General features: G+C 38.4%; 1 long non-coding RNA gene across 1 annotated transcript; it reads right to left on the bottom strand.

Annotated features, from left to right (window-relative positions):
* Positions 1-55,379: 55,379 nt before the first annotated feature.
* On the bottom strand, positions 55,380-107,803 carry LOC128929909 (uncharacterized). Its single transcript, XR_008477200.2, has 3 exons — positions 107,559-107,803; positions 101,895-101,971; positions 55,380-55,558 (listed from the first exon to the last, which is right to left on the bottom strand). It is a non-coding gene; the product is annotated as an uncharacterized LOC128929909 (long non-coding RNA).
* Between the last annotated feature and the right edge of the window lie 36,376 nt (positions 107,804-144,179).

The following is a 144,179-nucleotide window of genomic DNA, read 5'->3' as shown; positions in this document are numbered from 1 at the left end:
TGATCTCCAGTAAGTTTTCCATTATATGTCTTAGCTGCTTCATAGGTTCTTGTGGAAATTTAGATTACAAAATCTAATTAGAAAATATTTGTAAAAAGTATATGAAAACATGAATATAGATGCAAAATATTGACTAAATATTAGTAAATGGAATATAACAATGCATTAAAAATTACACACTATTACCAAATAAGATCTATTCCAACTGTGCAAGTCAGTTCCACGTTTGAAAATAAAATAGTGAAAATGATGGCATCAATAGGCTGAAAAAAATTATGTCATCATAATAGATGGAGAAAAAATTTCATTCAATGAAATGCCAACAGCCATCTAGGATAAAAACTCCAGGATAGAAATAAAAGTGAACTTCAGCTTGACAAAGAACTCTACAAAAAAAGCCTACAGCTAATATCTTATTTAATGGTGATAAACTAGAAACATCCCCTTAAAATCAAGAACGAGCCTAGGATGTCGCCTCTCAGCACTCCTATTGAACACTGTACTGCAAGCCCCAGCTAATGCAAGAAGGAGAAAACAAATAAACAAGAAAAATAGCAATAAATACAATATAACAATACAATGTAATAATACCATTAAAATAACAATACAGACAACCAACTGAGAAGGAAATAAAACTATCTTTACTCGCAGATGACATCATTGTTTATGTAGAAAAATTCCAAAGAATAAATTGTAACAACACAAAACAGAAATTCTAGGAATTGATAAGCAATTGTAGCAAGATTATAGGATACAAGGTTAATACACAAAAGTCGATTGCTTTCCTATAAACCAGCTATAAAAAAAGAACTTAAAATGAAAGATGCATTACCGTGTACATTAGCACCGAAGACAATTAAATAGTTATAAATTTAATGAAATATGTACAAGACCTATATGAGGAAAACTACAAAATTCTGATGAAATATAACAAAAAGCTTATTTAGTTCTTATATGTTTGTGTAAATATTCGACATTGTTGTCAGTTTTTCCCAAACAGATGTGTAGATTTAATGCTATCCCAAGCAAAATCCCAGCAAATTATTTTGTAGAGATCAGTAAACTGATTGCAGAGTTTATATGGAGAAGTAATTGATCCAGAACCCAACACAATGCCAAAGAAGAACAAAGCCAAGGACTGACAATACCTAACTTCAAGATTTGCTATAAAGATAGAGTGATCAAGCCACTGTGCTATTGACAAAATAATAGGCAATTGATCAATGGAGCAGAATGGAAACCCTGAAACAGAACCACGTGAGTATAGAAAACTGATCTTTGATAAACGAGGAAAAGCAATTCAATGGAGAAAGAATACCCTTTTCAACAGATGGTACTGAACAAACTGGGTATCTATATGCCAAAAATAAATTTAGACATAGACATTTTATATTTCACAAAAATAACTCATATGGATCATAGATCTTTCTAAATATAAAATTATAAAATTTCTAGATGATACTATTGAAATTAATTTAGACAATCTTGGGTTTGGTGATGACTGTTTAGATACAACACCAAAAATAATGACCCATGAATGAAAAAAAATTATTAAGTTTAACTTTATTAACATTAAAATTAAAACATCTTCTCAGTGACATACATTTTAAAGAGAATGAAAAGCCACAGACTGAGAAAAAATATTTGCAAATCACATATTTAGTAAAGAATCTGTATCAGAAATATGTAAAGAACTCCTAAATTTCAACAATAGTAAAACAAACAATTAAAAAATTTGACAATTGACTCAACAGATACTGTACCAAAGATATACAGAGAATGAGTAAGCATATGTAAAGATGTTCAGTATAACATGTAATTAGCAAATTGCAAATTAAAACAGCAATGAAATGCCATTGCATCACTATTAGAATGGCTAAAATCAAAGCTATTGACAATACCAAATATTGGTAAGGATATGGAACAACAGGAACTCTCATTCATTGGTGGTGGGGAAACAAATTTTGGGGAGCAGGTTAGCTGTTTCTTACAAAGCTAAACCTAAGTTTATCATATGCTGTCATTGTTTTCGTAGGTATTTAACTAAATGAATTAAAGCCTAAGGCACACAAAAATCTATACACGAATGTCTATAGCAGCTTTATTAATAATTGTCAAAAACTGAAAGCAACTAAGATGTCCTTCAAACGGTGAGCAGGTAAACAAACTGTGGTACATCCATACAACACAATATTATTCAGTGACTTAAAAGAAATGAAGTAACTCTCATACATACTGTCAAGTCAAAGAAGTTAGTCTGGAAAACCTATATACTATACGATTCTGACTGCATAACATTCTGGAAAAGAAAACGGGGAAGGAATGTGATTTTTCCATTGCAGTCTGACATACTCGTGCTCATCCACTCTTCAGATTTTGGTTACATAAGTAAAGCAATATCACAGTTTGCTAACCATTCACCTAACCTTTAATGTTAATATTTGGTAAGTGTTTTATATTCAAGAGCATGAGGAATATTTACGTATAGCTTTAAAACAATATTTTTTATTGGTTTTTGTAATAAGTTTAAGCTGGTGTCAGAAAACAAATGAGAAAGTATTCCTACCTATTTTCTATTTCTGAAAGAATTGGTGTAAGATTATACTGCTTTTTCTAATGTATTTAATATAATTGACCAATAAAACCATCTGGCCCCAGAGTTGTGTGTGTGTGTCTGTGTCTGCATGGGTGTGATTCTTTAATAGACATAAGGTTACTCAGGTTTTCTGTTTCATTACTTGTCAGTTTTGGTTAGTTGTATTTGCCAAGGTATTAGTCCATTTCCTCTTAATTGTCAAATTTATTGGTGCAGTTATTAAATAATAATCTTATTTTGTTAATATCTAGAGGATCTATAGTGATAACCCCTCTTTCATTCCAATATTTTTTATCTTTACCAGTTAACTAACTTTTTATCAATTTTAGTGATTTCTTTAAATAATCAAATATTATTTTTTCCTTTATTGTTTTGTCTTTTTTTATTTGATTGAGTTATGCTCTTATATTTACTTATTTATTTTTACTTACTTGGAATTTATTTTGCTTCTATTTTTCCCTTTTTTCTAAGGGTTGGACCTTAACTTATTGTTTTATTTTTAAGTTTTGTTTTTGTTTTTAATTTTTGGAGATGGTGTCTCACTATGTTGCACAGGCTTGTCTCAAACTCCTGGGCTCAAGCAATCCTACCATCTAGGTCACCCAAGGTACTGGGGTTATAGGTGTGAGTCGCCACACCCAGCATCAATATTTTAGACTTTACCTTTCTAATATATGAAATTAAATCTGTCAATTTCTTACTATTATTTTCTTTATTGTCATTCTTCATACTTTAGTATATTTTCTTTATCATTCTGTTCAAAGTATTGTTTTCCCTTTGTTCTTTGGTGGATTATTTAGAATGGTTTTGATTAATTTCCAAATATTTGGAGTTTCCTAAGTATCTTATTATTAGTGACTTCAAATCACGTTATATTGTACTCAAATAGTGTGATTGCATTCTTTTGTACCATTATTAAGACTTGTCTTGTAGCCGAGTGTTCTTTCTTGATGAACATATATTGCGCATCCAGGTGAGGCATTGTGTTCTATAGGTCTTAATTAGGCCATAGTTGATAGTGCTATTCTGATCATTTGCTAAGTTGTTTCTAGGTGTCTTATCCATTGCTGAGAGTAAAGTATTGATATTTTCTTCTTTGATTATGGAATTGTTTATTCCAGGAATTCTATCAATATTTGCTTCAGGTATTTTGAGATTGTTATATGGGTGTAATTGTGATTATGATGTTCTAATGGGTTGACCCTTTTACCACTTTGAAATAATATTCTTTATCTCTGTTATAATTTCTTGTTGATTTTGTCTATGTTACAACTCTTTTCCTAGTTTAAAACCTAGATCCTTCACATGTGCAGTTCACAATAGGGTTCATGATACTATGAGAAGAAAATGCAGCTCCTGATCTGCCAGGTGTGGAGTGGGGGAGGGCAGAACTCAGGTGGTAATGGGAGCAATGGGCAGCAGCTGTAAATACAGATGAAGCTTCTCTTGTTCACCTGCGGCTTACCTCCTGCTGTGTGGCTTGGTTCCTAACAGGTCACAGACAGTAACGTTCTGTGGCCTGGGGATTGGAGACCCCCCTACCATAGTGTCTTCATATTGTTTCCTCCAGAACTGGAATTCTCAAAGCTAAATTCTTGAATTAAGACACCTTTTGATGTACATTTCATTCCTAGGCATGCACTCAAGATCTACACAGAACAAGTCAATTATATGTCTAAGCCAGAGGGTGAGCTTCAGTTACTTTAGTAAATTAGGCAAAGTGATCTGTGAGGCAACTTTAAAATGTTTATTTCTTCTGATTTTAAATGTTTAAATGTGTTAGTACAATTTGTAGGTCTACCAATCTGTATTTTTTTCAATCTAAGATGAACTAAAAGTTCCTATGGAAATTAGTCCTACTCTTAAATTTCACTGAAGTAATGTATAATGGTGGATACCAGGGGTTAGGGGGATGGGGTACAAGAGTTAGTGTTGATGAGTTGTTGGTAAAAGGAATTCACAACTTGGTGACTAGAGTTAACATTATACCACATCAAAAAAGGAAAAGTATAGATTCACTCAAATTAAGATCTCTGGCCCAAGCTCATCACTGCCTGGGTCACTGTGTTTCCTGTTACTAAGGCTACAAGAGTGTGTTTACACAAGTAGCACATCTTTATCTAAAAAAATAAGATGTAGGGACATATTGTCCACCACTAAGAAAAAATATAAAACCACAAATTCATCTGAGGAGGCTAGATATGATAGATCCTTTAATTTGGGAGTGGCATAGTCAAGGGGCTCATCTAGAGATGACTTAATTTTCTATTTGGTTTGAAGATGAAAATCTTCCCTACCCTTCATCTGTGTTACTTAGTACAATGCAGCAATGTAGATTTGTAAGAGATGTCAGCAAAATATTTGCAGTGGTTTTCCACTATGAATTTCTTTGTAGATTTAAAGAGTCCTAGAAACACACAGAGAAAAGAGTGCTTACTAGTTATCTACTAGAAGTTCCCAGATTTACATGTAGAATTGGAAGCCCAAAGGGGGAGTATGGCTTTCCCACTTTAATGGATATCAGATCTGGAATAAGATCTAAGGTCTAAGGCTTCTTCTATGATATTCCTCTTTTACATGTTTCATATTAAGAGTAACTTCACTTAGAAAAGAGAAACCACAAACACTTTGGTAATTACGGTTCTTACCCTGTATGTATAGATTCCATTTGCCCAGTAGATTAGGAGGTAGATGTTCCAAGTGCAGTCAGTCGAGCTGGATCACTGTGAATGCCAAATTCAGAGATAAACCAGTAGCTTGCATCTGGTTTTAGTTTATGACCTAAATCAGTTTTTTTTTTTTCTGTTTTTTAAAAAATTATTTTTAAATCAAAATGTTGAAACCACATATAAAAAGAAAATCTTACAAATAGCCAGAGGAAAACAAGACGTTATTTTTCATATAGGGGATTCATCAGAAACCATAAAGACTAAAAGACAGCAGAAAAAAAGGTATGTTTCAGATAGAGGAAAATTGAAGGAGTTTGTACCCAGCAAAGCTGCACTACCAAGAACACAAAAGGAAGCTTTTTAGGCTGAAGGGAAATAATATGAGATAAAAACTTAGTTGCTCAAAGATGAATGAAGGGCATTGGAAGTAGTAAATATCTGAGTTAAAATTAAAGATGATTTTATTTTCCCATTAAATGATTTAATTTACTCATAACTATGTAAAGCAAATTTGTAACATTTTGCTGATGATATTATATGTATGTATGTTAATGACAACTATAGCACATAGAACGAAAAGGAAGTGGTAAATGGATCTATACAATTGCAATATTTCTATGTTTTATATCAAGTGGAACTCTACTAACAGGCAGAATGTGAAATGTTACGAATACATATGCTAATCTCTAGAGCAATCACTAAATGTTATGTAACAAGATAAAGTTAAAAATTCGATAAATACATTAAAATTAAATCCTAAGAAGACTATTCAAATGATTCAAAAGCCAATAGAAATGAAACTCACAACAAAAGCTGAAGCAAACAGTAAACAATAAACTGGTAGGCTTAACTTCAGTCATATCAATAATTGCGTTAAAATTAGTAAACACTTCAATGAAAAGGTAAAAACTTTCAGGATTGATAAAAATATAGGAATCCAGTATATATTGTCTACAGGACAAACACTTTAAAATGAAACACACAGATAGGTTGAAAGTAAATAACAAAAAAATTTGATAAAACTATGTGGTAGGTCCTCTCTTAGATGGTTACTGAAGGTCATTGTATCCTGGTATTCATGTAATTTGGCCCTTGTGTAATCTCCTTCCTTGAGGATGGGCTGGAATTACTGACTTGCTTCTGATAAGATAGGTTTGATAAGACAGAAGCAAGTGAGTAATTCTTATTCTAAAACATCAAAGATGGGATGACACTTCTAAGATTAGATGATAAAGTATCTACAGCTGTCATCATGGGTTCTTTCTCTCTTTCTCTTCATTTGCTCTCATCATCTGCTCTGGAGGAATGCAGGTGCCTGCTACATCTTGAGGATGCCCAGTCAATCCTGTAGAAAGCCCACATGGTGAGAAACAGGACTCTCAGTTCAACAGGCCTTGTAAGACCTACTAACGGCCACTTGAGTGATGTTGGAAGTGATTTTTCAGTCAGTCCAAGTGGAGCTTAAGATGGCTGCTTTATTTATTTATTTATTTATTTATTTATTTATTTATTTATTTATTTGAGACGGAGTTTCGCTCTCATTACCCAGGCTGGAGTGCAATGGAGCAATCTCGGCTCACCGCTACCTCCGCCTCCTGGGTTCAGGCAATTCTCCTGCCTCAGCCTCCGGAGTAGCTGGGATCACAGGCACGCGCCACCACACCCAGATAATTTTTTTGTATTTTTTTAGTAGAGACGGGGTTTCACCATGCTGACCAGGATGGTCTCGATCTCTTGACCTCATGATCCACCCGCCTCGATCTCCCAAAGTGCTGGGATTACAGGCTTGAGCCACCGCGCCCGGCCAGATGGCTGCATTATTGACCAACAGCTTTGTTGCAACCTCATGAGAGACCCTGAAGCAGAATCACTCAACTAATCTGCTTCCTAATCCCTGAACCACGGAACTGCAAGATGATAAATGTTTGTTGTTTTAGCCCACTTAGATAAATGTTTGTTGACATTCTTTTCTCTTGGTGTTCAAATGAGTCCACCAAGAGAAAAGAATGGAAAAGAAGCTGGGGAATTCCCTTGGCCACCAAAAATCTCATGAGTTCAACACTGAAGGCATTAAAGTGGCCTGCTTGACCAAAAACACAACATCTCTCATTCAGCCTCTAGACCAGGAGGTCATCAGAACCTTTAAAGCTCATTAAGCATGGTCCTCTATGGAAAGGATTGTCAACACTATGGAAGAGAACCCTGATAGAGAGAACATCACATAAGTCTAGAAGGATTGCACCATTGAAGATGCCATTGTTGTTATAGAAACACCCATCAAGCAAGAAACAATAAATTCCTGCTGGAGAAAAACTGTCCAGATCTTGTGCATGATGTCACAGGATTCATAATGAAGCCATTCAAGACAATTATGATAGAGGTTGTGGATATGGCAAAAGGAAAGGTAGATGGTAAAGGGTTTAAAGATATAAATCTTGGAGAGATTCAGTAACTAACAGACACCACACAAGGGGAATTAACAGAAAATGACTTGATGGAGATGAGTGCTTCTGAACCAGTGCTAGACAATGAGGAAGAAGACACAGAAGAAGCAGTGTCAGAAAATAAATTGATGTTAGAAAATCCAGCAGGGCCGGGCGCGGTGGCTCAAGCCTATAATCCCAGCACTTTGGGAGGCCGAGGAGGGTGAATCATGAGGTCAAGAGATCGAGACCATCTTGGTGAACATGGTGAGACCCCCGTCTCTACTAAAAATACAAAAAATTAGCTGGGCATGGTGGCACGTGCCTGTAATCCCAGCTACTCGGGAGGCTGAGGCAGGAGAGTTGCCTGAACCCAGGAGGCGGAGGTTGCGGTGAGCCGAGATTGCGCCATTGCACTCCAGCCTGGGTCACAAGAGCGAAACTCGGTCTCAAAAAAGAAAAGAAAAGAAAAGAAAGAAAAGAAAATCCGGCAGAAGGGTTCTGATTATTCAGACTGCTTTCGACTCCTTTCTTCAATGACACAGGCATTGAAACTCAAGCAAACAGCCGAAAAAGGATTGGTACCAAAAATTCAGACAAAAAGTACAACATATTTTCATAAAGTTACGCCAAGTGTGCCTGCCTCTCTGGCCTGTCTTTGCATCTTTTGCACCTCTTCATCTCTGCCACTCCGAAGACAGCAAGAACAACCCCTCCTTTTTCTCCTCCTCATCAGCCTGCTCAATATGAAGACAACAAGGATGAAGACTTTTATAAATATCCACTTTTACTTAATGAATAGTAATTATATTTTCTGTTCCTTGTGATTTTCTTTCTTTCTTTTTTATTTATTTTTTTTTTTTGAGATGGAGTCTTGCTCTGTTGCCAGGCTGGACCACAGTGGCACAGTCCCGGCTCACTGCAACCTCTGCCTCCCACGTTCAAGTGATTTTTCCGCCTCAGCCTCCCAAGTAGCTGGGACTACAGGCGTGTGCCAAACGCCTGGCTAATTTTTGTATTTTTAGCAGAGATGGGGTTTCACCATGTTGGCCAGGATGGTCTTGATCTCTTGACCTTGTGATCCACCCCCCCTCGGCCTCCCAAAGTGCTGGGATTACAGGTGTGAGCCACTGCTCCCGGCCCCTTATAATTTTCTTAATAACATTTCTGTTTCTCTAGTGTATTGTAAAAAATAGAGTATATAATACATATGACATACAAAATATGTTAATCAACTGTTTATGTTATTGGTAAGGCTTCTGATCAACATAGGCTATTAGCAGTTAAGTTTTGGGGGTGTCAAAAGTTACAAGTGGATTTTCAAATACGTGGGAGGTTGGTGTTCTAAGCCCTGTGTTGTTCAAGGATTAACTGTATCTATTTTACAGTTTACTTAAGTATTTAAAAACTTACTCATTTATTATATTATTGAGGGATACTTAACCTTTGATGCTAATGATTTCTGAGTAATATAGAAATTGGTTTTGTTAATATTTTGGTGTGTATATTTTGCTGAATACTTCTACAAATTTTTTGTGAGCAATTGGAAATTCTGATTTAGAGGGGTGGATATGTTTATCTTTAGGAGATACTTCCAAAGAGTTTTTCTCAAGACAATTTTTAATAATTTGATTTAACCAATTAACTGATATTAATTAAAGGAAAGGTAATTTATATTTAAACAAAATAAAAGTGTTCCAGAGAGAATAGAAGAAACAATAATGAAAAACAACAAACAAATTGGGTCTAGGAGAAGTGGGCTAGGGGTCCTGTTTGGCCAAATCTGGATCTGAACTGCAGCTGCATTCATGAGATGAATCATGCCTGATTCCAGTCACTTCAGTCCTACCTAGAACACTTCACTCATTCGATTTTTTTCTATTCTTCCCTTACAAGCTTCACCTTTCTGACTACAACAATTTGCAACCTACAACTCCATAGAACATATTATGAGACTTTTGAAAGACTGCCTCTTTTCCACTGGTTCTGCAACACTTTAAGGTGCATCTTATTTTTCTTAGGTTCCTGAAAAATGAGACAGGCAGACACAGCCAATTTGAGCCATACTTCATCTGGTTCTGTTCACACACTAGCCTGCTTTTCTTCCCTAGTGCCCTTCCCTGTCCATATTAAAAACACCGCATGTTCTCACTCATAGGCGGGTGTTGAACAATGAGAACAAATGGACACAGGGAGGGGAGCACTATACACTGGGGTCTGTTGGGGGGAATAGGGGAGGGACAGCGGGAGGTGGGAAGTTGGGGAGAGATGGCATGGGGAGAAATGCCAGATATAGGTGAAGGGGAGGAAGGCAGCAAATCACACTGCCACGTGTGTATCTATGCAACTATCTTGCATGTTCTTCACATGTACCCCCAAACCTAAAATGCAATAAAAAATATATAAAGAAAAGAAAAGGAAAAAAAAAACACACTGCTGTAACACTCAAAAAAAAAAAAAAACCCACAATGTTCAATTACTTCCAACTCAGTTTTCTTCCTTTTGCCATTGGGGCTCCACTCTGAATCTGATCAACACTTCCCTGCTAGAGATCCTCATAAGCAGGAAGTACCTAGATCTTAAATTATATCTTCCAATTAAGTCTTGTCATCCAGAAGATCACTTCATGAGGGAACAAAGAAAAGAGAAAAGAAAGTATTTTATTATCTCATCAATTCTCTTCTCTGGTTGATTTCTCACTCCTTTTGGAACATAAATTAATTTGAGGAATGTTGGCTTTTAGAAAAAGGGGAGACAATTTATCAATTAGAAGACAAGACAAAGACATCAGGCCGGAAGTCCAAGTACCAGCATGCTGTCCTGAGAGCTGGGGATGTGGTGGCTGGTGTTTTTAGATGCAGCTGGAAAGACTGCTTTTGACCTTAGTACTTGGAAGTTCAGTGGACAATTGAAACTATCAATAAAGTAAGCACAAGACGTTCAATACTATATAATACAAATTCTTGCTAAATATAAACAAGGTGTAAAAAAATAAGTTACAGAGAAAGGGAAACCAGTAAATGATGCTTTAGGCCAACAGACATGAAAAGTTTTATGGAAAGCTTGCTTTTACCTTGGGCCTTTCAGGAATTTGTGAGGCTAAAAAGAGAAAAAATAATTCCTGACAGAAAGAACAGCATGAACAATGACACGGAACACAGAATACTAATCTACTTGGTTAATGCACACTCCTGAAATACATTCTCCGTCTTCTTTGCATTCAAAATGACTTGACCTCCACTTCAAAGCTACCCTGCCTACAGCCATACATATTATTGTGTTCCTGCCTCAGTGCCTGCATGCTACTTCCTCTATCTTGATTACCATTTTCCTGCTTTCACCAATCTCAGTCTTCCTAGAACTCTGGCTTGAATTGAAATGCCACTTTCTTGCAGAAGCAGAACTTTTTCCCAACTATTCATTGTCAAGCAGGTCTTCTCTGCTATTCTTTTTCATACACTTCAATCTCTTTCATCTACAGAATTTAGTATAATTTGTAATTATACATAGTCTCCCACTTAGAATGATTCAGCTCACCATTTCTCAACTTTACAATGATACACAATTGTTCTGCTTTTCACTTTCAGTACAATATTCAATACATAACATGAGATACTTGACAATTTATTATAAAATAGACTTTATATTCATGATTTTGCCCAACTGCAGGCTAAGGTAAGTATTCTGAGCACATTTAAAGTAGGCTAGGCAAAACTATAACATTCAGTACATTAAATGTATTACATGCATTTTCAACTTACAGTATTTTCCATTTATTATGGACTTATCAAGAAATAAACTTATCACAAGTGGAGGAGCATTTGTATGTGTTTGTATATTTATTTATTGAATGTGAGTTTTGTGAACTAACTTTACAGCTCCAAGATGATAAAAACCATTTAAAATAATAATTTTTAAAAAAGTGTTTTAAGCATTTAGCACAGTGCCTAGATTACAGTAGGTATTTCATAAATATTTTATTAAATTACACTTTGGCTCTTTTGGATTCTATTGTAATAGTCAATTATATATGACTCAGTTTCTGAACAATATAATTCACCAATATATCTATAGAAATCTGCATAGTACACACTAAATCTACAACACAGTTGAATGGATTCTTTACTTATTTATCATATTTAACATTTTGTGCCATTTTTTATGATGGCTCTATATAACTCATATGGACTTAGTACCCCTACACGGTAGAACCCATGATTTGTGCATTCTTTTATCTGCAAAGAACCTAGCAAAACATCTTGCACAACTTGCACTATTGACCCATGAAATCAAGCTGGTTTTTAGTAACTGGGACAGATATGAGATACAGTCAAGTCTAACTGAGATGTAAACGAGGTGGAAGATCAGTCAGAAGTGGAATTGGACATGAAGAGAAGGCCTTTTATATTGTAGTGAGCATTGCTTGTATTTTGAGGAAATCATCTCAAATAATTCTCAGAAAAAGGTTGCTTCAAACCAAACTGAGGAAAATGAGCCCCCTTAACTCAAGGCAATAGATTTATGCTTGTGAAATAATACACTGCTGGACTTCAAGGACCAGGACCCATGCTCTTGTTTTCTTTGGGGGTCGACAGTTCTATACGGTGCCTGGTGAAACATTCTATTTCTTGAAATTATCAATCTTAGGCACTTCCAAAGTCCATAGCTACCTGTTAATTGGAGCTCTTAGTCTCAAACTTCTTCCCTGAGCTAGGTATGGGTAACCTATCAAGAGTACAGTTTCCAGATTTACCAAATAAAAGTATGAGACACCTAGTATATTTGGGAATATATTTATACTAGAGAAGTTATTTGTTGCTTATCTGCAACTCAAATTTAACTGTGTTCTTTGTTTTATCTAGCAATTCTAATCAACAGGACCCTCTGGCTTAGACATATAATTGACTTGTTCTGTGTAGATCTTGAGTGCATGCCTAGGAATAAATTGTACATCAAAAGGTGTCTTAATTCAAGAATTTAGCTTTGAGAATTCCAGTTCTGGAGGAAACAATATGAAGACACTATGTTAGGGGGGTCTCCAATTTCCAGGCCACAGACCGTTACTGTCTATGACCCGTTAGGAACCAAGCCACACAGCAGGAGGTAAGCCACAGGTGAACAAGAGAAGCTTCATCTGTATTTACAGCTGCTGCCCATTGCTCACATTACCACCTGACTTCTGCACTCCCCCACTCCACACCCGGCAGATCAGGAGCTGCATTATATTCTCATAGTATCATGAACCCTATTGTGAACTGCACATGCGAAGGATCTAGATTTCATGCTCCTTATGAGAATCTAATGCCTGATGATCTGTCACTGTCTATCATCACCCCCAGATGGGACCTTCTAGTTGCAGAAAAACAAGCTCAGGGCTCGCACTGATTCTACATTATGATGAGTTGTATTATTATTTCATTATATATTAAAATGTAATAATAATAGAAATAAAGAGAACAATAAATGTCATATGTTTGAATCTTCTGAAACTATACCCACTCCAGGTCCATGCAAAAACCACCTTCCACAAAACTGGTCACCAGTGCCAAAAAGGTTGGGAACTACTGCACTAAGGAATTAAATGTTTCCATTTAGCTCTTAGCTAAAACTTCATGTTGTAGAGAATCTATCACAGCTATCCTATGTGAACATGAACATGGTGGTCTTTGTATAAAGAAAATGGAGAATAAAACTTTAAGATAACACATATGCTATAATAAAAATACACACACACACACACACACACACACATATATATATATATGTATATACATATATATATATAGAGAGAGAGAGAGATTGAGAGAGAAAGAGAAAAAGAGAATAAAAAGAGCCAGACTTGAGTTTGGCCAAAAATCCTAGCTTTCAACAAAGGGGTGTGAAAGCTAAAGTTAAGGTGTACTTTATCTTAGATGACTTCAAAGATTCTGTTTTGCTAGTGCAATGGGGATCAGCAGCCATAGTTTAAAAATAATAAAGTTCAAAGGGAAATAAAAACAAAACCAAAGAAAGGCAAAATGATATTTTGTTAAAGAAGGGCTATAAGTTTTATTCTAAGTCATGTAACCAACGCAAGCAAAAGAGTGTGATTCTCATCTGTAAGATAAAGAAAAAACAGCTGCTGCTCTGCAGAAGTCAAGTAATTCCTAGTCCTTAGCCCTAAGGGAAATTTCTTCCTTGAACTCCCAGAGAGAAGATGCTACATAGTTTACTGAATAGTGTCTTCAACACCCACTCTATAGTCAATCAATTTGTTATTTAATTCATTCATTCATTTAAAATGTTTTGAGTACCTACAGTGTGCCAGGCATTGCTTCCATCACTGGAGATACAACAGTGAACAGAGTAAATCTTCAAGCTCGTGGAGCTAATATTTTTAAAATAAGAATATGTTTGACCTAGAATATCACATTTTATTATTTTTCTCCCTAAGAATACTGTAATGTTTTAAATGAGTTTATTTTCCAACCTTGTTGAGTATCTACCAGTCTAGTTGGCTTCATAACAATGGAGTCAGCAAATTCTACTTGTTGGGTAAAATGTGTCCAGGCTCATCTCTGACAGGATCCTGATTGGGACACACTGAGCTAGAAATGGACTGGAGCTTTCATGTCTGGCTCGTTCACATCTCAGCTCTGTAACGTATCTTGCTTCTGTAGTTTCTTGCAGGCTCTCCAGGATTTACATGTTTTACATCACTTCATCCTCACAATCATTGTAGGAGATAAGAAAAATGAGACCCAGGTAATGTGAGGAACTTTTGGCAGCAACATGGCTAATAAGTGGTAAAATTCATGCTGCTTTCTATTGCACCATCTTCAAATTCTGGTTGACCTCCACCATCCAAGAGTCCTATGCAAAGCAAAACTGCCTAACTATGGCCAATTGACACAAGATCAGTCTAACACTGGATGCTGTTACTTCCAATGCTAGCCGCTGGACTCAGCATGGACTGTCTTGTCAGACAGATGTGCAAGTGTAAATACTTTCTGCTTCAAGTATATGTTGTAGCCTAGTGAGATGGAAATCTGGGTGTGGTTAAAACATAAGACCTTCCTCCTGATGTATGGCTATCCTGTGGAATCTTGACTAAAAGAGACAGAAGTGGAGATTGGCATGTCTTGAATGGTGAACCTCCCTTTGCTCTCGCAACTCCAGGAACTCAACACCCCTTAGGCTGCTGCTACTCCCTTACCTCTGCTTCCATGGGCTATTCACATACCCAAAGAATCATCCTAGTTCTTACACTAAACTTTCTGTGGAAGCTACTGGTTATCCAGAGACACTACTAAGAGTATGAGCATGGCCTGGCCCTCAGAGTGGGTAAAAATTTCATATTCTGACTTCTGACTCAGCCAAACATGGTGCTGCTAAGACCTCAGCTCCTGCTCTGCTTTCACTAAGATAATGGGACTCCTTAATAGACCAAGTTCTGTGACTACTGCTGGAGTCTTTCTCCTCACTTCCTTCTCACTTGGTTACCTTCCACTTGTTCTTTAGGCTTTGCTTAAGCAATCATTTACTCGCAGCAGTGATTTTGGACACAAACTATAGGGGCCAAAAGTCAAATGTAGACATTTAAATTTATATTAATCTAAAAAAGAAAACTTTTAAAATCATACTGGCAATAAAATCATACTGGCAAATTAATGATTGCTAATGGAATTCTCATATTTGTAATTAATTATAACCTATTTTATTACACCTAGAATTCGCTATTTATTCACTGGAGCTCTTCCTTACTCACACAAACACACTATACCCTCCTCCAATAGCAGCCTAAAAAGTATTTAACAGTACCAGGAATTGAAGCTATATAGCTCTTACAGATCCATTACTATTCACATTTTCTTTGAGAGTTAACTCACTTCACCATGCTCAATATTGACACAACTGGCTTGTGTTTCTCTGTTTCCCCTATTAACCCTGCCCTATTACAACCTTAAGTCTGTCTAAATGTTAAGAGTGGGAATCATGTCTGTTTATTTGTGCATCCCAGCCACCTAGTACAAAGCCTCACACATAAGATGCTCTTAAGGAAAAAGAATGAATGAAGGAAGGAAAGAGCTAGAAAACAAAATAAGTGCTGGAGTTGCAAAGTAATTTGCTCAAAATCACAGAGTTAGTAAATGAAGAGGCCAAAACAAGCTGAGATCATTTAGTTCTCAACTCCTTAAAGTGGCGCCCGAATTCCGACATGTCATTTTTATCAAGGTGTAAGGAATTTTTGTAGGAAAGTTTAGCTCCTATAAGAATCTTCTTCTGGGTAAAATCCACTCAACTCAACAGATAAACATTGAACATATATACTTCTTCCAAACACCATGCTTTATTCTGGGAATACACTGACAGCACAGATGTTGCCCCAGCTCTCTGGGGAGCTAGTAGTATTGAAGGTCATGCAAACCCACACAGATTTTATTAATAAAATGTGGTATCCAAAGATTATATTTTATGTGTGTGTGTGTGTGTGTGTGTGTGTGTGTGTGCAACACACAGTTAATTCCAAAGATTTTTAATCTATCATGAGTAGATCATAATCTATTATAAGGAGATCACCTATAGAGGGAGTGTCTAAGTTGGGGTGTAAAGAATTGCAAAACAGGCACGGTGGCTCACTCCTGTAATCCCAGCACTTTGGGAGGTTGAGATGGGTGGATCATGAGGTCAGGAGATTGAGACCCTCCTGGCCAACCTGGTGAAACTCTGTCTCTACTAAAAATACAAAAATTTGTTAGGTGTGGTGGCATATGCCTGTAGTCCCAGCAACTTAGAAGGCTGAGGCAGGGGCAGAATTGTTTGAACCCAGGAGGCAGAGGTTGCAGTGAGCTGATATCATGCCACTGCACTCCAGCCTGGATGACAGAGCAATACGCCATCTCAAAAAAAAAAGAATTGCAAAAGTTTATCCAACAAGATAACAGGAGTAAGGATGGCAGGAAGAGGGAACAGTTCATGCCATGTGATATCATGGCAATCATGTGAAGGTGGTAGCATATTTGACAGAAGAAGAAAAAAATCTTAGAGCATAAATATGTACAGAAAAGTGGATGAAAAAAGCATAAAGGTGAAAAAGTTAAAAAACAAGGTAAAAAACTATGAAAATGAAAAAGGTAAGGAGGCTGTTTAGAAGGGGCATTGGGTACTGTAGACACGTAACTGACCCTTTCTCTACTTAACACTGATGGAGGAAATTTAAAGCAGAGAGGGGGTGTCTTGGAAAACGAAATAAACTCTTATCCACTGAATTTTCTACACTGTAACACAGAACACACATAAGTTGGCATGTACCCCATTAGACTTTTTGCAAGTTGCCTAGATACTTCTTTTTTTGCTTAGTTCCTGAGCACTTGAAGAGTGAATATTCCTAAGCAAATAATAACGATGAAACATTATAATTTTACAATGCACTTTACACGACAAGCTTATTTAAAGGCACATTTTATAATTCTTCTGAGATTTTGTTTACATATATATGCATATAGGGTATCTGACACAACACTGTGTATGTGTGTGTGTAATACAGACACACACACACACACACACACACACACACACACACGTGGTGTTGATACCTATCTTCCAGGGTGGCCAGGAATTTTAAGCATACATAAAAGTAACGCTACTACAAAGTAAGATTTATCTAAATATAGTAAGTTTTACAGGACACATAAGAGTATTCCATGTCGCTTGTCAAATCACTCCATTTATAATAATGTGACTAACATTTTACTAGTACATACACATGTGCCACAAACTGTATGGTACATATCTTTTAAATATAAAAACAAATTGAGAGAGGATTATCATCATCATCATTTCGTAGATGAGAAAACTGAAGATTAGAGATGTTAAATAACCTTCCTAAGATCATGTATCAAGCAGGAGGCAGAAACTAGGATCTGAGCTAAGAAAGGCTGACCGAAGCATATGTATTTCACGATTATACTAACCAGCAAGAAACAGAGCTTGTGAATTCAATCTTCCAACTTTTGTGTGCTCTACCAGGTAAACAGTAGTATGCTTGAGCTAACAACCCAGGCTGCTTTGCTTCCAGCCCAGGGCAAACCTTTGCAAGGTCATTGAAAAATGTATTTCTTTTTAATTCTCTAGGGTCTGTGGGTCCAGAAGGCTGCTTTCCTTTGTGTCAGATACACCCGAAGATATGTCATAATACTCTCCCTTCCTACCTTTAGGATCACTTAAAATGGACAAATATACAAAGCTCCTGTAAGGTCCAAATAGCCAGGCAGATAGGGCTGGGAGAGCAATGCGACCCACAGCTACCTGGGAGCTGTGGACTGCTCCTGTCTTCCTGCTTCACACCATGCAACAGTAAGAGACTGTTTATCATTGGTCAGTTTCCATGACAACCACTTCTCCCACAGCACTGTATTTTTATTACAGGAGTTGCTAAAAGGATGAAATTATATGAAAAATAATTAAGAGTTTTTATTGCATGCCTTCTCTAGAGTGTGGCAGGTAGAGGAAAGAGTGGAAGCAGGAGTCTGTAAGACTGTAGCAGAGAATCACAGTGCCGTGAGCAATTTTATTAATACAGAAGGTGTAATCTCATAACTGCAGTGGCGTGTAATTTCCTGTCTGTGCTGTGGGAATATGTGCATTCTTATTTTTACTCATGGATGGTTATGAGAAGTAGGTGAACGATGTTTTCCACCTGGTATGTTAGTCTTCGACATGATTCTGTCTGGATTAATGAAATTAGGTATTCAGGGTATTTAGTTGGTCATAGCCATGGAACCCCCAAAAGCCACCAGAATCCTTGTTCAATGGTCAACGAGAGGCTGCTTTACATGGGGCTTAAGGTTTTAGGCAATAAAACCTCCTTTTAAGAGATTTTGTAAAGTGGAAATGATCACCAGATTGAGAGTCAGGATACCTGTTTTCTAACCGCAGCTCAATAATTTAATTAGCTCTATGATCCAGAACAAGGTGCCTAATCCAGCTACTCCCCAATTTCCTCATCTATAAAGAAAGAAGGTTGAACTGTATGGTTCCCACCGGTTCTGAAAATCTTAGTCTGTAGGTTTGGGTTCTGAAGAGCTATGTCATTATGGCAAGAATAGAAAAAAATAACCAGGAAAGCTCTAATAATAACAATAATGGCTATTTTCCGGCACAGTAGGATTTTGAGGACAGGCACATGAGCTCTATCTTCATGGTAATATTTTGAGGAAGTGGTTATTATCCCATGTTACAGATGAAGAAGCTGAAGATTAGAAGGATGCCCTCATTGTTCCAGACCACCACGTTTACATGTAGCAGAGCTAGCCTTTAAACTCAGTTCTGCTGACTCTAATGCAGACAGGATAACATCCTAATCTGGCAATGAGAGATTGCCACAGCCACTTGTAAAATTATAACTGATTTCCAGAAATCCCTTAAACACATATGTGTAATACCCCATATTTTGTAAGTCACCAAACTCAATACATTGAAGGAAAAAAAGTATCCTATTGCAGAGAAGACGAGACTGGCAGAGGCATCTTTTGCATCTTTTTTTTCTTTTTCCTTTTGAGACAGTCTCACTGCATCACCCAGGCTGGAGTGTAGTGATGCCATCACTACAACCCTGCCTGTCGGGTTCAAAGGATTCTCCTGCCTCAGCCTCCCAAGTAGCTAAGACTACAGGCGCATGCCACCACACCCAGCTAATTTTTGTATTTTTAGTAGAGTCAGGCTTTCACCATGTTGGCCAGGCTGGGCTTGAACTCCTGACCTCCAGTGATTTGTCCACCTCAGCCTCCCAAAGTAGTGGGATTATACAGGTGTGAGCCACCATGTCCAGCCTTTTGCATCATCTTTATGTGAAATCAGGAAATACTTTGATACACACATCTCCGAGAGAAGAACCTGGTAATTAGGGGAACCAAGTTCAGGCTCAGCGCTGTCATCCCTAATCAGGTCTCATCACTTGAAGACAATGAGCATATTCAATGTCCTCTAAAAGACAATAAGCTTTTCTGAGCATAGAGTTTCTGTGTCCTTAGCACCTAGAAGAGAGGTTGGCACATAGCAGGCAGTCAATAACATCTGAATAAAGGATTAATGATGTTCTAGATCTATGAATCAGTCATTCATGATTCTAAGTTACTGATCTTAATTGGTTGTCTTTGGTTGTTGTGCTGGACTCATACTGACTTCAATAGGAATGGCACCAGGTTCAAGAGGCTGAAGAAGAGTCCTGAAGCCAGTGAAGGAGACATAGGGTTTATTGAGGACTTACACATAGGGACGGTTCAGTGCAGGCAGGGTGGAGAAGAGAACCACAGTCACTTGTAAAAAGCAGGCAGTTTATGTAGCATTTTCACTTTTCACACTCCCCCTAACATTCTCCATCTGGAAACCTTGATTTAACTCAAAGGTCCTCAGTATGACCGCATTCCATGGGACAGGCAGGCAGTTCAAGTGTTCCTCACAGATCAGAAATTAATTTCCCATTAGTCACTCCCAAATTCCTTAGCTCAGAATTCCAAACACACTTTCAGGTACTGCTGCCATACAGGGCGATTATCAGGGTATGGTTAAGTTATTGCTGTCTGGTGCATCTGCCACACCTCTAGTTTATTTCACCTAGATTTCTTTCTGGTTCAAAAATCAAGCTCAACTATCTTCACAATATTGCTACCTATGCCTAGGGATGCCACATTTTTCATTTTCCCAAGAAAGCTCCAATGATATGGGTATAACTGGAATCATGCCCCTTCTACTTTCATATGATCATAAATGATATGATTCTACCTGGGTTCCTCACAATTATAACAGAGCCTCAAATTCCCATTGGAAACATAAAGGAACAGGGGAAATGTAAGAAAATGTCTCCTAAGAGTTTGAAGATTTCTCAAAGAACAAAAATAGAACTACTGGCCGGGTGCGGTGGCTCATGCCTATAATCCCAAGCACTTTGAGAGGCTGAGGTGGGCAGATCACGAGGTCAGTTTGAGACCAGCCTGGCCAAGGTGGTGAAACCCCATTTCTACTAAAAATACAAAAAAAAAACTAGCTGGGTGTGGTGGGGCCCACCTGTAGTCCCAGCTACTTGGGAGGCTGAGGCAGGAGAATCACTTGAATCCAAGAGGTGGAGGTTGCAGTAAGTTGAGATTGCACCACTGCACTACAGCCTGGGCAATAGAGGGATACTAAGAAAGAGAGAGAGAGAAGGAAGGAAGGAAGGAAGGAAGGAAGGAGAGAAAGAGGGAGGAAGGGAAAGAAGGAAGGAAGGAAGGAAGGAAGGAAGGAAGGAAGGAAGGAAGGAAGGAAGGAAGGAGGGAGGGAGGGAGGGAGGGAGGGAGGGAGGGAGGGAGGGAGGGAGGAAGGAAGGAACTAGAACTACCATTCAGTCCATCAATCCTAGTCTTCCTAAAGGAAAACAAATCATTATATAAAAAACATACTGGCATTTGTATGTTTACTGCAGCACTATTCATGATAGAAAAAATCCACCTGTGTCTATCAACAGATGATTGAATAAAGAAAATGGGGCATATATGCACCATGGAATACTAATTAGCCATAAAAATAAATGAAGTCATGTCTTTCGGAGCAACATGGATGGAACTGGAGATCATTATCTTAAGTAAAATAATTCAGAAACAGAAAGTCAAGTTCTGCATGTTCTTATGTATACATAGGAGCTGAATAAGGTACACATGTGGACATAGATAGTGAAATAATAGACTTTGATAACTCGGAAAGGCAGGAACATGGAAGTGTGGTAAGGAACGAGAAAATGCTGTTTTGGGTGGTTACCCTAAAGGCCCAGATTTTGCCACCATGCCAAATATCATGTAAAAAAACTGCACTTGCACTCCCTAAATCTCATCCACTTTATGTAACTTTGGAAGCAGAAGCATCATCTGTGAGTCACCAGTTGCCTTAACCAATACCAAAGAGTGATATACAGAGGTCGATTTCAATTCAGAATGGAGAAACCTTCTCTAACAATGTACCCTACTGAGTGATGTTTACACTAACCACTATGCAGTACACCCAGGTAAATAAGCACACTTGCACCCCCTTAAATCTATAAAAATGAGAAATAATTATTTCCTAAGAGTTCAAGCCGCTAAATTTTGAAATGAATTACCAAGCAAATATGGGACTGCTTCTTCTCTAGGGATATTCAAAAACAGGATTAACCTGTATATCACTAACATCATTAAAGCATTGCTTTCTTAGAATGGTACAGAAAGAGGTAGGAATGGAATAGGATGCAAATGGAATGGGTGAATCCTCAAGGTAACTTCCTGATCAGTAGTTCCAAGTAATGGGAATGCAGCAAGTGGTGTGTTAACAGATGGCAGAGAAAACCAGGGCTGCTTAGTTTTTATGCACCTGCTGTTTAAATCAAAGTGAATGATCTGCAAACTGAAATCCATGAAACACATGCAATTAATGGGGAATCGAAGGCTACAAGGTGAGGTGATATGGAGTAAGCCTTATCTTCTTTACATTCATTCAGGCTTTCAGATGCAAACAAATGACATCTAAACGTACCAGAAGATCTTGCTGATATAAGTACAGAGGAACTGCAAATCATCTTGTTGAATCATGTAGAATGAAAGGTATTGGGAAAGTAAAAGTGGAGAAGTGTGACTCCAGTTTCTAATAAGGAAAATAAACTAGATTACAGAACCAAGCAACTGATGATATCTTTTATCCAGCCAGGAAGGATTCCGGCACAGAGTATCTGCGGTCATATAATACACCTAACAAAAAGGGGCTCCCCCAAATTCTGCATAAGTTCACTGGGAAAAACTTAGGCCCTTATTTCCCAGGTTTATAAAGTCATTGAAATATTTAAACAGAAGAAGGGTGTAACTTATATTGCCTTGATATTAGCAATATATGTGACCACGTCTCACCTTCTATCGCCTTATGAGCATGTTAGAAAGTGTATGCTACAAAGGGGGTCATAGCTGTTACACTGAACCTATGAAAGTTCTATTTTCTTCCTATTAACAGATAAATTAAGCTACTGCCCAAGCTAACAGTAAGAGTTAGAGGAGCCAGATTTTAAACCCAGGCACTCTGCCTTCAGGACCCATGCGCCAAGCCACTGTGTGATAATGCTTCTTCACTTTACAAGATGTAAACAGGTCTTATCCAGTTTTCAGATTTGCCCTTTCTTCCAGATAAATATGAAATTTGTTGCCCATTTGTATGTCCTTTTGAGAAATTTCTCTTTGGGTCTTTTCCCCATTTTTAAATCAGGTTATATGATTTCTTGCTATTCAGTTTCATACATGTTTTAGATATTAACCCCAGATATTACTGGAAAAAAGGGCAAATGACAGAATTAATATTCAAACATATGTGGACAGATTTGGAATTGGTTGGTTCAAAGCTTTGGGAAAAAAAGAAACAGAGTTATAACCCCATTCGGTTAACCAAGATTTTCTAAATCATATGTACTGCTTTTTTACCAGATACTGTGGGGAGACAAAGCTCATTAGTAAGTGATTCTTTTCTTCATTAAGTTTCTGTACAGTAAAACTTATGCTCAGTGATTAAGGCAACACAAGGATCAGCATAGGTTTATGAATATAAACATTGTAGCCGACCAGAAATGGACTGAAGCCTCACACCAACTACCCGTCATGTGAACTCACCCACTTTACTTAACTTTGGAAGCAGGAGTCCCATCTGTTTCACAAAATATCTTAATACCAAAGAGTGATATGTAGAGATAGGTTTCAATTCAGAATGGAGAAACCTCTAACAATTTGTATACAAAAAAAAAAAAAAGCTATGGTTGATTCCATATTTTGACTTTTGTGAATTGTGCTGAAAGGAATGTGGGAGTGCAGATATCCCTTTGACATACTGATTTTATTTACTTTGGATATATACCAGTAGTGATATTGCTACATCATACGCTGGTTCCTTTTTCAGTTTTTTTTTTTTTGGAACTTCCATAGTGTTTTCTATAATGGCTGTATTAATTTACGTTCCTACCAACAATGTACAAGGCTTCTTTTTTCTCCAAATCCTCAGTAACATTTGTTAATTTCTTGTCTTTTTTATAATAGTCATTATAACAAGTGCAAGGTAATACCTATTTGTGTGTTTTGTTTGTTTGTTTGTTTGTTTTTGAGACAAAGAGGAGTTTCGCTCTTGTTACCCAGGCTGGAGTGCAATGGTGCGATCTAGGCTCACCATAACATCTGCCTCCTGGGTTCAGGCAATTCTCCTGCCTCAGCCTCCCGAGTAGCTGGGACTATAGGCACACACCCCCATGCCCAGCTAATTTTTTGTATTTTTAGTAGAGATGGGGTTTCACCATGTTGACCAGGATGGTCTCGATCTCTTGACCTCGTGATCCACCCGCCTTGGCCTCCCAAAGTGCTGGGATTACAGGCATGACTATTTGTGATTTTAATTTACATTTTCCTAATAATTAGTGATATTGAGCATTTCTTCATAAACTTTTTAGCTATTGGTATGTCAGAAATATCTACTTAGTTTTTTTGCCCATTTTTAAACCAGGCTATAAGTTTTCTTGCTATTGAGTTTCTTATATATTTTGGATATTAACTCATTATCAAATGTCTCTTCACTTTGTTCTTTCTTTTGCATTGCAGAAACTTGTTGGTTTGATGGAATCCCATTTATTTATTTTTGCTTTTGTTGCCCACACTTTAGGAATCATATGTAAAAACTCATTGCCCAGACCAATGTCATGGAGTTTTCCCCTACATATTCTTCTTGTAGATTTATAGTTTCAGGTTGCACTTTTAAGTCTTAAATTCATTTTGAGTTTATTTTCATATATGATGTGAGATAAGGGTTTACTTCATCAATCAATGAATGGACAAAGAAAATATACACACATACATATATATGTATATAAATATGCTCACATACACAATGAGTATTATTTAGCCTTAACAGAGAAGAAAATCCTCTTATTTGCAACAGCATAAATAAACTTAGAGGCATTTTGTTGAATGAAATCGAAAAGGTACAGAAAGATAAATACCACATAATCTCCCTTCTATGTAGCATCTAAAACAGTTGAATTTAAAGGAACAGAGAATAGAATGGTGTGACCAGGGGTTGGGGATTTGGTAGAAAGATTAGGGAGATGTTGATTGAAGGACACAAAATTTCAATTAGACAGTAGAAATAAGTTCAAGAGATCTATTGTATAAGATGATGACTATAGATAATAATGTATTGAATAATGGAAAATTTTTAAGATAGTATAAGTGTTCTCAGTACACACACACAAAAATGATAAGTATGTGGGATAATCCATATGTTAATTAGCTTGATTTAGCCTTTTCACAATATATACATATTTCAAAACTGCATGTTGTGCATCATAACTATGTATAATTTTTGTCAAAATATTTAAAAAATAAAAGCTATGGCATCCTAATCATTGGATGTGCTGACTTGGGAATTATATTATTATCTTCACTGATTTTAGACTATTTTACTAGATGAATTGGTATCCAAGATAACTCTTGACTTTGCATCCAAATGTAAGACTCTAGTATCCAGAATAATTGGGAGATTGATGCAGGTTTTCTGATCAAAATTAAACCTGGAAAATTAAAGTTTGGGGATTGGCATTCTGACGATATCTATCGGGCTTTAAATAATAGCAATAGCAGACAATGTTTAGAGACCTCTTACTGTTTGCTGGATCACTTACTGGGTGCGCATTACAAAAATGAATTAATGAATTCAAATAACAAAGTATAAAGAACTTACTAGATGTGCCTCACTGTGATGGGGTCCAGAAACTTAACCAGGAGTAAAAGAAAACCTGTCATCAAGGAAAGACCAACGCCATCTTAAAGTAGAAGTCATAACGAAATGCTAAACCGTGCTTTCCCAGTAGAATCCAGTTTAGAGCTTTACCAGAGTGTACTGTCCATCGTGCTCCCTCTCTTCATATCTAGGAAATCTTCAGGAAAAAGTTCAAACCCTTGACCCCTTTCTCTATTTTCCAAGGCAGAACCTCCCTCTGCCTTCTGGCTTTATTTTTGTTGTTGTTGTTGTTTCTTTTAGCTAGTTCTTTTGGAATCACTCTCATTAATACCAACTGATTCCTTTCCCTTGTACCTCCTTCTTCCCCACCCCTCCAGGGAGCTCAGTAGTACAACTTGGTGAAACAGTAGAATGAGCACCTGCCTTGGGTATAGCAACTGGGTTTGAATCTTGGCTCTGAACCTTTTATCTATAAGACCTTGAGAAAGATCTTAAACGTCTCTGAGCTGCATCTATAAAATGAAAGAGCAGTGTTTTCCAGGCTAATGTAAGAATGCAATGTGATTTTTTTCTTGAGAGATTTATCCAAGAGTCAGATACATGGAGATCAAATTTACCTGTTTACTATCAATAAAGCCAGATAGGAGACTTAGGTTGAGCTACTGCCAGAATCAAGATTTTCAAGACAATTCCTCTGTGGAATGACTGGCCTCCCCATAACAGCCTAGACTAGTGCATGGAGGAACTGAGAAGGTACGAGTCTCAGTAACAACTTACTCTGAAAAATAAAGAAGAAGCCTAGGTAAGGCATACTTAATGCTGTACCAATTTCAGGAGCTCTCTCAATAATTACTCCTCCCATGGGAAGAAATGAGAGCAGGAGTGGAGAGAAGGGCCGCTTCCAAAAGAACAAATCAAAGAGTCTATTTCATATAGGCCTCAGACAAAAATTCAAGAAGGAGAAGAAAATACTTCCTCCCACACAAAACAGCAATAAATGGAAAGCCAGGTATAGGATTATGGTATTCCAAGTGGGACACAAAAGGAGCTTAGCTAGTGGATGTCATGTACAGGAAAAAGAGGAGTATTTTCCACAGGTAAATACCTTTAGTAGAACAGACAATGCCATAAAATCTAGTCCCTGGTATTGCACAGGCAGAGAGCAGCAAAGGTTTAAGAAAAGTCACTTCAATTATGGATGATGATGTTACATAGAGAGATAGAAAGACTGGATAGTGAGAAATTTTGTAATGAAGATAACCAGGTCCAGCTTTTTCTGATAGTTTGCTTTTTCATGGACAGCTATCGATATTGACTCTCCTTGTCTTGTACTGTTTGATGTTTGCATCTTAAAATTTTTATTCACCGAATAGTTTTGCTGTAGAACAGTCAGTCAAAAGTCATCATTCAGAGGGAAAATATTTCAAGAGAGGCTCTTTATACCAAAATATCCAAGTATTGCAACTTCAGATACTTCCAAACATATTATTTTAATATCGTTATCATTACGCTGCTGCTTTAAATGAGATTTTTCCGCAGCTGGCTTTTTTCACTTGTTGTTTTGGGGTTATAATAGAATGTAGTAGCTTCCAAGGACAGAAAAATCAATACACACATCTAAAAATACCTTGCTATTATCGCAGCTTGCAGTTCTGCCAGCTTTAAAAAGAAAAAAAAAGAACAGTGGAGATAGGTTTCCAAGCCCTGGCATTTGGGATTCTATTTGATGATTTCCAAATCAATGCATCAGAAATATCCACAACATCTCTCTGTAAGGATGGCTCTCCTGTCTTGTTTTCCAGTAGTGCAAAACCTCTGCTACTGAGAAGTAATTCTACTTTTCATTTCTCCCCATTACCTCCTACTTTCAGATGTTTGCTCGTAGTCTGGATGTAGTAAAGTTCTATGGAATGGGTGTATGCCTCTGTGCAGGAGGGACTGAAGAGGCACATGTGTACTCAGTGTTCCCAGAAGCTTGATTTCAAAAATTAGGGGAGGCTGGGAGTCATGCCCAGAGCACAAGAGAAAAAAAGTACTCTTTTTCTCAGTCCCTATCCAAGCGATGAGAAAATTTGCTTTTGGGGATTGGTCCAAACTCTTTCCTGGCTTGCAACATTTTCTCAATCTGGGGAACTTATTTTGTAGTAAATATCCCCTTCTCTACTGCTGACGGGAGAAACTGGAAATTGACATGGGGTTGAATTTAACATGATTTAGTTTAAAAAGCATTTGCTAACACCCTTCCTGGTGTCCAGTGCTTTCTCAATTCCTGTGTGGAACATAAACATTCAGCAAGACTCTTACTCCTTTACAAACAATTTAACATGCAAATTGTTTGCGTCAAAGTATGTGTGAGTGAGTTTGTGGCAGGAATTCAAAGGAGAATCTATGGTAAAGACCATCTGGGCTGGCTTTTTGGAGAAGATGGCGAGTGTGATGGGACTTAAAGTACATTAGCTTTTTTTTTTTTTTTTTGGAGACAGAGTCTCTCTCTGTCACCCAGACTGGAGTGCAGTGGTGCAATCTCAGCTCCCAGGATTCAAATGATTCTCCTGCCTCAGCCTCCTAAGTAGCTAAGACTACAGGCACATACCACTGTATCAAGATAATTTTTGTATTTTTGATAGAGATGGGTTTTCACCATGTTGGCAAGGCCAATCCTGAACTCCTGACCTCAAGTGATCCTCCCCGCCTCGGCCACCCAAATTGCTAAAATTACAGGTGTGATCCACTGCACCTAGCCAGCATTTGAACAAAGTGGAGACCATGATGTGAGACATGTTGAAAATAGCAGGACTTATCACTTCAGGTTATTCAGGGCAGTTGCCCAAATGCTGTTTTGAGCCAGAATTGACTATTGGCTTAACAAACGAGCTCTGAAATCACATAGGCCTGTAGTTTAAACCTGAGTTCTCTCCTACATTTTTGGATAATTTAATTAACCATCATCAACCTCAGGTTACCAAACTGTTTTGGTAAAGGAGTAATGGTAATGAGGCAATATTAAAGACAAAATGATATAATATCTTTATTCAACCAATATCCTTGAGGCAGACATATAGAATTTTTAAAATTCTAAGCACTGACATATATGTTTAAACAAAACAGACAAAAATCATAATAAAAATTGCCTGGTACATGGTCACCAATCAATAAATGATGGCTCTTAGCTTGATGCATTAAGCTTTATGAGAGAGAAGCTGAGGTTTTCAGAATTGTAATGAAAAACATAGATCTGTCCTGAGGGAATAGGATGGAGTAGGGATAGGCAGAAAGCTGGAAGGCAGAGGGACTAGCTGAGAACCTATCGTCAGAGTCCTCCTAATGACAGTGTCATGACTGGGCAGGCAGTGGCTAAAAAGTGCTGAGAAGCAGAGTTCAATATAGCACATGGGCCCCTAGACTCTTATGTCAATATATCCAGGAATAGTTCAGAGTTTGCAGACCTGCCCATCATGAAAGAAATATCACTAGACTTACCATTGAGTATGTATTAAGGCATATTGACCTTTATTTACTTTTGATAACAGCAGTTTTCCTAGGATCTCAGTCGGGAAAGAGGCTGATAAATAAACCATTTTGCTTGTTCACTGAACTAGGCAGTCACTCACGAGGAAACGCTGACTCAGATGATGCTGAGTAAGTTGGAATGTTAACATGAAGGACTTTGAGGGGAAAAGAAACAACACTTCTCTTCCCTTAAATCAGAGGAAGCATTGAGGAGGCTGTGGTTTCAGCTCATTAAATAATCCTCAGTGTATTCATCAAATGCCTTGTCAAGAGTTTTATTAACAACAAAAGGATTGTCTTTTTTCCAATTGTATATACCTTAGAGTCTAGTACATAGCCTGTCTTAAAGGTAAACAACCTCCTCCCTTTCTGCAACTGTAGAACTTTTGGATTTTTTCACTCTTAAGTGTATTTGGAGAAAAAAAACAACAATAGTAATAGCATTTGGGGAGCTCTTGTGATTTGCTGGGGCACTACCATGTGCTGATTGCAATTCACACATCTGAATGAATGAATTCAATTAAAAACTATAAAGGACTTATTATATGTTCCCCACTGTGATGGGATCCAGAAACTTTATCAGGAATAAGACAAGACCTGTTATCAAAGAAAGACCAACACCATCTTAAAGTAGAAACTCACAATGAAATGCTAAACCATGCTTTCTCAGCAGAAGCCAGTTCAGAGCCTTACCAGAGTCTACTCTCCATCTATATCACCCTCCCTCTCTTGATATCCTGGAAATCTTCAGGAAACAGTTCAAACCCTTGGCCTTTATTTTCCAAGGCAGAATTTGCCTCTCCTTTCTGACTTTACCTTTTTGGTTTTTGCTCCTTTTAGCTAGTTCTTTTGGAATCACTCTCATCAATACCAACTGATCCCTTTCCCTCGTACCTCCTACTTCCCCACTCCTCCAGGGAGCTCAGTAGTACAACTTGGTGAGGGAGTAGAATGAGCACTGGCCTTGGGAATCGCATCTGGATTCAAGTCTTGGCTCTGTACTTTATATCTATATGACCTTGAGAAACATATTTAATATCTCAACTACAAAATGAAAAGGAGCAGTGTTTCCCAAGCTAACATGATAATGCAAAGTGATTTTATCTTGAGAGATGTATCCAAGAGTCAAATAGATGGGAATCAAATTTACCTCTTTACTCTCAATAAAGCTGGGTAGGGGACTATCGCTTGAGTTATTGCCAGAAAGATGACTTTCAATACAATTTCTCTGTGGAATGACTGGCCTCCCTGTAACAGGCTAGACTAGTGCATGGAGAAACTGAGAATATACAAGTCTTAATAACAACCTACTCTGAAGAATGAAAGAGAAAAACAGCCTAGGCAATTGATAGGATTTGGCTCTGTGTCCGCACTCAAGTTACATCTTGAATTGCATCCCCATGATCCCCATATGCCATGGGTGAGACCCGGTGGGAGGTAACTGAATCATGGGGGCCATTTCCCCCATGCTGTTCTCATGATAGTGAATGAGTTCTCACATGATCTGATGGTTTTATAAGCATCTGGTATTTCCCCTGTTGGCACTTATTCTCTCTCCTGCCACCCTGTGAAGAGGTGCCTTTCAGCAAGATTCTGAGTTTCCTGAGCCCTCCCCAACCATTAGGAACTGTAAGTCAATTAAATATCTTTTCTTTATAAATTACCCAGTCTCTGATATTTTTATAGCAGTGTGACAACAAACTAATACAGTAAATTGGTACCAGGTAGTGGGATACTGCTATAAAGATAACTGAAAATGTGGAAGTAACTTTGGAAGTGGGTAATGAGCAGAGTTTGGAATAGTTTTGAGGGCTCAGAAGAAAACAGGAAGATGTGGGAAAGTTTGGAAATTCCTAGAGACTTGCTGAATGGTTTTGACCAATATGCTGATAATGATATGGACAATGAAGTCAAGGCTGAGGTGGCCTCAAATGGAGATGAGGAACTTTTTTGGAACTGGAGCAAAGATAATTCTTGCTATGCTTTGGCAAACAGACTGGTGGCATTTTGCCCTGCCCTAGAGATATGCAGAACTTTGAACTTGAGAGAGATGATTTAGGGATTTAGGGTATCTGGTGGAAGAAATTTCTAAGAAGCAAAGCATCCAAGACAAAGCAGAATGTAATAGTTTGAAAGAAAGTTTGCAGCCTCCAGGTGATAGAAAGAAAAATCCATTTTTCTGAGGAGAAATTTATACTGGCTAGAGAAATTTGCATATGTAATGAGAAGCCAAGTGTTAACCATCAAGACAATGGAAAAAATGTTCCCAGGACATGTCAGAGACCTTTACAGCAGCCCTTCCCATCACAAATCCAGAGGCCGAGGGGGAATAAATGGTTTCCTGGTCTGGGCCCAGGCCTTTTTCTTTTCCCCAGTCTTCCTGTTCTATGTGGCCTCGTGATATGGTGCCCCTGCATCTCAGCTGCTTCAGTTCCAGCCTTGGCAAAAAGAGGCAAAATACAGCTCAGGCCATTGCTTCAAGGGTGTGAGCCCCAAGCTGCAAAGGCTTCTATGTGGGGTTAAGTCTGTGAGTACACAGAAGTCAAGAACGGAGATTTGGGAACCTCCACCTAGATTTCAGAGGATGTAATTAAATGCCTGGAAGTCCAGGGAGAAGTTTGCTACAGAGGTGGAGCCCTCATGAAGAACCTCTGCTAGGGTAGTGAAGAAGGGAAATGTGGGGTCAGAACCCCCACACAGAGTCTCCACTGGGATACTGTCTAGTGGATCTGTGAGAAGAGGGCCACCGTCATCCAGACCCCAGAATGGTAGATCTGCCAATAGCTTGCACAGTGCACCTGGAAAAGCTGCAGGCACTCAACACCAGGCGGTGAAAGCAGCTGGGAGAAAGCTGTACCCTGCAAAGCCACAGGGACAGAGCTTCCAAAGGCCATAGGAGCCCATCTCTTGTATCAGCATGACCTGGATGTGAGACATGGAGTCAAAGGAGATCATTTTGGAACTTTAAGTTTTAATTACTGACCTACTGGATTTCAGACTTGCTTGGAACCTGTAGCCCCTTTGTTTAGGCAAACTTCTCTCATTTGAAATGGATGTATTTATTCAATACCTGTACCTCCATTGTATCTAGGAAGGAACTAACTCACTTTTGGTTTTACAGGTTTATAGGAAAAAGGGACTTGTCTTGTCTCAGATGAGACTTTGGACTTGGACTTTTGGGTTAATGCTGAAATGAGTTAAGACTCTGGGGGACTATTGGGAAGGTATGATTATGTTTTAAAATGTGAGGACGTGAGAATTGGGAGGGGCTAGGAGCAGAATGCTGTGTCCCCACTTAAATCTCATCTTGAATTGTAATCCCCATAATCCCCACAGGTCATTGGAGGGATGTGATGGGAGGTAATTGAATCATAAGGGTGGTTTCCCCCATGCTGTTCTCATGATAGTGAGTGAGTTCTAACAAGATTTGATGATTTTATAAGTCTCTGCATTTCCCCTACTGGCACTCTGTCTCTCCTGCCATCCTGTGTAGAGGTGCCTTTTGCCATGACTGTAAGTTTCCTCTGGCCTCCCCAGCCATAGGGAATTGTAAGTCAATTAAACCCCTTTTCTTTATAAGTTATTCAGTCTCTGGTATTTATTTATAGAAGTGTGAGAACTGACTAAACCAGCAAAGCATACTTAATACCTTACCAATTTTAGAAATGGTGTTTCACAAGCTAGTGTTATAAGCCTATGTGATTTCATATGGATAGTTAGACTATAGATGCAGATATACATACACACACATATGAATATAGATATATAGGCTTACACGTATGTATATATTTACACATATATGTCTCTACCTATATAGTTGATAAAAGATAAAATCACAATCTACATCTATGCAAATTATGTATTTATTTGCCTCTTTACCATTCTATTTCTTGCCGTAATATTGCGAGTTCCACCAAGACAGAAAACTGGCCTGGCTTGTTATTGTTCTATTGTCAGTGCCTAGAACAGTGTCTGGAACATAGTATGTATTCAATAATTTTTTAAAATTAATGAGTGGATAAATTGTTGATGCACAATAAGTATACAGTTTCTCTCTGAGTTTCATGCAAACATAGAAAACGTTTCCTCTATTCTCCAGCTGTGACTTATTAGATGAAAATAATATAATAATGCTAATTGACTTAATAACAAATTTATGATTTCCCATCTCAGCCAGGCTCTAAGTGTTCTTGATAATCCTTTAATATGTGTCTACTCCATTTCCTTTCATTTATCCAAATCAGCTGCTTCTAACATCACCTTTTCCCTTGAGTTCTTCAGTTCTCCAGTTCACTTGCCCTTCTACCTATCTACAGAGAAAAGTAAAGGTCTAAGAGGTCACTCGGCCTTTTTATCTCCTCCTGTCTCCTTCAGACCTCGTTCCAACTCTCTCCCATCTCCTGCTTGCAGTTTCTTATCTTCTACTCACTCTATGTGATAATATCCTCTGCTAACCTCTGATGGAATTCCTCAAAGACATTAACACTCACTGGCTTTACATGAAGGAAAACAAAGACAGACTATGAAAAGGAAAGAATGAATGGTAGTACTCTAAACATTACCAGGAAACTTGCAGGTGAACAAGAATCTTGGCCTAAGATTACAAAAATTACTCTTAACTAACAGAGCTACCCTCTTGGCATCACATGGCCACTGAAATCTAGAAGAAACAAACATGAATATTAGATGGCAACAATATCTTAGATTCACATACTCCAATAAAATATTTGCACATCACTGAATCACATGACAATCCCTTAAAGACAGAGATAGATGTTATTAACCACATCTTATAAATGAGAATATGAGGCTCAGAGAACTGAAACGACGTGCCCAATGTAACAACCTTCTTAACTTTAATTGCTGCATCTGGACACCAGATCTTCTTACCTGTAAGCCTCGGGGTCTCTCCACCAGGCCACACTGACTTCCACTGACCTTAGTCGGTGTCACAGAGTCACAGGCCCCTATTTTATATCCCAGTTTTTGACCTAGACTTTCATGACTGGATCTCGAAAAGGCTATGATTCCAAATGCATCTAGTGTAAGTGCACAACTTCAGGTACCAGACTGTCTGCTTTCAATACCCATCAGTAACACTCACTAGCTGTGCAACGTTTGGCAGCATCCTTAATCCACATCTATGAAATGAAAGTGATAATACCTGTAATAATACCTTTATCTGAAGAGCAAATCATTTAATACATGAAAAGCACTTAAAACTGTGTCTTGTATACAGTAAGGACTCAATATATGCAAAGTCCTCTTCTGGAACCAAGGACTGTGTGATGAGGTTTCACTCTTCTTTTCCTTCCTCTGTATAACATTACAAGTTCACCTGGAACAGTAGGTAGGCAGATATACATCTAGCAAGAGCTTTCTAAGTGACACCTTGTTTTCCCTTTGCTCTCTCCTGATGTACTTTGCTTATTTTTGAAGTAATTGATGCAATTCCTCCATTCTGCTTTGGCAGGGTCTTTAACATGGTGGGTCACTACCAAGGTGTGCCTGGGATGATCCCCTTTATCTTCCTATAAAGCTCCCTCCTTTTCTTGCCCTCAATTATAATCAAGGGAAGTATAACAGGGAGAATTTCCTGGAATAGCCCCAAGATCCCATGCCCTAATCTGTAGAACTTTTGAATTACTCCTGTAGTTGTGTTATATGGCACTGTTGACCTTAAGAGGAAAGTATCCTGGTGGCTCTAATGTGTTCACAGAAGTCTTTCAAAGAAGATAATTCATCCAGGTGTTTACAGAGGTGAAGACAGAAGGATTCAGAGCATGAGAAGGATTGGTGTGCTTTTCCTGTTTGAAGATATAAGGGACCAGAGGAGAAGGAATGTGGGCAGCTTCTAAGAGCAAAACATGTCTCTGGCTGACAGCCAGTGTCTCAGTCTGTTTGTACTGTTATAACAAAATGCCTGACACTGGATAATTTATAAACAACATACATTTATTTCTCATGGTTCTGGAGACTGGGAAGTTCAAGAGCAGGGCACTGGCATGTTTGCCATCTGGTGAGGGCCCAGTCTCCACTTCTAAGATGGTGCCTTGAACACTGTGTCCTCCTCCAGAGGGGACAAGTACTGTCTTCACATGGTGGGAGGAACGAAAAGGCAAAATGGTCCCTACTAGTTCCCTCCGTCCCTTTTGTAAGAACATTCATGCATTCATAAGGGGAAAGTCCTCATAACCTAATCACCCCCAAAGGCCACAGGTCTTAATACTATTGTATTAGGGATGAAGTTTCAACATGAGTTTTGGAGAGGATACAAATATTCAAACGATAGCAGCCAGCAAGGAAATAGGAACCTTCGTCTTGCAACTGCAAGCAGCTAAATTCTGCCAACAACCTGAATGAGCTTGAGAACAGATTCTTTCGTGAGGCCTCTGAACAAGAGTCCAGCTGGCCTGCATTTTGATTTCAGCCTCATGAAACTGTGAGTACTCCAAGCTAAGCCTGCCTGAAACTTTTGGCCTGCCAGCCCATGAGATAATAAGTGAGTGTTGCTTTACAATGTTAAGTCGATGATCATTTTTAAAATAGCTCATGCAATTTATTGACTACTGTACTGAAAGTGAAAGTCAGAATAGTTGGGTAGTTTGGTTTCTATCACTTCTGCACCACTGTAAAGGTGAAAAATTATCAAGTCAAACCATGGGAAGTTGGAGAACACAGAGACACACACAGGGGAACAACACATACTGGTACCTATTGGAGGGAGGAGGGTGGGAGGAGGGAGAAAAGGGAAACAGTAACTAATGGATACTTAGTCTTAATACTTGGATGATGAAATAATTTGTACAACAAACTTCCATGACATCATGACATGGGTTTACTTTTACAACAAACTTGCACATGTCCTCCTGAACTTAAAAGGTTAAAAAAAAAAAAAGATAAAATGCCTACAATAAACTCTGCCAGAAATAGGTAGGATATCTATGATGGACGTGGTAAAACCCTGCCAAGGGACACATAAAAACACTTAGAGAAAGCAGTGATCATTTATTCTGGCAGTGACAGCAAACTAATACAGCCAGGAACCTGCCCATTCACCCTTCAGGAAAATATTTGTACTCATTGAAGGGAGCTAAACCCAGGGTGATTTTCCTATCACTTGGAAACATACAATCTTTACTCTGAAGCTGATGCCTCCACTTAGTTTCTAACAATTGGGGATGGGGAGAAAGGAAAAGGGAGAAACGTCTGAGACACTTAGTTTCTAACAATTGGGGATGGGGAGAAAGGAAAAGGGAGAAATGTCTGAGACAGAAACACTCCATACTTAGGGGCCTGCAGCTGGAGGTTGGTACCTTAGCAATAATACTACTGCTATTCATACGTGACATAGGTAGAAATATTTTTACCTTACACTTTGAGTAGATGAGTTTGTAGAGAAAAGTGTTAAGAGCATCACTTCTGGCGTGAGATGTCTTTTGCTACCTCTGGCCAGGGGTGTAACCATGGGTAAAACACTTGGCCTTGCGTAACCTTCATGCTTCATATCAGTGGAATGGGGAGAGAAATAGCACTTAATTTAATGGTATGTTTTGAGGGTTAAACAAAAGAATGGTTATGGAACACTTCCTTCAATGGCTGGCACCTATTAAGTATTAACTAAATGGTTACAATTATAATTATTCATGTATTCATTCAAAAAGAATGTATTAATCATCTACTCTGTGCAGGCATTGTTAGGCAATGTGAGAATACAAATCTGCAGGAGGAGTCGTCTCCACCCTCAGACATCTCTCACAGCAGTGCCGTGTCCATATGTGTCCTTCACGTTTATTCACATATGTAAATTTTCCTGAGCGTGGACATGTGTGTGTTGGGAGCCCCAGTTGTATGAATTCTGCATTCCCTGAAAGTGCCAAAGAACAAAGTACTACATTCAAACGTGAGGGAAGGTGGGGGCTGCAGACGCAGGTATCCATCTTTCTCCTTCTCCCGGAGGCGGACGGCTGTGTACTCTGGGAACACTGACGATGTGGCTATTAAATCATTTCAAGCGGTAAAGCTGGGAGGTCCCGGCCAGGCCCTCCCTCACAACTACCCTATTCTGGCACAAAGAGGGGTGTTATGTCTCATACATACCAACCAGCAGGCCACAGGAAAAGGGCTCCCCACGCCAAATAATTTTGCCCAGTCCTCCTCTCACATGAGGGAAGCAAAAACGGATCCATTCGCTTGGTTGTCTGGGAGTCCCAGAACTCCTCAAAACAGACCCATCAGTTGAAAGCGTAAATATTTACTTTGGGCTCATCTGAATAACCCAGAAAAGGGACTCTGTTTTTTATCAGTAATAAAAAACACTCCCACCTAAAGTGGGATTTAGAGCTTTTTGTCTTTCAGTTTTGCCTGCCTAGAATCACTCAAACTTCCTGTGAGAGACTATATCAGGATTTCCTCATGGCCTCCAATCGGGTCTGGGGGCCAGCGGTGCACATGAGCACAAAAGGAATGCTCTGACAGGGGGGCTGTGTTTTCTTTTACTGCAAAAAGTATGTGTGGCCTCAGCCTGGCTCCTACTACACAGGTAACTGAAATATTTGCCCTTGGGAGAGAAAGCGCAGAATGTTCTCCTAAAATGCTCCAACTGGTGAAATAAGAGATTTTAGATAAACAGCTTTTGAGGGACCCCATTTCCTGAGCTATGCTTTGATCACATGACAACAGCGCCAGTGAAAACACTTTGTTATCCTTTCAAGGGAGATGTTCGAGAAAATACTTCTGCCTGGGTCATGGAGGTGAGGATTTGGGCACGGTGGAGGGAGTGGGGGAGGATGGGAAGCCGGGGTAGGGTGCAAGAATGAAAGGAGATGGGATGGGGCTGTTCACAGGCAAATCTGGAGTGTTTGTCCTTCACACTCCCCAGCCCTACTTTCCCTCCTACATCTCTCCCCAGCCCTCCTTCTGGAAGCCAGACTGACCTGGCAGAAAGAGCTCAGATTCAGGAAGCAAAGTAATTGTCTTCAAGCACAGGCCCAACTTAGGTCTGGAGTATATTAGACATTCAGATAATGTGAAATGAAAGAAAAAGTTCCATCATTCTTTCTACCATGCAGAATTTTTTTTTAAACCCACCTGGCTTCAATTTCTCTATCTGCCTTAGGGGTTAATAATGCTTACCACCAGAGCTGTGTGAAGGTGAATAAGCAGATAGTGTATCCACCTGGCACAGAGACTGGCCAACTATGGGGGCACAGTAAGTGATTTTAACATTAAAATATGTCAAAAGTCAAAATTACAACAGATTTAATTGACATTTATTCACAATTCATCAATCACAGTGGCTTTCATTCTATTAAATAGAATGAGATCTCCCATTGGCCAATCGCAGAACAGTGGGATTTGTAGTATGGGAACAAGGAAACAGAACAATACACACACACACACACACACACACACACACACACACACAATCTAACATCAGATTACTTCAGGTTACTTTTTTGTAGGTTTGAAAGCAGAGATGGCTTTCTTATTACTCTAACTCACGTAGACTGGAACTTCCGGTTTTCAGAAAAAAACCCGTCTGTTTCAGGATTTATCTGTTTCCTTTATCTGTTTCAATTTAATTATGCAGTATTTAGCATGAATGACTCTATTTTGGTTTGGTCTGGTCTGTTGGGGTCTAGTGTAGGAGCTCATCCAAAACAGTGGGCTCCCATTATTTTGTTTAAAAAGGCTTTTGAAATTGGCAAATATATAGAAACCAGACTATTTGAAAATTGTCAGTTACTCAGGTTTGCAAGTGTGCACTCAATATAAATAAACATCTGCTGTTGCGGGTTTTTGATGCACTGAGTCACTGGCCTTCCAGCATGACTGCTGTACGGGCTAGCTAGCTCTATCAAGGTGTGCAGAGGCTGCCCATGCACTCCAGTGCTATTTCATCTCCTCTAGACATGACCAAGAGATTGTCAATGCAGCAGTAAAGATCGATGGGGAAGCACTTCTCTGTCCCTACTCTAACAAGGAAAATACATTTTGTCTCGATTACCACAAGGGAGATTGTTGTACTAAGTGTCCAACACTGTTTAGGCACCTCTAGTACTACAGTCATTCATCTCTTAACTACGGGGATTGTTCTGAGAAATGTGTCACTAGGCAAGTTCATCATTGTGCAAACATCATAAAGTGTTAGACGGTCTAGACTATTGTACGCCTAGGCTCTATGGTATAGCTTATTGCTCCTGGGCTACAAACCCGTAGAGCATGTTAGTGTACTGCATACTGTGAGTGTAATAGATACTGTAGTGTACTGAATACTGTTAGTCTACTGAATACTATAGTCAATTGTAATACAATAGCATGTATATTTGCATCTAAAAATAACTGGACATAGAAAATGTTCAGTAAAAGTACCATCTAAAAGATAAAGTTGATACACCTGTACAGGAGCACCTACCATAAAGTAGCTATGGGTGAGTCAATCAGTGAGTGGTGAGTGAATATGAAGACCTAAAACATTCCTTTTTTACTATTTTTTTTAAAACTCAACTTTTATGTTAGATTCAGAGATACATGTGCAGGTTGTTACTTGGGTATATTGCATGATGCTGCGATTTGGGGCATGATGAATCCCAACACCCAGGTACAGAATACAGAAACCAACAGTTAGTTTGTCAATCCTTTCCCTCCTTCCTTACTCGGCCCTAGTAGCCTCCAGCATCTATTCTTGCCATCATTATGTTCATCAGTACCCATTGTTTAGCTCCCAATTGTAAGTGAGAACTTGCAATTTTTAATTTTCTATTCCTATATTAATTCACTTAGAATACCGATCTTCAGCCACATATGTGTTTCTGCAAAGGACATAATTTTATTCTTTGTAATGGGTGCATAGCATTCTGTAGTATATATGTACTACATTTTCTTTATCCAATTCACCATTGATGGGCACCTAGGTTGATTCCATATCTTTGCTATTATAAATAGTGCTGTGATGGGCATATATGAGTGCATGTGTCTTTTTGGTAGAACGATGTATTTTTTCTTGGATATATGCTCAATAATGGGATTGCTAGGTTGAATGGTAGTTCCGTTTTAAGTTTTTTGAGTAATCCCTAAACTTCTTTCCACAGTGACTGAACTAATTTACAATCCTACCAGCAGTGAATAAGCATTCCCTTTTCTCCTCAACCTTGCCAACATCTGTTGGTTTTTGTTTGGGCATTTTTAAAGTAAACATTAAAGGTGAGGTTCATGATATTATGGAACTTATATTCTAGAAGAGGATACAGGTAACAAACAAATAAATGTGCAATGTATTTCAGATATGTTAGATGCTAAAGAAAACGAAATGTGATAGACATAAAGCTTTCCTTAAGACTATTTTCATTCATTGGTCTATTCTGTTATTTATTCATCAGTGCTTATCATGCACATAATTTTTTATGTTAAAGATAGAGCAGTGGTCCAAGCACAGCTGCATTACAATGTTTTAAAAAGCTATAGCAGTGAACAAGATATAATTATTGTCCTCAAGAGCATATATTTAGCCAAGGAGTCAAAAGTTAAATGTTAAAAATAATATTGATTATTTGAAGGAGAAATACAGGATACTAAGAGTATAAAACAAGGCATCATACTGTAGTCCTAGGCTGAACCAAATGTTTCCTTGGTAGACTGTTAAAGCAATGGCCATCAATGAATTATATTTGTTCTACCTATACCCTCATGAGGTCCTCTTCTACCATGACTATGGGCTTGGCCATGTGGTTTTCTTTGGTCATTGAGATATAAGCAAGCTTGAAGTGTGCAGAGGTGTGAAAAGCACTGTGCACTGGGGCTTGCCTTCTCTTGCTTCCAGGAACTCTTCTGCTACCACATGAAGAAACTCAGGATGACCTGCAGGATATATGTCACCCAGCCAGCAGCTAGCACCCATGGCCAGGTATATGCAGGAAACATCTGCTATGAATTGAATGTGGTATCTCCTCCAGGATTAATGTTGAAATCTAATCATCAAAGTGATGATCTTAAGAGGTGGGCCCTCTGGAAGGTGATTAGGTCATAAGGGCTTCACCCTAAATAAATGTGAGTGGGTGCCCTAAAAAAAAGCTTGCCAGAGGGAGTTTCACCCTATCTGTCCTAATGTCAATGGCAGCAGCGTTCAAGGCATCATCTCAAAAGCAGAGACAGAACTCTTAACAGACAATGAAGCTGCTAACAGCTTGGTCTTGAACTTCCCTACCTCCAGAAATATGTATGACAAACAAATTTCTATACTTTGTAAATTATCCAATCTATTGTATTTTGTTATAACAACACAAACTGGTTGATTTCATCCTCTTTTATGGCTGCATAGTATCAAATCATTCAGTGGAAGCTGAGATGACAATGACTACACCTGCATAAATGATCCCAGGTGAGACCAGAAGACTTATTCAGCCAATCTCAGCCCATATTATGACCAAAAGTGTCATGAACAAATAGAATGATTGCCCTTTTAAGTCAATAAGCTTTGGGATAGTTTTCTATGCAGTGAAGGCTAATTGACATAGAAAGAATATCTAGAAGTGTGCTGCAATCATAAAACTTAAAACAGAAGTTATGAGCTTTGGGAATGGACAGTAGGAGGAGAATGAAAAAGTTATGAGAAAGCTGTTTTTACATTTGTAAAATAGTGAACACAAATTTTTTTAGGGTCTTGAGAAGTGCTAAAGAAACTGCCTTTGGAAATTGAAAAGCAGTTGATTTGCATTATGCAGCAGTGTCAAATTGTCATCTGAGTTAGCTGAAAGAAAATATTCCTAATGAATTTGCAGATCTGGCTAAGGATATTACCAGAAAGAACTTTGAAAGTGACAATTGGCTTCTATTAGCTGCATATGAAAAGGTTGGGGAAGAGTGCAGTGAGCTAAAGAGAGAACTCTTGAGCTTGTAAGCAATATTCAAAGGAATTGTAATGTAATCAGAATTTTCGACACTGAAAAATAAAACTGTTTCACAGCATTAGTCTCTCCAGATAGCAATAAGATTTCTTATGCAAGAAACAACCTCGGATTAAAGATCAAATCAAGAGTGTGATTTGATATAACTCTTTGTTAAGATCCCTAAAAGATTTAAAGTTGTACTTAACAGACTCTTCCAGCTAAATAAAATTGCTTTTAAAATTCTTAATTGCATGTTTCTATAGAAGCTTAATCTCAAAATAGCTCTCAAATGTGGTGGGAGAAGCCTTTCCCAAAAAGAATTTTGGCTGTGGATTTTGACTACTAGACAAAGGGATGTAAAGTAATACATAGCAAACCCAAAAAGGTTTTAAGGAAGTTATACAATCTGAGATTAAAGGAAATTGAGACTGTCCTCTGGACCCGTCCCCCATCACAATTTTTTTTTGGATAAGAGTCAGCCTGAAAAAAAAACATCACTACTCTACAAAATTCTTACAGCATGAGGTGCAAACTAACACAGCACGGGAACAGAAAACCAAACACCACATGTTCTCACTTACAAGTGGGAGCTGAACAGTGAGAACACATGGACGCAGGGAGGGGAACAAAACATACTGGGACCTGTCTTGGGAGGGCAGTGGGTTGAGGAGAACATCAGGGAAAAGAGGTAATGCATGCTGGGCTTAATACCTAGGTGGTAGGTTGATAGGTGCAGCAAACTACCATGGCCCGTGTTTACCTATGCAACAAACCTGCACATCCTACACATGTACCCTGATACTTAAAATAATAAAATAAAATAATTATTTAAAAGAAAGAGCATAGGCAAATATTAGTATATAGAATGAATCCCGTGAGCAAAACTGCAGTAGGGGGCCTCATGACATGCACTTGGCTTTATTTTATGATTTATTTTATGATTTGCCTTCAATCCTTTCTTTTTTGAATGAAAGTATCTACTATGGATTTTTTTTGTTCCTGTATCATCATTGTATATTATGTATATGAGGGTAACTTGTTTTTTTATTTTTCATATCTGAATCAATGGGAATCATAGCTTAGGAGCTAAACTCAAGAAGCTTCATCTGTATCTAGACCTAATGTGGATCATGAGATTAATAGTTTTTGGTCTGATATCATGATTGAGGGCTCTCTGTAGGGTGTTGATTTATTTTGCATGTTAGAGGAAAATGAACCACTGGAGTCAAGGAAAAAACTATAAGCCTCTTATGCATCTTGCCTCCCTGTATGCATGCCTTAGGTAGTCCCTCCCGTAGTGGCGCTGGGCTTGGCCATGTGACTTATTTCCACCAATGGAACTTTAGGAGATGTGATGCAAGCAGTCAATTAAAAAGTGTTTGTGCCAGGTGCGGTGGCTCACGCCTGTAATCCCAGTACTTTGGGAGGTGGAGGCAGGTGGATCACGAGGTCAAGACATCAAGACCATCCTGGTCAACATAGTGAAACCCCGTCTCCACTAAAAATACAAAAAATTAGCTGGGCATGGTGGCTCACGCCTGTAATCCCAGCTACTCGGGAAGCTGAGGCAGGAGAATTGCCTGAACCCAGGAGGCGGAGGTTGCGGTGAGCCGAGATCGGGCCATTGCACTCCAGCCTGGGTAACAAGAGCAAAACTCCATCTCAAAAAGAAAAAAAAGAAAAGTGTCTGTGCATTAGGATTTGCTGGGGACACTGCACCCATGTGGAAAATCACAAGCTAGCTTGCTGGTAACACACGGTGCAGCTGAAAGCCAGCATATGCCATAGAAGTGAAACATTAACTGTCTATTCCTAGCTAATCTTCTGTGTGACTGAAACTGCATCAGTGATCTAAGGGGTCAAGCAAAAGAACTGCCCAGTCCACGTTGTTGACCTACAGTTTTATGAGAATCAGTTGGCGTTTTAAAGTACTGGGCTTTGGAGCATTTTGTTCCTCAGAAAAGGCAAATATGGCTTCCCCAAGGTAAATATATTTAAATTGAGGTGTGAAGGTTCAGAGGAGATTAATTAGACAAGGCGAAAGAGGAGCAATATTCCAGATAGAGGGAATAGCATGCATGAAGAAGAACCTGAGGAAGGCATGCAGATGCTACGTTTGAATGTCTGGAAGAATGCCAAAGTGGCTAGAACTAGAAGAGGGAAAAGAGCATGAAGTAAGTTTGGTGAGGAAGAAGTAGCCAGGTTACTCATGTCTTCTTTATTCATCTGCTATTGCTGCAATATGGCTGCAAAATATACCACCCTAAACTGCATTGGCTTGTAACAGCTGTTACTCATCATACTTCTGCCATCAAGTTTGGGATTAGCTGCCTAAACTGAGCTCAGCTACACAGTTTGGTTTCAGAATGGGGTGAGTCTGGGCTTGGCTCCTCACTGTGGTCTGGACTCAGGTCTTGTCTACATATTTTCATGCTTAGGACCCGTCTGAAATGGCAGTAGCTACCTGGAAAACCCTTCTTATGATGAGAACAGAGGTGCAAGAGACAGCCTAACCCTAACCGTAACCCAACAAACTCATCTATGTTTTCCCCTCATCTGCTACTGCCCTTTTGCCAAGGTGTGTCACATGAATGAGTTCAAAGCCAAAGCGAAGGGAGTACTTTCTGCTCACCAAAGTTTACAAAGAAATACATTTCACAAAAGCGAGTCACACTGCTCTTTGCAGCATTATTTGCAATAGTCAAAAAGTGGAAACAATCCCGTTAGAATAAATTTTAAAAATTTATACTCATACCATAGAATACTCTTTGGCAATAGAAACAAAGCACTATACATGCTACAACATGAACTTCAAAAACATTACACTAATGAAAAAAGCCAGATACATAGGACTACAGATGTATGGTTCCATTTGCATGAAATTTCTAGAAAAAGACAAATCTAGAGAAACACAAAGTCTATCAATAGTTGCCTAGGGGAGGGAATGGATTTACTGCAAATGGGCACAAGGAAACTACATTAATGGAAATGTTCTAAAGCCGGATTTGGATGATGATTGTACAACTGGATTGGTTTACTAAAATTTATTGAACTGTTCACTTGCAATAATCATATTCTGTGGCTTGTAAATTATATCTCAATATAGGTATTAAAATGTATAACTAATGGACTGAATGAACAATGTTATGCTTACAACAATGAAACATATTCAGAGGCACTATTAAATGATTGACTTGATACAATTTGGAAATGCTTGCAAAGCTCTAGTTGACTACTCTCTTTCCTTAAGCAATTTCTGAGGTTAATTATTTTTTCCTTCAAAAGTATCACATGGAATTTCAGTATAATTTTCTTTGGTTATTCAGCTTTGGTTGCAAATAATAAACATACTTTTAAATTTTGTCCTTTGTGCTACTGCATTTTAAGTTAGTGCACGTGGTAAAAAAAAAATGGCACACATAAAACAGCTGCAATTAATGAAGCATGCCCTACTTATTGACTTTTCATATAATGTGTACAACAGAAACATGCTCTTACAAACAGGTCAAGAACTACAAAATGTTCACTAATTGCTGAAATTCGTTCTCTGTTTGTAATAAAAAATGGATTTAACAATGAGAACAGCTATTCAAGGGGTAATAGGAGAAGGAAGGAGGGGCCTCTGTTATTAGCTAATCTAGCAATTATCCCCAAATCAGAGCTTGTGTTTTACATAAATATCAACGGAGTTTGCTGAGGAGGTGCAGCTGGAGAGGTGAAAGCAGCTGCCTACTCTAATGCAAATTCCTTTGGTTAGGAGAATGCACTGATATTAATCCAAGAGATCTAGGATGAACTTAATTCCCTAAGTGGAAAAATGCCTAGTCTGTCACAGGCCAACAGCAATTCCTCGCACTTCCCTTCCAACACATGGGGAATGTGCCCGTATGACATCATCTCATTTATAAACTCCTCCAACTTACTCTTTGAAACTTGAGCATCTGTTCTGATACTAGGTGACTGTGCCTGAGATCTTGGCCCAGGGTGAGCTCAAGAAATTGTTTCCTCTGTACCTTATTTTCCTATTAAGAGATTTGGAAGAGAGTTATGAAATGAACAATGAACACAATAATAACTAAATGTCACAGCTTACAAAATGTCAGAGGCATTTCCTCAAAGTTAATATTTATTCAACAAATATTCATGAAGAGCTTTTGTGAGCCTCATTCATTCTGTTAGGTGCTGTATTCAAATTATCTCACTCAATAAACTGCCTTTTTTGGGAGACAGAGCCTCGCCCTGTCACCCAGGCTGGAGTGAAGTGGCATGATCTCAGCTCACTGCAACCTCCACCGCCCAGGTTCAAGTGATTCTCCTGCCTCAGCCTCTCCAGAGCTGGGGTTACAAGTGCATGCCACCACATCCACTAATTTTTGTTTTTAATTTGTAGTAGAGATGCAGTTTCACCATGTTGGTCAGTCTGGTCTTGAACTCCTGACCTGTGATTCGCCCACTTTGGCCTCCCAAAGTGTTGAGATTATAGGCATGAGCAACTGCGCCTGGCCTACTTGTAGTTCTTAAGGTGTACATATAATCATTTGATTCTCACAGTTTTGTGAAGTCTGCTTAATTAGTAAAAAGCAAATGAAAGTAATTGAGCACCAGTAGAAACAGAAGAAAAAGGAAGGGGGAGCAAATGCTTATTGAGAATTTATCACATACCGGAAAAGAGGCAAAATAGAGTAATGACACAAAGTTGGAATCGAAGGACCCAGGTACAGAACCTAGCTTTACCATTTACCATGTGGCCATGAGAAAATCATTTCAATTTCCAGGGCTTACCTTTTCTCTAGCTAACCAGAAAAAATAGTAATATCTTTCTTAGAGGGACATAATGAAGCATCAAAAGCAGTAAGTACAGTGCCTGGCACATGGTCCATGATGCATAACTGATGGTTGCTGTTGTTACCCTCAAAGGTCATTGCATTTGTGATTCAACCTCACAACTACTCTATGAGCTAGACACAATTATTATCTACATTTTACACTTGAGGCTGTGAACCCACAGAGAGTCACACACTGTGTGATGGATCCAGACATCACGTACCTTCAAATCCTGTTTTTTCACTAAGCAAATGTTATTGATTAGGGCCGAGTTATTCAACATTGACACTGTCATCATTCTCATTGGAAACATTGCCCTTTCATAATATATAAGAATTCTACTGCTTTACATTCTTTTCATATTAATGCACTAAAATACGGGCTGTGTCCGAAGAAGGTAAAAGCAAAGGACTAAGACACTGAGAACCTGGGCAAAACAGCTATCTCCTGTCAATTCAGATCATGGTATGGTTAATATGGCTAGGCCACTCATAACCACGACTTCCAGTTCTTTCCTTGAGTCATCTCTAACTTTTATAGTTGTTTTATTGGCTTAGTAAAGAAAACAAGACAAAACCAGCCAACCAACCAAGAAACAAAATAATACATCCGCTAGGTATGTGCAGAAAAATTTGTTAGATTCTGGGTTGCTCTTTAACATAAGGCAGGGTGAACATATTTGATAAACATACTTGATTTTATTTCGTGTTCAGTTTCCAAAAGAGTATATGGAGGTAAAATAAAAGTGACGACTATTGCCAATTTTGTTTTTGCACATGCATCATCTGTAATGCATAAAACAGCCTTCAAAACAATTTTCTTTATTGCGGATGAGAAAACTAAGGCTCTAAGAAGTTAAAGGACCCTCCCATTGTTGTCAAAGATCAGTGATGAGTGTATCAAACTTTAATGTGTTGTAGAAGAAACATTGGGTTTGAAGCACTGTGTGTGAGGTATGCTTATTTATAAGGTCTATGTGATCTTAGCAAAGCAAGTCACCTTGCTGGGCCTACATTGTCTTATTTGTAAATGAAGGCAAAGCATAGCTATTCGTCTCTTTAGTCTCTTCCAGTTCTCCGTGAATTTTGTGTTTAGATCTCGAATGCCACTGGGATCTAAAGATTATCCAATAACTGTCTATTTCACACATGTATGAAGTTCTGTTATCTTCATTTCTAATGCAATACTTCTGGTAAATCTATGTAGCTGACGATTACATGGAATGAGCTACTTATCTCCACCGTTATGTTTGACTAATTTCCTTTTTCTGGCGAGAACTGGAGAAGGAGGCTGCTGGAATTGTCTTCAGCTCTGTGGTGAACTACTAATTTGAAACCACAGGGTGCTCTTTGAGAAACTGCAGACTTGTGCCTGATAACCATTTTATGGGAATGTGCCTTGGCCCTTTAGTTGTGGTTCCCCGCAAAATGCCATGATGAGTGACATGCTTCCAGCAGATGAAAGCTCCATGGGGGTCTGAGCCAGAGACCTCTGACTATGTCACTTGGCATTTGCTGATTTCTTTCTATTTTCTGTGTAAGTGAATGTCTCTGAGCTACACATTCATTTGGATGTTTGATATTTCAGTGAAATTCACATGTGGTTAAATGAAAATGCTATCTCCAGAATGCTGTAAAGTAGACCGAGAGAATTAGAGTCCAGCATTTTTTCAAAAGATGTAGGCAAGTTCCTCAACAACAGACCTTTTTTTTATTTATTTACTTTGGAAGAGTGTTATCTTAGCAAGATATCTGCACTTCCATGAGCACTGTGTTATTATTCTCTGTCCAGTTAAGGCAGGGAGTAAAGTCAGTATTTAAAAGATACAGAAAATGGAAAAATAGTTGCCAACCCCCAGGAATCTAGTATGCACTTAAAATACATAATAGTATCTTTAAAAGGCAGTTTAAAATGGTGAAGAGCCCTACCTCTGAAACTGCACTGCCCAGTTCAAATCATAGCCCTGCCACTAACAATCCCCAGGACTTTGGCCAAAGTATTTCACTTTTGTGCCTCAGTTTTTGCATCTCTAAAACAGTACAAAGACGTCTGACATTATGAAACATTTATGATTTATTCCATAGTACACTACCTTTCATGCTGTGGCTCCTAAAGGACCTGAAATTCCTAAGAAGCAAGAAATAGGTTTATTCTCTATTTAATAAGGGCTTATTCTATAAGTAATATGCTAGGTGTAGGGAAACAAAGATTAAATAAATGCATCGCTTACTTTTCAGACCCTTGCAGTGGAATAAGAAAACACACACACACACACACACACACACACACACACACTATTATAAGTCTAGTATTTACAGGAAAAAAATATCACTATGAGGGTTATTTTGTTCTTGTATTTTCTGAGGAAATTATATTTGTCCAGTATATGAAAGAAAGATTGGTGATTGGGCATTACAAATAGAAGAACTAGTACTGACGAAGACAGGGAAGTACATGATGTCTTTGAGGGTGTTTTTGCAAAAACAGCATCATCTTTAGTTGATCATGTGCACAACAGTCTCACTCATGTTATTAAATACCCTAATAACAGGAACCATTTCAGTTCTGTACATCCCTAGCAGAAGGTCTTACATTATAATGCTAGTACAAGAAATATTTGGTGAATTTCTTTGAAATAGAAATATGATTTAAATTAAAAGTGCTTTAGTATTTCAGAGGAAAGAGTGGTTCATTCCATCCTGGGAGTTTCATGGAGATTTAAAATGGATTGGTATGGAATCAAGAGGGGTTTTTTTGGGTGTGTGTGTGTGTGTGTGTGTGTGTGTGTGTAAGTTAATTTTTGTTATAAAGGAGTCAAACTGGAGCAAACAGCATAAGAAAATGCACTTTTAATATCACTCAAGTTATTTCTTGGGCTCTCGAAGGCACATGATTAGAGAGATGTATAAACTGTTCTGATTCTATGTTACTCATCTCTTTTTTGGCCAACATTTTTCCCTTCACCTTAAAGGAGTTCATGAGGAGCTCTCAACCAAGAGTCATATTTGCATTCTACAGAAAATGGGCACAGGATTCAATATTGATCAGTCAGGGTATGACATCTACCTGGCATCACTAATTAGTCTGAGGAAGGGCAGGTGACAAAACAGGACCAATCAGAATCACCCCTAAGCTAATAACATTATTATAATATATAGCAGGTATATTATAATGCTTACTAGTTCTGAGATAAAGATCCTTTTCATTTTGGATAATATACTGTAACATTCTCACAACAAATGGGGAGAATCTGTCTGATGAGGCCAGTAAATGAGAAATGGGAAAGTTCTATGAAATTTATGAAATTCTGACTTTAGAATTTCACCACCAGTTACATTAGAGAATAATGTAACTCTCTCTCTCTCTTCTTCTCTGCACCCTTTCTCCCCCTCTCTCTCCTATTGATTTGTATGTTTTTGCACTTTCAATTAGAAGAATCTTTCCCAGTATATGATAAGTGGCAAAAGTTGAGGAATCATCATTCGGGGAAACCATTGTTTGGGAATCAGAGGTTCAGGTAACACATGAACGTAAATTCTTGCAGGTGTGGCCTTAAAAGCAATTGAGCAAAGAAGCCAGAAAACCAGAATTGAACTCACCATGAATAACTGACTAGTCAATGAGACAGAATCTAATGTTGCTCTATTCTATTAAATAGACAGCTTCACATCAGAACTTAAAAGTCACGCCACACAAATAACAAGCTACAAAGACAAAATACATAATCTTAGTCTTCAATGGCCACTCACTATTTTTAATAATTATTTTCTCATTCATAATCCAGTCATTAATTTATTATTAGGGTATTCATTCAATGAATACACACATGGCCAAATTAAGAATGTAGGAGAGACAGGATACATTTCAGAGAATGGGAGAGTTCATGGTTCTAGTACTAGTTCTATAGATTAGAAATTACTCTCTTCAGTTTTCTGAAGTCCCTGAAGCATACCTCTAGCCAATGTTGCTGCCAACTACTGTTCAAACAATTGTGCACTCTTTAACACTGTAGTGATGTCATGATGTCTTTCTGTGAGCAGTGGTGAATCCCTGTGAGTCTACAGCAACCTCGATTCTTGCCTCCTCAGAAGAAAGAATTCAGCTGAGGGGCATAAGGCAAAGGACGAGAGCTAGGCAAGTTTTAGAGCAGGAGTGAATATTTACTAAAAAGTTTTTTTTTTTTTTGAGATGGAGTTTCGCTGTTGTTACCCAGGCTGGAGTGCAATGGCGTGATCTCGGCTCACAGCAACCTCTGCCTCCTGGGTTCAGGCAATTCTCCTGCCTCAGCCTCCTGAGTAGCTGGGATTACAGGCACACACCACCATGCCCAGCTAATTTTTGTATTTTTAGTAGAGACGGGGTTTCACCATGTTGACCAGGATGGTCTCGATCTCTTGACCTCGTGATCCACCCGCCTCGGCCTCCCAAAGTGCTGGGATTATAGGTGTGAGCCACCATGCCCGGCCAACTAAAAAGTTTTAAAGCAGGAACAAAAGGAAGTAAGTTTACTCGGAAAAGGGCAAGTGAGCAACTCAAGAGATCAAATGCATGGTTTGATTTTTGACTTGGGGTCTTATGTGTTGGCAGGCTTACAGGGGGTTGTGTCCCTGCTCCCCGATTCTTCCTGTCTGCATGTGTGGTGACCTGCTAGCACTTGCGAGGGGCCACATGCACAGTGTGTTTACTGACATTGTATGCATGCTCACTCGAGGCATTCTTCCCTTACCAGTCAAGTGTTCCTAGAAGAAGGTCACATACCAGTTAAACTCCACTGATTTGCCTCTTACTGCACATGCTTGAACCCACTCGCCCAACTCCCAAGATCTTATTGGGAAGCTGCTGATCACCAGCTTCAGGGGTTTTCTATCCATTAGGAGACTGCCTGTTCCCTGGTGCCAGCTGCAACCAATTATTATTTTAGAGAGATGGCTTGAGAACCACCTGGCCATCACCTGATGGTTACCTGACATTCCCAGGGGTAGTGGAGGGCCTGTCCTGCCTTGCTCATGTCTACCTAATACCTACTCTGACATTTCACATGATCAAAGGACTTATACCGATTCTAACTGCCCTCTGATCTTTACCATCTATTTCCTCCACCATATACTTGAAAAATAAGTTAACATGCAACGTGATACTCCTTTAGCCACTCTGTAACACATCCACATTATCTCTTACACATCTTTTGTCAGCCTCATAACTTAAAAAATATCTGGCATATAAGTGGAGAAAGTAAAGCTCATAGTAAAGTGAATAAGATGCGTTACATATTGCAGAACATCCTCAATTCACATTAACATGGTAGAACATCATTGCCTGAGGCTATTTATAATGCAGCTCACCAAAACCCATTGCCCCAGCTAACTGGCTGAAAGCACAAGTAAATAAAATAAATACTAAAGCATACTGTAGCATGTTGAGATACTATGTATAAACAAAACTATAGCAGAAACAAATAGCTTTTAACTAATCAGCGTTGTATGGAGAGTCATTCCAAGGATATATGCATTATTATTACAGGTGAAGGAATTGCATTAAGGAAAACCTGAAGGTAGACAAGAATAAAACTTTCTGGAAAATAACTGGAAACTCAGTTAAGTTAGAGTAAAAGGTGTGTGCAGGAGAGGAAAGACAAATATATTTGGAAAGACATTTAGTGGGAGAAAGTTTTGGGTGTGCATTGCCAACCTACTGTCTTGAAAAGATCAATGAAAATAATAGAAATTTGCCCTTCTTGACCAAACTGATTTCACTCCAGTCACTTACTGTACATATCTGCTTACTATGCATATCCATATGATTTCACTCTAATCACTAGATTGTTCTCTATTAATAAGTAGTACACAATGCAGGAAAAAAGCTTAATGCAAACATTACCTACTGAAGCTCTCCAATCTTCACACTAACAGCATCAGAAACTTGAATGTAAATTGATCTTACAAAGCAAGATTCTTCTACTTAACAATACCTGGAATGTTTGAACTCTTCTACACATCCCAATGACAGTATATTATGAACTCAATTAAAGGGACTGGTTGAGAAAAATTGAACTATTCCATTTATGGAGTGACACTAAAGTGTTTACTAAATAGTTAACAAAAACAGACAAGAAGACAACTAACATTTTACTGTGTCAGTCTCTTAAAACACAGCTATACATGTCTTAATGTAGGAGAAACACTCCCTCCCAAGTACATGTCTACATTCCTAGTGAAGATAGAAGTCATATTATATGATTATCTCTCAATTACGTTACATTGCATTCAATACTACCAATTAGGAAAGGTTATTATGCAGAATCCACCTAAAATCAGCAAAAAGAGAAAGTAGTATTCCATTGTATTCCATTTTGTAATTGTAAGTTTTGAATCATATCATAAATAAGCCTTTTAAAGATCATTCACAAAGAAATAAAAATAGACAGCTACTTTTTAAAGATTTTAAATATGAATCTACAGTATAAATGAACAATTCTCTCAATTTTGTATGACTAGATTATCTTCAACATGGTATAAAATGCACAATAAAAGCATGCTTTGCAGAGTCAAAAATGTTATACTATATCTCAAACCATTTAGAGGAGAAGGCCGTATGCACTGGAAAACTGTTAAATGACTTTAACTGTCCCTAAAGATTGTGAAGGTACTGATGTCAAAGACTCTTGTTAAGAGTTTGTGTAAATTTTAAAAGAACAAGAGGAGCGAAAAATCCCAATAATTCCAAAGTAGTATATTATTTCATGTATGTCATATTAATATGTATGTGTAATAAAATATTAAATTTTATAAATAGACATTAGACTTTTGAAAATGTATCATTGAAATTTATGTATTTGCCCCAAAACATTCTTTGAACTGTCTCACTGAAAAAACAGGGCACTGCTTTTTATTCTATTCTGGCATAAATGATAATTTTGGCTTCAATAAAATATAATGCAGTTGGTGAAATTATTATCCTCATTTTAGGTATGAGAATAAAGAGTGTTCTCAGAAACTTCACCAAGCTCATATGATTAGTAAATGTCAGATCCTAGAGTCATTTTACCTGACTCCAAAACCTATGAATGTTCCTCATTCTACTCTTTGTCTCTGGGAAAACAGAACCCATTTGTACAAGGAGGTAAGGGTGTGAGTGCAAACATGTGCACAATGATTATCATTTAAAACATTTATCAAACAGAATGTTATAGGTACAAAAATACAGAATGTATTTCTGACAACTGTAATGGCTACAATATGTAAATATGTGGTACAATGTGTAAATACGTGTAAATATATGATAAGGGATCATGTGCCCTTAATGAATATCAGTCGTGTCCATGTGTGCATGTGCCTGTGGGTGCAGGCACACTGCCTTAGTTCAGGTGATATTTTAGGTGTATTCCCTCTAATTTCCTCAAATCCAATTTTAAGATCAAAACCTTTGTTGTCAGCTAAGGACCTACTATATAAGTTCTAGACACACTGTTCTTGATGTTTAAGTTATTACAAATGTCCAAATTATACCCCATACACTCGTTTGAAAGATGCTATGAGAGTGTGAATTTAGCTTTGTCCTTCACATCCTCTGCTTCTAGAATCAAACCTTTTCCGGGCACAGATGGCCAGGTTAGACTCGGGTCTCGGGTCTGAATTGCTACATCTTTCTCTTCCCCTGTCAATCCCTTTGCTTCTTGCTGTTGTCTGTGTGTCACAGGAAGCTATGAACTCCCATTGCATGAATTCCACTATTATACTCTGAGAGCTAAATTGAATATTTCTTTAAGCTCACCTCGTGTCTTTTTCTTAACCTTTGATTCTTTTCTCTTTGGCAGCTGCTTTCTCCTACACATACTCCCTTTGATAACGGGGCATTCAATTTTATTGCCATTCCTGTCGCTCTTTCTTATCTCTGATATGGTCTGAATATTTGTTTTTCATCAGAATTCATATGTTGAAATCCTAATTCCCAAGGTGATGGTATTTGGAGATAGGGCCTTTGGGAGGTGATTAGGTCATTAGAATGAAGGCCTCAGGATTGGGTTTTGTGTCCTAAAAATAGAGGCCTCAGCAAGTGAATTTCTTTTCCACCACATGAGAATACACAGACAGTGTCACCTCCAAATCAGGAAGTGGGTCCTCATCAGACATCACATCTTCTGAGCCTTGATTTTGGACTTCCCAGCATCCAGATCTCTGAGAAACAATTTTTTTTATTTGTAATCCACTCAGTTTATGGTACTTTATTACAGAAGCCCAAACAGACTAAGAAACACCTCTATCTCTTTGAAATGACTTTCATCATAATAATCACAAGCTAAAAAAAAGGCGGGGAAGTTTCAGGACTAGGAATAGGATACTGTCCCTTTAAAATATCTCATCTTTTTTTCTTTTTTTTTAATTTTTTAAAGTTGTTTTAAAATTATCTCTTGTGATTTTCTTACATGTATACCCCTTAAGGTATTATGTGAAACTTCACCTTTGGAGCAATGAGAACAGATATGGTCTTTGGAAATTTAGATTTTCTGATACCTATATCCTAACTTCTATACCTTGTCTCTCTTTTTTCTTCCTATTGGTGAACAGTATTACATATTAGTTTAGAATGTGGCTATCATTACTAATCAGCAGTATAACTCACTAAGTTTCAGTTTCTTCACAGTAAAATAGACATAAAAATACCTCCCTTGGTACTTAGGTGTGAGGCTAAAGAAATAATAGATAGAGAATACTTAGTAAGTGTGAGCTTCTACTGTAATTATCATTTGTCGTTGTTCTGCTTTCTCAGCTTTCTCCTCTTCCTCCTCCCCCATCTTCCTCTCTCTCCTACTCTGCTTCCTCTTGCTTCTTCTGCTCTTTCTCTTTCTTGTCTTTTTTTCCTTCTCCTCAGCTTTATCCTCTATGGCTTCTTTCTTCTCCCTGTGATATTCTGCAGAGTTAATGTGATGTTTATTTTTTGAATTTGCTTGATCTCACACTGATAATATTTACCAACTAAACTTGTCTATTCTCCATATATTGTTTCTGCTCTAAGATATAACTTGTACTCTGACCACTTTCATCCAATATATTTATTCAATTTATCAAACACCCAAAAATATTGAGTTTTGTGCCCAAGCACTGTTTTAAGCTCTCATGAAAATAGCAATGAAAAATAAAAGAGTGCCTTTGCACTCGCAGAACTCTGATAGGTAGAGAAGGAGACCATACATCAGCATATAGAGGATGATACATAATGATATGGTTTGGTTCTGTGTCCCCACCCAAATCTCATCTAAAATTGTAGTCCCCACATGTCAGAGGAGGGACTTTGTGGGAGGTGACTGGATCATGGGGACAGTTTCCCCCATGCTGTTCTCAAGATACTGAGGGAGTTATCATGGGAGCTTGTGGTTTTAAGTGTTTGCCAGTTGCCCCTTTGAACTCTCTCTCTTTCTCTCTCTCTCTCTCTCTCTCTCTCTCTCTCTCTCTCTCTCTCTCTCCTGCTGCCATGTAAGATGTGCCTTGCTTTCCCTTCACCTTCCACCATGATTGTAAGTTTCCTGAGGCCTTCTCAGCCATTTGGAACTGTGACTCAATTAAACCTCTTTTATTCCTAGATTATCCAGCCTTTGGTGGCATCTTTTTAGCAGTGTGAAAACAGACACATAATAATGAGGAAAAAAAAGCAAGGTAAAGAAGGCAAATGACAATACATAACACATGATATCTATCATGTCTCAAAAATCTTTAGAGCCTGGTTGTGTGACAGATGAGTAAATAAAATTATTAAGCACCATGATAAATACTCTGATAAAGATGTATCCTGGATATAATGGGAACAAAGACAGGGAGCACTCATTCCAGCCTGGAAACACTAATCAAGGTTTCTAGGAGGAAAAGAATCCTGATCTTGGCCCTAAAAGGACAAGCACAAGTTAATAATATTAAAAGACATATAAGGAAATTTCAGAATAAGCAAATTATGTGAAGGCACAAAACAAAACAAAAAGCAACAAAGAATAAAAGGAAAAGAAGAAAATATGCAAATAGTTAAGAATATGTAAATTTATTACAGTTATAGGGCTGTAGAAAAACCTTACCAAAATTTAATATAAGCACCACCACCTTAGTGCATATCTGCCCTTCTCTTTTTTCTTTCTCTTTCTCCTTTTCTTTCTACTTTCTTCCTTTCTTTCTCTCCTTCCTACCAACCTTCCTTCTTTCTATCTTTCTTTCTGTTAATTCTGTGAAGTTCTAATTCCCAGTCTCATATACTTACAATAAGGCAGTTACTCTCTTCATTTCTGGAGTGGAAATGTGTATCAGGACTGGCCAGACACAGTATACTACACAATAATTTTTTCAGTCCAAGCTGAGTCTGGATTGTCTTTCTATGTCTCCCCCAAATTCATAAGTTGAAACCAAATTCCAAGTGATCATATTAGAAGCCCTATGAGAGGTGATTACGTCATGATGATAGAACCTTCATGAATAGAATTAGTACTCTTATAAAAGAGATCCCAGAGAGACCTCTCGCACCTTCCACCAAATGAAGTTACAATGAGAAGACAGCATCTATGATGAAGTGGGCCCTCGTCAGACCCCAACTTACACCTAGAGCTTGAACTTCCTAGCCTCCAGAACTATAAGAAATCATATTTCCATTATTTATTAACCACTCAGTCTATGGTGTTCTATTACAGCAATCTGAACAATCTAAGACAGAAAATGGGTACAGGAAGTGGTGTGCTGCTGCAACAAGTACCTAAAAATAGGGAAGTGGTTTGGGAACAGAGTGATGGGTACAGACTAGCAGAGTTTTGAGTTGCATGCTAGAAAAAGCTTACATCAGCATGAAAGGAATTTAAAGGCAATCCTGGTGAGACTGGAGGGAAAAAAACCAAAGGAGAGCTTGCAGAGAAAACCTCAATCTTCTTTAGAGTATCTAAGCAGGCTGGATGCAGTGGCTCAAACCTATAATCCCAGCACTTTGCAAGGCTGAGGAGGGGGATCACTTGAGGTCAGGAGTTCAAGATCAGCGTGGCCAACATCATAAAACCTCCTCCCTACCAAAAAAAAAATTGCTAGGCGTGTTGGCACATGCCTGCAGTCCCAGGTACTAGGGAGGCTGAGGCAGAAGAATTGCTTGAACCCGGAAGATGGAGGTTGCAGTGAGCCGAGATCACACCTTTACACTCCAGCCTGGGTGACAGAGTGAGACCCTGTCTCAAAAAACAAACAAACAGAAACATAATATCCAAGTCATCTTGAGTAGAACTTTTGGTGGAAATATGGATAGTAAAGACCATTCTGATAGAGCTCAGATAGAAGTTAGATGCATGTTATTGGACAATGAAGGAGAGACCACCTTCTTATAAAGTAGCAAATAAATGTGCTGAATTATGCTGGTGCCATGGTGTTTTATGGTAGGCAGAATCTGCTAGTTATAAAATTGAATATTTACCTAAGAAAATATTTATACAAAGTCTTGATAGGGTGACTGGTTTCTCTGGACTGTTCATAGTAAAGTGTGAGAAAAGAGGAAGGACTTAAATTTGAAATTGTTCATCAAAAGAGAAACAAGACTTAAATATTTGGGAAATCCTCAGCCCACCAATACTGAAAGGAATAAGAAAGACTGCTCAGGAGAAAACACAAAGTGTGTGGCCAAAGGACCTTCAAATGAGATTATTCAATCATCTGAATGGAAGCCAGGAGCTCTTGTCTAAGACTATGGAAAAAGCCTTTCCCCCTCACCCCTGCCCCAAGGCAATTCAGAGATTTCCAGAGAAGCCACTTGCGCCTGAAGGACCACCATGCATCAGCACCTCACCACAGGCTCTGCTCCTTGCATGCTGGTCCCATACTCCTCAACCCCCCAGGCTGTGGCTTTTACAGGCCCAGGTACCATCTGGGCCACAGTGGTTGCTCCTTAAGCAGACACAGGCATTGGGCTGTATTGATATGGTACCATTTCTGCTGCTGCACAACTCATGGAGCTCTGTCTGTCTCCTTCTGGATTTTAAAGTATGGAGCTCCCCTTGCCAGTGATGAAGAGGGGCAGGGATTGCTACACACAATACATTGCTATTTTCACTTTAATTTTATTTTAAAATAATTAAAAATTAGATAAAATATCTTCCATATTTACCATCACTTTAACATTTCTTAACATATTTGTAACATTATGCACATTTGATTTTTTTTTGTCTGAGCTTGTACGTCATTTGCCTAAAGAAATTTTTAAAAATATCTCTTTCAGTGGAAGTTACTAGTAATGATTTCTCTTAGCTTTAGTGTTTTAAGATTATTTTATGTAAAGGCTTTTAAAACATACTTGTAGAAAATGTTATAAAATAATACATATTAAGTGTATTATTTAATATGTATTATTAATACACATATAAATGTGTATAAAATAATACATATTAAATTATGTGTTTTATATATATATATAGTATATATACTATATACATGACATAGACATATTATGTATGTTTTTTCTTCCCTGAAGTACTTTTAAGATGCCACTCCATTGTCTTCTGGGTTTCATAGCTTTAATGGTAAGTCTGCTGTAATCCATCTATTTATTTCTTTGTATTCATTGTGTCTTTTTTCTCTCTCTCTCTAGCTTCCATCAAGTTTTTGCCTTTATATTTGGTTTCCAAAAGTTTTAATGTAGTGTCTACAAATGTTCGTTTTTCTTTTTTGGTATTATCTTGCTTGATATAATCTTGGTCTCTTAGATCTGTGATTTGAAGTATTTTGTTAGCTTTAGAAAATATGTATCACCCTCATTTTCTCCTCTCCTTCTGGAATTCCAACTTATGTCTTAGACCTTTTCAAATTTTCCTGCTGGTCTTGGATTCTTTGTTCTTTTTTGTTTCTCCCTCTCTCTCCCTTTATCTATCTCTCTCTCTCTCTCTCCCTCTCTTTCTCTCTTTCTCTCCTCTCCCTCTCTTTCTCTCTCTCTCTCTCTCTCTTTCTCTCCTCTCTCTCTCTCTCTCTCTCTCTCTCTCTCTCTCTCTCTCTCTCTCTCTCTCTCTCTCTTTTCTTTATGCTTCAATGTGGGTTATTCCCATAGATTTATCTTTGGGTTAACTGATTTTCTTTTCCCGTGGCCACACTGAATCTACAGACGAGCCCATTAGATGTGTTTTTTCATCTCTACTGCTTTGTTTATTTGTTTTTTTGTTTCTTAGGATTTTCATTTGACAAAAGATTATAGTTTCCATGACTCTTGAAGTTTTCAATCTGTTTATGCATGTTGTTTATCTTTTCCTCTAGAAATTGTAACATTTTAATTACTATTATTTTAAATTACCTGTTGGAAGATTTCAACATCTGGATCATTTGTGAATCTGATTCTTTTGTTTGGTCTCTTGATATATATATTTTTTGCTTTATTATATACCTTTCAAGTTTTGAGTAAATATAATTTGTGTTTAGGACATTGTTAACATAAGTAGATAGTATTTTCTTTACTTTTGGTTTCCAGGGGGTTTTTGTATACTTACACTAACACACACTTTGATTTTTATTTGTTTAAAAATTTTGGCTGAATTCTATTTAAGCCACTTGTATGATGCTCTGTGTGTTTTATCTCATATCTTGCCACTAATGAACAAGTGTTTGAGGCTCACCTGTCAGTAGAATAATTTGTCTTTCCTTGTATTGTAATTTATGTTGCTGACCTCTGGCATGTTTTACTGATTTGGAGAAAAATTATTATTTTGTACTTTGTCCTGTACAATGTATATATAACCCTGAAGTTGTCTGTGGCCATCTCATGATTGAATAGGAAAAGCTTATATGATAATAAGGCTAACACAAGAATTTAGTTCTGAGAAAACACAGAAAGAGACAGGTTCCTTTTTATTAAAGTAGGCTGATCAATACTCTTCCGAGGTTTCATATTTTAGGTGGAAACAGAAACTCTCTCATTTATGCTTTAAATAAATATTTCTGGAGAGCACATGTTGTTTCAACAAACACTCTTTGTACTAGTGTAACAAGTTAAAAATCCAGGTCCTCAGTTCAAGAAACTCATAGATTTGGCAAATACATATGTAATATATATATAATATATATAATTTTTTGAGACAGAGTTTCACTCTTGTTACCCAGGTTGGAGTGCAATGGCGCAATCTCGGCTCGCCACAACCTCTGCCTCCTGGGTTCATGCAATTCTCCTGCCTCAGCCTCCCGAGTAGCTGGGATTACAGGCACGCGCCACCATGCCCAGCTAATTTTTTGTATTTTTAGTAGAGACGGGGTTTCACCGTGTTCACCAGGATGGTCTCGATCTCTTGACCTCGTGATCCGCCCGCCTCGGCCTCCCAAAGTGCTGGGATTACAGTTAATCCCACGTGGTAAATACTACTAAGGAAATATGGAGCAAGCAACTATGAAGTATGGAATACAGCGAACAGCTCCATACAGAAGGCATAGCGTGGACGATAGAGACAGTTACATTTGAGTTGGATTTTAGATGAAAATTCTTAGGTCTGGTATGACGTATTCAGAAAAGAACTTTATTCAGAAGAAACAGAATTTAAGAAAGTAAGGAACTATGAAAAGTCTGCTATGTAGAAGCAATATGTAGAAGTTTAAATGGCAGAAACACAGGAAGCATGAACAAGAGGAAGATGTGTATTGACTAGGAGTCATGTAGGGAATAGGTCTTAAAAGGAATTCAAGATAGCGTATTTTGTTATTATTATTCAGTTTTTGATACAATATACAGGGGACGCACAAGTACTTGATAATACTTTCTGGGTAAATAGATGCAAGTATAATATGTTTAAACTGAATATCTCGTTTTTCCCTCAAGGTTCAGCCTGCCCCTTTGTATAGAACAGTAATTTATGCCCATTCTCTCTACCTTATCTAACCGCTAGTAACTTCCTATTCCCATCTCTCTTGTAATGTTACATTTTAAAATTGGTTTGTAATCCCAGCACTTTGGGAGGCCGAGGCGGGCAGATCACGAGGTCAAGAGATTGAGACCATCCTGGTCAACATGGTGAAACCCTGTCTCTACTAAAAATACAAAAAATTAGCTGGGCATGGTGGTGCGTGCCTGTAATCCCAGCTACTCAGGAGGCTGAGGCAGGAGAATTGCCTGAAACCTGGAGGCAGAGGTTGCGGTGAGCCGAGATCGCACCATTGCACTCCAGCCTGGGTAACAAGAGCGAAACTCCGTCTCAAAAAAAAAAAAAAAAAAAATTGGTTTATAACACATGAATGTCTGTGTTTAGAGTGTTTCACGATAATTGAAAAAGCTGGAAATTCTGGCTGAGATTCTTAAATGGTAGTGATAGCCGGGGACTGAGGAGTGGTTTCCTTCTTTAAGAAGGTTATGTGCAGTCCCCATCTGGCCTTCCTCACAACGCTGATTTTAATTTGTAGGATTTAGCGTTTTCTATTTTTGCTCTGTTGTCTTCAAAAACCCCTTCTTTCTATCTGCTTTTCAGTATTCCCAAGCCTTATGCTGGTCATTTTGCCTGAGGCACTGTACCTGCCCAGACTGTTTTTAAATGCTCCATATTAATGCCATCCCACACATTAGAGTTTACAAGACACATTCAGGATTTTATTTGTCACTTATCTGGTGAAGTGGGTATAACAGAAATGGAAAATCTTCCCTTTATGCATATGTGTTAAATATGTACAGAAACCAAGGCCTGTATCACAGAGCTAATGAATATTAACATTCAGCTAGAAATTCACCTCTTTTGCCACTTAGTTCCAGACTCTCTCTTCTAAGATACCAGGTTTCAGATTTCCAGCTATTCTTTGTATAGCTTCATCACTAAGCAGTTCATTCTTCTCAACAGTCTCTCACCTCTCTGCCTTTTCTCAGGTTTCCACACATTTTTGGTACCCTTGTTCTGTCTTCCTTACTAACTTGAGGTAGCCGGGAATGAAGAGAATGCAAGTTGTTTTTAGTAGTTTAAATATTTCTGCTCCCCTCCCCCTCCAAAATCAACAAAAGCTGCTGAGTCTATGAATTCAAAAGTAGAATTTAGGCTAGTAATTATAGTTTTGGACTTGAGGAATTTTCAGTGTTTCTTTTTCCTAGAATTATCATCTCAAAGATGAAATCTGAATTCCCTATCTTCTTCTTCTGGTATTTTCACATGAGAACTACACATTTATTTATACAGCATGCCCAGTAATTATTAGGAGGGCAAGTAAGGGAAGTTAGTTGACATATTCTTTGAGTCTGTCTTTCAAAACATCATAATACCACACAGTATGGATTCTCAAAGAAATCAGAGTGTTGTTGCCTTTTAAGCAAGACAGGATTTTAAGAAAAGATTTTCTCCCCAACACAGAGGAAAACTAAAAATTCAGAAAAGATCAACTCAAATACGAATAATGCAGAGATCTGCCATTTGAGTAGAATGGGGTAGTGTGACTTTTAAATAACATTATTTATGAATTTGACTTTGCCTGCTCTGTGACTAAATCTTTTGTTTTCTGGCCAAATATTTGTGACATGAAAAATGGAGTAAAATTTTATTACTAGTTTGATACTGCCAGAAGTATATTAAGTAGAAAGAATTGACCTCATGAGGTGAAGGGACATCACATTCAGAAATTCATGGTGTGATTCACAGCAACCTTCCTTGCTTCCTCTAACCACTGATGATGTTTCCCTGTTGAAGGAGATTATGGCATGGTACAGATGAAAATATATGAACTGATCTTTCTCTTTCATCACTAAAAAAATAAGTATAGTCAAATAAAATTACCCAGGGTTTTATATTTTGCAAAATTTATAATTTGTTGTCAAAAGGTTAAGAAAGGCTATAGGTAATTTCTTTACTTAGAGTGGTGTAAGTGTCCAGAGTAAGCATGAATATGGATGTGTGTCATGGCATCTGGCATCTTTTCCTCTCATCACTTTATCACCTCCATGCAATTTTGACCTCATACTGGTATCTTCTCTCAGGCGTTGATAAGGTCCCACAAAATCAGACCAACCTGTGATATGAAATTGAATCTCTCCTGTGTATCAGATAGATAAGTTATGTCATGCTTTTGAAAGCAATAATAGTAGTCTAGCTTGATTGATTGAACCATAATACATTTCTACTTCAGCCTCTTTGAGTTGTATTTTCGGCCATTGTGTGATTCATCCAGCATTTAGAGCAATGTGAAACACTCAATTGGCTCTCAGCAAGCATACACTGACTAATGTATGATAGATCAATTTGGGAAGAATCAACATTGAGATCAAAGGGACAGGGAGGTAGAATATATTTCCCCCACTGAGTCTTTCTTAACCCTAAATTCTACTAGTGACTGCTTTCCAGGACACCTCTTGGAGGCTTCTTTGAACTCATGTTCAGAACATTGAGGAATGGCTTGGGCATCTCTCTTCTGTTCATTCATCACCATCCACGGCTCACTGCTGTGTATGAAGCTGAGTCTGTAAATCTCTCTCAGCAGCCTCAGGCATGGGAAGTTGGCCCATAGAAGTTCCAAAAACAAACAAAAAAAAATTAACCAGCATATAAGACACAGAGCAGGAAGCCAAATGGAGGAATGTCCTCAGCTTTCACAGGAAATTATTTTCACTCTGCCTCTATAAAAAGTAACAGATTTGACCCCTTGTCCATCTCCACCACCTTCTTTGCTAACCTCCTGATAGAGGCTATAGGAGAGCCATGGGGACAGGCTCAGGCAAGGAAAGGACAAATCACTTTCCAAGAAAATGATCATCAGAAACCAGTTGGTGTCAGCCAGAGGCCACCAAGAATAGTTAAATACAGCGAGGTGCTGAACTGGACAATTTTGAGTGAAGAAATTTATAGATATTACTAATAATTACAGAAGCAAAGTATTTGTTTCTGATAAGAAACAACAGACTGGGAAGAAAAATTAGGTTTAGGCTGCTTTTCTCACTGCGCCTATTTATCAAAGTTCAGACATTGTATGTCAATACTCTGATTCTGTTTTGATGCTGTATGGAGACTGAAAGGTTAGAAAAGGCTGAAAGCCAAACCATGGCCCTAGACACTGAAGTCCAGGCCCTAGGCCAAATCCTCCCAAGAACTGGTTCATTTGCATTTTTCCTTGCAGCTTGTGGCAGCAAGAATCTGGTGGACCAGCCCAAAAAACTGGCTGCTGAGCAACCTCGTGCATCTCCAATAACATGGATTCATCCTTACTAAACAAAAAAGGAGCATGTTCAAACTCAAGGTGCAACCAATCAAGGATCAAAGCATTATGATGAATAAAGGGCCCAGGTAATAAGATACCACCTAGGTTAGTGCACAGGACAGGCAGTAAAGTGAGGTGGCAGCCCAAACTGGGAAGAGTTTGACCAGCCCAATCCCTGAAGGAATTACTCATGCCTCATCTATAGTGCCTCTATGAGATCCATGAGGCCTGCGGCCACTTTCTCTAACTTTTCATTCTATCGCCAGTGCCTTGCACATTGCTTGGCAGGCATCGTTGATGTTGTTGATGATGAGGCACTTTTCATGTTGATTACATGAAAGATGACTGAATGAATAAATGACCGCTTCTACTGCTTCTGACAAAGAAGAGAAAATATTTAATATTCTGTGATCAAGACAGAATGAGTGAATGACTGCATTTTATAGAGAGAAAGAATTAAAGCTTCATGATGAAGATGGAGTTAGAAAATGTTTTTAGAGTACTTCAATAAAGAAATGTTTCCTAACATCAGCACATTATTGTGTTGTTTTGGTTTATAAAGAGCTTTAGCATTTAACATATAATTTGCTCTTTATAATCTTAGGTGTCAGGCAAGCCAGACGTTCTTTCCTTTATTTACTCAATCAATACATAAGTTCCTGTTGTTGCTGGCCAGGTTGTTAGCAATTTGGCATGCAGACCTGATTAAGATGTGATCTACTGCCCTGCACTCTGAAGCTCACAGTCAAGTGCAGGATACACACACACACACACCCCTACAAAAAAATATGTATTTAGACAAATAATTATGATAAAATGTGGCAAGCATTAATGAAGAAACCAAGAAAGGATCTATAAGCCATTGGGTAATTTGCCTGTGGGAGCTGGAAAAGGTAAGTGATGACAAGTTAAAGGTGGAAAAGAAATTTGGCAAATATCCAAAGGTGAGGGAAGGCTTTCCAAAGAAAGAATAAACACCAGCCATTGTTTGATACAATAGAACAGAAAATACTTGCTGAACAGTGGCAGAATTTGAGACTAGAGAAGTTGAGGCCAATCATCAAGGCTTTGGAAACATCAAGCTTGAATATTGTCTTGCAGGTCATGGGAATGATTTAAAAATTTTAATCAAAAGGTGGGTATAAGGCGTTCAGATTTGCATTATCCTATTTTTCCAGAAGGGGAATCTGAGCAATAAAAGTTAAATGATTTTTTCTGGGTCATAGGGAGAGTAATAGAAGAGCCACATTTTTTGCTGGGCTGGAAATAAAATGCCAAGTATCTACTTCCTGCTTGTAGCTTAATCATTAGAGACAACTTTTGTCATGTGGAAAAAGAGTTCATTATAATCAGACTGGAAATTCATGCACCTGAAAATCTTTGGAAGGGAAAACGTAGGGGAAAAAACAAGATAGAATTGCAGATACAAAACAATTCTTATCAGCCTCAGTCTGTTTTACATTTTGTTCCAGACTCTGCAAATTAGCACTGACACAATGAATCTTCGTAAATTAATGAGGATAACATCAGGAAAGAATCAATCAGCCACTCTTGTTCCAAAACCCTCCTTGGTAATAATCTGATATGAACCTTGGAGTCACGACCCGGGACTAATAGCTTGCTTTGTACCCTTTGAACAAAACAATTAAATAGTCACATTCCTCTTAGTCCAACTTCCTGAATGTATTAATTAGATTAAAACACAACGTGTCAGCGTCCTTCAAGAGGAAGGGGTTTACTGAATTTGTTTTCTCTTGCCCTGCAGCTTCCAAAGGCATGTCCTGTTTTCATGCAGGGAGAGCTTGTTACCTGCCCAGGCAAGCCATTTGGCCACATACCTGGTCTCATTCCTTCTAGACCTGCCCCCTCATGCCTCCTCTCACCTGGACTCGACCACCCATGACATTCTTCCTCCTCTGCAGGGCAAACATCCATCTCTAGGTTCCAATTGTGTTACAAATCCCCTTTTAAAATATAGAAGCCAGTTGATAACTCTTCTTGGCTTGATTTCAACATCTCATTCACCCGTCTAACCATTCATCCACCCAACCGTTAGGAGAGATGGGTTCAAATCCTGGTTCTGCCATTTCCTATTTTTATAATCCTCAGCAAATTACTTAAACTCTTTGTACATCAGTTCCCTGGCTTGTAAAATAGGGATGACAGCAGTACATATGTTTTGTGTCTTTTATGAAGATTAAATGAGTTTATTTGGCTCTATTCAAATAGAGCCTGGGTCACTTAATGAGCTACTTCTTGGTACAAAGGTTTTTGGGATACAAGTATAAAAATGGCACTATCACTGCTATAGACCTCTAAAACACAAAACAAATCTGACCATCCAACAGGTTAAATGCAGTGGTACACATATGTGGCATTCTGAGTGCACAGAGACCACCAGGATGACAGCAGCCAAGGCTTCCTCATGTGGTTCTGCTCTTCTTGCAAGTGTCTTCCTAGACCCGAAAACCTTGTTCTCTCACTTCAGTCAGGAGATAGGCCTTTTTCTGAAGCTTCATCCTAAAATAGCAGCACGGCATCATCCTCCGTTCCCTTTCCTTGAACTATTTGGCTTCATAATTGTAAGGCCTGTGTGCCAAGCCTGTAAATAAAATCTGTGTGCCCCAAACTTATGTATAAAGCCTGTGTGTGTATATCCAGCCTAGGTACCCAAAGCTTATGTGTATAACCTGTGTATCCAGGGCCTATGTCTCCCGTGGCCTAGGGTGTGGAGTGTAAGGAACGTGGCTGTGCTGGGGCCAAGAGGGCACAGGCCAAGATAAACATCCTGTGTGACTCAGCAAGTTTAGAGTGCAGGTGTGTAACTCCACCTGTTATTACAGTCATGTAGCCATAACATGGGAAGGCCACCCTTGGCCATAAGCCCCTATTTTCTGTAAAAGGCATAATTTCCTTGCTGACACGGTACAGATACACTTGTGCCCAGAGAGAGAAAGAGTTAAGCTGCTGATTCTGAAGGGACAGCCTGCCATGCAGATGGGAGCAACCAGGGCAAGCAGCTGAGAAAGAGCAGATAGTGTAAGAGAGCCGCTGAGGAGAGAGCTGCTGAATAAAGCTGTGTTTCCCCTACCTACATCCCCCTCCCCCGAGTGTTCTCTCAGCTATTTTCCAGTTGTCTATCCACTCCCTTCAGACCTCAGCATGGGCTGGAACCTGACCCTGAACCTAACAATAACATTCGCCACTAGCTGGCATTATTTTATGTATTTTCCCATTTATTTGTTTACATTAGTTGTCCTCCAGGGGTGTTTTATGGGGCATGACCATCACCTAAAAACCTTTTTGAAATGCAAATTCTTGGACCCCACCCCAGAGGTAGGAAATGTGTTTTAACACCTGGACTCTTATTAAAGTCGAGAAACCCTGGTTTACAGTTTGTCTCCACCAGGGAATGAAAGATTACCGAAGCAGGTACATTTTCTGTTTGCTGTGGTATCCCTGATACTTAGATCTGTCTCCGAGACATCATCAGTGTTCAGGTTAAAAGAATGAGTGAACAAATAGATGATGATATCTTACTTGGTGGCCAAGCCAAAATTAGCATCCAGCCAGTCCTCTATCGCTCAGCTTCTTTTCTTTAACAACCTGGCCGCTAAATATAATTTCAAAGAAAATAACTGCAGTGTACCAATATCAAAAGTTAAGCTACTTATATTCGAATTAAGAGGTAATGAATATTTTTTTTTCTTTTTTTTTCTTTCTTTTCTTTTTTTTGATGCTGGAGAAGATGTCTTTTCACTGAAGAAGATACTTAGAAAATGCTTAGTATTTATATAGAAAGGGAAATATATGAATAACACATTATCAGAAGCTCATCAAAACACTATTCTCTGAGCATGAGTTGATGTTGAAGCTGGTTTCACAATGCTCAGGAGATGTGGAATGGAGGAACTTGACAGAAATCCAGTTTGAAGATTTTTGCATCAACTAAAGAAAGAAGAATTCTCATACCTGACAAGAGTATGTCTGTATTCACCACAAACAACCAATGGGAGGGGTGTAAGGAGGGAGGGGAAATGATATAGACTATGACATGATGTTTCCCAAGGAGTGGTCACTCTCTCTTTCACCTGTTGAGCACCATGGCCACAATCCTACAGCCCGTTCCACCCCTGCAGTCTTGAACTATATCCATGGCAAATCAAGAAGCCAAAGAGAAGAGCAACAGAAAGCTTTCCTCAGAGATATGGCTGAAGACAAGGGCAAGAGCACTTCAAGAGGTAATTCAGTTGTCAGAAGATCAATGGATCCACTTCCAAAGAAGGAACTGAACAAACCTGAGTCTGTGATTACATGTCAGTGGGGAGGGATTGGGAAGCTGTCAAGTGAGGCTACAAATTACGTTAAAATTCAGACCTTCAGCAAAGACCAAAACCATCATGAGAGGCAATCAGTTTGTTCTAAAAGCACAAAACGCTGCCTGCGTTTCTTCCAATGATTCCTGTGTTTGGTCTAAAGTTATTGCACAAACAGCAACAATAAACAAAGGGTTGTTTTCTTAAGCCTTGCTGTTACCTCCTTTAACGGGGGCTTAAAATTTCACTTACTCAGCCATTTATCTTACTCTGCATAAATGCAATAGATTCTTATACTACTTTAAGTTGTATATTAAAGTATATTCTATAATTTTTACTTTGTAATTTTTATAAAGTAAAAACACATGAAGAGTTCTTGGTGTTAGGAACTCTTTTAGCAAAGACAGGCTAGGTTCTTCAGAGATAAGAAATCTACCCCTTTAAAATGACTTGTTTAAACAAAATTTACTCATGTTCACGCTACATGTTTAATGAGGTTTGTGGAGGGGTTTGAGGCTGTGCCCCACATAGTAAATACAGGGACCCAAGTGAATTCCCTAATATCTCAACACATGGCCACATGGTCAACACAGAGGGGAAAGGAGGGGTGAATCCATCCGGAAGTGAGACGTCAGTCTTCTTACAACCTGAACCAACCACACGCTCCTTCAAAAGGGACTGGAAGGTGGGGCACCAGATAAATAAGTAAATCTGCAGTTACTGTTTCCACAGCAGAAACTTAGGTGCTCAGTAAGTGGGACTGAAAAACAAGGGCTGGAATCTGCCACTTGCAAGTTTCATTACATGCCAAGCACTGTGCTGTCAACAATGCATTGCCTCATTTAGCCTCACGACAATCTTTGAAATTGTGTGTAACTACCTTTTTATATATATACACATAAGAGAGGAAACATAGCTTGTCTGCTCTCTCACCTAGTAAGTGGCACAGTCAGGATGTAAGTAATATGCCTTGTACTTGACCCTGCACCTCCACCCTGCCTTTCGAGAGTGCATGTAACATATAAGGGCTCAGCTTGAGAGCATTTGATAGTCATTTCCAAGGGTAGACTTCCCTGACCTCCAGAGGTCAGATTCCCTTGTTCTTTATTCTCACTGCACTCTAAGTTCTTCCTTTAGACACTTCTCCTAATTTTAGTTAATAATTGGTTAACCTCTGTCTCAGTCATAGGATAGAAGTTCATAGTAGATGAAAATGGCACTGGAGCAAGAAAAATAATGTCTACTGACCGTACATTTCCTCCACTGGACATGGGCCCCCCACAAAATTAGCTGTCAGTAAATATGACCAAATGAGTAGCAATCACTTCTCTGCTCTTCTCCCATTTTCATTCTTCTGATTCACCCCCAACTCAAGCACATTAACATTTCAGAAATGCTACACTTATTTTATGTTATTAATCCCTTCAGGCCTTCCCATTGCTTACAGCATTTGGTTCCAACTCTACCTCGTGTTAAAGCTCTGGCCTCAAACATCTTTTCCAGATTCATGTGGCATGTCCCCGTGGCGGAATCCACTGTTCCAAACCATGTACTCTGTCCCATTAATATGCCTGCCTGGTAGATTCTCCCTACCTTTACATGATGATTTTAATTTAGAAGTAGGGATTTAAAGGCTCTAATTTGTAATGGAGCAGAAAGAGGGCATTCTAGATGAGAGGACCAATATAATCAAAGGCAAGGAGCTTAGCTTGGCTTTGAGTAGATTTTATATTTCAAAAATGTAAAGATTTCCATTTAAAACTGTGACCTCAGGTTTGGTTTTGTTTCCCAGATTCCTGGGTTAGTAGCCACTAAGCTACTTTTTTTTTTTTTTTTTTTTTTTTTTAAGTAGAGATGCAGTCTTGCTGTATTGTCCAGGCTGGTCTCGAACTCCTGGGCTCAAGCAATCCTCCTGTCTCAGCCTCCCAAAGTGCTGGGATTACAGGCACAAGCCAACACACCGGCCCATACTAAGCTATGCTGATTACTAATACCCTCCATTCTCTTTTTTTTTTAAAGGACAACATTTCCATAACAACCACTTTTTAAATAACAACTTGCCTTTTTGAAGGTTGGAGGTGCTCGGGAAGGTGGAAAGGAACAGAGTGAAATGGAAGTCATTTCTGTGTAGCCACTGAGTGCCAGTTGCCTCTTACAACACTTTTGTTTCTATACATTAACTCTGAAATGCAATGTGTTTTATTTCCACTTTACAGAAGACAGGATGAAAGTTCAGTGCTTTATGATAACATGAACAAACCCAAATGACAAGTCAATTCTCAGACTTAGGTTTGTCCAATATCCAAGATAATGCCAATTTTATTCTGCTCTTGTTACTCCAAGTGTGGTCCTCAAAGCCCCAAAAATGAATGCCGCGTAGGAGCTGAATAGGAATACGGTGTGTCAGGGTTGCCCTAGGCCTACCTACTGAGTCAGAATCACGCACAGTGCCAGTGAGATGCACTGTGCTATACCAGGCTTTCTTCACTGCACATGAGAATCACTTGGAGAATTTTAAAATAAGCCCAAATTCTGGGTCCCATCCCAGACCGATGAAGTTAGAATCTCTGTGGGTGGGTCAAGGAGATCAATGTGTCCTAAAAGCTCCCTTACCCTCAAATGATTTGAATTTGCAGTCAGAATTAAGAACAAGTGCCCTGCGCTGTCCTACCTCACTGTGGGCAAAGAGACTAACCCTTCTTCTAGTAACAGAACCGCCTTATTATAAGAGATTTGGAATTCCGAAATAGAGGTTACTGACATATGTTCTAGTACTGAAATAAAGCCTAGAATCCAACAGAACCACAAAGACTGTTCATTGCTCTTAATGTAACTCTGAGAGATGTGTTTTCTAAGTTCAGCTAAAAATAAGTAAGTAGATAAATAAAGAAATAACTGAAATCTAATGCCTCTTTACTTTGTATTAATATTTCAGACTGTTTAAAGGGGGACTGATAAAATCTTGTTTTCTAAGAATTTAACGCCCAAATTGCCAAAATACCAGTAAACGTCAAAGAGGTCTTTAAAACTCCTATTCCTTGTAAAAAGGGAGAAACAACTTTTAGAGGAAAGATAGTAATAGGTGGTAAAGTATTATTATTAGAGCCTACAAATTAAGCCCTTAAAATCATTCTGGCTTCCCATCTTAGGATAATGAGAGGGAGAAAGCATTTCATCTTTTAGTATCTGGTAGGATGTTCCTCTTACGGAAAGACAAGTTGATATTGCGAAAACACATGGAAAAAAGCCTCCTTGGAGTAGGTGATTCCTAAGGCATGTAGAAAGGATTCATGTTGTGGCTTCAGAGACAGAGAACCCACCTGATTTATAGGAGGCAAGGAGCTCAAGAGGAAAGAGGGTGAGGGTGAGAAGGAAAGAGAAAGAGAGTGAGGGGAAGACAAAGAGAAAGGAAGAGGAATTCTATGTGCTCAGTGCCGTAACCCCTTACAGTGAATTGTAATCTGATGCTAGGTTTCTTTTAGAAAGTGGTACAGGGGCTTTGTTCTAATTTTAGGTTTACATAGCACCAATTCGGAGTCAGGATATGAAAATGTGATTACTAGTTCTTGGACATTTGCTAAAATCTTGGAGAAGACTTTGGACATCCCTAAGCTTTGTAGAAATTTATTCTAATAAAGCAGCGTTCTGACTGGCTTCAGCCTGGTTTATCAGGCAAACATGTTGTTTTCTCCCTTGCATTACCATAGTAACATTCGGAGATTTTGTTGCTATAGTTAGTGGCTTGCCATCTCCACCAAATGGAAAGAGTCAATTCCTAAAAAATTTTGAAAGTTTTGAAATAATCAGGAGTTTATAACACTTGTGCATTATGGGTTTTTAGGTAAAATGGGGGTACCTTCAAAAGGGGTAGAGATAGAGTCCTTCCGAAAGATCTCCCTCCCCAGAGGACAGCTTCTCACTATATTTTGCTTCTTAAGGCCCCATGAGCCTGTCAGTTTCCCTTATCCTCTTCCTGCAACAATCCTCTGCTAGGGTCTTGTTCCCCATCAGGGTCTGAGGTGGACCTGCCTCCAGCCCTAGCATCAGATGAGCCACTAATCACCTTTGAGAATGAAAGAAGTCGTTCACACAGAGCAACTCAAAGCACCAAGAGACATAGGTATTTGAAAGCCAAGTTCCAAACATTTCAAAAGAGTTGAGCATCAAGCAGGTCAGTTGCCCAAAGGAATAGCCAGGGCTGGAAAAAGGCAACCGTAAAATGTCAAAAATCTTAGGCTGCATAATGGGTTGAATTGTGTCCCCTAAAAAGAAATGTTCAAATTTAAATCCTGGGAACCTCAAAATGGAACTGCATTTGGAAATAGGGTGTTTTTAGATGTAATTAAGTTAAGATGAGGTCGTACGGCATTAGGGTGGGCCCTAAATCCAGTGACTGTTGTCCTTATAAGAAAAGGAGACAGTACACACAAAGACTTGAACACAGAGAGAAGTCATGTGAAGACACTGCCAGGAATTAGAGCTACACTGCCACAAGCCAGTGAATGCCCAGAGCCAGCAGAAGCTGGAATAGGCAGGGAAAGGTTTTCCCTAAAACCTCCGGAGAAAACATAGCCCTGCCAACATCTTGATTTCAGACCTTTACCCTCCAAAAATGTGAGATAGTATTTTTGTTGAGTTTAGTCATCCAGTTTGGGGTCATTATTACAACAGCTCTAGGAAATGAATACAGGCCAGGAGTGAAATTTAGTGACCAGACAGCCATGCAGCTAGAGGCAAGCAGGTTATATTTACTTAGCTATGTTTCTTGGGCTGTCCAGTTCAGGGATCTCATAATAATCATGACACTGCATTGTAAATTTTTCTTTGTATATTTCAAGCCTGATAAGAGCAACTGTGTTTGTCTTGCTCATGGTTTAGCCCCAGCAGTAATCCCAGTGCCTGCCACATACCAGGTGCTCCGTAAATTTATCCAATTGAATCAGTGGGTTGACTTGGATCACAAGTGGAGGAGATGGAGGAGGTTAGCACAAAGATCTTTCTAATGCTGAGTATCTCTGCTATAGCAATAACTCAACAGCAGAGAAACTCAGTATTTTGCTTGTTTAAATACCTGGCCTCCCACATGCCTTCCCCACTTTTGTTTTTCTGCATTTGGGTGTTGTGATCTGCCTAGGGAAGCAGAGCACAGTCTGTACCCTATCCATGTGTGATTACTTCAGTATCAAGCAGAGCTGATCTCTCAAAGGATCCTGGCATTGCTGTGTATGCCAAGCGTTACCACAGTATGTACTGGCATCCTCCAGTGTACATAACCTGGCTGCTGCCAGCCATTGGGATTCATCATCCTGACTACTCACAGGCCTCTCCTTTCAGAAGCCAGTGGGCCTGATGGATGAGATGGCCTCTCCCAGGGGCTCTGCCTGCCTGCACTGCAATTTTGCAAGTATAGCAAGAACTGGCTTTCATTTCAAGCACGTCTCAAGGATGGAGATGTTTAGAGGGGAAAGCACATTTGCAAAAAAGGAAAGACCAAACTCCAGATAACAAATGCACCTCAAAATCAGTATCATGTGCCTCCTTTACAATATTCTGCCCCAATCTAACACCCTTAAGTCAGTACCTAGATAGCAGAATTGAACAACAAACACAGTTCATAATTAATAAAATATGTTTACCTGTTTTTATAGTATCCTCTTTGTGGCTGATACAGAGAAGAGAGGATTGATAAGTCAATTCTTTCATCAAATAGGGCAAAAATACATTCAACATAAATGAAAGATACATGTGCTCTCACACAGAAGTTGTGTGCTGGTAATGGCCAAGGTGTGCCCTTGTATAGACATGACAAAGAACAGCCACTTCCTCAGCCTAGCTATGGATCTTGGCTCTTCCACCCAGTACTACTGTCATCCCAGCAGGAAAGACTCCTCAAAACTCCCCAAGGTTCCTTTGGCATACCTATTTACTATGAAGAATAAAACAGGGTTACAGGCACAAGAATCATAGTGTATTGCACAAAAGATTTTTCACATTGTGAAAACAAATCTAGTTCCAATTCTAATATTTAGACAAAAATAGAAAATTATATTAACTACCTCTCAATTATTTAAGTAAGTATATTTCTTTCTTTCTAGATTTATAAATTTACAAAAAAGCCAAAACATAGTAACGAATACATACGTGAATCACACACAAGTGTGTGCATAAAGTTTTTCTCACAACAAACCAGCATCTTTATTTCAAAGTAAAATTTCCTCTAATAAAGTAAACTCATGTAAATGCTTACGATTAACATTCATTCATTGAGGATCATAGTGAATATTAATTAGGTTAATGAGTATAAATACTTAGAAGACTTCTGGATGCATAGAAAACGTTCAATAATGGTAATTTATCATTATACTTATTTGTATTCTTATTTTTTTAATGAACTACAGGCAATTTTTTGAGCATCTACTATATTTAAAAAACAAGGAAAAAGAAAAGAGCTGCCTCTGTTCACCTGAAGCTTAGAATTTAGGAGAAGACCAACACTAAACATTATCATTCTCTCTAATTGATGTAATCCAGATATGTAGGGCCACCAGATGAGCACTTGGGTCTGCAGGCCCCTACAAGCCCCCTGAAAATACCATGGAAAGGGCCAAGCATGGTGGCTCACACCTGTAATCTCAGCACTTTATGAGGCCAAGGCAAGCCGATCACATGAGATCAGGGTTCAAGACTAACCTGGCGAACATGGTGAAATCCTGTCTCTACTAAAAATATAAAAAATTAGCCAGGCATAGTGGTACATGACTGTAATCCCAGATACTCAGGAGTCTGAGGCAGGAGAATTGCTTGAACCCAGGAGGTGGAAGTTGCAGTGAGCCGAGATCACACCACTGTACTCCAGCCTGGATCTCCGTTGCAAAAACCAAAACAAAAAAACATAAAATGGAACTACATCAACAGCCACTGAATACCCTCTCGTGACTCTCCTGCCAGGTTCATGGTCACTTCTGGCCACTTCCAGTGGGTTCTCAGGCTATTTTTTCCTCAGAATCATGTAACTCCTCAGCAAACATTGCATTTGGAACTCTGAGCAAAGATGGAAGACAACTGGCCACTGGTCTCAGATCTCCAGAGGATCCTTAATGTCCTTAGGCTACATTTCCAACTTGTCGACCTAGGTATCATGCAATCTCACAAAAGGTGCCCCAGACACGAGGATTGGCATTACACAATCTTACAGTCTCTAATGAAATCGACTAAGCATTTCATCATGGGGATTCCTTTGTGTATTTCTGTTCAGCTTCTTCTCCCATTTCCCCCAACCAATTTTCTCAAATTTTCTCCAACCTTCACATGACGACTATTACAATGTCTTTTTATTTTAGTAAAACATTTTTGCTTTCTTCTTTAATACTAGAATTTGTTTCATGTCATCTGATTCATCTCATTCTTTATATATTAAGATAAAGATTTATAATATTATTTATATGTTGATTACTGAAGAATATGTTTTTCAGCCCACATGTTTTTTCTTTTTGTGTATCTCCATTTGCATATTCCAAAATGGGCATCCAACATTTAATACACTATCATCTCATAACCTTATTTCTTCTTCTATAATATTTCTACTATACCATGTGACTGACTTTGGAATGCCTCCAGATTCTGCATGAAGAACATGATTTACTAGCAGAAACTATTGATTGACATATTCAGAGAGTTTTATAAGAGGATATTATTATTGAAGAGGCAAATGAAAGTCTTTTGATTTGGTATGTTTCATTTTCTCTATTAAACAACTATGGTAAAATAAACACGTCATATGCCAGCATTTGTGTTATGGTGAAGGAAAACATTATCCATCAGCTAACACTTGCTTTAAGATCAGGATACTACATTCTAACTGTAAGGCAGAACTCTTCTATTAATTGACTGTAGGGCTCTCTACAAGTTATTTCTACTTTCCAGACCTTTACACAATTGTGTGAAAATTAAAGGGGTTGCATTAGATAATCTCTGGAATTTTCTTTCAAACAAAAAGTATTTGGACATTAGCGTTTGTATCATTTGAGTTCTTTTAGTAGAGTTTGCTATGTATTGTACACTGCGGTAAGTCCAATGGAAAGCAAAGAAAATATAAAAGAATATTGGTAAAAATACAGTTTATTGCAACATAAGTGAGGAGACCTTTATTTCAGTTCTAACTCTGCCAAGAACTTGGTGAATATCCAAAAGTAAGACAGTGCCTTCATTACATACTGCCTCTGTTTTTCTGAGTATAAAACGAAGAGCATTAACAGTTGATCTGCAAGGTCCCTTAGAGTTCTGGATGCTATTGTCTAGTGTCAGGGAAAGATTAAGACATCAATAAATTCAAGTATAAAACACAGTGGTCCAACACCATCCCCCACAATCTCTGGGCTGCTTCTAGTCTAAGGATATAGATGTTGAGTAATCTATTCAGCCACCTCCTTTTGAATGCTGGCTTGAACTCTGTGGGAGCTGAGCCAACTCTTCAGTGTTCTTCACTCAATGGCTTGTCAGTTCCTTCAATAGCAACACTGCACTCTCAATGAGGTGCTACGGCATTTTTTCCTCGCAAGATGAAAAGAGGTGGTCATGGAACTGGCACAGCTCTGGGATGTAGACATCCTTCCAAATCTCCTAGAGCCAAATGATTCATTCAGGAAATGTTTGAGCGCCCAGTACAGAGGAAATTAGAAAGATTATCTCTCCTAACCTCTGTCAATCTCTCCCATTCTCTTCATGTTTGCATTTTAGTAGCTCTCAAAGGGTTTATTATCCAGTTCTTCAAATTTCCTTTTGCTAGTGGGAAGTATAAACTTGCAGTTTCGTTTATGCACATTCTCACTTCTGAAAAGTTAATTGGGGAACTATATGGAAAAGATACTGTTGAAAGGCACAGTTGTGTGAAGAAGAGGGGCTCCATCCTCTGTCTTTAAAACCACATCACATTCTTGACTTATGTCCAGTAGCTTCCTGATGCATTGGGTTTCAGCACCAGTGAAGCTCAGCTTCAAAAGCTTAGATGACTTCACTTCCCTCATGCCTTCTCTTGCTCCTGCCTCCACACTTCTCAGCTGCTAAGCCTATGAATTATTCCAAAAGATCTTTATTGAATAGCTAAGAGACAGCACGGTGTGATGAAAATGCCACTGGATGTCGGGGGTGACTTGAATTCACATTCATAAATGACAGGTTGATGGGTGCAGCAAACCACCATGGCATATGTATACCTATGTAACCAACCTGCACATTCTGCATGTGGACCACAGAACTTAAAGAATGATAACTCAAAAACTTAAAAGGCTAATAATTGAAACAAACAAACAAAAAACTATGTGGCTGTGGGATAGCTCTTCTTTTTTCTGTGCTTAAGTCTCCCCATCTGTAACATTTTTATTACCCTGCTTGTAATTAGTCAGTAGTGTACAAATTTATAACAATTCTAATTGACCAGAAACTTTTCTCCAACTTCATTGAAGTGTAGTTGACAAAATATATATATATATATATATATTTAAGGTATACAACATGATAATTTGATATACATATACATTGTGAAATGATTACCATAATCAAGCTAATTATGACTTTCAAATGTTCGAAACTTTGTGTGGACAGAGACTTCACAACTCATTTATCTTTATATTTCTAGATTTCTAGTTTCGGGCAAATGCCTTACCCACAGTTAGGTATTCACAGAATTGATAATTTAATGGATAAACCTGAGGCTTCCTAATCGGTTACAATTAAGGCTGTTGAGGAATCCTGAGAGACAGGCAATAGGGGTCAGATGGAAGAAACTCCTTCAACTGTGGCAAAACAGACACACACAAACACACACACACACACACACACACACACACACACACGAGTAGCTCATATAGGCACTCAACTGAGTGGCTCCATCAACATAAGAAGGCTAGCCTTGGTCCATACCACCTATTTCCTTTTAAATACATGTGGGATTTTTCTACCTTTGTAATTGTCTAGCCTTTTTAATAATTATTTTCTGTGATTTTACATAAGAATATACATTTGTAGACAGATCTACAATTGTATTTACCTGAGATTCATATCCTCTATGGGTGAGTCTGTGAATATCAAAATGTTAGTGATGTTTGCAATTATAAAAAGAAATCTAGCAAAGGGGAGGCTATGAAAGCCAGAGGACCAGTTCCCCTTAGGCTAGTCCTGGAGATTAAACCACTTTAATACATGCTGCTGCAGGTGTGAGTCCCAACAAAGGCTCCATTGCAGTTATCAGATAACTAATAAACTACATCCAAGCTACTTCAATATTACACAAAAAATCTTCCTGAAACATTGCTATGATTTAAATATGTCCCCCAAAGCACACGCGATGGAAACTTAATGCCCAATGCCACAGCGTGGAGAGGTGGGGGCATTTAAAAGATGGTTAGGTGATGAGGGCTCCGCCCTTATGAACAGATTAATGCCATTATCAGGGAGTGGGTTATCACAGGAGTAGGCAGCTGACAAAAGGACAATTTCAGCCTCCATCCTCTCTCTGTCTTGTGCACTCACTTGCCCTTCCACCTTTTGCCATGGGATGACATAGCATGAAGGCCCTTGCCAGAGGCTGGCACCATACTCTTGGACTTCCCAGCTCCAGAACCATCAGCCAAATAAATTTCTGTTTATTGTAAGTTACCCAGTCTGTGGTATTAATTTATAGCAATATAAAATTGACTAAGACACATCTTATGTGGGGTTCTTATCCAGTAGCTTAAGCAGTGGCTTTGATATAGGCTGATTTGTGTCAAAACTTAGCCCTGCCACTTTCTCAAATAGTGTTTTCTGGAAAGTCACTTAATTTTTCTGAGCTTGAGTTTCCTCATCTATAAGAGGAAGACAAAACAATAATAATAATGATTAATAATAATAGTATGCAATTTATGAATGGTAGCAAAAACCAAGGTGGAAGATGGATAGCACATTTATTTGAAAAATTTTACCTTCTCAGTATGCATGAATAATTGTTGTGTCATTGAAGTCATGGTATTACTTCTGGGGTCCCTCACTTTGATGGGAGAGGCCAGATGTAGTCTCTTGAAAAGTCAAATAGAAACGTAAAGAAACAATACAGGAGATGACATGAGCCTGTGGCAGATTAAGTGCTAAGTGAATGGATGGAATCTATCAAGCTGTGTTTTCACAACTCACTGCTGTGCCTGGCTCTCAAGGAGCCATGGTTGCTTTAAGTAGCTGCCTAGGGGTCCATAAAATGTTTAAGAGCTTTGTCCGGTCCACAGAGAGAGCTTTAAAAGTTTAAATGGACTTTATCCCAACCTCAGATTTCAGTTGAATATCTATGCAAGGATTCAGTTTAGTATCTTTAAGAGATTAAGGAGTCTCTAAGGGCCTCCCTACTGGTCCCAGAATCCTGGTAGAGAAAAACACACTGGCTCCATTTCAAAATTAAAGAGACAGGTGCTCCAAAGTGATCATCTTCTGACACCCACTGCAGGCTGGATGTCCAGGCACAGTGCCAGCACATCTCTTATCTGGAAAATGAATACTTGGACATCAACCTAACTTCCTCAGAAAAGCTTGCACAGCTTGATACTTTGCAGAAGAGTAACCATGAACACATCATTGACACCGTTGAGTGGGCTTGATAAAGATATATCTATAGAAATGATCTATTCATAAAAATTATTTATGGAGAGCTACAGTAGGCCACAAATTTTGCTAGTCCCCCTTGATATGTCATTACTGACAAGAATGAACAAGAGCTTTGTGATCTAGGTATTGTATTGCATTTTTGGAAAAGGGAACAAACTCAGAGAGATTCTATGACTTGCCCACCTTGGCTGGGTTAGCTAGTAACAGCGCTCCAACCCTGCCCTAAGTATTAATAATATTTGCAGTAATAATGATAATGATATTGATAACAAGAAAAACAACTAAGTGGACAGCCATTTTGCTCAACACATTGTATGATTTAATTTTTACAGCAATTCTATCCTTTAGGTACTGCCATTCTCATCTGATAGTTGAAAATGGGGCCTCAAGATTTTTAAGGACTTTGCCCACGGTTATGTAGCTAGTGTGTGGTTGTCTCACTCTCAAGCACGTGTCTTTTACACTGACCTGATTTGCCATTAAAACATAATTTCCAGTCTCTGTATGTAAGAATGTTGCCATCTCAACCCAGAGCAGACTGCCTGGTAAAGCATGGAGGATTTGTCTGAGTGGATGGAAGAAACACATGACTTCAAGTATGCCTGGATAAAGGGCCTGCAGGGAGGATTTCTTGTGTCCAGAAGCTCTGTCATTTGACCAGATAGTTCTGAGGATGCAAGACAGCTCCTGTGGTTTGTGAGCTCACAGCTTGAGTGAAGCAGATGACCATATAAAGAACAAAGCATGGGCTTGATAGTCCCACTCAGGCCAGAGATCACAAACCAGGGGCCTGTGACCAGTTCCAGCCCACAGACTAATGGCTTCTGTTTTATCAGGAAAATGTGTGAAGAAAAAAGGAAGTGATTAAAAGCTTTTAAAAATCAGATTTTGGCTGGGAGTGGTGTCTCATGCCTGTAATCCCAGCACTTCGGGAGGCTGAGGCGGGTGGTTCAGAAGGTCGGGAGTTAAGAGACCAGCCTGGCCAACATAGTGAAACCCTGTCTCTACTGAAAATACAAAAACATTAGCCATGGGTGGTGGTGGGCACCTGTAATCCCAGTTAACTTGGGAGGCTGAGGCAGGAGAATCACTTGATCCTGGGAAGTGGAGGTTGCAGTTAGCTGAGATCATTTCACTGCACTCCAGCCCGTGTAACAGTGCAAGACTCTATCTCAAAAAAATAAAAAAAAAAAAAACAAAATAAAAATCAGGATATTTTATATGACAATCCAGATTCAAGCTCCTTTTGAAAGAAAACGTAAAGATCTGTTGTCTCTGGACATACACGCCTGCATGGTGATGCTCAAGGGCCCTGGAGAAGAAGGGCCACCCTGTTTGCTACAGTGTTTTCCCTGCCTACTTTCTTTATAGAGGTTATCTTTTCCTGTTGAGAGTCAAGTTTGGCACTCCATTCCAGAGCTAGCTCTGCTATTAACTAGCAAAGAAGCATAGGCAAATCTCTAAGTCTTTCTCAAAATAGAAAATAATTTTATGAAATCAGTAGTTCTCAAACTATTTTTGAGCCATAGATGAGCTTTCTGTTAACAAAACTTTCCCTTGAAACTCAATGCCTAAGTGTAGTGCAGGAGGAAGGATAATTACAATGAGTAGGTGGAGCTAGATGACCAGCACCGCCCTCGCCCCAACTCCTGGAAATGTCCCCTAAAGGAAATCATCACAGATTTCAAAGCTAGACTGGCTTAAAGCTGGGGGTGTAAGGGTAGGCAGGGCATTTCTTACCGGGAATCTTCATAGGAATCTTTCAAGGGTCTCTGATCTCAACTTTTATTCTGTCCCTTTCTATTTCATTTCTTTTTTTGTTGTGTTTTTTATTTTATTATTTTGGAGATAGAGTCTTACTCTGTCACCCAGGCTGGAGTGCAGTGGCATGATCTCAGCTCACTGCAAACTCCATCTCCTGGGTTCAAGTGATTCTCCTGCCTCAGCTTCCCAAGTAGCTGGGATTACAAGTGCACACAATCACAACCACATAATTTTTTAATTTTTTGTACAGACAGGGTTTCACCATGTTGCCCGGGCTGGTTTTGAACTCCTGACCTCAAGTAATCCACCTGCCTTGGCCTCCCAAAGTGCTGGGATTACAGGCATGAGCCACTGTGCACAGCCAGTCATGCAAATCTAACAAATGGCTGCTGTCATATGAACACCACTACCATCAAGATATAGACAGTTTCAATATCCAAAAACATTTCCCTGTGACTACTTGCCATCAGCCCTTAGTTCCTGGCAACCACCAATGTGTTTTCTATGCCTATAGTTTTGCCTTTGCAAGAATGGCATGTAAATGGAATGATACAGTGTGTTGATTTTTAAATATGAGTTCTTTCATTCAGTATAAAGCATTTTGAGATTCATCCATGCTGTTATACTGAATGAAAGAACTCATATTTAAAAATCAACACATACTATGTGTATCAGTAGTTATTTATTGTTTGCTGCTGAGTAGTGTTCCAATACATGGATATACCACAGTTTTTTCATTCATTCACTACCTGGTCTCCATTTGGGCTGTTTCTGGCTTCTGATAATCAAGATTAAACCATTACAAGCACCCACTTACAGGGTTTTGTGTGAACGTAGTTTCCATTTCACTTAGGTATTTACCTGGCAGTGGGATTGCTGTATGTTGTGTAGTATGTGTTTAACTTACAGGAAACTGCTAAAGTGTTTTTCAAAGCAGATATACTCTTTTGCATTCATATCAGCAATGCATGAGAGGTTCTGTGGCTCTGTGTCCTTGTATCCTTGGTATTGTCTAGTTGTCTATTTTTCCTTGTTTGTCTTGCCATTTTCATACATATCTAACAGTGTCTTATTGTGGCTCTAATGTGCATTTCTCTAATAACTGATGAGATAAAACACTTTTATGCATTTATGTCCAATCAGATCTTCTCCCTATCTTGTATTGGTTTGTTATCTTCTTATTGGAGTTTGAGAGTTCTTTATATATTCAAGTCCTTTATCAGATATAGAATTTGCAAACATTATATCCTACTCTGAGGCTTTCCTTTTCATTATCTTACAGTATATTTAGAAAAGCAAAAGTTCTTAATTTTGACCAAGTCAAATTTATTTTTTTTCTTTTATGGATTATGACTCTTTGTGTCCTATTAAAGAAATAATTGCCTAATTTTAGCTCACGAGAATTTTCTTATAAGTTTTCTCTTAGAAATTTTATAGTTTTACACTTAGAGGTGTGGCTTACTTTGAAGTAATTTTTGTATAGGATGCAAGTTGTGTTTTTGCACATGGATATACAAATGGTCCAGTTGAAAAGACTTATTTTTTCTATCAAATTACCTTCACATCTTTGTAAAAAAAATTTGACCTTGTATGTGTGACTCTATGCCTAGACCCCCAATATTTTGAAATGAATAAAATCCTACTTAAATATAAGACATTTTGTGAATATATAGCCCAGACTTCACCATGTGGCAGAGGAAATTAACCAAAAAGGGGCTTGTGGAACCTGAAATCTGGCATGGTCTCTAAAAGTGATGGGGAACGTATTATATAATATAGGCAAAATTAGAAATATCCTTACCTAGGCATTAGAAAATGTGGATAAGAGCACTGGTTCTGCTACAAACTAACTTCCGAACATTTTACAAGCCATGTATAGTGGTTACTTCTGACATAATATTGAGAAAAAGAGCATGTACACAATTTAGCTCCATACTAGAAACTTAGTAAATATGTAAAACATACACAGTAAGATAATTATTAAAATATCATCTCTAAGATCCACCTTAGTTCTAAATTAGAAATCCAACAAGGTGTAGTGAAATCAAGAGACCTCGTTCCAAAGTTCCTATAGACAGGGTCACTCTTCCAAGTGATTCTGTAAGTAGAGCAGAAATACAGCGAACTTGGCCCTAGAAGCTATGCTACCTCTTACGAGGTGAAGCCAGCAATCAGGCAGGTGCTCACTTGGTGCCTACAGGCAAGATGAAGCAGTTTCTTTTCTTACTTTAAAATAGGCACGTATTAATTCCTACTATGATGAAGGTATGGCTTTAAGTGCTAAGCAGAGAAAAATTAGTATAATTCTGCTGTTAAAGACCTCATCTATTAATTGTATGAACATTTCATTTCAATATGAGAAGCTCATAGAAGTATGTGATGACCATTGGAACAATGGAAAAGAAGGAAGTGGCCAAAGAGAGCATAGAAAGCATATGGCTTTATATAAACTATTGTATAAATGGATTTAGTGATTCCCTAAGCTTTTTGGATAATAACTTCTGAATGCAAAGCGATCCTTAGAAAAAAGTAATTATTTTCTTTTAATGTAATAAGATTTTGCTTACATCAAACATGTAAATTTTTTTAATTATAAAGTAAAAATAAACAAAAAGAAGATAAAATCTACCCACATCATACTAAACACTATAAACATTTTATAAATATTTAAATATCTGTCACATACAAACAATTGTTTTCTACTTTGCCTTTTTCATTTTAGAGAATACGGTCATTCCTTTCACATTGTATTATTCTTATGTCGTTGCAGAAGCCACTCTACTTGTCTATAAAATTACATGTGTATTTGTGTGCATATGTGTCTATGTTTGGTTCAACATTTAACATGATTTAATTTGACAGGAGACCAAGTTTTCTGCACTAGATCCTCAGAGTTAGAATAGTTTTGCCAATATTTCAGGAAATTTTCCATGAAGCAGTGTCTACCTACAACAAATATTTCCAGCCACAATAAATCATGGGCCCACAAAAATATCAGCCATATTCCAATAACTGCCTTTTGGCCTTATAAGGCATAAACAAATCTGTAGTGTACGCAATATTGGCTTATGACTAGCTAATTCTCAAGGCCCAGTTATTGCTTACAATATTCATACATGTAGAAAACAAGAAAAATTCATTGATCCAGTCATAAGGTTTCATCTACTCTCACCTTCATTCATGCAGTCACTCATTTATTTGACAAATATTTATGAAGTATTTTCCACATGGCTTTTGATTGATCTGGCTTTGCTGAGCCTAAGCTTGAGATTGCATAAAATGTGTTTTATGTTGCTTTGACTATAGATTTGGCTTTGGAAAGATCCATGCACCTGGCATTGAACACTTAAAGCACTTTACAATGAACACTTTTACATCCACACTGCAATCTCTCAGTCTACAATTTTTCTATGTTTCCTAACACTAATCTGTCACAAAGTTGTTATGCCAACCAGGATAAAAAGGGGATAATTCCTATATCTTTCTTTGCTGGCGAAGCTAATTATTAAACAATTATTTGGATTAATGAATTTGTAAATTTCTGATAGAAAAAAGAATATTACAGTCTTTAATAGGCTAGAGCTAATTCCAATGCTAAGACATATACAATAGATTAAAATCGCTTTTTTGTTCCCCTAGCTATAGTAGGCAGAATAATGGTCTCTACAAAGATATTCATCTCCTAATTCCAGGAACCTGTGAGTATGTTATGTTATGTGGCAGGGGATGGGAGTGGGGGATTGCAATTACAGTTGGAATTATGGCCACCAGTCGTCTGATTTTGAGATGTGAGATTATCCTGGATTATTTTGGTGTCCCAGTATAATCACAAGGGTCCTTGTAAGTGAAAGGCTTAAGTAAAAGGGTCAGAGTAAATGCAGTATGAGAAAGATAAATTACTTCTGGCTTTGAAGATGGAAGGGAGTCACAAGCCAAGGAATGTGGGCAGAATCTACAAGCTAAAGAAGGCAAGAAATTTAAATTTACCCTAGATCTGCCTGAAGAAAAGCAGCCCTACTGACACATTTATTTATCTTGGTGAGACCCATTTTCAACTTCTGACCTCTAGAAATGTAAGGTAATAAATTTGTATTATTTTAACCATAATGTATGTGGTAATTTATTACAACAGCAGTACGAAACTAACACAGCAGTTTAGAGAGAACTTGTTCATTTTTAAATTATAAATTGGTATAAATTTTATCATATTTATATTTTCTGTGTCTTTTTTTATTATTATTAATGATACTTTATTTTCTAGGATGGCATAATATAATAAAAAGGAGTTTTTTTATTGTTGCATTTTAGGTTTTGGGGTACATGTGAAGAACATGCAAGATAGTTGCATAGGTACACACATGGCAGTGTGATGTGCTGTCTTCCTCCCCTTCACCCACATCTGACATTTCTCCCCATGCTATCCCTCCCAAGCTCCCCACACCGCTGTCCCTCCCCTATTCCCCCCAACAGACCCCAGTGTGTAATGCTCCCCTCCCTGTGTCCATGTGCTCTCATTGTTCATCACCCACCTATGAGTGAGAATATGCGGTATTTCATTTTCTGTTCTTGTGTCAGCTTGCTGAGAATGATATTCTCCAGATTCATCCATATCCCTACAAAGGACACGAACTCATCATTTTATGGCTGCATAATATTCCATGGTGTATATTCCAGTCCAGTCTATCATCAATGGGCATTTGGGTTGGTTCCAGGTCTTTGATATTGTAAACAGTACTGCAATGAACATTCGTGTGCATGTGTCCTTATAGTAGAATGATTGATAGTCCTTTAGATATATACCCAGTAATGGGATTGCTGGGTCAATTGGAATTTCTATTTCTAGGTCTTTGAGGAATTGCCACACTGTCTTCCACAATGTTTGAACTAATTTACACTCCCACCAGCAGTGTAAAAGTGTTCCTTTTTCTCCACATCCTCTCCAGCATCTGTTGTCTCCAGATTTTTTAATGATCACCATTCTAACTGGCGTGAGATGGTATCTCAAGGTAGTATTGATTTGGATTTCTCTGATGGCCAGTAATGATGAGCATTTTTTCATGTTTGTTGGCCTCATGTATGTCTTCTTTTGTAAAGTGTCTGTTCATATCCTTTGCCCATTTTTGAATGGGCTTGTTTGCTTTGTTCTTGTAATTCTGTTTTAGTTCTTTGTAAATTCTGGATATGAGCCCTTTGTCAGATGGGTAAACTGCAAAAATTTTTTCCCATTCTGTTGGTTGCCGATTCACTCTAGTGACTGTTTCTTTTGCTGTGAGCAAGCTGTGGAGTTTGATTAGGTCCCATTTGTCTATTTCGGCTTTTTCTGCCAATGCATTCGGTGTTTTGGTCGTGAAGTCCTTGCTTACTCCTATGCCCTGAATGGTTTTGCCTAGATTTCCTTCTAGGGTTTTTATGGTGCCAGGTCTTATGTTTACGTCTTTAATTCATCTGGGGTTAATTTTAGTGTAAGGTGTCAGGAAGGGGTCCAGTTTCTGCTTTCTCCACATGGCTAGCCAGTTTTCCCAACACCATTTATTAAACAGGGAATTCTTTCCTCATGGCCTGTTTTTGTCAGGTTTATCAAAGATTCTATGGTTGTAGGTATGTTGGGTTGCCTCCAATGCCTCTGTTCTGTTCCATTGGTCTATATCTCTGTTTTGGTACCAGTACCATGGTGTTTTGATTACTGTAGCCTTGTAGTATAGTTTGAAGTCCGATAGTGTGATGCCTCCTGCTGTGTTCTTTTTGCCTAGAATTGACTTGGCTATGTGGGCTCTCTATTGGTTCCATATGAAGTTCAAGGTGGTTTTTTCCAGTTCTGTGAAGAAAGTCAGTGGTAGCTTGATGGGTATAGCATTAAGTCTGTAAATTACTTTGGCCACTATGGCCATTTTCCTGATATTGATTCTTCCTAACCATGAATATGAAATGTTTCTCCATCGGGTTGTGTCCTCTCTTATTTTGTTGAGCAGTGGTTTGTAGTTCTCCTTGAAGAGGTCCCTTACATTCCTTGTATGTTGTATTCCTAGATATTTTATTCTGTTTGTAGCAATTGTGAATGGCAGTTCGTTCTTGATTTGGCTCTCTTTAAGTCTGCTGTTTGTGTATATGAATACTTGTGATTTTTGCACATTAATTTTATATCCTGAGACTTTGCTGAAGTTGCTTATCAGTTTCAGGAGTTTTTGGGCTGAGATGATGGGGTCTGTAGATACACTGTCATGTCGTCTGCAAATAGAGATAATTTGGCTTCCTCCTTTCCTATTTGAAAGCTCTTTATTTCTTTTTCTTGCCTGATTTCTCTGGCTAGAACTTCCAGTACTATATTGAGTAGAAGTGGTGAGAGAGGTCATCCTTGTCTAGTGCCAGATTTCAAAGGGAATGCTTCCAGTTTTTGCCCATTCAGTATGATATTGGCTGTTGGTTTGTCGTAAATAGCTTTTATTATTTTGACATACGTTCCATCAATACCGAGTTTATTGAGGGTTTTTAGCATAAAGAGCTGTTGAATTTTGTCAAAGGCCTTCTCTGTGTCAATTGAGATAATCATGTGGTTTTTGTTTTTGGTTCTCTTTATGTGGTGAATTACGTTTATAGACTTGCGTATGTTGAACCAGCCTTGCATCCCTGGGATGAATCCTACTTGATCATGGTGGATAAGCTTTTTGATGTGCTGTTGCAATCGGTTTGCCAGTATATTATTGAAGATTTTTGCATCTATGTTCATCATGAATATTGGCCTGAAGTTTTCTTTTCTAGTTGAGTCTCTGCCGGGTTTTGGTATCAGGATGATGTTGGTCTCATAAAATGATTTGGGAAGAATTCCCCCTTTTTGGATTACTTGGAATAGTTTCAGAAGAAATGGTACCAGCTCCTCTTTGTGTGTCTGGTAGAATTCAGCTGTGAACCCATCTGGACCTGGGCTTTTTTGTGTGTGGTAGGCTCTTAATTGCTGCCTCAACTTCAGACCTTATTATTGGTCTATTCATAGTTTCGGCTTCCTCCTGGTTTAGGCTTGGGAGGACACAGGAGTCCAGGAATTTGTCCATTTCTTCCAGATTTTCCAGTTCATGTGCATAGAGTTATTTGTAATATAATCTGATGATGGTTTGAATTTGTGTGGAACCTGTGGTAACTTCCCCTTTATTGTTTTTTATTGCATCTATTTGGTTATTCCCTCTTTTCTTTTTTATGATTCTGGCTAGTGGTCTGTCTATTTTGTTGATCTTTTCAGAAAACCAGCTCTTGGATTTATTGATTTTTTGGAGGGTTTTTCATGTCTCTATCTCCTTCAGTTCTGCTCTAATCTTAGTTATTTCTTGTCTTCTGCTAGGTTTTGAGTTTTTTTGATCTTGCTCTCCAGCTCTTTCAATTTGGCAATAGGGTGTCAATTTTAGATCTCTCCACTCTTCTCATGTGGGCACTTATAGCTATATATTTTCCTCTAGTGACTGCTTTAAATTTGTTCCAGAGATTCTGGTATGTTGTGTCTTCGTTCTCCTTGGTTTCGAAGAACTTCTGTATTTCTGCCTTCATTTCATTGTTTATCCAGTCAGCATTCAAGAGCTGATTGTTCAGTTTCCATAAAGCTGTGCAGTTCTGAGTTAGTTTCTGAATTCTGAGTTCTATCTTGATTGCACTATGGTCTGAGAGACTGTTTGTTATGATTTCAGTTGTTTTGCATTTGCTGAGGAGTGCTTTACTTCCAATTATGTGGTCAATTTTAGAGTAGGTGTGATGTTGTGCTGAGAAGAATGTATATTCTGTGAATTTGGGGTGGAGAGTTCTGCAGATGTCTATCAGGTTTGCTTGTTCCAGGTCTGAGTTCAAGTCCTGGATATCCTTGTTAATTTTTTGTCTGGTTGATCTGTCTAATATTGACAGTGGAGTGTTAAAGTCTCCCACTATTATTGTGTGGGAGTCTAAGTCTCTTTGTAAGTCATTAAGAACTTGCCTTATGTATCTGAGTGCTTCTGTATTGGTCCATATATGTTTCGGATTGTTAGCTCTTCTTGTTGTATCGATACTTTTACCATTATGTAATGGCCTTATTTGTCTCTTTTGATCTTTGTTGCTTTAAAGTCTATTTTATCAGAGATGAGAATTGCAACTCCTGCTTTTTTTTGCTCTCCATTTTCTTGGTAAATCTTCCTCCATCCCTTAATTTTGAGCCTTTGTGTATCCTTGCATGTGAGATGGGTTTTCTGGATACAGCACACTGATGGGTTTTGATTTTTTGTCTAATTTGCCAGTCTGTGGCTTTTGATTGGTGCATTTAGTCCATTTACATTTAGGGTTAATATTGTTATGTGTGAAGTTGATACTGCCATTTTGATGCTAGCTGACTGTTTTGCCCGTTAGTTGATGCAGATTCTTCTTTTTGTTGATGCTCTTTAGCATTTGGTATGTTTTTGGAATGGCCGGTACTGGTTGTTCCTTTCTGTGTGTAGTGCCTCTTTCAGGAGCTCTTGTAAAGCAGGCCTGGTGGTGACAAACTCTCTGAGTACTTGCTTGTTCGCAAAGGATTTTATTTTTCCTTCACTTATGAAGCTCAGTTTGGCTGGATATGAAATTCTGGGTTGAAAGTTCTTTTCTTTAAGGATTTTGAATATTGGTCCCCACTTTCTTCTGGCTTGTAGAGTTTCTGCCGAGAGATCTGCTGTGAGTCTGATGGGCTTCCCTTTGTGGGTGACCCGACCTTTCTCTCTGGCTGCCCTTAGCATTTTCTCCTTCATTTCAACCCTGGTGAATCTGACGATTATGTGCCTTGGGGTTGCTCTTCTTGCAGAATATCTTTGTGGTGTTCTCTGTAATTCCTGGACTTGAATATTGACCTGCCTTGCTAGGTTGGGGAAATTTTCCTGGATAATAACCTGAAGAGTATTTTCCAGCTTGGATTCATTATCTTCATCACATTCAGGTACACTTATCAAACGTAGATTAGGTCTCTTCACATAGTCCCACATTTCTTGGAGACTTTGTTCATTCCTTTTTGCACTTTTTTTCTCTAATCTTGGCTTCTCATTTTATTTCATTGAGTTGATCTTCGACTTCTGATATCCTTTCTTCTGCTTGGTCAATTCAGCTTTTGAAAGTTGTACATGCTTTGCAAAGTTCTCGTGTTGTGTTTTTCAGCTCCTTCAATTCACTCATATTCCTCTCTAAGTTGTCCATTCTTGTTATCATTTTCTCAAATCTTTTTTCAAGGTTCTTAGTTTCTTTGCCTTGAGTTAGAACATGTTCTTTTAGCTCATGAAAGTTTCTCATTACCCACCTTCTGAAGTCTGATTCTGTCATTTCATCACACTCATTCTCCGTCCAGCTTTGCTCCCTTGCTGGTGAGGAATTGCGGTCCCTTGTAGGAGGCGAGGTGTTCTGGTTTCAGGTGTTTTCCTCCTTTTTGTGCTGGTTTCTTCACATCTTTGTGGATTTATCCACCTGTCATCTGAGCAGTTGCTGATTTTTCAATTGGGTCTCTGAGTGGATGTCCAGATTGTTGATGAGGAAGTATTTCTGTTTCTTAGTTTTCCTTCTAACAGTCTGGCCCCTCTGCTGTAGGACTACTGAGGTCCACTCCAGGCCCTGATTCCCTGGGGTACACCTGTAGCAGCTGCGGAACCGTGAGGGTTGCTACCCGTTTCTTCTTCTGCTATCTTCATCCCTGAATGATGCCCGCCAAATGTCACTCTGATAAGTCCTTTGTGAGGTGACTGTTTGGATATATGGGGGTCAGGGATCTGCTTGAGGAGACTCTGCACTTTATTCTTGAGGAGACAGTCTGTACTTTATAGGAGCTCAAGTGATGAGCTGTGTGTTCCGTTGTTCATTCAGGGCTGCTAGGCAGGTACATTTAAGTCTGCTTCAGCAGAACTCATAAAGTCCCTTTTTTTCCTCAGGTGCTGTGTCCCGGGGAGTTACAGCTTTATTTATGAGTATCCATTGCACTGTCCTGCCCAGCAAGGAGGCAGTCTAATCACTGCTTGCCTATAGTGGCTATGCTGAGTTGCATGGGTTTTGCCCTATTGCCATGGGCTCCACCCTGCTGCCATGGGCTCTACCCTGCTACCGTGTGTGATTCCCTGTAGTTCTATTTATATGGGTGTGGTTAGAGCTGCCATGGTGATGATGGCCTGCCTCTGGAGTGGCGGACTCTCTCTGTTATGGCGGGTTGCCTCGGCAATGGCGGGTTGCCTCAGCAATGGCAGTGTACCTCCTTAGGGGTCGAGTGCCTCGGTAATGGTGGACGCCCCTCCCCCTCCGAGCTGCACCATCCTGGGTTCAGCTGTGCTTGCCATGAAACTCTCAACCCCGAGTGTTTCCAATTGCTGTTTTTTTGTTTTTGTGTGGGTGGAACCCGCCGAGCCTGATCACCTGGCTCCCTGCCTCAGAGCTCTTTTTTTTTTTAAGTTGAATGGTTGACTCTCAGTAGCCTGCTGAAAGGGTGCTGGGATCTGTGTGATTTCCCATGCAGAGATCCACTGCACCGGCTGGAACCACATTGCTGCCTGGGAATCTCCTGGCCTGGCTTTCTGTTTAAGTCCCATTTAATCAGATGAATGTGCTAATCTGCCTTCCAAAATCTCCAATTGCCAGTTAAACAGGGCAACGAAATCAGTGTATTTTGCACAGAGTGCCACTGTGCTGTGACCGTGGCCCAAACAGCCGTGCTGGTGGCCTGTGCAGCTCCTACACCTGGGAATCTCCTGGTCTGCAGGCAATAAAGATCCGTCTGGAAATGTGGCATCCACTCACCATCTGCGGTTTCACTGGAAGCTGCAATCCTGAGTTGGTCCTACAGCGCCATATTCTCTCTCTCCTCGAGCTGGGTCTGGGTCGCAGCTAAGTCACCTCTGTACCATGCGAGATGCTATTTCTGAGGCCCACAGGGAGAGAGCAGGTGTGCGCAAGCCCCCTCATTGACACTGAGCGTGATCTGGGTGTGTGCATCCATGACCTTGTCCTCTACTCTTTTCTCATTTTCTGTGTCTTTTAAGATGTTGTGTTGCTTTTGTTCCTTTATCCTATTCATGTAATAGATCACTTTGACTGTGAAATGTTAACCTAAACTTCCATTGAATTTGAATTATTGTAATCAGCCTTTTTATAAAAGATTCAATTTGACAATATTTTCTTTGGGAATTATATATCTGTGTCCATGAACTTTGTCTACTTTTCCACCTTTACTTAAACTTCTCCAGATTATTCACGGACTTTGTGAGTGTCAATACAGTGTAAAGGTGAACAATTGGGGTTGTGTTTATCTTAAAATCTGTTCTTGCTACATATCTGCTGTATGATTTGACCCAGGTCTCTAGTCCATCTCTGTATCACAGTATCTTGCATCCAAATAAAGGTAATAAGATTTAGACCTAACTTTTAGAAATATGTGAATTAAATAAGATAGTTCAAGCACTCAACATAGTTTCTTGAACTTAGAAAAGTTCAGAATTTACTATTGTGAATAATAATGTTATCAATACAAGGAAGAAATGAAAACTGATTTCTTTTTAACTTTTAAGCTCAGGGGTATAAGCACAAGTTTGTTACATGGGTAAACATGTATCATGGGGGTTTGTGGTACAAATTGCTTCTTCAGGTATTAAGTGTAGTACCCATTAGTTATTTTTCCTGATCTTCTCCCTCTTCCTATCCTCCAGCTTCTGAAAGACCCTAGTGTGTGTTGTTCCCCTTTATGTGTCCATGTGTTCTCATCATTTAGTTCCCACTTATAAGTGAGAAAATGCAGTATTTTGTTTTCTGCTTCTGTGTTAGTTTGCTGAGGATAATGGCCTCAACTATTAAATTAATTTCAGTAATTTATTGCACACACCCTCTTTCCCTAATGTTTACTTGAAACTTCCTTTAGAATTTAAGATAGAAGGCTGGCCATTGATGCTTTTTATACCTGCTTCAGTCAAACATCTGATGTGGAAAGAAACCTTTTTTTAAAAAAGAATATTTAAATCCTTTTTATTAATTGGACCACATATATTTTGAGGAGATGGTAGGTTTCAGGCTTTCTGCATCCTTCACTTCTCACTTCAAGAGTAAGCCAGATACCTGCTGAGAGGTTTTCATAGAACACATATTCCCTGTTTGGAAAAATCGAATGATGTTACAAAATCGACTCCTAAGTCATTGCTTTTCAATTCTGGCCTGATGTAGTCTCACGTTCCATGCCTTGATCTTGGTTTTGAACTCTGGGTTGGAGAAAAAAATACTATGGCCAAATGATTTATGGCTTCGCATGACCACCCTATTGGTGATGCAGGAAGAGAATGAACCCTTTGTAAGGCATGCTGATAAGGATAAAGTTCAGCTACATAAAACAGAAAAAACAAGAGTGGCTTAAATCAAATCCATCTTTTCCTCAATAGAGAAGTACAGTTGGCATTCTAGAAGGTTTTAGTATCAATTCCATAATATCAGGGTCTAGGCTTCTTCCATATTCCATCCTTAAAATGTGTTACAACCTCATAATTCAAGATGGCTGATTGAGTTAGCACCATCATGTCCACCTTGCCAGTGGCAAAATGGAGAAAGGGGAAGAGAAATTCACTCCTCCTTTTAAGAAGAATCCCTCAAAGTGGCATAAAACATTTCACTTGCATTTCAATAAAGAGATCTTAGTTACATGACCATGACTTGCTTTAAGGGATACTAGAAAATACAGTCTTTTTAGCGAGGTGGTAATATGACCAGCTGTAAGTGAAGCTTACATAACTAAATAAGAATGTGAAATGGTTGTCAGAAGGTAGCTGATAGAGCCTTCCATATATCAATATCTGTGCCTTCCAGACTTACCCAGCTGCTACAGCACATAACCCTTAAAATAGAAAGAATGGGTTCACCTATTCACAGTCTCCTCTTCCTTTTCTATTGCATTTAAAAAACATCATATGCAAATTTCAAAAATAAAGATAAAAATTCTGGGAGTCTAAAGAGGAATGAACAAAGTCTCCAAGAAATGTGGGACTATGTGAAGAGACCTAATCTACATTTGATAGGCGTACCAGAATGTCACGAAGAGAATGAATCCAAGCTGGAAAATATTCTTCAGGATATTCTCCAGGAAAACTTCCCCCACCTAGCAAGACAGGTCAACACTCAAATGCAGGAAATACAGAGAACACCACAAAAATATTCTGCAAGAAGAGCAACCCCAAGGCACATAATCGTCAGATTCAACAGGGTTGAAATAAAGGAGAAAACACCAAGGGCAGCCAGAGAGAAAGGTCGGGTCACCCACAAAGGGAAGCCCATCAGACTCACAGCAGATCTCTCGGCAGAAACTCTACAAGCCAGAAGAGAGTGGGGCCAGTATTCAACATCCTTAAAGAAAATAACTTTCAACCCAGAATTTCATATCCAGCCAAATTGAGCTTCATAAGTGAAGGAAAAATAAAATCCTTTGCGAACAAGCAAGTACTCAGAGAGTTTGTCACCACCAGGCCTGCTTTACAAGAGCTCCTGAAAGAGGCACTACACAAAGAAAGGAACAACCAGAACCAGCCATTCCAAAATCACACTAAATGCTAAAGAACATCAACATAATGAAGAATCTACATCAACTAATGGACAAAACAGCCAGCTAGCATCAAAATGGCAGTATCAACTTCACACATAACAATATTAACCCTAAATGTAAATGGACTAAATGCACCAATCAAAAGACACAGACTGGCAAATTGGATAAAAAACCAAAACCCATCAGTGTGCTGTATCCAGAAAACCCATCTCACATGCAAGGATACACAAAGGCTCAAAATTAAGGGATGGAGGAAGATTTACCAAGAAAATGGAGAGCAAAAGAAAGCAGGAGTTGCAATTCTCATCTCTGATAAAATAGACTTTAAAGCAACAAAGATCAAAAGAGACAAATAAGGTCATTACATAATGGTAAAAGTATCGATACAACAAGAAGAGCTAACAATCCGAAACATATATGGACCCAATACAGAAGCACCCAGATACATAAGGCAAGTTCTTAATGACTTACAAAGAGACTTAGACTCCCACACAATAATAGTGGGAGACTTTAACACTCCACTGTCAATATTAGACAGATCAACCAGACAGAAAATTAACAAGGATATCCAGGGCTTGAACTCAGACCTGGAACAAGCAAACCTGATAGACATCTACAGAACTCTCCACCCTAAATCCACAGAATATACATTCTTCTCAGCACCACATCACACCTACTCTAAAATTGACCACATAATTGGAAGTAAAGTACTCCTCAGCAAATGCAAAACAACTGAAATCATAACAAACAATCTCTCAGACCATAGTGCAATCAAGTTAAAACTCAGAATTCAGAAACCAACCCAGAACTGCACAGCTTCATGGAAACTGAACAACTGGCTCTTGAATGTTGACTGGATAAACAATGAAATGAAGGCAGAAATACAGAAATTCTTTGAAACCAATGAGAACGAATATGCAACATGCCAGAATCTCTGGGACACATTTAATGCAGTCTCTAGAGGAAAATATATAGCAATAAGTGCCCATATGAGGAGAATGGAGAGATCCAAAATTGACACCCTATCATCAAAATTGAAAGAGCTAGAGGAGCAAGATCAAAAAAACTCAAAACCTAGCAGGAGACAAGAAATAACTAAGATCAGAGCAGAACTGAAGGAGATAGAGACATGAAAACCCCTTCAAAAAAATCAATAAATCCAAGAGCTGGTTTTTTGAAAAGATCAACAAAATAGACAAACTACTATCCAGATTGATTAAAAAGAAAAGAGGGAATAACCAAATAGATGCAATAAAAAATGATAAAGGGGAAATCACCACAGATTCCACAGAAATTCAAACCATCATCAGAGAATATTACAAACAACTCTATGCACATAAACTAGTAAACCTGGAAGAAATGGATAAATTCCTGGACTCCTGTGTCCTCCCAAGCCTAAACCAGGAGGAGGCTGAAACTATGAATAGACCAATAACAAGGTCAGAAGTCGAGGCAGCAATTAAGAGCCTACCACACAAGAAAAGCCCAGGTCCAGATGGGTTCACAGCTGAATTCTACCAGACACACAAAGAGGAGCTGGTACCATTCCTTCTGAAACTATTCCAAATAATCCAAAAAGAGGGAATCCTTCCCAAATCATTTTATGAGACCAACATCATCCTGATACCAAAACCCGGCAGAAACCCAACAAGAAAAGAAAACTTCAGGCCAATATCCATGATGAACATAGATGCAAAAATCTTCAATAAAATATTGGCAAACCGATTGCAACCGCAAATCAAAAAACTTATTCATTAGGATCAAGTAGGATTCATCCCAGGGATGCAAAGCTGGTTCAACATACGCAAGGCTATAAACATAATTCACCACATAAACAGAACCAAAAACAAAAACCACATGATTATCTCAATTGACAAAGAGAAGTCATTTGACAAAATTCAACAGCCCTTTACGCTAAAAACCCTCAATAAACTCGGTATTGATGGAATGTGTCTCAAAGTAATAAAACCTGTTTACGACAAACCAAAAGCCAATATCATACTGAATGGGCAAAATCTGGAAGCATTACCTTTGAAATCCGGCACTAGACAAGGATGCCCTCTTTCACCACTCTTATTCAATATAGTACTGGAAGTTCTAGCCAGAGCAATCAGGAAAGAAAAAGAAATAAAGGGTATTCAAATAGGAAAGGTGGAAGCCAAATTGTCTCTATTTGCAGATGACATGATAGTATAACTAGAAAACCCCATCGCCTCAGCCCAAAAACTCCTGAAACTGATAAGCAACTTCAGCAAAGTCTCAGGATATGAAATCAATGTGCAAAAATCACAAGCATTCCTCTACACCAATAACAGACTTAAAGAAAGCCAAATCAAGAACGAACTGCCATTCACAATTGCTACAAAAAGAATAAAATACCTAGGAATACAACTCACAAGGAATGTAAGGGACCTCTTAAAGGAAAACGACAAACAACTGCTCAATGAAATAAGAGAGGACACAAACAGATGGAGAAACATTCCATGTTCATGGTTAGGAAGAATTAATATCGTGAAAATAGCTATACTGCCCAAAGTAATTTACGGAATGAATGCTATCCCCATCAAGCTACAATTGACTTTCTTCACAGAACTGTAAAAAAACACCATGAACTTCATATGGAACCAAAGGAGAGCCCGCATAGCCAAGTCAATTCTAAGCAAAAAGAACACAGCAGGGGGCATCACACTACTGGATTTCAAACTATACTACAAGGCTACAGTAATCAAAACACCATGGTACTGGTACCAAAACAGAGATATAGACCAATGGAACAAAACAGAGGCATTGGAGGCAACACAACATATCTACAACCATACAATCTTTGATAAACCTGACAAAAACAAGCAACGGGGAAAGGATTCCCTGTTCAACAAATGGTGCTGGGAAAACTGGCTAGCCATGTGCAGAAAACAGAAACTGGACCCCTTCCTGATACCTTACACTAAAATTAATTCCAGATGGATTAAAGACTTAAACATAAGACCTAACACCAGAAAAACCCTAGAAGAAAATCTAGGCAAAACCATTCAGGACATAGGAGTAGACAAGGACTTCATGAACAAAACACCAAAAGCATTGGCAACAAAAGCCAAAATAGACAAATTGGATCTAATGAAACTCCACAGCTTGTGCAGGGCAAAAGAAACAGTCACTAGAGTGAACTGGCAACCAACAGAATGGGAAAATTTTTTTGCAGTTTACCCATCTGACAAAGGGCTGATATCCAGAATTTACAAAGAACTCAAACAGATTTACAGGAAAGAAACAAACAAGCCCATTCAAGAATGGGCTAAGGAGATGAACAGACACTTTACAAAAGAAGACATATATGAGGCCAACAATCATATGAAAAAATGCTCATTGTCACTGGTCATTAGAGAGATGCATATCAACACCACATTGAGATACCATCTCATGCCAGTTAGAATGGCGATCATTAAAAAATCTGGAGACAACAGATGCTGGAGAGGATGTGGAGAAAAAGGAACACTTTTACACTGTTGGTGGGAGTGTAAATTAGTTCAACCATTGTGGAAGACAGTGTGGCGATTCCTCAAGGCCTTAGAAATAGAAATTCCATTTGACCCAGCAATCACATTGCTGGGTGTATATGCAAAGGACTCTAAATCGTTCTACTATAAGGACACATGCACACGAATGTTCACTGCAGCACTGTTTACAATAGCAAAGACCTGGAACCAACCCAAATGCCCATTGATGATAAACTGGATTGGGAAAATATGGCACATATACACCATGGAATATTATGCAGCAATCAGAAATGATGAGTTCATGTTGTTTGTAGGGACATGGATGAATCTGGAGAACATCATTCTCAGCAAACTGACACAAGTACAGAAAATGAAATACCGCATATTCTCATTCACAGGCGGGTGATGAAAAATGAGAACACATGGACACAGGGAGGGGAGTACTACACACTGGGGTCTATTGGGGGGAAAAGGGGAGGGCCAGCGGGGGGTGGGGGAGCTGGGGAGGGATAGCCTGGGGAGAAATGCCAAATGTGGGTGAAGGGGAGAAAGGAAGCAAAACACACTGCCATGTGTGTACCTATGCAACTGTCTTGCATGTTCTGCACATGTACCCCAAAACCTAAAATGCAATAAATAAATAAATAAATAAGATAGATAGATAAAAAATTCTGGGAGTCTAAATTGGTATTTAAAGGAAATATTTTTTTTCTTTTATATTCAGATGCATCATCTCCAACTTCATAAGCATCCTCTTTCTAAAAAGCATTTTGTGTATTAATCCAGAAATGTTTTTAACCAATGGAATTATAATACAAACACTGTTCTGGTCTTTTTGTTTTTGTTTAAATAACTTTAGCAGTATTTGTTTTTTAAAGGTTAGTTAGAACTCAACAATGAAACTGCCTTGCTCTAGTACATCTTTGCTCCTGTGTACACCTTTAATCATCTTGCTTTCTTGATCATGGGTCTCTTCAATTTATTTACTTACTGGGGATAGTTTTAGTAATTCACTCTAGATTTATAAATGTGTTATGGAGTCTCATGAAGTATATTCTTATAATAATTTTAATGTTGTCATTCTTAATATTGCGTAGTTTTCATCTATCTCTTTGTCATCTATCAGATCGAGAAGTTAAACAGAACAATGCATCTATTTTGGTAATCATTTTTGAAGAACTCGCTTTCTTTAATCCTTCGTAACCTTTTACCTTGTTTTTATTGAAACATATTTTATTCTATATTGGGACATTGCAAATATAGCTTGTTCCTTTTTATAACTATATCAGCATTTACTTTAGAGGTGTGATATAATCTATTTAACTAGCCTTCTATTATTAGCTATGGAGCAAAATGGAAAGTCGTTTATCAAATCTGTTTTCTTAATTTCCTTGTAAGTACACCCATGTGACTGATATCTGACCAATAGAATGTAGGTGAAATGTACATGAGCCTCTTCCTGCACTTGGTGACTAACATGTGCAACTACATTCTTTTTCTCTCCTTTAGAAACCTTAGAAGTCCAATAATAATAATGGCTGCTAGTACACAATGGAATAAGGCCACATCCTTAAATTATTATTTGGAAGGGTGTCCCTGACAAATGAGAACATATAGACCTTACTGAGAAATAAACTTTGATTGTAATAAGTTTCATTAATAAGTTTCTAATGTTTCATTATAATTTATGGGTTGATTTAGTACTTTAATTAAGACAGGATCCTCATAACCAATATACAAACAGAATGAAAGGTACATTATTTTATACATAATCAAATTCAAATACATTTAACTCATAGAATCAATTCCTGTAGTTGCCCTGCTTGATCAAACTGTATTTAGTTTTTAAGGTAATGCAAATCTTCCTTCCTAAGAAGCTATATCGATTTACAGTTTTATGAACAGAATATCCAACAATTCTTACTGTATTAGTCCATGCTCACACTGCTATGAAGAAATACCAGAGACTGGGTAATTTATGAAGAAAAGAGGTTTAACTGACTCACAATTCCCCATCACTGGGGAGGCTTCAAAAGCTTAAAATCATGGTGAAAGGCACCTCTTCACAAGGCAGCAGGAGAGAGAATGAGTGCTAGCAGACGAAATGCCAGATGCTATAAAACTATCAGACTCATGAGAACTCACTATCATGAGAACAGCATGGGAAGAAATTATAACAATGATTCAATAACCTCCCACTAGGTCCCTTCCATAACATGTGGGGATAATGGAGATTACAATTCAAGATGAGATTTTGGTGGGTAGACACAAAATGGTAGACACAACAAAACCATATCATTCCTCTTACGGTCCCTCCCAAACCTCATGTCCTCACATATCAAAGCACAATCATGCCTTCCCAGCAATCCCTCAGAGTCTTACCTGGTTCCAGCAATAACCCAAAAGTCCACAGTTCAAAGTCTTATCTGAAACAAGGCAAGTTTCTTCCACCTATGACCCTGTAAAATCAAAAGTAACTTCAGTTACACTTGGACATTATGGGAATTACAATTCAAGATGAGATTTGGGTGGAGACACAGAGCCTAACCATATTACTAACCAATGTGGTACACTGTTAAATTATTTGATCTTTGCCAATCTGGTCATAAAAAGTGGGAGCTAACAGTTGTTAGGTGAAGCTGAGTAGCTTTTAAGACTCATAACTTTCAGACTTTTATTGTAAAAGTGATCTATTTATAAAGTCCCGTTTCAAGTGACTAACAACTGTCTCTCTATTCATGAACTAGAATGAAACATTTAAATTTGTTACAGCATCATAACCCTCCCAAATATTTGTTAGGATTAGATTCTCTCTTTTCCCATTCTGCTGCATGTTGTTATTTATTCTCATTTTTCCACCCAGTCCCAAGTTAAAAAAAAAATCAACTTATATTTTATTGGGCACACATTAAACTTATAGATTATTACATTAATGTATTAATAGAGAACTGACAGCTTTGTATCACTGAGTCTGCTTGAAGAAAAGTTTGTGTAAATTGTTTTCAATACATCAGCTCCCTTACTAATTTCTCTGCTTCTATTTTTAAAAGGTATTTTTATTTTTTTCTAAGTCTACCATTATTTCATATACAAATAATGACAATTCCATCTTTTTTTCCAGTCTTTAAATGATTTCTTCTTCTTGACAAGTGTCATTTACTATGACTCTCTGGAACAAAGCTAAATAATAGTGAACTAGTAGTCAACTTTGCTATTTTGCTAACTTTAATAGGTGATGTCCCTATTCTGCTTGGTTTAAATGATACTACATCTAGAAAGTATTCTTTAGGGCTAGTCATCTGGAGGGGAGCATTCCTAAAGCTCAAAGTTAATGTTTTCTTTTTCGTTTTTTGTCTTGTTCTCACTTTTGCTTCCTTTTGATAGTTTTTGGGGAAAGAAAATATGTAAACATACATTTACTCTTCATACTTCTTGAAGTCCGAGCCCTTTCATAAACCTATGTGAAGTATTTTATAGTTCCTGTCAACTTTTACAAGAAATAATTAGATGGATAGCTCACAGATTGTTTTATGATCCCCAACAGGAAGCACATTCGTGTTTAAAGCTGAACTCACTCACATAATTATATTTATGTCAACTGCAAGCAGAGAGTTTTTTAATTATTATTATTGATGACTTCTACAGAGGATTTCCTGAGAAATCCACATATGTTCTAAATCAATTGCATTGTCTTCAGTTAGTCTCAAAATACCATGACCAAACTCAAATCAGGGAGCCTAGGTAGAGGCTGGCTTCATGGCTAATTAATCTTTTTCAGAGGAAGTAAAGTAACTTAAACAGTGACAAGAGTGAGAAGTGGTACTATGGCAGCAGAAGCCTTGGGCCCACCCCTTTTTCCCAATGAAGAAAGCAAAGGAGATAGAACACAGACCCCATGAACTTTCTGCCTCTCAGTGGGAAGGGAAGTGGAGGCATTTAGTCCCTTTTACAAAAGATACCATGGTCATGACCTCTACTTGCCTGAGAAAAGAAGCACAGAGGCCTGGGTGGAACATGGGCTGTGTGAATCTTAAGGGTTGCTGTGATAGAAGGCCTAAACACCAGGAACTTGCAAGTGCCAGTAACTCTAGGCCCTGTGCTAGAGGAGCTGTGGTGAGTTTAAAGATAACAAAACATGATTTCTTTCTTATTGCCTTGCCAATTCAGTTGGTGGAAAAAAAAAAAAAAGATAGTTGATTGAAGCCAAAGAGTTTCTGTTCAGCATTTTCTAAGAGGCCCTGGGCTAGTTACAAGGGTATAAACTTGAATAAAACACAAGTATATGAGCCTCAGCTGGACACAGATTAAGACAGGTCTTTATAGAATCCAGAAAAAGATGTGGAGATGATCACAGATTGACAAGACAGTGTTACAAGTACTTGGATTGCAATAAAGAAGAAATGGTGTGAAAACAGACAAGGCCAGGCAACCTAGTTTGTATAGAGCAACTAAATGGTTTGCAAAAAGAAGTGACACAGGAGGGGTCTTGATGGATGTCTAAGAGTTAGACAGGAAAAGGAAGGTCAACAGGACTTACTTTCTAGATAGAGGAAACATCTATGTGAACATGAACAAAGTAATAAAAGGTAACACTTTGTATAACATGCCAGCCACTCTATTTAGCATTTTAACATATATAAATTCATTTAATCCACACAACAGCTCGGCTGCAGAGTAGCTTGAGATCAACTCCAAAAATTGGATCATGTTACTTTGTGAAATGAGAATGGAAAGATGCAGAACATGAGGCAAAGTGGGAGATAAGATTTAGATCATGGAAACGTAACCAAATTTTTGGGCTCACACTCATGATTGTATAACAAACAATACTGAAAGTATTCATTGAGGGCAAAAGGAACACTGAAGTATACTGATGTTTACTTATGAAGTTTCTTATTTTTGAAATGGGGAAGATAATCATCTTTCCTCTGTCTACTTCACAAGATTATTTTGAGAACCAAAAACAAACCTATCAGCATTAAAGGGCTACATAAACTGTAAGGGTCTTATACAAAGGTTAATTCTTAGGATTTGTAAAGAATGAAGAAAAGAGGAATGTATTTTCCTCCCATTTTCCTAGGTGATACAATAGCAAGTCGTTTGCAGAAAGAACTACAAGGTCTCAATAACTCAAGAAGTTACTCTTAACCCCCAAATTTTTGTTGTAGCCAGACTTGGTCTTTATAGAGAGAAAAAAAAGTCTTGGCTCTATTCAAGATTTCAGGATCTTTCTCTTTTCAAATAATTCAAAGAGCATACATAGTTCAACCTGATTTTTTTCTTTTAAATGGAAATGCAGGCCAGGCAAGCAATAAACTCCTTTCACCTTTGGACATTAAAAAACACACAGAGGGTCTTCCAGCAAGCATTTATAAAGCTTCCAGGCATAACTCTGTTAATCAGCTAACAAAGTGGATTATCATTACTCATATTGGTTTTGCATTGTATAGCTCATGAAATTCTTCTCCAGGTATTGTTCTCCAGTCAATAGTTGAACTAACTTACATTGAGGGCCTACAATATGTGAGGTGTTTTACATAAATTACCTACAATCTATGCAAGAGCCCTGTCGACAAGCCCACTTTAACAAGGTCACATCACCAGAAATGATGTGGATTTTGCTGTTAGACATCGCTTTGAATTTTACAGTGGGATTCAAAGCCATGCTTGTCTAGTTGCAAAATCTATTTTCTTTCTATCAAACCAAGATAGGAATTCATGTAACCAGTAAGTGTATTCTCTCTCTGCTATTTTCTACGTAGAGTTTTGGATAACATTACCCAGTGTCCTTGTCTCAATTTTCTTATGTCTACAGTAAGGTGATTAGATGTAATTATCTTTCATATTGCTTCTCCCTCAGACAGTCTATGAACACTTGATTCAAATTATGTACGTCAGTGCTGAAGAAATACAACCCCACTCCTATCCTTGTTACCCATCCCCCCAGCCAGCCAAACAGCTGAATCAAGTCTGGCAACCATAAGGTGACAAATGTCACATTGGGGTCTCCCCAAAACCCAATATGTAAACCTCAGCTAAGATTTTCCATATGTCCTTACCCATAAGGGATATGAGGAAAACAAACACAATCTAAGAAAAACTTCAGCACGTTAACTCTAAGCCTGATTGGGAAACATACAGAGTTTTTAGATTCTTTTCAAATGAAACTCAGTGGCTAATAGCCAGAAAAATAAAATGTTAAGCAGACATAAGATGGAGAAGACAGATCTGGAAAACTCTGGGGTAAAAACATGTTTAAAATAAAAGATGGATACAGTATCCAAGGAAAAGTTGAGACACATGTATAAACTCTTCTGCACAAATAGACATCTCATATAGAAACCTTTCTTAAATGCTGTAGTTTTTCAACACACCCTTTTCTGAAAACTTCAGAAGGCTAGATTGTCACAGTGAAAATGCAACTTCAGTAAATTCTAACAAATAAGGATGTATTGACCTGGAACTCACTCCTCTCAGGGGCATTTCTATCCAGAGGAAATGCTTTCAGCACGAAGATTCCGGATGCACTAAAATGTAGTAAGATCCAGGATCACTGTTCTCAGAAAAGGAAGCCCTTGGAGCATGGCTTGTGGTTCCAAGGCTGCTCAGAAATACCATTTGTTTCCCTCCTATCTGCTAGCCATATTCTCCCTTAAGTCAAATGATATAAAGAGGTCTTCTGCCTAATTACTCAATTAGGACCATAAAGAGGGAGAGAATATACATTTTAATATATTCCGAGGGTGAAATAACTCTTGATGCTTAATTATCCTACCTCTCATAGAGTGTGGATCTTTTGACATACTTTAATTGAAGATAGAAGTTAGAGGACAATTTGGGACCTAAAGTTTTAAAGGTATGACCATGGCCTAGAGGAAGGGCCACACTGATTGAGCACCTACAATGTGTAAGGCATCCTATATTATGTTTTCTTAAATCATTACACAAGTTTACTTGTTAAGTACTGTGTTGTGTTTTATACATAAAGAAGCAACGGCTCAAAGAGCTTGATGTGAGTAGTCCAAATCTACACATACGTGGGCAAAATTAGAACTGCTAGCTGTTCCTTGAATTGGTCCTTCTCTCTCATGCCCTCATAATCTTTGTAAGTGTTTTTACCTTTGTTGGAAAAGCCTTTCCTGGATTCCTCTACTGTCCCTTTTAATCCATCTGCTGAATCTTCCATGACTTCCTCAGAGAGGGTTAGACCCTTTGTCTGCTATGCTTCCACTTCCGGAATTAATAAGATATTTTCCAAAAGTACATTATAACATATAGGGTTTATTTTTGGCTCATTGCCCAGTCACAACTAAGTCGTCCTCTGACAGCAGGATTGTATTTTTTTTAATTATCATAGCTCTGGCACCAAGCATTAAGTAAGCACCCATTATAACTTTGCGGCAGGTAGGAAGAGATGTCAGGAGGAGGAAAGAGGAAAGGGAAAAAGATTGGGAGGGCAACAAGAAGGCTAATGAGGGAAAGTCTGGAAAAGAAAGAAGAAAGGACAAAAGAAAAAAAAAGAAGCAAAACAGGATGGAAGAAGCAGAGGGTAAGTGATATGGTTTGGCTCTGTGTTTCACCCAAATCCCATCTAAATTTGTAATTCCCACATGTCAAGGGAAGGACCTGTAATTCTGTTATGTGGAGGGAGGGAGATGATTGGATTAAGGGGGAAGTTTCTCCCATGCTGTTCTCATAATAATTAGTGAGTTCTCACGAGGTCTGATGGTTTTTTAAGGGGTTCTTGCCCCCTTGCTTGTTATTCTGTCTCCTGCAGCTTTGTGAAGAAGGTGCTCGCTTCCCCTTCACCTTCTGCCATGAGTGTAAGTTTCCTGAGGCCTCCCTAACCACGTGGAACTGTGAGTCAGCTAAACCTCTGTTCTTTATGAATTACCCAGCCTCAGAGAATTTCTTTATAGCAGTTTGAAAACAAACTAATACAGAAAGAGAGGATAGAAGGAAATAAATTAATGCTACTTCTCTATTAAAATATTACAAGTTACTCCAAAATTTAGTATCTAAAATAATAAACATTTATTTTCTCACAATCTATGATTCAGGGATTCAGAAGGTGACTTGTAGTTCTGGCTCAGCTTTCTCAAGGGCTTGCAGTCCAAATATCAGGTGGAGATGTAGTCATTTGAAGGCTTGGCTGTGGCTGGAGGACCCACCTGCAGGATGCCTGATTCACATGGCTACCAAGTAGGTGACAGTTACCAGCAAGAGACCTCAGTTCTTCATTGTAAGGACCTCCCAACAGAGCCACTTAAGAGTCCTCATTATATGCCTGTTGGTTTCTCCACAAAGCAAGTAATCAGACAAAAGAGAACAAGGAGAAAGCCACAATGTCTTTTATGACCTAGGCTGCAAGTCATGCACCATCCTTTCTGTCATATCCTATTGGTTATTCAAGTCAACCTTATTCCTTGAAGGACAATTTACACATAGGCAGGTGACAGAGACCACTGGAGGCCATCTTGGAGATATAGTTAATTTAAATGTTGACCTACATATGTGGTTAATTTAAAGACACTGCTTGCGATTGCCCCAGAATGTTACAATGCCAATACAATCACATCATTTTCTTTCTTCTCAAAAATATCAGGAGTGCAGATATAGAAGGGGGCCATGCTGCTCATCATTTTTGGAGGTAAGCATAATCTAAATGATAAAGAAATAGATAACTGAATGCTAAGCCTGTTGAAATACTTCAAGCAAACTCAGGTTTGTTTATTTGGTTAATTCTCAGACTGCCTTTATGGATAAAAAATATTGCCGTGCCACTACAAAAACCGTATGGTAAAAAAGAAATATGTACATTATTTGGAGCTTACAGTGTTCAAATTGACTCTTGATTTAATGACTTATTGACTGAATTACCTGGCTAAAATTTTTAAGCTCACTTAGCCTCAGTTCTTTCTCTATAAAATGGGTCTAATACTGCCAATAGGATAGTTCTGAGAATGTGCATCATAGCAACCATAAAATATCTTGGATAATCCTTGAAGCATAAGAGGTGTGATTTTTTTCACCCTTTTTCTTATTTCAGATAAAAAATGAGAAAAAATCATGCAGATAATTAGAGGTCTTTTCAACCACAAAACAAACATCTAGATATTTGAGAATATCTGCATGTTTAAAATAATATAAAACAGAGCATTCAGAGTAACTCCATCTGTCCACTCTTAGTTTAGGTGATTTTGGAATTTAGTGAAGGCAATCCATTTTTGTAATGCCAAAGGAGAAAGGACAGGAATAATATTAAAAGTGAATGGCCAAGACAGCCTTGAAGTTTAGAGTTGCAGAGGCCTTCATGATTATAGCATGATGCTTCTTAATGCTGCCTGCTCACATTGGTACCACCTGGAGAACTGTTAAAATTTCTGTTCCAGGAATTATCACTGGGTTTTCCTGGGTTGGTTTTTCAGGGCTCCCTGGATGATTTTAATGGTCAGCTAGCTGGAGAAGCACAGATCTAGCACAACCCTCTCAGACAGCAAGCAACATAAAGATATGAAGGCTAGCTATTACAAACTCTTTCCAAAGCCCCTGAAATGGCTCACCCAAATCTTATTTTGAATCGTAACTCCCACAATTCCCATGTGTATGGGAGGAACCCGGTGGGAGGAGATTGAATTATGGGAGTGGGTCTTTCCTGCGCTACGCTTGTGATAGTAAATAGGTCTCATGAAATCTGACAGTCTTGAAATGGGAATTTCCCTGCAAAAGCTGTCTTTTGCCTGCTGCCATCCACAAAAGATGTGACTTGCTCCTCATGCCTTCTGCCATGATTGTGAGGCCTCACTAACCATGTGGAGCTGTAAATCCAGTAAACCTCTTTCTTTTGTAAATTACCCAGTCTTGGGCATATCTTTATCAGCAGAATGAAAACAGACTAACACAGCCACACTCATATTTCATTACTTTTTAGTTCAATTTATTTGATCAACAATAATTGAAGTTATATTAGAAATAAATGCTAATGAATATTCCCTGGGATTTATTACCATTGCATAGTTTACTAAACAATGTTCAATTGCATTAATTCCCTTGATCTTTAAAAATAACTTCATAAGATAAATTGAAGTGAATATTAATTAACTCTGCCTCATAAATGAACAACTTGAAGCTGAAGAAAGCAGAGTAAACATTGCAAGGAATGAAGCAAACAGGTAGCAGAGACAGGACTTTACAGCAAGTCTTCTGAATCCAAATTCTTTATTGTTCTGTTATGCACAAAGAAAATGTTTAAAAGTGCTGTTTTGTTAGGGTCATATATAGCCTCTTCCCTCTCACAAGCCCTTAACCAAATGAAATAGTGTGAACATAGAAAGTAGAGGCTCAAAGTTCCAAATTCAAGGGCTACACAAGGCTCTTAAAGAGTGGCGTCATGTTTGAAAAGCAATTTTCCTGATTTTAGCTTCCTGTTAACTATCCTGCAATGCAAAACCCTTTGCATCAGATTTTGAGGAAAGAATAATTTTGACTGCACATTGTTTCATTCAGTTTCTGAAGCAAAGAGGTAGCAACTAGCTAATGCCATGCTCAAAGGGATGATTTTGCTCTGCACTAAGACACAGTAAGAGAGCAATGAGGGGCCTTAGACGTTGTCTTTGTTTCTTATGGCCAGTATAACAAAGTTCCACAACCCTGGGGGCTTCATGTAACAAAAATCTATTCTCTCACCATTCTATTGTCTTACCATTCCTTCTCGGTCTCTTCCAGCTTCTGATAGCTCCAGGTGTTCCTTAGCTTATGGCTGCATTGCTCCAGTTTCTATCTCTATCCTTATTGAGTTCTCTCTATTTGTGTCTTCTCCTCTTTAGTATTTTTTTTTCTTTGAGATGGAGTCTCCTTCTGTTGCCCAGGCTGGAGTGCAGTGGTGCAATCTTGGCTCACTGCAGCCTCCGCCTCGTCCAGGGTTTAAGTGATTCTCCTGCCTCAGCCTCCTGAGTAGCTGGGACTACAGATAGGCACCAAAATACCTGGCTTATTTTTTCTTTTTGCACTTTTAGTAGATATAGGTTTGCTCCATGTTGGCCAGGTTGGTCTAAAACTCCTGACCTCAAGTGATCCGCCAGCCTCAGCCTCCCAAAGTGCTGGGATTACAGGCATGAGCCACTGCACCTGGACTTATTTAGTCTTTTATTAGGACACTTGCCATTGTATTTAGAGTCTATCCAAGTAATTTAGAGAAAATTCATCCTAAGATTTATTTGCCAAGTCACTTTTTATTCTAAACAAGGCACATTCACAGGTTCTGGGTGGACATAACTTTTGGGGAATCATTGTCAATCAACTGCAGATGTATTTTGCTGTTGTTGCAAATTGCTTTGGTCTGTTTGCTTTTTAGTCATCACTGGCATGAAGAAAATTTCTTAATGATTTGAAGATTTATTTATACCTAGACTTCTTCCTAAGCTCTCTTTATAGCTCTTATTTTATAGTGATGTTTAGAATTTCTAGAGACAATCCCATCATCTGCATAAATGATAATCTCTCTCCCTCCTTCCAATTCATAGCTGCATTTGACATTCATAATTTTAAGATATGGTTCTCAAAAAGCAAATTATCTTAAGAGCAGGTGTAGGAGTTATTGCTGTCAGTTAAAGGAAATCAAATTTGTCAAGGCAAAGGAACAAAGTAAGAATGTCAGGGCAATTCAGGGCACAGATTTAAAGAGCTGAGACATATTCGAAATTACTAGTTTCATCCTTTGTTTTTTTGTTGCCAGTGCATATACCAAGGCTCAGCTACTTGAAGACACTTGCACAAGGTCACTCAAAAGAGAAAGAATTAAACAAGCACACACACACACACACACACACACACACACACACACACACACATGCATACACCTCCTCTCCTTTCAATCTATAGTACTAAAATGATACTTTACCTCTGAATATGTTACTCACATAAAAATCTTAGGTCCAGCATGGTTGCTCATGCCTGTAATCCCAGGTGGGCGGATCATGAGGTCAGGAGATCAAGACCATCCTGACTAACATGGTGAAACCCTGTCTCTATTAAAAATATAAAAAATTAGGGCGTGGTAGCGCATGCCTGTAATCCCAGCTACTCAGGAGGCTGAGGCAGGTGAGTCACTTGAACCTGGAATGTGGAGGTTGCAGTGAGCTGAGATCGCACCATTGTACTCCAACCTGGGCAACAGAGCCAGACTCTATCTCAAAAACAAAAACAAAAAAACAAACAAAAAAAAAAAAAACAACTTTATTGACTAGTATGTTTTTGAGGCAAATCTACCAAGGCCTGAATAGTCCTTCCTAACTCTCCACCCTCACTTTGTGTCTCTCTTGCAGGTTTTCATTCACTCTGTTCTGGACACAGTCTGCTTTTACTTCACTGAATCTGCCAACCTGGTCTTAGGGCTTTCACATGTACTTTTCTTTCTGGCTGAAGAAATCTCCCTCTTCACACTTTTGTCCTTTTCCCTGCTGTCTGTTTAACTAACTCTCATTGCCCAAGAGAAGATGGGCCACTCCTTCCACCCAGATTAGATTGAAGCCATACTTTTCTGTCTCATTGGACATCCAAAGATCATTAATATCAGGTATAACAATAGCAATTAATACTGCATATAATTTATATGTCTTTCCCACTAGTCTGTAAACTACATGAGAGTCCAAACCCTATATCTTACAAAGTACGCAGCTCATAGGATGTGCCTAATTTTAAAAATTGATGAATGAATGAAACACTCATTTTTATGCTTGTCTCACTAATATCACAGGCTTTAATTCTTCAGTTCTTTAAAATACTCCATTCCCTTCTTTATCTGCTATCGCTATGTATTCCCTAAGTTCATTCGTTCTCATTCCTAGCTGCTTGAGGCAGGGCAGTTATCTTAGAAAAATCACCTAATGCTTAAACAGCATCAAATACTAATTTTAGATACTTAAAAGCTTCAAAAAGATTGTGTCACAAATGGTATGAGCACAATCTGTTATGATTCAGAATGTATCTTAAGTAGTCTCTTCTTGGTGGCCTTTATTTAAGCTATAATGAGAATAATAAACTTAATAGCTAGTATATTAAATATGTGTTTTTCATGGGAGGCAATTATTCTCAACTCTCACTTCCTTCCCAGACCTAAAGGATCTCATCTTTCTAGGGTATAGCACAAATTGAGGAACCAGACAACCTAATTCCTTCTGTTGTTTTAAAGTTTTGGGCCAGGCGCAGTAGCTCACACCTGTAATCCCAGCACTTTGGGAGGCCGAGGTGGGCAGATCACGAGGTCAAGAGATCAAGAGGCCAATACTGTGTAACCCCGTCTCTACTAAAAATACAGAACTTTGCTAGGCAGGGTGGCACATGCCTGTAATCCTAGCTACTCGGGAGGCTGAGGCAAGAGAATCTCTTGAACCAGGGAGATTGTGCCACTGCACTCCAGCCTGGCAACAGAGCGAGACTCTGTCTAAGAAAAAAAAAAAGAAGTTTCTGAGGGCATGAGTCACCTTCCAAAACTGACCTAAAGCTTGAAGATTTTCAATATGAGAATATTTAGCAACTCTACAATTAGCCCCATTAGATACTGTTCTTGTTTCACAATCATGCATGTAACAACTAGTGATAAAATACAACAAATAAATTTTTGAAGAAAGCAATAGAGTACAGTAATTATTTCAGGAAGAACTTGCCAAATGATTTACAGGAATTATAGAAAATGTCTGCATTCTTAGCATCTCTCACACTGCATTAAGTCTCTGGTACAAATTGCATGGTGTGAAGGAAAACAAAATCCTATTCCAAACATCAGGTTTCTATTCTCTTGCAGTATGTGTAAAATGTACCCATAAGGAGTTCCTGAGGGTCGAATCCTTCTTCCTTCCTTGCTGGTAACTTTTTAAACTGTACAATGATTACTGAGTGGCACCAGAATTCCAAGTTTAAAAAATTACTCATAATACTTCTTTTTTTTGTGAACTTATTATATAGCCAACTGTTCATATAGGCATGCTCACAAGTATCAACAATAATTCCTCATTATTATACTGGTCATGTTCCACATGGAGGGACACTTATCTTTAATTCTAACTGCATAATAGAGAAAATGGAAAGATAACATGGAATATAGTCTTTCCAGTGGACCCAGATGGGAAGGAAACAAAAATAAACATATGGTCAAGAGTTAAAGGAACTGGAGGTGAGTATCCTGAGACTGGCAGGTAGATACCTGAAAGCTGCCTTCACACACCTGAACAATAGGTAAGATCAAAAGGGTTTAGGCTTTCTTTTTAATGCCTGACTGGGGAAGGACTCAATAGATAAAAGCTATAGAAACACAAACTAATGTTCTTTGACACAAAGTATTCTTAAAGGCAACACTTAAAGAATCAATGGTTGGCTCAAAAGGACATGAATAGAACCCCCAGCCCCCAGCACTAGTGAAGTTTGTCAACTTTCTTTTAGAAGATGTAGATATCATACACAAGGATGACTTAGGTCAGTGATTGTATATACCCAAAGGATTATAAATGGTTCTATTATAAAGACACATGCACACATATGTTCACTGCGGCACTGTTCACAATAGCAAAGACTTGGAAACAACCCAAATGCCCATCAATGATAGACTGGATAAAGAATATGTGGCACATATACACCACAGAATACTATGTAGCCATAAAAAAGGATGAGTTCATGACCTTTGCAGGGACATGGATGAATCTGGAAACCATCATTCTCAGCAAACTGACACAAGAACAGAAAACCAAGCACTGCATGCTCTCATTCATAAGTGGTTATTGAACAATAAGAACACATGGACGCAGGGAGGGGAACATCACACACCAGGGCTTGTTGGGGACTGGGAGAGCTAGGGAAGGGATAGCAGTGGGTGGGGGTATTGGGGAGGGATAACAGGAGAAATACCTAATGTGGGTGATGGGGGCGGGGAATGGATGCAGTAAACCACCACGGAATGTCTATACCTAGGTAAGAATTCTGCATGATCTGCACATGTATCCCAGAACTTAAAGTATAATAATAAAAAGATAGAGAGAGAGAAAGAAAGAAAACATAGCCTAGCAGGTCAAGAAGGCAGGCATTTGGGTCTCCTGATTTTGTTTGTTTGTTTGAATGTATTTCATTGATTGTCAATTTTCAGAGTAAATCTGTCCTGTTCAGCCCTATGCACAGCACTGCAGTCACTTGAGTTTGTGTTCAATCAACTTCCTCTGGTCACCCTTAAGGATTTTTTTGAATTTTGTTTTGTGTTTGTTTTGTTTCTTAGTATCATTTGTGACCTGTAGATTGTGATGTATTTGATGTATTTCAACACATTGAAGAGTCATTCTTTTTTCTGATTCCACAATGTTCTATCTTAGGCCAGTGAGAGCTCCTTCAACTTGTTTCTTGTATTCTTTTGATGTGACTCCATTAGTCTTTGAGTGCCCCTTTACCCTCTGGCATAAGAAGTACCAGGCTCATCTAGTATAGTTCCTGCCTCAGACCAGAATCAGCCATTTCTCCAAGAAGCCCTGGCTCTGTTTAGGCAGGAAGGGATGCTAAAGGCTGAGAAGATCTGCTTACAGTTGCTTTCCATAGAGAAGTTTAGGTAAGAATTTATTTGCAAATAAGGAAAAAATCTGCAGTAAAAATGGCTTGAAAAATAGCCATCTAGATAATTTTTTAAATTCTTGCTTATTCTCCCTTCTATAGGAGATAGCTACAAAGCAAAACAAATTAAAAATTAAAAATAAATAAATTGATCAATCTCTTCTTCTTTGAGTGACTCTAAATACAATAATTTCTGAAATGGAAAGTCAACAACATTTTTTTAAGAGACAGGGTTTCACCCTGTTGCCCAGGCTAGAGTGCAATGGCACCATCATGGGTAACTGTAACCTCAGACTCCTGGACTCAAACAATCCTCCTCTCTCAGCCTCCCCAGTAGCTAGCACTACAGGTATGCACCACCATGCTGGCTACATTGTTTTTGTTTGTAGAGATGACTGGAGTCTTGCTGAGTTGCCCAGGCTGGTCTCAAACTCCTGGCCTCAAATGATCCTCCCAGGTTGGCCTACCTAATACTAGGCTTATAGAGGTGAGTTACTGCACCTGGTCTGGAAACAGAATTCTTTTGGACCTGCAATATTGACTACAGGAGTTCCTTATAACAATAGTTTGCTACCCTTGTCATATTTTGTTTTACTATTTTGCAATATTTGTTTAGTATTTTTAAAGACAGGAAACACAGCCTAAGTACTTGGGTCACTGGAATACTCCCTCTGTCATGGCTTCCCTTCCTGAGTCAGAGTTAACTGGTATCCACAATTTTGTGTTTTTTACTCCTAGGGCCTTTTAAATGCTGATCTTATATATATGAAATCATTTTGCATATCTTAAATTTTATTTACATTGTATCATATGGTATATATTATTCTTTAAGATATTTTTTCTATTTCTTTAGCTGAACATTGCTTTCGAAATCTAGGCTGCAAATACATGTAGTTCTCATTTATTCATTTTAACCCTTGCATTGTATTCCATTCTGTGAAAATACCAGAATGTATAATAGTGGTATTCTTAGTCTCACATAAGGCTGTTTAGTGTGTTTTCAATTTGTTTTACTATAAACACTGCTATGACAATGCATTCTGGAACATGTTTCCTTGTGAACCTGTAAATGAGCTTCTTTCAATTATATACATAGGAGAGAAATTCCTAAGGTACACAAAAGGCACATCTTCCACTGCATATTGTGGAACTGTTTACACACACATGATTCATATTCCAGCTGTTTCATCTATTAGTCTTTGGGCAAAGACCTTTATAAACCTCACTTTCTTCATCTGTAAAAAGAGGATGATAATTACTTACATCTTGCTACCTAATTTTTCTAATCTGTGTGATTCTCATGCAAATTAAATGTTATAAAGATTATATATGTTCTCACTTTACACAGAAACTAAACAAGATCATGTATGTAAGGCAGCAGTAGCTAATAGGTAATTCACTCTTTTCTCTGTACTCTTTGCCTTAGCTTGAGGAAGGATTCTTTAGTTAGACATTAGTTTGAAGATAAAGGACAGAAGATTCCTTCAGGTCTCCTCAACTCACAGTTTGTGGACAGTTGCCTTATTCACTCTCCACCTAAAATATGGGTGGAATTTGCAAAAGTTCCTGGATGGAGAAATACATTGTGTAGAATGTTCCTCTTTGGGAGAATTTATAACAACTTTTCCAAAACTAAAGCCTCAAATCTTTATTATATTCTGTTAATGACTCAGTGGACTTTTGGCAGAAAGAGCCAGTTTCCTTCGGTACAAACACTTTTATAGAGGGTTCTGATTAATCTATCCAATGGTCTAAAATCAAAATAACATATGCAACCGTTGGCTGAAAAAGCTCACCCGTGGTGTTATAACAATAATTCCTCTCCTTGTTTTCATATATAACCTTTTGGAAACATTCCTGTTGGAGCCAAAATTTCTATATTTTGGAAACTTGGCATATGGATGGATGATGGCTGAAGTATGCCATTTATTTTCCTTTTGGGGAGGACTAGACTAGAAAAAGCAGAATAGTGGTTACACTACTTTTTAAAGTAAAGTTTGTAGGACAACCCAATTTAACGTTGAATAAAGCCTGTTCTTTAGTGTTCGCGTCATAACACGTATTCATTTCAAAACCTTTTTCCTGACCACCCAATTTAAAGTAGTTGAGATCCCCAGAAGTCACATTCTCTAACAGGGGTCAACACACTTTCCTGTATAATGACAGACAGTAAATATTTTGGAATTTGTGTGTTATATGGTCTTTCTGTTGCAATTACTGAACTCTTCCATTGTAACACAAAGGCAGCCACAGACAATATGTAAACAAATGAGCATGACTGTGATCCATTACAGCTCTATCTAAGAACACTGAAATTTGAGTTTCCTATAATTTTCATATCACAAAATATTATCCTACTTTTGATATTTTCCCAACACTTAAAAAATGTGGAAAGCCATTCTTAGCTCACAGACCAAACACAACCCAGCAGTAGGTTGTCCTTTGAGACCCTCAGTTCCACATCACTTTTAGTTGGTATTTTTGAACATCACTTCTTAGCATCTAAAAAAGTCTATTTATGTATTTATACTACTTCTACAGTGTCATGTGCTAGAATCTAAGCTTTTGTATTAGTCCGTTCTTATACTGCTATAAAGACATACCTGAGACACGGTAATTTATAAAGAGGTTTAATTGTCTCATGGCTCCATAGGCTGTATAAGCTTCTGCTTCTGAGAAGCCTTAGGAAGCCTACAATCACAGCAGAAGGCAAAGGGAATGCAGAAACGTCTTACACGGCTGGAGCAGCAGGAGGAACAGCATGAAGGGAGAGGTACTACACACTTTTAAACAACCAGATCTCAATCAGAACTCTATCACAAGACAGCACTAAGGGGATGGCACTAAACCATCAGGAACCACCCCCATGAACCAATCACCTCCCACCAGTTCTGACCTCCAACATAAGGGATTACAATTCAACATGAAATTTAGGTGGGAACTCGGAGCCAAACCATATCAGCTCTGTCTGAAATCAGGGACATTATCTATCCTCTTCAGCCCTATGCACATCACTGCTGTTACTCAGTAAATATGTGTAGAATGTATAAATCTGTAGCTTTCGGGCAGATCAGTTCCCCTACATGAAGTAATAGCTTAACATAGATAGAATATTGAATTATCCTAGTGTTTATTTTTTTCAAATACATTTTACATATACTACAAAATGTAATGGTGAAGAAACAGTATAGAAAGGTATTTTTTTAAACTTTGGAGTTAAGAAGACCAGGCTTTTAATCCCTGCCCCATTAGTTGCTCTCCCTAGGCCCACTCCCCATCTTCCACATCCTGTTCTGGACCCCAACAGTTCCACACATAACGACAACACCAGTCGTCTGTCTTGTATTCTGGATTCTAGTTGGGTTTTATGGAGAGAAGGAGAAAATGAAACCAGCCCAATTGTTTATGGTTTCTTTAAATAATAAACATAGAAATTGATCCTCCCAGTCTTAAAACTTAAGAAAGTTACATTTGTCTTATCTGAGTTTTTTTCTTAGGAAACCAGCTACCAGGCCTCCCAGATTGTATCAAGGAACTGAAACTTATCAAATCATGGCTTTTGGACAATGAGATGCTATAGACCTCATCCATCATGATTTCCTAATTACCCGACTGCTTCCTGTTGACAAACTTCTCTTCCTTACCTCTCCCTGTTTCCTATTTTCCCACACATGGTTATATTATTTTCCCTGCTATATAAACCTCTAATTTTAGTAAATCGGGGAGATGGTTTGAGACTGATCTCCCATTGCCTTGGTTGCAACACCTGATGAAAACCTTCTTTCCTGGCAATCATTATCTCAGTGATTGGCTTTCTGTGTGGTGAGCAGCAGAACCCAGCCTGGACCCCTGGTGTTTTGTAAGAAAGAATGAGGAAAGACTCTTTATTCCCTTAGTTTAATCTTAGATATCAAAGGATTGGGTCTCAATGTGTTCCTAGAAGAAAGGTATCAGCTCACAGAATTACAAATTTATTGATGTCCTACAATGCACTGGACACGATAGCTCCTCCATTAGTGGTTCTGGGAACCTCAGTCCTTGGTATGTGAACTATCTTCTTAGTTCTAAGATACTGTCCTTTCCTATACCTTGCCCATGGTATTAAAAATAGTCACCTTTATTAAAATCTCAAACAATCCAAAATTCCTTCTGAGCCCCTGAACTGATCTCAGCAATTTAAAAAGAAATTGCTTGCAATTAAATTGTAGCTCTAACTAAACTATTACTAGTTGAAAATCTGGTTGCTTTCTTTGAAATTGCATTCAAAGAATAAATGATTCTCCTTGATAATATAATAATTTTACACTTCACTGCAGAGTTACAAACGGGAGTGCCCACAGGCTGTATTCCAGCTTGCTGAAATATGTATGTACATATATATATGTACACACACACACACACACACGCACACACACACACACAAACTTTTTTTTCGTAAGGTATTTAAAATCTAGAAAATTTACATCGAGGGCTGGGCATGGTGGCTCATGCCTATAATCCCAGCACTTTGGGAGGCCAAGGCGGGTGGACCATGAGGTCAAGAGATCAAGACCATTCTGATCAACAAGGTGAAACCCCGTCTCTACTAAAAATACAAAAATTAGCTGGGCATGGTGGTGCGCACCTGTAGTCCCAGCTGCTCGGGAGGCTGAGGCAGGAGAATTGCTTGAACCCAGGAGGCGGAGGTTGCAGTGAGCAGAGATCATGCCATTGTACTCCAGTCTGGGTAACAATAGCGAAACCCGTCTCAAAAAAAAAGAAAATTTACATCGAAATCAGAATTTTCAAATCTCTTAAACAGATTACACTTTCTGGCCACACATTCTGGTGCACTTTATGACCATTATAAATGGGAGCTGAGCAGCAGTCATACTATCTATGTTGACATTTCACTTGACAAGTTGCTTTGTCCCCACCACTCCTGAGTATGCAGTCTTTCCAGTTGAGGATTTTATGTGAGCCACCTGGCCCCTGGGGACATTTTCCTAGAAAAATAAGAGGCAAATTCATCAGCAAAGTGGGAGGCTGAAGAAGGAGGTGTTGGTGGTTTTTAAGAGAGGAATAGTGTATGACAGTCACTTAGGTGAGAGGGAAAGTGAAAAGACCAGCGGGAGAGTGGCCGGGAGGGGCACAGCAGAATTGCAGGGTGAGACTGCAGGTCTTCTTCGGGTTTTTGGCCATAAATGGAACATATAACTCATGAGCAGGGCTCTGTGCATTTATCCAGTCCCTTCAGCCTCTGCAGGCAGGTGTGGGAGAGGTAGCAAGTTGAATTTGATCAGGCCGGGGTTTTGCCTTGAGAGAGCCATATGAGTAATAGAGACAGAGAGATGAGGCTTTTTGTAAGGGAGGAAACATAATGCTAGGTAATGAAATTTGGGTGGATCAAGGAAGAATTGAGGACTTAAAGTGGGGATGATGAACAGTGGAAAAGGGGAGCCTCCTGATTAAGAACACTCACTTTGCCCACTGCAACCAGGCTGCAGAAATTCAAATCTCAGCTCTATCCACACTAGCTGGGTAAGGTTGGCCATGTTACTTGACCTCTCTGAGCCTTTCTTTCCTGTCTGAGATGAACTTTAAGAGCCCTCACCTCATAGGGCTGCTATGAAGATTGTAAAAATGCAATACACACATGCACATACACACATACACACACAAAGATTGTTTGGCACATTGTATGTGCCACAAAGATACTATTTCTTTCCTACATTGATTTTGATTTAAAGAAACACTCACATTTACTTGTTCAATTGCAAAATATTTCCTGTTTATCTATGTTAACAAACCTGCACATCCTGCTTATAACATTAATTTTTTGTTTTTTTTTTTTTGAGACAGAGTCTCACTCTGCCACCAGGATGGAGTGCAGTGGCGCAATCTTGGCTCACTGCAATCTCTGCCTTCCAGGTTCAAGCAACTCTCCTGCCTCAGCCTCCCCAGTAGCTGGAACTACAGGCATGTGCCACCATGGGCCCAGCTAATTTTGAATTTTAGGTAGAGATGGCATTTCACCATGTTGGCCAGGACGATCTCAATCTCTTGACCTCATAATCCATCTGCCTTAGCCTCCTAAAGTGCTGAGATTATTGGTGTGAGCCACCATACCCGGCTCAAAATTAAATTTTTTAAAAAGAAACTATTAATCTATCTTCCAAAGTAGCTGTGTCTTTTGCATTGCTACCAATGAATGAGAGTTCCTGTTGCTCCATATTTTTACTAGAATTTGGTGTTGTCAATGTTTTGGCTTTCAGCCATTCTAATAAGCGTGTAGGGGTGTCTCGCCATTTGCAAATCCCTAATGGTATATAATAATGTTGAGAATTTTTCATATTCATATTTGCCTTATGTGTGTCTTACTGATGGATGTCTGTTCAGATCTTTGTCCATTAAAAAATTAGTTGTTTTCTTTAAAAAATGTTTATTTATTGAGTGTTGATAGTGTAAAAGGACATTGGGAGGTATGTTATGGGGGGCCAGAAAGAGAAATCAGAAATGAAGCTTATTAGAGACTGAAAAAGCATCTTTAAGGCAAGCAGTAGAGATAAGCCCCATAAGAGAAACACAGAGAAGGCTCTGGATGGGTGGTGTTCCTTGAAGGACCTGGTAGGTTTTGAACATGAAGCAAGAAGAAACAGGCAGCTACTATGTGAAGGACAGCAGTGGGTGCTGAGCCTGGGATTTCATGGATTTTTCTGCATTGCCTTTGAAGCAAAGACAGGCATTGTCCCAAAGGCTGATTCATGGAAAGAATTTCTGATAGTGTGCCAGTCCAAGGGAGGAGACGTTTTTGATGAGGTGGAATTTTTCTTTACTAATGAGTTTTTGTTTTTAAGAAAAAAATAAGGCATATACTTGGTAAATACTTCAAGCAGTAAAATGGCTGTAGAAGATAATAAACTTTCCACCCTACTCTGTGTTCCCTTCCAGAACAATCATGGTTGCCAGTTTTCTCATGTCCATGAAAAAAAATTCTATTCAATTGTACATATTTATACATATATTTTTAAATATATGCACTAAAATAAACTATACTATGTCTTGCTATTTTTTAGTTGTAGGGATTATTCTAAATAAGTCCATCTACAAAGTTTTTCACATTGGTACACATTCATGTGTTTTTTTAATCCTTTGCTCTTACAACCAGGGTGACCATAAACCTCCTGACCGTAATTCTTTTGTATATGGTCTGGTTGCCTGCAGGATAAATTGAGATAGTTAGATTATGCACTTTGCAAAAAATTGTGTATTTAGAATACTGGTAGATATTGCCTAATTCCCCTCTAATGAGATTATGCCAAACAATGCTCTCTCTAATGATGTAGGCTGGAGAATTGCTTCACACCCTCACCAACACTAGCAATGTTTCATCATTTTCATTGTAGAAGGTAAAAATACTTTTATTTTATTTCTGTAAGTCTGAGAGAAGTTAAACATCTTTATGTTGAAACCCCAACTGTATTTATTTCTTTTTCTAAAGAACATTATGTGTTCATATTTCTATTGAACCAATGTCTTTTATTATTTGTTTTAAAAAATTATTTGCTATGGTCCTCTGTTCTTTGTCTATTATGTATGCTACAAATATTTCCCAAGTTGTCTCTATACACTGATTTTGTTTATAGTATTTATAGATAAGCAGATATTTATAAATATTAATAGGTTATATTTATTAGTCTGGGGGATTATGAATTATATATCTTTCTTAGAAGAACTTACTAATGCAAGATTACAAAAACATGTTTTCATCTTAATTTTGATTCATCTAGATCCAAATTTTTGTGTAAGTGATAACTTAAGAACTCACTTTAATTTATTCTTTTCTCAGTAGTATGTCCCAGCACTATTGATTGACTATGCAGTCTTTAACAGGCTTATTTGGAAGGCTGGCATTATCATAATCTAAATTTTGCAGTATTTGAGTCTCATGCAAGACTCCACTCTTTTGCTTTGAAATTTCTGTTCATTCACTATTTCATTCAAATTTCATTACTTATGGAAGCTTTATAATACTATGTAATAATGTTTTCTTACCTTTATTTTCCAAAATTTTTCTGGGCAATCTTTATTTGAACTATAAGTTCAGCATGTCTAGTTTAATAGAAACAATTATTTGGTAAGTTTATTGGAATCACATTTAATTTATGAATTAACATAGGATAAATTAGCATCTTTACAATTTTGCATTAATTTTATAAGAACTGGGCATGAATTCTCACTAATCCAAATAGTATTTTATGTTTCTTGGTTCACAGTAAAAGTTTTTTAAACTTCTTTCTATGCCTTATGAGAATATTTAGAAAGTATTCATACAAAGCTAGCACATTTGTACTTGTCTCTATTTCTAAGCATTTATTTCTTCCTTTGTGTCTTCTGTTTAATGGCGATTTCTTTGAGTAACATTAAGTACATCCTATGTGAAAATAGTAAAGCCACAAGGGTTTTAGAAATTAATTTCTAAATTCTCCTAAAATGCTTCCATTATTTTTAAGAGTTTACCCAGTTCATAATTTTGAGTTTTTCGGGCTTATAAAATTTTCTAGGTATTTGTAAATGATTGACAATTTTTCTTGTCTTTTAGGATTTTTAAACTTCTATTTATTTGTCTTGCCTCAATTTATTGGAAAGAATTTTCCACAACATATTGGGTAATAGGGATGAAAATCACTATCTTTATCTTGTTTCTTAATTTAATGGAAACCATTTTGTTTCACATGTTGTCAATGAAATGATTTTTGAGATAATATTTATTTATTAATATACTTTGTTGCATTTCTTATATATTTTAGAATATTATGCTTTATAGTCAGGTTTTAAAATTTGTTTGCATAAGGTTAAGCAAAATAATGTATCCTATATTTTTTAATTTCCTTTTTTTCTCTCTATGCAAAGCATTTTATTTGGGAATATATGTATATTTTTAAAAAAAAACAGAATTGCACTTCAGAGAGTACACCCAGACCAGGATGGTCTTTGGTATATCTAAAGAACAAAGAGAAGGTTGGGAGTTTTGTTAAACAGGCGAATGCTACATACTGTTTTGAAGTAAAGCCCATTGGCACTATGAAGTTATTGGGAGTTGGCAGGCTCTGATTGGTCAGTGACAGTGTCAGGTTAAACTAGTCTTAGCGTTCTAGCAGATTGTTGTTTCAGCAGCCACTAAGTAAAACTGGTTTGAGGGTATGGCCAGCTGTTTCAGCAGCTGGGCTTTGGATAATTTGTGGAGCAGGTGCTGTGCACCCCGAGTGCATTTTGTGCTTGGCCTCCCAACTCTGATAATATAGTTATTTCTGTCTTCTTTGGCTTACATTGTATTATATCTATTTCAATATAACTTTTAAAGAAATAAGACTTGATCGATATTCTTAGTTTTATTTTGTTTTTAGTTCTAACGAAGACGTTCCATGTATGTAGGCATGTTGTAATAATTCCTACAATCTCTCATTTATCTTACATTTATTGACTGCTTTTGATGTATTCAACACTATGCCATGTGATGTAGACAACAAAGAAACATTCAACTTGTTTCCTTTCAAAGAGTTTAATCCAATGGACATGTTCATCAGTAATTAAAGCATAAGAGTAGTATCAACCTGGGAATTGATGAGAACATTGAGAGATTTAAAGTCTCTAAACTGGAAAGTAGCAGAGCAAGTTCTTAAACCTGGTTTTCTGGGACATCAAGATAAACCCTACATAGGAGTGTGTCTTCAAATACATTTGTAAGATATATTTGTTTCGAAAGATACACTTTCTGAAGCTTTGTATATCTGGTAATTTCTTTCCATTATTTTAGTAAAACACACACTCACACACAATACCATATTGGTTTGATACAGAGTTCTTGGATCACAGTGTTTATCTTTCATAATCCCCTAAACTTCTGGAAAAGTCCCCTGTCAGTCTTACTTGTTCCTCTGAAAATAATCCGTTTCTTCTTACCCCAATTATCATATTTTACATAGAATTACTTTTATTTTTATTACCTTTTGAAATTCTAAAATTTTACAAAATGTGTCCCTACATAGTCTTGATTTTCTTAATTTTTACCTAGACTATGGTGAGCTCTTTCAATATGTATACTCTGATTTTTTTGGTTCAGAAAATTATATTTATGTCTTTCACAATAATTTTCTTTAATTTCTGCCTGTAAAAGTATAAAATAATGAGTAATTAAAAGCACTCTCCCACTTTTAAATAGTGGAATCTGGATAACCCATAATTTCTAGTTTATTGCTAAACTTTTGGAAGGTAAGCAAAATGAGCAAGGAACTTGGAATACCAGCAGCAGCTGTGCACTATAAAGAAAGATTTTGTTTACCTTGGGGGAAATTTTGATATTAGCACTTCAGAATGCAGAACATTCTTAAGAGAAAGAGAGAAAATTAAAGGGTAAGAGACATAACAAAATCAGCATCACAGAAAAGGAAAACTGAGACAATGGAGGAGAGAAAATATTAAAGTGATAATGGCTAAAAATTTTTGCAGAATAAAGATTAAATACACACATACAGAAAGCACAAAATATATCAAGTAATATTAAATATGTATATATACCCATAAACATTCTAGTGAAACTTCAAGCTATGAAAAGTCAGGAAAAATATCTTAAAAACAACCTGATGTAAAAGACAAATTACCCAAAAAATTTCAATTAATCTGATAGTAATACACACGAACTACACCAATAATGTTTTTAACTAGCATCTTTTCTTCTCATTTGTCATCTTTAATTTCAGAGTTGTCTCCTTTCATTTTATTAAATACTCATTTTCTGTTTTCTGACGTGAGTCCTTTTCTGTTTAGATTTTCTTAGATTTGAAAGGGGACTGCTTTCCTTGTTTTGTACTAGATAAGTAAAAATTTTTTGCCACCTTTAACAAATTAGACCAGACTTCAAAAACATCTGGTTTGGATTTTCTCATGAAAAATTATAATCAGACTGCGACTTTCCAACAATGTAGCCACCTCATGCACAGATGGAGACAGAAAGCAGTCCATAAATTTGTAATATTCTCCAAAATCAATAAGCATTGGTTAACATCTCTATTTTCAGAGCTACTACAATCTTGTATAATATTTTAAATTTTCACAGTTCGTTGGGAAAGTCGATGAAGGAGAATCAGACATCTTTAATAACCAAAATACGCTAAAATATTTTCTTTAACTGTTTTCCAAATTAAAACAGTAAGAACAATAACTATTCCATCACCATATAAAAATGCTAGTGCATACACAGTTCAAAAAACAATGGTACTTTTCCTGAGTAATTGGCTTGTTGGATCATTGCATTAATGACTATTTAATTGGCCAAGTTTTTCTTTTTGCTCTCACTAATACTTGTGAGACTCATTTAGTAGCAATTTTTCTAGTAGGAGATTTCTAGGAATCAAATAATGAAGAAAGTTAAGGAAAAATAATAGATGCTAAGTTGAAGGGGCAGTAAGATTGGATTTTTATTTTATTTTTTTGAGATGAAGTCTCACTCTGTCACCCAGGCCGGAGTGCAGTGGCATGATCTATGATTACTGCAGCCTCCATCCCTGCCCCGCCACCAGCCGTTCAAGCAATTCTTCTGCTTCAGCCTCCCAAGTAGCTGGGATTACAGGCATGCACCACCACACTCGGCTAACTTTTGTATATCTAGTAGAGATGGAGTTTCCCCATGTTGGCCAGGCTGGTCTTAAACTCCTGATCTCAGGTCCACCCACCTTGGCCTCCCAAAGTGCTGAGATTACAGGCATAAGCCACCACGCCCAGCCAATTGGAATGTTTTAACAAGAAAAGCAAAAGCAACAAGGAAATGACAACAGACATTTATGAAGATCTTATTATATACTAGGCAGTTTACATGGAATTTTCCATTTAATTTTTAAAATAAGTGCACGCACTTTATTTTACCTGTGACTAAAATGTTAGGCAATTTGACCTTTCTCTCTGTAATGTATATATCCACTATTACTTTTTCTTTAGCCAAGAACTAAATAAAATTCATACCTGATTCTTTAATTCATTCCTTCTTTATTCAATAGATATTTACTGAATACCTAGCATACTAGGCACTGTGTCACCTATGGAAGATACACTATGAATAAGTTTCATGTCTATGCAGTGCTGATGCTTTGGTGGAAGACATGACCATAAACAAAATGTAAACAGACGCATAATGCAATGACTGATAAGTGCTAATAATATAAAAGGAAAGCAGGTGATGAGATAGAGAGAGGATGGAAAGGCTGATTTAAAGAGAGTACTAGGGCTTCAGCTGCATGAAGGAGACAAGAGCAGACTCAGCCTTGAAGAATAAGAGAGACCCAGCTGTGCAGTGATCAGAGGAAGAACATTTCAAACAGAGAGAATGGCACATACAAAGGCAGGATTAGCAGAGGGCATTTCTTCTTTCATCAAATTGATGAGAGACTATTCTGGTTGTAATATAAAAGCCAAGGAGTAGAGCTGCCTAAAGTGAGAATGGTGGCAGATCATTCAAGGATTTGCAGGTCTTGACAACAAGTTTACATGTTATTCCAAGAATGATGTGAAGCTGTTGTAATATTTTACTCACTAGAGTGACATGATATGATCAATATTTTATCAAAATTACTGCTGCTGCAGTTTACAGAATGGATTGTATGGGGAGTAGGAGGTATAGGTGAAAGATACATTATGTAGATGTTGCATTTGCCAGACCTCTGTAGTGCCAGTTATCCTGTAGTGCAGGAAATTTCAAGTTTGAGAAATCTCACTGTACCATAGGTCAAACAGAAGAACAAGGCATTACGCTGTGATGCTCAGCACCACAGATTGAAGGTGGATTTACTAGCTTCTGGGGCTCTTCCTAGCCTATCTGGTTGTTGTTTTTGTTTGTTTTGTTTTGTTTTGTTTTCGTTTTTCAGTTTTGTGGGTTTGTGTGTAATTCATAAATAGTACCCTTTTTGAGTAAGATGCATAGGAAAGGTACTTCTGGGAAGTCACAACCCAACTGAACATATAGCTATATAGCTTAAGATTATATGTTTGTAGCATAAAAGAATCAAACTTTTTTTTTTTTTTTTTTTGCTTATGAATCTGCAGTTTGGGCGTGGCTCAGGAGGGTTAGCTCATTTGTTCTTCAGCCTTAGCTAGAGCCACTCGACCTGTAGCTACAGATTCTGCTTTCAAGATGGCTTATTCACAGGATTGGGCAAGCTGAGTTTGGTTGTCACCTGGGAGCAGAAGTACCTGTGAGTTATGTTTATGAGCCACGTTCCTAGATTATTCTCTATGTGAGACTCCCTGCAGTCTGCTTGGAGTCAGTCAGCTACAGGACGGTAGCTGCGTTCCAAAAGAACAAGGCAGAGTGTACGGCATTTTAATGATCTAGCTTCTGAAATTACATAGCATCAATTCTAATTCGATTGGTCTGGGCCAGCATGTTCAATACAATAGCCACTACACAATGGCCATTTAAATTGAAATTAAATAAAATTAAAGTTCAGTTGTACAGTCATCTTTGCCACATTTCAATGCCCAAGCGGGCTAGTAGCTACTGTATAAGACAATACGAATAGAACATTTCTATCATTGCAGAATGTTCTGTTGAGCAGCTCTCATCTAGGAAGTCACAAAGACCCACTCAGTTACAAGGACAAGTGACCTAGAATACATCACTTGCTGGAGGAACTGTTAAGGTTGCAACATGTTAAAAAGATGTTGGAGATACTGTTGTGGTCATCTTTGGGAAACAGAGCTTGCCACAGTATTTCAAGTTACAAAAAAAATATGTAGAGTTAAATTATATCAGCTGGTTATTAGTACTGTAGCTTAACTTGTGCATATTCTATGACTCAGCAGTTCTACTCCTAGGTATCAAATAGAAATACTGATTTTATACCAAAAAGACAAAAGCAAGAATTAACATAGCAGCAGATTTTTAAATTACTAAAAATTGGAAACCACCTAAATGTCCATCAGTAATAAAATATTCAAATTATGAAGTGTTTCTTGGTTCTGATATATATAAACCATGTTTCTTATGTAAGTTGCAAAATCACTCAAAACTTGTTTTATTAACTGTAAGTCTCCTTATCGGTATAATAATGCAATCCTACCCTCTTGAGATGTTGTGAAAAGTGATGACGATCACATATGCAAAAGCACCAAGTAGTGTATGGTTAGCACTCAGTCAGTGTTCCTGTTTAGAAGAGACCTTGCTTTGTTTTGTTTTCATGAGGCAGAGCCTCGCTCTCTCACCCAGGCTGGAGTGCAGTGGCATGATCTCAGCTCACTGCAACCTCTGCATCCCGGGTTCCAGCAATTTTCCTGCCTCAGTCTCCCAAGTAGCTGGGACTCCAGGTGTGTGCCACCACGCCCAGCTAATTTTTGTATATTTTAGTAGAGACGGGATTTCACCATATCAGTCAGGCTGGTATTGAACTCCTGACCTCATGATTTGCCCTCCTCAGCCTCCAAAAGTGCTGGGATTACAGATGTGAGAAACCGCACCTGACCAGACCTTGCTTTGAAGACAGTGATTGTCATATTGTAAGTACTTAATATTTGTAAATCAATAAATGGACATATAGATGAATCTTGTTTCTTCTCTTGCCTATATATAGTAATCTCCTAATGAAACTCAAGTCAATGAGATTCTGTCCTATGTTTAAACCTAGTACTCCCTACAGGACTTCTTTTTAATTATTGATTCCATATTTGTCAAGATAATATTGGAATCTTAGAAAAGTAAAAAAGAGGGAGAATGGTTATGGATCCAATAGCATCCAGTGGCTTACCATTGCTCTGGGAATTGCAGCTGGAAGTCTCTTGAGAAAATGACACCCACATGAAATTCCAATGCTTCAGGTTTCAGTGAGGGAGGAAGACCACAAATATTAACTTCCTGTTGGTGTTTGGGAACTTCCACTTCATGTCCAAACCAGAAGCAGGAAGCTCAGTGCTTGCTAAGCAAGAAAAGGGAATAGACTAGAAAACATTCCAGCTGAAGGCTGGTGTTAGGATAGTCCTTTCTTTGTCTAGGACATTTCTTTCCATCCTGCCAATAATCTGAACGTGCCAAAAAGGAAACATTCTCTTTAATAGCATGTAGCAAAAATGTCTCAAACATTTACTGTGTGCTGGAATCCAAACCGAGGTATGTCGAGCTAATTGCCACATCTATTCTCTTTCTTTGTTAGCATTCGGTTTGGATCTAGGGGTAGAGAAATAGCTAGGACATTGAGAATGGAGGCTGGAAAAACACAAATTTAAAATACATAGCTGAAAGTGGAGAGGATTTGGTGCCTTTGTCAGGTTAAAACAAAAAGAGCTAGTGAATTGTTAAATGTCTCCTCTATTTTGGTGAACCTCCTAAGTCTCATGGAGAAAGCCACAACTGAATGGCACATGAAGAAGGACAGAAATGGACACTCCAGGTGAACAGAATAGCATGAACAAAGACATGAAGCCCTGAACATATATTTTGTAGGGAAAGTAAGCAGTACTTTTGGCTGATGCGTATTAGAAGATAAGAAGCAAGGCAAAGAACACAGAAATTTATGAAACACCTACTGTGACCTGAAACCTGTGCTAAGCCCCTCTCCTATGTTGTTTGTTTTACTTAATCATGGAGATAAAGATAATTGCAAAAGATCAAACAGCTAGAAAGCAGTGAAGGCAGAATTCAAAATTTGTTCTAACTCGTTCCGAGGACGTCGCATTTTGGACTATGGAAGATAAAGCTTGTAGGTTACTTTGCAGTAAACAAAGCAGTGCCTTAAATGTAAATTTAAGCATCTAACTTTAATTTTTAGAGCACAGTTGAAGCATGATTCCAATGAGACTGAGACCCACTATGCTGACAGTTGTTAGCAGAGTGAACACAAAGAACACAGATCACCGAGGCCAGGGAGTGAGTTACCCATAAAGCCTGAGGTCCTGGGAGAGCCTGTTCATTCATTTGCAAAGCCCTTGGCAATGGTGTAAGTAAGTGGCTGTCTCTGTTTTTCATTATTCACAAGAGAAAACTGGAACAGAGGCCTAAATGAGGTCACTGTCAGAATCAGAACCAGGACTGGAATGAACTCACAGGTCACTTGGATTCTAATTACGCTCATGTCACCTCTTGCTTATCCACCTAGGCATCTAGCCGCCCAATCCTAGGGTTTCTCTTTTGAGTGGACTTGGAAAATGTGATAACAGACTAATTGGTCGTCTTGTTTCATTTGGAAGAATTTTCTTACATGGACATAAATTTATGTCCAAAATTTCCCCCAAGCCTTTATGTATTCTTTATAATGAACACACTGCATATCACACATATTGAAGCCTAAAAATGGCAGATACTCACTGTCCCCTCTCACCCTTGCATCTCCATAGCTCTTCATCCTATTTTTATGATCTTTAGTGCATGTTGCCTTGAATGAGTAAGATATCTTTGAAGACAGAAATTATCTTTTCTAAAAAAGAAATCTCCAAATATATCACATCTATTTTAGGCTGTTTCCAACTTTCAGTATTATAAACACCAAGATATACACATTTTGGTACCTAAATCTGTATGCATATTTATGACTTTCTATTTTCCTAGAAGTGCAATTGCCATTATCTAACATTTTTAAAGCCTTAAAACAATTTTTTCCAATGTGTCCTCAAAAAGTTTCAGCTGTTACTCCCATCAACAAATTAAAATACTCTCATATGATATTCAAAAGAGGTGGGTTATAAAGGCATTCCTGGCCAGGCACGGTGGCTCACACCTGTAATCCCAGCACTTTGGGAGGCCAAGGCAGGCAGATCATGAGATCAAGAGATCAAGACAATCCTGGCCAATATGGTGAAACTCCATCTCTACTAAAAATACAAATTAGCCAGCATGGTGGGCACCTGTAGTCCCAGCTCTTCTGGAGGCTGAGGCAGGAGAATCACTTGAACCTGGGAAGGGGAGGTTGCAGTGAGCTGAGATTGTGCTACTGCACTCCAGCCTGGCAATAGAGCGAGACTCTGTTAAAAAAGGGAGGGGGCATTTCTTTAAAATCTGACAGAGGATGGCACCATTGTTCAGAAAGAAAATGACATTGTGCCAGTGACTTGCACATTTCTCCTAACACCACCCTCTGTTCCCCCTACCCTGTAGCACTGGGGACGAATCATTTGGCTTCTAAGTAGGCTTGGCCATTGGGTGGCACTGGTGAAAAAATAGAAATTTGGAAGGGAAGGAGAAGCCAGGTATTTTTCCCCTCTTGCTCTGCTCCAGGCATTATCTCTGACAGTGGCTGCCATCTCCTCCGAAGTTAGTTTCAAATCCTTTCCACAGAGTTCCTCCCTCTTTGGCTCAGGCTCCCATACAGTAGCCCCACCATAGTTTAGCTCCTGCCTGACCGCTTTAGCTTCTGGGCTCCAATACATCACTTTCTCCCTGCATCCCTCCAATCCGTCTTTGCGGAGCAGCTTCCTCCTGCTTTGGTGGCCTTACCAAAGCTTGCCTTAACGATTCTCACCATACCTTCTTTTCAAGTCACCTTTATCTGCCTCCTTGCTGTAGGCTGTTTTTCTGATGTCCTCCTGGTTGATAGACTTAACTAAGTATGCTTGGCTACAAGTGGTGATATGAAGAACAGATTCAGAACCACTAGTCGAAATCTAGTGCTTCTTCTGCTAGACCATGCAGGAAGAATTGGTGTTTAAAGCTAGAAGTGAATAGTGCAGACCACTGCTAGAGAAGGCCAGAAGGGTATGTAATTGTAATTGTCTGAACTGCTCAGAGATGGCTTTGGGATGGCTTCGTGAAAAAGGTGCCATTTAAACAATGTTTCAAATCTCACAGGTGGGTCTGAGGCAGAATGCTCCTGGGTGGTTAAAAATACCATCAAAGTTAATGCCTCTGGATGGGCCAAATTCAATTCCGGCCTATATCCTCTTTTTACCTCTCTCTAGGAACAGTTTTTTTAACATGATAAACTATTTTGAAAGGTTTTTAAATTTGAAAATTGCAAAGTATGCATTACGAGAACGTTAAGATGCAGCTGGTGCTGATTTTTCAGTTGCCTAGGAAGAGCATACCATTTCTTTGACAGTTCAGAATCTGTAAATATTATAATCCTGTCTAAGGTTGCAGGAATTGAAAAACTGCAAAACAATCAAAGACTTTTCGGAACTCATGGTCTCCTGCTGTATTTCAATTATGTAGAAGCTTCTGAATCGAAGGTCAGTACAGTCTTTATGAGAAAACTTTCCTTCTTGGACCTGTTTAGGTGCTCACTACACAGCCCCTTTCTCTCCTAGCTGAGGCATTTCTATTCTTCCATCTCAGCCTTTAATTCTTTCGCCCTAACTTCTATCCCAAAGGTCTTTTTAGGGCTGTTTTTTAAAATGGCAACTTCTATTTAATGCAAAATAGAACTCAAATGACCTCTACCAGGTTCATCTCTACAGGAAGAATGTATAAATATGCTTTTTGTGTTCTCCTTCCTTGATCTATATTTAGACTATAATTGATTGATTTTGGCTTTGAAATTCTTTCTCTCTTTTGGAACAGTAAAAACTGCCTGGCCTAAAAATCTAATTGACTGAGATGATCAGTTTTACCACAGTTCACTACACTCACTCAGAAAGCTGTTCTTAGTGGCAATTTAACAGAGCTGTCCTTTGAAAGTGGCATTTTCTAAGTATTCTCCTAAATTACTGTTGGGCCATAAATACAACAGGTTAAACTAAGGCAGCTGGGAAATTATATAGGTGAAAAATTACAAGGACGAGATCTTTCCACTCAGGCATGTAAAGATTTAATCTCTCAGGTTAAAAACCCAGAACACCGTGATTGCTTTGAGATAACAACTCAGAGGATGCTCAGAGATGGGGTTCCCATGGTGTTTTCTGGGGACTGGGTCTGTGGCCTACAGAGGCAGGTGTTTCCCAGTGGGGAGCACAGAGGAGCCCTTTTCACCCGTATCAGGCCAGCTGTGAGTTTATCTGTGGCATCTCGCTTTCAAGGAACGGTTCCCCAGGGTCTGCCTAAGAGAAAGTTGGTGAACCACATGGGAACTGTACCATATATTGACAAGAAAAAAAATGTAATAATGATGAAACAGAAAGCAGAGCTAGGCAGGAATCTATTAACAAGACAGTAGTAGAAGTTACTAAGATATCAACTCTGTTTTGTTTCTGTTTAATATTATTAGCTAGATAGGCAGTGCTCTCCTCCCCAGGAGGCTTCTGGGATCTCTCTGGATTCTATTCCCTGATCCATACCTAGTATCACTGCACCTCTTAGATCCCCATCCTTTAGACTAGATTGGGAACTTTTAAGCCAGTCTCTCAAACCCATTGTTGTTTTCTTCTAATCTGGCAATCAGAGTGATCCCCACAAAACAGAAATTTCTCCATTTCACTGCCATGCATGAGACTCTCCAATGGCCACACTTTGCTCTAAGATCCAGTCCAAGACCCTTAACCTATGATCAAGGCCCTCCATGAAGTGGCTTCTGTACACATCTCCAGCCTAAGATTTCAGCTCTCCCTCCCATATACTTTCTACTCCAGTCACACAATGCATGTGAACATTTTTCTTCCATTGCCTATGGCCAGATCTACTTTGGTGAAGTCTAATGACCGCCTCTTAAAAATATATAGATATTATATACTTCTAACATGGCAGCTCCAGGGTCCACAGGCAGCGCATGTCCTAAAAGAAGCAAGGAAAAGCTGTATTGCCTTTATGATCTAGCTTAGAAGTCTCATAGCATCCCTTCTGTGGCACTCTATTAGTTGAAGGATGCACAAAGGCCTGCTGTGTTTCAAGGAAAAGGAACATATACCTCTTCTTGATGTGGATGGTGGGGATCATCATTCTGGAAGAGCATCAAGGACTGGAAATGTTGCTGAAGTCATGGAGAGTCAGTATAGATTATTTGATGAGAAGTTTGGCTAGGGAAAGAAGAATAGAAACATCAGAAAGAGAGCAAAGTAGAATCACAGCAAATTTTCTTTGACCTGGATGTGTAAAAGAACCACTGGAAAATGGAGCAATGCAAACAAACTCAGAAAGTTGACTTAACAGTTCACCCTTTTAACTACTTGCTATAGAGCAAAAGTCTGCAAATTATTTCCTGAAGATTGAATATAATTTGCCACCTGTTTTTACAAGTCCTCAGGCTAAAAATAGTGTTTATGATTTTTTAATGACTGAAAATATCAAAAGTTAATATTTTTGACACATGAAAATTTATATATCACATTCATACATAAAATTGGATTGGGAAATAGACACATTTACTTTAATACATTTATGTATTTTCTATAGCTGCTTTTATGCTCTAATGACAGAGTAGCTGCAGCAGAAAACATGGCACACGAAGCCTAAAATATTTACAATCTCACCCTTTACAGAAAGTGTTTGCCACTACCAGGTTCTGTGTCTCCCTGGTAGGCCTATTTTTGCCTTTATGTACAAAAAGAGCTTGCATTTCTCAAGAATGAAGGGTCCATCACATATATGGCAAAGTAAAAACCCCCAAATTTTGTGACCTCCTCAGCGGCTTTCTGCAGAAATATGAAAAGAAAAGCTAAAAGTTTTACCTTTATTCCTGGCCAATATTAATGATAGGGGCAGGAGGCAGAAAAATTCTGGGCAGAAAAGGGTAAGTGCCCAGAAAAAGCCCCACTCTCAAGCCAAAAAGCCTAATACGGCTGCCCAAAGTGAGAACTGACATCTCTATTTCCCTGCTCAAATGTTGCCTTTTCTAAAACAAGTTGTGGCCCTCCCTACCCCCATTCTGTGCCCATAAAATCCCTGCACTCAGCCAGCAGAGGGAGGAGAAACAGCTAGGCATCAGAGAGAAGTGGCTTGACTTCAGAGGGACAGCTTCATGGCCAGCCAGGGATGACTATACTTGAGGGACAGATTACCTTCCCACTCTGGTCCCTTTCCAGCTCCCCTTCCTGCTGAAAGCCACTTTCATTGGCAATAAATCCCCTGCATTTACCATCTTCAATTCATTCACATGACCTCATTCATCAGGGACACCAGACAAGAGCTCAGATATCACAAGTGCAGGTGCAAAAAGCTGTCACACTGACCTTCCACTGAGCTATTAAACCTAAGCCATCTACACATGATAAACCTAAAATAGCACTGTAACAGTCCTTCTGGGGCTTCAGGGTTCATGAACAACCCCCTAGATGGTGTTGTAGGGCCTGCATGAAATTTTGCTTGCCCTGGCTCCTGTACCTGCTCACCTGCACTCTCCCTCTTGCAAGGGGTGGAACACAGCAGGACAGAGCGCATAGTCTGTCCCTGTCAGCACCAAAGCAACTGGCTATTTCCAGCATCCATGCACTCCTGTTTCCACTCATGAAGGGGTCAGGGAAATATCTTGCTTCATTAATTTATGTTTTATCAATCATTTATATAGCACTTTACTAATCTAATTTTGTATGTGGTGGCTACTTTCTTGTCATTCTTATCATAAATATCACTTCTTCAGAAAGATTCCTTATGACTCTATTTAAAGCAAGTCCATACTTGTTCCCTATTTATAAACACTGCATCCTGAATATCTTCTTCCTACCAATCTCTACTGTCTATTATTATTCCATGACTTTGTTACCTTTTTTCAGGCTGCCACCCCAACACCAGAAAACAAATTCCATAGCAGCAGGAACATTGACTATCCTTGTATCCCCAGGGGCAATGTTTGTCTTATATTTTATATAAGACATCTAGCACGCTCAGCCCAATGAATGAACTTATGACTGGAAGAATGTTTTCTCATGTTGAATTTACCTATGAAATCTGGAATGGCACTTTGATTTCAGCATTACCTGAAGCAAGCATCTCTCCATTTCTATTCCATAGAAGATTGATGTGGAGGTTAGTCTACATACCCTGTGGTTGGGATTTGGAGAACAGAGAAAAATCAGAATATGTCCACACCTGGCAGGGGCAGAACTGGAAAATGAGAAGGTTACAAGCCCAAAGACAGTGGCAGAGCCTCCATGCATGAATGTGCTAGTAGATATCAGCAGAAGGGCTCCAGGGAAAGGGATGAGTTAGGACTGAATCTGCAGGTTCAGCGCTTCTTTTGCCCACAGAGACCACTGTTTCTACCTTTCACAAGGGCAGATGGTGGCCACACTGAGGTAAAAAGGCAGGGAGGGATGCAGGGAAGTTGAAGGTGACTGGTGTCAATGACTCCAGAGGAATAGTAGAATACCAATTGCTGGTAAGAAAATGCCCAGCAATGCAGTGTGAAATAAAGACCAGCCTGTGAGTTCAGAAAAACATTATTCTAAGTCATTGTTGCAGTAATTAAGAGGAAGAAATATGAGTTTCAAAAAAGAACATAAATTGGGAGTTGGACTTTGTGCAAAGTCCTGGTTTACATGCTAAAATACACTTTCTTTAAAATGCACAAAGGAAGAACAAAGTATGACTGCTTTAATAGTTTTTTCTTCCTTCCCTCCTTCCTTCCTTCCTTCCTTCCTTCCTTCCTTCCTTCCTTCCTTCCCTCCTTCCTTCCTTCCCTCCTTCCTTCCTTCCCTCCTTCCTTCCTTCCTTCTTTTCTTTTTGTGTCTCTAAAAATACTTTTTCAAGTGTCTTTTGTAAAACTCACCATTTGACTTTCAGTCATCATTTTTTGAAATGATGAGTATTACTAAAAACTATGTTATCCCCATCATTTATAAGTACTTAAAGATTAAATCAAATGCTTTCACTCTCCTTAAAGATATTCACTGGTTTCTTAATTCTCATAAGAAAGTATCCTGAAACCTAGCAGAAGGAGTTATGCATATGGAATATTGCCAGAATACAGATTTAGAATGGTTTATAGTTTATGCTGAAATAATGTATACAGAGTTATTTCTGAGACTATTAATGAGATCAAAACATGTTTATTCCATTACTGTACTGAATTCCCATGAAATGTGTGTGTATGTGTTTGTGTGTGTGTGTAAAGTCATTTTAGCAGTTATGAGATCTTATTTCTCAACTTTAGACATTTTTTTTTAGTTTCTATTGTTCCAGATACTTCAGTTAATAATTGGTTCACATATATCACTTTGCAACATTTTAAGGGCTAATGTTATTTTGAGAAAATGCAGCAGGCAGCTATAAATAAGAGAGTTATGAGGGATATGGAGAGCTGCCACATGCTAATGAACGGTTTTAAGCCTGATACTTCCTCAGGTTCTTCTGGAGGCAATATGAGGTTGTAATTAATGTGAATCTTGGCAAAGCATTCACGTCACATCCTCAGTGCTATTGACAAAACTTTAGAGGCAGTGGGTTGAAACAAATAAGGAAAATCACATTGCAGCTACTGACGTAATGCCCCTATCTGGAGCCACTGGGGCCAGCATTAGGCTTTTAAGGTCCAGAGTTCATGCAAAGGTTCTCTGGAGACAAGAAGAGTGAGAAGATCCAGAGGATAAGGGGAAGCTTTCTACTTAAAGAACATGGATGTTGAAGGAAGAAAGCTGAACTCAGTCATTATGTCCAAGGAGACAGTGTGGGCTGCGATAGAAAAAGCCAGTGAGCAGGGAAATGAAGTGTTTCTTGACAGTTGAATGTGTGATATGTACCTGGGTCACATGGGTTTAAGGATTCAGGCCCAGGATGGGTATTTTTTTTTCTTCCATTTTTGGTTCCCTTTCTTGTTTTTGAGTCAGTCAAGAACAACCAAAGCAATCTCCATGTTATTTTTCAAATAGGCCTTTTGCCCTTTCTTTGGCATTATAATAAACTACTCCCATAGGTGATTGTGAAACATCAGTTCGTTTTTTAAATAGAAGCTTTATACAAAAGCAACAGGATTCATATGTTATTTGGAATTGGGGGTTCAAATCATGGTTCTGCCATTTACAAGTTATTTGGCAAACAGCAAGCTTAACCTCTTAGCCTCGGTTTATTTTCTTACAGAATGGGAAAGGTTAAAACAGATGGTGTGTGTTATGTGTCTAGTAGAATTCTTAAACAAAGTGGATTCTCAATCAAAATTAGCATTCTTACATCTAAACTCTCTGTACTTCACTTTTCACTGATTCTAACCAACTATCAATGTCAGGTTCATAGAAAGACAGACTCCCTTATTTGCTTCCAGTTGATTTGATTTGCTTATAGAATTCAATCCTGTGTTTCTGAGGAATCCACTGCAGTGGTACAGTTAAACCTGTAATCCACAGATAACATATCAGGATGTTGTCTATTGATGAAGGAATAACAACTCTGTTTTTAAAAAATGAGACAATGGAGAGGGGCTGTGGATCTGAGAATTTACTGAGAGGTTTTCTTATAATCTCAGCAAAGAGTTCTAGAGCTTGAGGAACTGAAAAGGGAGAACAAATTAAATTTATATTGATCTCCCTCAAAACACACTCAGATCAGAATCAGAAAAAACAATTCCTCAAACAACTCTTTTATTTATGGCTAGACACACGCCTCAGCTCCAGAAGATTCTCACATCACAGGCTCATATATAAATACCTAAATGCATTGTGATTATGGAAGCATTCACAGAAGTGGAGGAAATGGACTCAAGGCATAAAATTCTAATTCTGGTCACTGAGAAAGTTTCAATTTATGAAAAGGTACAAACAAGTATATGAGACCCTTAATAGGTACATAACTTGTTAAGTCTCACAAACTACTGGCTACTGCCTGATCAGTGCATTCTTCCCACCTCTCACATTGATAACCTGCTTCTGAGGCTTGTGAAAATTTCTGATTGCGAAGGAAGAAACTTTGACATCATCTGCATCCTTGTCCCTCCATCCAGTGCCTTACCATCAGCAAAATGATGCAGACCTCCGTCAGCAGCCCATTCCACCTCTACACATTTCCAACTATTGGAAAACTTCTTCATAGTCTCTGGTTCCCTGTGGTTTCCACCTACTGGTCCTAGTTAGAACCCTAAGCAATTAGAGATGAGTAAGGGTATACAGACGGAGGTGTGCTGGTGAGCATTTAACAACCCACTCCTCAAACAGTGCTTTGCACACATGTATGTGTGTCTATACATGTTATTTATATTTACATTTATATTTAAACATATATGTTGAACTTTATTACCTTAAAGGATGTTCAACACAAATTAGGAAGCAATAGTTAAAGGTACAATATTCTTTATTATAAATTGTAATATTCCTTTTTATAAATTTTATAAGGCCAATTGATTCTCACTGAATTTTTTGATAACTTTTACTGAACTCTTTTAATTATAGATAACCTATAGCTTCAATTGACAAATGAATGTTACTGGACATTTTCATTCATGTTAATGGATGCAACAAAAGTGAAACAACAATGATATATGTTGAAACTTCTCTCATTTATCAATGACATTGAGTGACTTATTCTCTTAATTAGGCAGTAATTTTAAACACTAGAATAATATTTTCTCATTTTTTGGGTGCTACTCATGTTTAATGGCTGTCAGTATGACACATTTTAACTTGCATTATTAATATTTTTTCATCAGGTTTATAAGTCAATACAATCAACCAAACAATAATCCAAAACCTGATCTGTAGCATTTGCTGATTTCCATGACGTAAATACTCCCACCTGGCAGATTTCAAGCTACCAACATGACTTCATTGACTTAGAGCTGGGAAGAAAAGTGCAGCAGCACATTTTTCTTTTATATCACACAGATACAATAAATGCAAATAGCCGGAAGAGCAAAGAATAAAATTAAATGAGGTACAATATTAGTAAATCATGGTTTTGCATATTTATTATCTTTGATTTTAAATGTAATATGTTTAATGTGAAATTTATATAATTTAATTGTCAATGATAGCTATGCTTAAAACCAGCTCACAAAATTATCACCATTGGCTCTCAGAACCAGTTACATCATACTACTGCTTATATATAGCCTATGGCTCAACCTGCTGTTTTACAGGTGAGAAACTGAAGCCCTGAGAAGAATTGGGAACAATCCAAGATTCAGGAATTTCACTGCTGTGGGTTTCGTCAGAGGAGCTGTGAATTTGATTCTCATTATTGCTACTTACTCTTTGAGAATTCCTAAGTAGTGTTGACCTCTCCAAAGCTCACTTGGATTTTGCGTTTTATAGAAATGATAATTCTAAATAATTAAATTGTTATAGGGAATAAATAACAGATATTCCAAGTCATATTCGTAGAAAAGTAGCTGATAATTAGAAAGTTTTTCATAAAGGATAGCTATTATTAGTGGTGGAAATTTAGTACAAATAGTAGAGGTAATTCTAATTTCAATTCCACATGGCAACCCTTCAGATGTCTGTAGACAGCTCTGTGATTCCACCAAATATAATCTCTAAAGTGTACAACCTGAACTCTTTTATTTTTTTTTTTTTTAATTTTTTATTGGATTATAGGTTTTGGGGTACATGAGCAGAGCATGCAAGACAGTTGCGTAGGTACACACATGGCAGTGTGCTTTCTTTTCTTCTCCCCTTCACCCACATTTGGCATTTCTCCCCAGGCTATCCCTCCCCACCTCCCCCTCCCACTGGCCCTCCCCTTTTCCCCCCAATAGACCCCAGTGTTTAGTACTCCCCTTTCTGTGTCCATGTGTTCTCATTTTTCATCACCCGCCTATGAGTGAGAATATGCGGTGTTTCATTTTCTGTTCTTGTGTCAGTTTGCTGAGGATGACGTTCTCCAGATTCATCCATGTCCCTACAAACGACACAAACTCATCATTTCTGATTGCTGCATAATATTCCATGGTGTATATGTGCCACATTTTTCCAATCCAGTCTATTATCAATGGGCATTTGGGTTGATTCCAGGTCTTTGCTATTGTAAACAGTGCTGCAATGAACATTCGTGTACATGTGTCCTTATAGTAGAACAATTTATAGTCTTTTGGATATATATCCAGTAATGGGATTGCTGGGTCAAATGGAATTTCTATTTCTAAGGCCTTGAGGAATCGCCACACTGTCTTCCACAATGGTTGAACTAATTTACACTCCCACCAACAGTGTAAAAGTGTTCCTTTTTCTCCACATCCTCTCCAGCATCTGTTGTCTCCAGATTTTTTAATGATTGCCATTCTAACTGGCGTGAGATGGTATCTCAATGTGGTTTTGATTTGCATCTCTCTGATGACCAGTGACGATGAGCATTTTTTCATATGATTGTTGGCCTCATATATGTCTTCTTTCGTAAAGTATCTGTTCATATCCTTTGCCCACTTTTGAATGGGCTTGTTTGTTTTTTTCCTGTAAATCTGTTTGAGTTCTTTGTAAATTCTGGATATCAGCCCTTTGTCAGATGGGTAGACTGCGAAAATTTTTTCCCATTCTGTTGGTTGCCGATCCACTCTAGTGACTGTTTCTTTTGCCCTGCACAAGCTGTGGAGTTTCATTAGGTCCCATTTGTCTATTTTGGCTTTTGTTGCCAATGCTTTTGGTGTTTTGTTCATGAAGTCCTTGCCTACTCCTATGTCCTGGATAGTTTTGCCTAGATTTTCTTCTAGGGTTTTTATGGTGCCAGGTCTTATGTTTAAGTCTTTAATCCATCTGGAGTTAATTTTAGTGTAAGGTGTCAGGAAGGGGTCCAGTTTCTGCTTTCTGCACATGGCTAGCCAGTTTTCCCAACACCATTTGTTAAACATGGAATCCTTTCCCCATTGCTTGTTTTTGTCAGGTTTATCAAAGATTGTATAGTTGTATGTATGTTGTGTTGCCTCCGGTGCCTCTGTTTTGTTCCATTGGTCTATATCTCTGTTTTGGTACCAGTACCATGCTGTTTTGATTACTGTAGCCTTGTAGTATAGTTTGAAATCCAGTAGTGTGATGCCCCCCGCTGTGTTCTTTTTGCTTAGAATTGACTTGGCTATGCGGGCTCTCTTTTGGTTCCATATGAAGTTCATGGTGGTTTTTTCCAGTTCTGTGAAGAAAGTCGATGGTAGCTTGATGGGGATAGCGTTGATTCTGTAAATTACTTTGGGCAGTATAGCCATTTTCACGATATTAATTCTTCCTAACCATGAACATGGAATGTTTCTCCATCTGTTTGTGTCCTCTCTGATTTCATTGAGCAGTGGTTTGTAGTTCTCCTTGAAGAGGTCCCTTACGTTCCTTGTGAGTTGTATTCCAAGGTATTTTATTCTTTTTGTAGCAATTGCGAATGGCAGTTCGCTCTTGATTTGGCTTTCTTTAAGTCTGTTATTGGTGTAGACAAATGCTTGTGATTTTTGCACATTGATTTTATATCCTGAGACTTTGCTGAAGTTGCTTATCAGTTTCAGGAGTTTTTTGGCTGAGGCAATGGGGTCTTCTAGGTATACTATCATGTCGTCTGCAAATAGAGACAATTTGGCTTCCACCTTTCCTATTTGAATACCCTTTATTTCTTTTTCTTGCCTGATTGCTCTGGCTAGAACTTCCAGTACTATAATGAATAGGAGTGGTGAAAGAGGGCATCCTTGTCTAGTGCCAGATTTCAACGGGAATGCTTCCAGTTTTTGCCCATTCAGTATGATATTGGCTGTTCGTTTGTCATAAATAGCTTTTATTACTTTGAGATACGTTCCATCGATACCGAGTTTATTGAGGGTTTTTAGCATAAAGGGCTGTTGAATTTTGTCAAATGCCTTCTCTGCGTCAATTGAGATAATCATGTGGTTTTTGTTTTTGGTTCTGTTTATGTGGTGAATTACATTTATAGACTTGTGTATGTTGAACCAGCCTTGCATCCCCGGGATGAATCCTACTTGATCATGATGAATAAGTTTTTTGATTTGCTGTTGCAATCGGCTTGCCAATATGTTATTGAAGATTTTTGCATCTATGTTCATCATGGATATTGGCCTGAAGTTTTCTTTTCTCGTTGGGTCTCTGCCGGGTTTTGGTATCAGAATGATGTTGGTCTCATAAAATGATTTGGGAAGGATTCCCTCTTTTTGGATTGTTTGAAATAGTTTTAGAAGAAATGGTGCCAGCTCTTCCTTGTGTGTCTGGTAGAATTCGGCTGTGAACCCGTCTGGACCTGGGCTTTTTTTGTGTGGTAGGCTCTTAATTGCTGCCTCAACTTCAGACCTTGTTATTGGTCTATTCATAGTTTCAGCTTCCTCCTGGTTTAGGCTTGGGAGGACACAGGAATCCAGG

This window comes from Callithrix jacchus, chromosome 16 (assembly GCF_049354715.1).
Source record: "Callithrix jacchus isolate 240 chromosome 16, calJac240_pri, whole genome shotgun sequence".
In the NCBI taxonomy this organism is placed as follows: Eukaryota; Metazoa; Chordata; class Mammalia; order Primates; family Cebidae; genus Callithrix; species Callithrix jacchus.
The sequence above is the reverse complement of the archived record's forward strand: the minus strand, read 5'-3'. Positions and strand labels throughout refer to the sequence as shown.